At 41.5% G+C, this 121,896-nt stretch overlaps 4 protein-coding genes across 12 annotated transcripts; 2 read left to right on the top strand and 2 right to left on the bottom strand.

Moving 5' to 3' along the window:
- Nucleotides 1-277: 277 nt before the first annotated feature.
- On the bottom strand, nucleotides 278-13,213 carry CGRRF1 (cell growth regulator with ring finger domain 1). Of its 4 annotated transcripts, none has more exons than XM_075150772.1 (7): nucleotides 12,986-13,213; nucleotides 7,982-8,121; nucleotides 6,581-6,758; nucleotides 6,241-6,388; nucleotides 2,930-3,037; nucleotides 1,272-1,572; nucleotides 278-732 (listed from the first exon to the last, which is right to left on the bottom strand). In XM_075150772.1, the coding sequence occupies exons 1-7, from the start codon at nucleotides 13,087-13,089 to the stop codon at nucleotides 722-724; spliced, it is 990 nt and encodes a 329-aa protein (XP_075006873.1). In that variant the 5' UTR covers nucleotides 13,090-13,213; the 3' UTR covers nucleotides 278-721. The 4 variants fall into 4 exon arrangements, with proteins under 4 accessions (XP_075006873.1, XP_075006874.1, XP_075006872.1 ...); XM_075150773.1 differs by having other exon boundaries at nucleotides 1,399-1,572; XM_075150774.1 differs by having other exon boundaries at nucleotides 646-732; nucleotides 1,382-1,572.
- Nucleotides 13,214-14,491: 1,278 nt separating this feature from the next.
- Nucleotides 14,492-36,865, top strand: GMFB (glia maturation factor beta). 6 transcript variants are annotated; one of them, XM_075150764.1, is made up of 8 exons: nucleotides 14,492-14,798; nucleotides 17,058-17,154; nucleotides 17,710-17,759; nucleotides 18,709-18,760; nucleotides 19,819-19,899; nucleotides 22,111-22,184; nucleotides 34,432-34,570; nucleotides 36,181-36,865. In XM_075150764.1, the coding sequence occupies exons 1-7, from the start codon at nucleotides 14,796-14,798 to the stop codon at nucleotides 34,519-34,521; spliced, it is 447 nt and encodes a 148-aa protein (XP_075006865.1). In that variant the 5' UTR covers nucleotides 14,492-14,795; the 3' UTR covers nucleotides 34,522-34,570; nucleotides 36,181-36,865. The 6 variants fall into 6 exon arrangements, with proteins under 6 accessions (XP_075006865.1, XP_075006871.1, XP_075006867.1 ...); XM_075150770.1 differs by lacking the exons at nucleotides 34,432-34,570; nucleotides 36,181-36,865 and adding exons at nucleotides 15,478-15,526; nucleotides 24,756-28,634 and having other exon boundaries at nucleotides 18,709-18,758; nucleotides 19,817-19,899; XM_075150766.1 differs by lacking the exons at nucleotides 34,432-34,570; nucleotides 36,181-36,865 and adding an exon at nucleotides 28,737-30,805.
- A 904-nt stretch (nucleotides 36,866-37,769) lies between these two features.
- On the top strand, nucleotides 37,770-45,937 carry CNIH1 (cornichon family member 1). Its single transcript, XM_075150763.1, has 5 exons — nucleotides 37,770-37,943; nucleotides 39,632-39,700; nucleotides 43,004-43,116; nucleotides 44,061-44,204; nucleotides 45,016-45,937. The coding sequence occupies exons 1-5, from the start codon at nucleotides 37,863-37,865 to the stop codon at nucleotides 45,041-45,043; spliced, it is 435 nt and encodes a 144-aa protein (XP_075006864.1). The 5' UTR covers nucleotides 37,770-37,862; the 3' UTR covers nucleotides 45,044-45,937.
- A 3,213-nt stretch (nucleotides 45,938-49,150) lies between these two features.
- On the bottom strand, nucleotides 49,151-58,156 carry CDKN3 (cyclin dependent kinase inhibitor 3). Its single transcript, XM_075152457.1, has 7 exons — nucleotides 58,049-58,156; nucleotides 57,458-57,513; nucleotides 55,910-55,954; nucleotides 54,641-54,863; nucleotides 53,687-53,718; nucleotides 52,686-52,789; nucleotides 49,151-50,522 (listed from the first exon to the last, which is right to left on the bottom strand). The coding sequence occupies exons 1-7, from the start codon at nucleotides 58,120-58,122 to the stop codon at nucleotides 50,436-50,438; spliced, it is 621 nt and encodes a 206-aa protein (XP_075008558.1). The 5' UTR covers nucleotides 58,123-58,156; the 3' UTR covers nucleotides 49,151-50,435.
- Between the last annotated feature and the right edge of the window lie 63,740 nt (nucleotides 58,157-121,896).

Below are 121,896 nucleotides of genomic sequence, written 5' to 3'. Positions count from 1 at the left end.
ACTGAGCAGCTGTCCTGGAATCGGATGTGGGGCAAAGCTGCAAGGGAACAAGAGGGAGGACAGAAAGCAGCTACTCCCCATTTTCTACAGGTTCTAACGAGCGTTTGTGTTTTTGTTTTATATGAGCAGATGTGAAACCCAGCCCGTCTGTCTTTAGGAGAATTCAGCTCTCTCTCAAGAAGCAAACCAACAATTTCTCTTCTCAACAGCCATTTTTATTGCTTTTGACAATACACCATTGGAGGGAAAAAGAAGTAATTTTCTGCTATTCTTTAGCTTCTTTATTAGAGTAAGTAAATTCCCTGGGACTATTGATAAAAGGTAAATGGTTAACTTTGCATCCAAGCTGACAATGCAAGTAAAAAGAGTTGGAAATTCCCCAAAGCAGGCTACTCGTATAAGAATAGCACCACAAAACTGCCCAACTAACCACTCTGTGGAGTAATTAAATAACATTTGCATGGAGAACAAGTTCTTACAGCCACTGCTAACAAGACTGAAAGTCTGTGTCTCAAGATGACATAGCAGCAGCTCAGGCTTGAAAGTGTCAGCAACGTTTAGTTCAAGCTAACAATAATCAACAAAAATCTTTCCACTCATTCCAATGGGCTTTGGCTAAGGGCCCTCACACACACACATGTGCATGCACACACACACAAATCTTTCAAACCAGCCAGAAACAGTATCCTGAATGCCTTCAACTCCCAGCTTCTGCCACAGTTCAGCCTTCATCTACAAAATAAATATACACGGGTTTAACAATGAAGAATATTTACTTTCCTTCATTTGATACATTCGGTAAAGTGCTATGTTTCTAAATTATACCGAGTTAAAATGATATATTGCTCTAGTATTTTAAATACAATAAATATAGAATGAGCTGTGTGCAACTTCACTTGCAGGTTTTATTCTTTTTTTAGTAGCTATACTAAATTTAGTAATCAAAATAGCCTCCAATAGTACTCCATGAAAAACTAGTAAGAAGTTATAAATAAAATCACATCCTTCAAAGATTTCCTACGCACTACTTCTGTCCACATTGCATGGATAAGTGTAGTGTTACTGCGAGCATATGGAGCGAAGAAAAATAAGAAAGCTGAAAATTACCTAACAATAAAAAACAAAACCATACAAGTTAATGCTACATATCCTCCCATAAAGAGCTTGTTTTCTACATTTAATCTTGGTGCATACAACCGAGTTCTTCTATTTTTTTCCCCATTAAAAAGCTCTTCCAGGAAGAACATCTTGCAAGATATGGGTCAATTCACCTTCATCTTGCTCCTTTTTACTGCAAAGTGGAAAAGATTCTTGAACAAACTGCCTACACATTGGACACTGCTGAAAATACTTAACGCAGCCATCACACAAGCACGCGTGCCTGCAGGGTAGGAGTACCCAGTTCACTGTGCCATTTTGGCAAACAACGCAGTCTTTACTGTTTTCTTCATGCAGTTCTGGTTCATCTTCAGCCAGTCCGGCCTTTTCTAGCAAGCTTCTGTCGGTGCTTCTCTCGCCAGGGGACGTATCACTTGAAGATGGTGCAGTACTATTTGCAGACATGAAGAGTTGCTAAAATACACATATATACAAACATTTAGAAGTCAACAAACTCTCCCCCGATACCTGAACACACACATGCGATGCAAGTTCCACTGGGTCAGACCCACTGGTTTCCACTGGGCCAAACAGTCCCAGACTCACTCTTTGCGTGAGTCCAACAGTTGCCTGGTCTTCAGTTAAATATATTTCAGAAGCATAAAATTACATAGAACACTGGGAAAATGCTAAGAATAAGACATCAAATCTTAGCTGAATCAAATCAATGTACACGCATGAACTTTAACAGAACTGCCCAGGTTTTGAGCAGCTCAAGTTTCTGGTCTATCATTCGCTATGCCTAGAGGGATGCTTCTACCCATTCCTACCAAAAATATATCCACCAAGTCAAATCTACTTCACTCAACCCATTCCGCTCTTGCTCATATTATAGTCCCATACTCCTTTTTGTCTTATTTTATGTGAAGCACAAATTCTTCTGGGCATGACCTCTTGATAAAGCCAGTAAACTACCACGCAGCCAAAGATGCCCATAGAGAGCACACTACATAACTACACAAAACGCAGCTGCACAGTTATTTCTGTTCAGTTTAAGTGGTGTTTTTATAATGGTAACCATACATGAAAAGAAAGCTTGAGAGGGTCAAGGGGAAAGTTTACCTGGATCAACTATGTCAGCAAAAAATGTCCAGGACAAACATTTCTTTGGACAAATCTATTTCTGAATGAATGTTAACTGAGTCAATAGAATTAATGTGCCCCAATTTCTAGCTTATCCATATCATATATTATTATTTTTATTATCACAATAATATAGGACAGAATCACATCATCAACTGCCTGACAGACACAGGACAAAGATGGTCCCACAACATGCATAAATAAGGGAAACTGGAACGGAATAATGAGAACATTGGTTTAACTTATAATGGTATGTGCTAAGCAGATTTCTAACCTTTGTGCATGTATTGCGGTAAAAAGAAATTTAAAAAAAAAGTTTCTTCTGAGGCTTTCCGAATTGAAAGGCAGTATAGGAAAAAGTGCTGGTTTGAGAGACTAACAAATGTTCTGCAGAGAGGAAGCATTCAACAGCTAGTTAATGTCTTACTACCGCTTTAATAAGTGGACAGGACCTAGGCCTCTAGACTAGAATCAGGTAATTTCTCCAGGAAATCTTGAATATTTTCATAAAAAATACTTCTGTACAGTAACTTTGGCTGGAACAACTTAACTGATAAAATAATTTTAACTATTATCCAGTTCTTTGCATGACAATAAAAGTCTTATACTAATTTAGGCTCCTGAAAGCCTATACAAACTAAACTTAACACTGTCACCCAAATGAAACAAGATTCAGTATGTGGCTTACCTTCAGATCATGGTATTGGCCTTGAGCTAGAAGTAGATACTGATATAATATTCTGCAGGAAAGTCTGTAGCTCTCGTCAGGAATGTGAATTACAGCCACCATTGAAATCTACCAAAAAGAAAGCTATGTTTAATAACTTTCCTTTTTGTTATATGATTCACACAGAACAGCCTGCTTGAAAGATTGCATACTTTATTACAACCTCTGACCTGCTTATTTCCTTAGACAATCAGGACTTCAACAACGCTGACTTCAAGCACAGATCAAAAAAATATGCTGGACAAGGTAAAACCAGGATGTGGCACAAGATAGTACTTTGTGGTGCTTCAGCTTTCTGCCCTGGTTCTCCATGGAGCCTTTCTATGGCCGGTTTACAGCGGAGACCTGCTCTCACCTGATGGAATCAGGCCCCAAACTGAAAAGACCTAAGCACATGCACTTCCTCCTGAAGGTAAGTGCTTATGCAGCGGAGGTAGGGCTTGCTTACACAGTCACGGATGTGCCTCGGAGAGGCTACCTGCATAACGATTTCAACCAGAAGTAGCAGCTCCTACACTCCTCTTCCCACTCCGCTAACTCATGATGAGCTCCTCCCAGATGGGAGAGAAGTTGACAAACTGCAAGGAGTTTCCTACAGAAACCGAGCCCCAAGCGAGCGCAGGCACTTAAGTCCCGTACAGCTTCTGCAGCCGCGTCCCGGGCTGTCTTCAACACAAGAAATGATGCTGGCAGCTGAAGTCCGAGTGCAGAATTACAGGGGAATATAGAAAAGGCAAAGCCTTCTCTACTTTTTCCCACTTCCCTCACAAACACACAGACTGCAGTTTTTTAGACTCCAAAAAGCATTTAGATGTGTCGCTGATTGGCTTGTAAACTGAGCAGGCAAAAGACAAATTTCACTGGAAAGGACTATGAAAGGACCTCATGTGCTGACTTTAGAGTCATTTTTCTGAAAATAAAAGCACTCTAAGCTTGCATGCTGTGCCTAATACCCCTCACCCTGCCCAAATTACGTAATAGCCTCTAAAAAGCAGGAAAAAAAGAAAGTGAAATTCAATATTATTGTAATTTCCAGACGCTGTCAAAAGAGAAATGAAATATAGAAGAAAGCTGTTTTGTTTAAAAAAAATTTTTAAAGGCAGATCAGACTTGCACTTCAAAATCCACACATGGCTAATTACATGCAGAGTTTAAATATATACGTACCTATACATATGTATTTATACTAACTGAATTTACTATTCTTTAGCTATAAGATCTTTTTTTCTAAATCACAATGCCTCAAAACCAAAAACACCAAACAAAAAACCCCACACCACTATTAGCTTTGTTTTGGAACCTGAAAGCCATTAAATCTCCATTAAAATGACAGATTTTTTGTTTTGATAATGAGTTTAAAAGTTAATGGTTCTCAGTGTATTTGTATTACGTCATCCCACCATAACGTAAGTGCTTTCTCAATGACAATGCATGTCCTCAATTCGTAGTTTGTTCAGACACCTAGGCAACTTTTTAACCGTGAGTGGGACCAGCTCCTAACGCAAGCATCTCAATCTTCAAGCTATTGTCTCCTCTGTTATACTGTCCTGTAGTATAGAAACATATACAGTGATACTACGATCTAGTAGAAATGCTATGCTGTTTGATTATAGAACCACCTGCCCTTGAGGTATTTTCTCTCTTTGTAAATACTTGTACACCATAATCAAGTTACTTCTCCATCTCCTGTTTTATACCCAGGCCTGAGATCTAAGCCTTCTTCCACTTTAGCCCTGCCAGTCTTCAAATAATTTCTGTGACTTTTTTATACGGTCATGCTAATTTTCTGGAGCTAGAGGAAAATTATGGCACAAACCCAAATAGGTATGATCTGGCGACAAATACAGTCGGGATGAAAATTAGACTCCCCGGAAAAAAGATACTGGAACACCATCCGTAGCGACGGACGCACACACAGACACAAAAAAATAATTCAAGATGGAGCTTGATGCACTGATGTGAGAATAAAGCGGTAATACCATACAGGCCACAGTGGCAAAGATCCCTTTCCACACTATATTTATATTTTACAAGTTTGTTTCAACAACAACAGAGTAAATTCTGACATTTCTCTGGCAAGGAGTTCAGGTGGAGTTACTCCTTTGACCATATTAACAGATTCTAGTTGTGTTCCTTTTCTCCAAAGCCAGAGGAAAAATACCTCCCCCACTCTCCCTCCATCCCTTTCTTCTATGTTAAGGAATAAAAGTGAGGTGTTACAAATTCATGTCCATGCTAATGTCAAACACATTCAAATATGAAATTTACAGTCTCTTTATATTAAACTAATCTGAGCTCTAAACATATATAGATGTACTAACCTGGGAAGTAGCTGGGGGGGGTGGGGGACGAAATCTCAAGTGGGGACAGGAGGGAGGAAGGCAGTCCTAATGTCAAGTGACAAGAAGCCAAGGACAGGCATCGCTTGCACCAGGAACAGATTTCTTAGGCACTGGTGTGATCACAAACAATTTCCAAATGAATGTACGGAAAAGCGTTCAGTGGATTTAGGCAGTTCACTTCTGAGTTCATTTGTATTATCGTTCAAGCAGTTAGTGCTATCAGATTATCAACGAAGTGAGAAGATGGGCGATAGAAGTGTGTCCCAAATCGTTCCAAAAAGAATCAGTCAATTTAGAGTTTAGAAGGGATATTGAACTGCATGTGACAAGGCCGAAGCTGCTTTAACTGTAAGAGATTAGGAGGAGACCTTCTGGGGAGCTGAGTATCTTGTATCAGTCTACCGCAAGACCTTCACACCTTCCTGTAAATGACCTGGAGCTGGCTACTGTGAGACATAATGCACTGCATTACATAGACTTGGGCCTATGTTCGTAACAGTCAAGTCAGCAATCAGCTCAAATATCCGTGCCAGACACTAAGAAAAAAATCCTCCTATCTTGTCAACAGCAATGCAAAAGACCGTATCAGGGCAAGAACTCCACCACAGGTTTATGTGATCAGAAAAATCAGAGTAATAGCTTACTAACCTACCACAACCCTAGTTCATCTGACCACAGGGCTTACTACAGAGACCTTTGCAGATATGAGCTTTGTGAAAATCATAAGCATCTTTTGAATGGGCATACATAATTTTCATAATATAACAATTATCCTTGCTTTCCTACCATGCTCCCCTGGAGTCATCAGTGATAAAGTTAGGGACCAAATTCTCGGGGACAGGGAAAGGAAGCCGTTTTATTCAAGCCTGTCTCCTGAAACATTCAAACCTTAAATACAGTGACCCTAAAATATATTCTTATGTTACTTACAATATCATATATTTCTCTGTCTTCTTCATCAGCTAACGTCAACAATGCTATCAACGGATAGCGAGATCTAGGCACTGGGCCAAAATCGACAACTTGAGCATCTTCTGGTAACTGACAATATTTTTCTTCCTTGTCATTTTTTTTAATGCTTTATATGTGTCAAGGAAAACAATCAGCATCACTGCAATTGTAGGCAAATGTGACGTTTGCATAAAGAATATTTTTCATCATATTTGTTCAGAAATATATTGTGCCAAGAACTGCCAAGTGTTCACAAGTCTCAACACTCCCTGTGCCAACAAATTAGCTTATTTTGTCAAAACAATTTAAAAAAGGATACAAGTACTGCTGTCGATAGAGGTATTCGCTGTACAGAGCATCCTCTAATGCCTGAGGAGTCTTTATTCTGAAGCAGTAGACATGTTTCTGCAATGCTTCGTGGAGTTTTTGAACACTGCAGCCCCAGTAGCATGTAAGAATACAGTCTTCCAGACAATCAGGTGTCAGCGTTATACCCTCTTATAGGAAGAAGATAAGGATTTCATTAACTCACCAATGTGAAGGAATTCTGGAACTGCTAAGTGTAGGTTCTTAAAGGACAACAGGCAGAAAACAACTTCAGTAGCCCAGATTTTTATCATTATAATCATCTTCTAGGAATTTAGACTAGGTTTAGTGCTTATTAAAGTCCATGGAGATGAGGAAGTGGGTGTGAGGAGATAAAAGGGCTGATTAAGCTAACAAAAGTAGCATATGCATTTTATGAAGGGTAAATTTTAACTTCTGGTAACATTTTACACACTCACTGGCAGACCCAAGAGCACAACCCCTAGCCCAAAGTCCATTCCCTCTCTAGATAATGGTATTAATTGGATCACTGGCCTACAACACCCTCTCTGGTCTCCAAGAATAAAGCCCTCTTGATCACACAGAGGGAGGATAAAAAGAGGATCTATGCACTCCATTTCTTTTCTAAAATCAAGCACCCACCCATTAACTTCTAAACACTTACTGCACAAACAGGAGCAGAGCTCTTGAAAAGTCCCACCAAATTCAAGTGCTCAAACCTCCTGAAAAATCCAAGTTACCTGAAGACTAACTTGTTGGGGGGGGGGGTGTTATGTTGAGGAAGGGGTAAAACTGCTGCAGCCCTTTTCTTATTCATAGGAAGGCTCCACATCTGTCTTGGTGGAAGATGCTCAGCTTTGCTTACTACTCCCCAATGATGCAGAAGGGCATGAATTTCACTTCCTATGTGGGTGATTTCAAGGATGTTAGGAACTACTTGAGCTCTGATCCAAATAGATATTTAAATTCAGATAGAAAGAGAGGGAGGTTTTAATTTATTTATTTATTTATCAAAAGTAGCGCAGTTCCAAACACTGCTGGAGATCTCGACTTAGATTTAAGTGGGCGGCATATATTCCATAGCAAATTCGACAGAATTCTACAATTCTGTAAAGTTTAGAAAAATGCCCACAGTAGCTGGTAATCCGCAAATGTTTTTGTTATTTCAAAATCTGTCATAGCAGCAACTGTTTCATTAATAAGAATTAAACTGTACTTAAATATCCAAACATTTTACTTTTATAAACCGTGTAAAAATTATTTCTGTTGTAATGATGGGAGAAAGCACGCTTCTGAGGAATTTTCATAAAGGAAAGGGGTGAGAGCAAGAAAACACAGTACTAAGTTCAGGAACCCAAACTGACAAAATCAAGCACATCAGAAATCCACTGACTTGTTACTGAAGCTGTAGCAGGATGAGGGATTTCTAACCCAAAAGGATTCTTCACTTGTCTCATCCGCTTTTTCAAAACTCTTGTGCTGGATTCTGTTTCTTCCGAGTTTCTCAGAATAACAGGAACACCCAACCCAAACCTATGAGACATGAGACAAGAAGAACAAGTGGGTTCAGTGTTAGTGTTGACACATTTGAATTTTTCTTCAGCTCTAAATAGCAAGCAGCACAACAAATAGAGCTAGCTTGGCTTTGCAGAGTATCTGCTAGGATGCATGCATAACATAGCCTGCCAATCTGACTCCAGCTTTTTGTGGCAGAAGGTAGGAGTCTTCACAGTGATACAGAAAATCTATAAAGGGGGAATACTTTACTCCTGCAACCAGGAGTTTCCAGAAAGAGAATAAAATTAACGAGAATGGTCAATGCCCTCTAGCGGTAACTGGTTAGCCAGAGCTTTCTCCCAATTGACATTCTGCACATCCCGTCACAGGACCAAAAAAAAAAATCACTGCTTGCAAAGATGGAACAACCTTAATGGACTGGGTGCTCAAAAGGAAGACCTTAGAGTAAATCATTCAGCCCTAAGATATTTCTAGCTGTAACTACAGCCAGCAAGATGTTTTTATGGGAGAATAAGATCCTGATTTCCCGTGTAAACCTCAATTACAATAATATGCTGCTATTAAATCAGGGGCTGTAAAGCCTCTGCTTTGAGCAAGAAACCAAGTGAAAAATAGTCAAGGCTCTGAATCAAAGCTGAGACTCTAAGACCCCTTCACAGCCGAAACTAGCACACTAGCCCAAGTGATATTCTGACCCTAAAAGGATAACGAAGCAAAGGTTTAAAAGTTTAAACGCTCTATGAATCAAAATAAAAAAATCAAAGAAAGCGAGGAAGAATATTTTGGGATGATTTCTGGCATCAATTAAAACCCCCAAGATTTTCACATTGCCTGGGGCTTTTAAAAGAACCGCTACAGATGATCAGGATCTACAAAACAAGCTCCACAACAGACTTCCTTTTACACTTGGCTAAAAATAATTCACTTCTTAAGGTGATAGCAATAACTTTCAATAACCAAAAGCTGATTAGAGAAACTGTCCCAGATACGCAATCAGAAGACTGCTTCAGAGACTGAAGAGATTTTCTTAACTGCATTAATCCAGTCCTGTCTCATTAGTAGGGCAACAGGGAGAGGCTGTGGGAGTCTTTTGTTAATGCATTTTAGAAAACAGTTATTAATTAGCTCAGGCTGTACTTTCCTGAATTTGTGCTTTTCTCGCTGCCACCTGTACTGTTGAAGTGATGGCCTGTTTAATGGCTTTGAATTTTGGTTCATGCAGTCATCAGCATATTGGGTGCTGGAAAACTCTGAATGGCACGAAGCATCGGCTCTTCCCTGCATCAATTATTTCCGTTTAGTATACTGAAATAGCAGCTGTTACAGTAAGATGGGTCTCATATCAATAACTCAAGCTGAAAAGGGCAATACCAACTTCAATGTAATCAATTTGAGAATTGTTAAAGTAATTTCGTGTACAATACAGCTCTGAGCCAAACAGACAATTTTGTGGCTTAGCTGCTACTTTCTCCTGGGTTTAAAATCTTTTCCAACTCCTGCGTGTCAAATGAAGAAGAAAAGCAGAGCTTTTACTGACATTGGGCTCCTTTCTATTGATTCATGTTGGGAGGGGTGCCCTCTGTAAGACTAACAGGGAAAAACATCAGCCAAAAGTGATTTTCAAGTTGAGGAAACTACTTCAGAAAAAAATTCTCAAAGCCGTTCTCACTAGCAACAACCTGTTCCTGGCAGTCTTACAAATATTTGCCTTTACCAGTTAACATCTTGCGTGCCTGAGTGTCACAGATACACCAAAGAGGAAAGAGATTGAGCTGGCAGAAAATACTCTACACTCATTAGTCCTTCTCTAAATTCCTTTGATTTGCTAGACTTTGATGGAAACATTGGCATTTCTTCGATGATACAATATAGGGCGCTCAAACATACTCAGTTTGTGCGCATGGAGGGTCAAATCTCTCTCTGATGCAAGTAAAAACAGCCACGCTGACTTCACTGGGGCTGTAATGAAGTACACCAGCTAAACATCTTACTCACAAAGAAACCAGGTGCAGCAGCTGTTTCACTTATTCAATATCCAAAACTCAATGGAGCTAATCTCTCCAGCCACACATAAAGATGCCTCCTGTTTTATACCATCTGGCTGATTCCAAAGTAAAAACGCTGTTCTTTGGAAACTTTCTTCGCTGGTCGAAAGCAACAGGATAATCACCATGAAAAGCAGCCATAGAAAAAAAGCCTCTAGTACAGTTTTAGCAGCAGCTGATGGCAGAAAGGCCTTTCTGTTCAACAATAAGGTACAGTGCTTCTGTAAATTTTAAGGTAGTATTCAGTGTATGAAGGACGAATAAAGATACAGTTTTTATTTTATGATCTAACAGTCTATCAGCCCAGATCATTAGCTGGTATAGGGGAAAATTAATTTCTTCAGAGGAATGCTAATTTAGAAAAGGCTGGAGTTTCCAACGGTTTTGTTCATGAGTTAATTTCTCCAAAAAGCAGTCCGGACCTCAAAGAGGTGCTGAGCCTACAGCTCCTTCTAATACGAGCATTCATCTCCACCTCAAAAGACGACACACAGGACTGTATTCCACTTCCTTCCTATGCCCAGAGCATCTATTGTGCAGTAACCTACTTGGACTCTCTGAGCAGAGCCACAGGTATCCAGGGCTGGCCATAAAAACAGACGCTCATCAAATCAGTGCATGATTTTGCAAATGAAAACATTAACATTCCTAAGCAGTTGGTGTTTTTCAGGCTGACTGACACCATCATGAACACATCCATAAAACAAGCTGACAATTGATGCCGAAAATGATGGGGGAAACAAAATGTCATTACAGCAATATATCAAGTATTATGTACTCATATGACACCAGATGCATTTATAGTACTCTGTGTAGCAAATAAAGGATCAAGTTGTTTTCACGAGTAAGTTCAAGAGCACTTAAACTGTAACTGCAGCTGCAGCCACACTGAAGTTGCTTGGAGGCTCTTGGTCATACGGCCATGGTACGGCAGAGTTCAAACATCTCTGAGCAGCTGGCCACACACTCACGTACTTCTATGTGCCGAGCTCCTGGCTACTGCTTCTACTTGACTAACAGTTCCTTAACAAACTAGTTTGAAGACAGATTGTATATATTTACATAAACTGCAATAATATCTAGTGCAGATGCAGCTAGAATCTCTGATCTTGAAATAAAAACGCATCTGGACAGTCCTCTGCACACCCTGTAGCCCCAAAATTATCAATGGACACGTGTGGAAACGTAAGGGTCTTCTGCACACCTATTTCAGACATTTTACAGCAGGGGATTGCAAAGCATTTATTATAAGCAGATAAATAATGATTAAATTGATAAAGGATCACTGGTTTGGGATATACACACAGGAGATTTATTTGAATCACGATTCAGTATCATTTTTTTTGTAAAGATAATATTTTTAAAGAACTGATGAAGCGAAAAAGGAAAAGTGGAGAGAAGTGGATGCCAATATAATACTGTCAGTGTGCAGCGGGACAGAGAGAATTATGAAAAAGATTTCTACCACCTCCCTCTCCAAGTAAATACTGAGGTGGAGCTTCATCCAGCAGAAAGACCAATCTTGCCTTCACTACCACCTACCCAGCACTAGGGGAGGCAATGCAAAACAAGGACAAAAACTTTCCACAAAGCCTATCTGAAGGATCAAAAGATAGCTTAATTCACACCGAAAGCAATAGATGGCATGTGTTTGAGCCAGTGGCAGCTAACAAAGTGATGTAAACAAGGGAAAGACTTTGCACTAAAGGAAAAGTCAGGCAGAATATTTATAAGCTGTCAAGAGAACAAACAGCTACAGCTAAAACATCTGTAATTCAAAGAGAGAGAAAGGAAGGAAAACACTGAAGCGCAGCACTACAGATATTAATGTTAAGCCAATGGGAGGACATGCAATAACTCTATTTTATTCTCTCCAGAGTTATTGTGTACCCACAATTCCTACATAAAATATTGTGATTGCTAATCAATGCTCTCCACTTGGCAAGTATCAGTATTTACATTTATGGACACTCCTGAGTTGGCAAGAAAACAAACAGAGCAGTGCTATGGACAGACAATCAGGGACCTGTTTCTGAAAAAGGCGACAGTGACATCTTTGCTGAACCCTCTCAAACACGAGTAGGAGAGGGTCTTCCACTCATCACCCCTCCAGACACTTTAGCAGGTCAGCTGTTTAAGGCTTCTCCCCATCCCAGTCCCAGCACCCTGTTTGGTTCACCTGAAACACCCTCTTCTCCTCTGAGCTTCAGCGGTGGAACAGACTGGTGCCCCATCAGCGGTCCTGGGTAGTCTCACACCTCAGTAACAGCTCTGCCTTAAAGCCTGGCAGATTTAGGTGCTACCCAGCCTCACGCCAGGCACCTTACTCAGTATTTCCTCATTTTATCTACCACTGAGATTTGAGATGTCCATCTCCAACAGTGCCAAACTTTTACCTTGGAGCAGCCCTCCCTGACCCCCCACCCGCTCACTCAGGGTCAGGTCCTCTCCTGGCCACTCTGTTTTCTCCACAGCTTTCATCCTTCCCTTCAGCTGGAGCAGCCCCTTTTCCCCTGGTCAGTGCTAGCCCTCCTCACCCTCCTTTCCTCAACACAACCCCACTTCTCCGACCACTGCCAGGCCCCACACACCCAGCCCCACCGCCAGCCCCGGTGCTGTCCCACCCCAGGGCCACCCCACACCCCCGGAACTCATTCCTCAAGGAGTACCAGCTCCCATTATCCCCCTCCTACACCCTCCTTACACCGCTAGACCCCCGCAGCCAAGGCCCATTGCCCCAGACCTGCTTCCACAGGCAGGGCCGGCCCCACAAGGACGGTGCTGGCCCCACACGCTGCCCCCACAGCCGGCGCCGGCCGCCCCGCCGCACTCACCAGCCCAGCACCAGGCCGCTGGTGACGAGGAAGCAGACAAACACGACGGTGATGTAGAAGAGCGGCGAGTACTCGTAGAGCGTGACGAGGAAAACGGCGGCCATGGGGCCGAGCCACGCCGCCCCACGGCGGGGGAGAGCCAGGCCTCACTACAGACCCCGCCGGCTCCTACGGCCGGGCGCATGCGCGACAGCTGAGTGAAGCCATTGCCCTCAGCTTGCCCGGAGGTGGGCGGGCCCGGGGGCGGGGCTGCGTTGCCTAGTGACGGCCCGAGAGTTCCCCAGCTGCCTGGATTTGCATAAAGCATTTAAGTAATAAAAAACGCCTGTGTGCCCATCCGGCACAACCCGCCTTCAAACACCTCCGTGACCTAACTGTGGCAACCCTGGCACTTGGAAAACGGACCTCGAGTAAAGATGGGATGCTGCCAAATTCCTCCCATGACCTCCACTTCTAAACGGAGCACTACACAAGTATGTTTTGCGTCCTGGAATGAATAAGCAACCTACCTACACCACACCGCACGAGGAAATAGCTGTGTTTAAGAGTGTACACAGGTTAAGTGACGCTTCAACAGCTGCTCGGCAATCCTGCACTTCCGTGGTGTTTACTGAAGCTCTTGTTGAAAATCTGATTTTATCTTATAGATCCGGCATTTAAGTCATTAATGTAATTCGCAAGAGATTGTACCTGAGATGCAAATTCTTTGTCTATACTTTCATTCCCTTTGAGTGAGCACAAGCGATGATATTCTTAATTCTCGCTGTTACAGGATCACCGAGAAGGCATTTTCTTTTCCGTTACGGCAGCTTAAATTCCCAGAAGCACGAGAAAGGCCAGATATTTCCTCCAGCACCGAGGCAGACCTCCACCAACAGCCTATTATGGAAGGGAAGTGCCTGCCTCGTGTCCCCTGCTCGTATTTGTGATTGATCTCCAAATCCTGGTTTATTTCCAGAATTATGCTCAAGTTGTATAAACAAGAAGTACTATGGGCAGCAGAACTTCCTAAGTCTCATTGCCGTCTCATGCTTGAATTTTCTCACATTTAACGAGACCGACATCCCAGCTGAGACTTATTTTAACAGTCATTTTTCTGTGTGTATTCTCTGGTGTTTTACTAGAGGATGTGAAGTTACTAATAGGCCTTAATGTCCTGGTCTAACCGTGGTCACCCTCCCCGGGCCTGCTCCTGACCCTGCCCGCGGGCCGATATCCCGGCCCAGCCTCAGGGGTGCTCTGCGGATCAGGGTGTAAATCGTCAGCCCTTGTCACCCTTAAGGCACACTAACCCTCAGAAGCAGAACCCCCTGATGCCGAGCCCGTTCCTCCCGCGCCCCCGGGGCAGCCCCGCGCCCGCCGCCGCTGACAGGCCCTACGTGAGGAAACACCTCCCCGCCGCTTGCACACGGCCCCGCCCCGCCCCGTTGCCATGACTCCGCGGGAGGGCGGGGCCTCGGCGCCATGGCAACGGGGCGGGGCACTGCGGGGTGCGAGGCCGGGGCGTCACGTGACGGCGCGGCACGCGCCCGCGACCCTTCCCTCCTTCCCCTGAGGCGCTTGCGGCACGTGGACCGCGCCCGGCAACGGCCCGCTCCCCGCGGTCCTTGAACCTTCCCGCTACCCGTAGGCGGGCGAAGCTGCCCCGCCCAGCTGTGGCAGCGGTGCTGATTGGCCAGAGGGGAGGGGAAGACGGGGTCTCCGCCGCGCAGGCGCAGTAGGGTGCGCAGCCCAGCGAGGAGGCGGTTGGGCGGCGGCGCGGCGGCTTCCGTTGTTGGCGCGCGAGCGGCGGCGGTTGGGCGCGCGCAAGATGGTGAGAAGAGCCCGCGCCGCCTGAGGGGGGGGGGGGCCGGGCCGGGGGGAGCCCAACCGCCTCCGCGGGCGCGGAGGGGGATCCAGCCGCCTCCGCGGGCGCGGAGGGTCCCCCGCTGAGGCGGGAGGGGCGGCGTGAGGCCGGTGTCCCCGCTCGGCGGGCTGGGGAGGAAAGTCTGAGGGGAGAGCAGGTGCCTTTGGAGGGGCGGGGGCGGGCACCGCTCTTCTCAGGGTGAGCCGGTGTCCTTCGGCCTGGGGGTGCTGCCCGCTAAGGTGCCGCCGTGAGAAGCTTCTCCGGCCCTGCCCTGCCCTGCCCGACCGCCGGGTCGTGCCGTGCTCACCTGGTGCCCCGCCGGGAAAAGGACCTCTTCGGTTGTTTTTCTGCTGGGCGCTGGCAGCCTGCGGGGGGAGAGTGAAGAACCAGCTGTTTAAAAGGGAAGTCGTGACCTGCCCTGCCAGCGGCTGTTCGGCAGACGGCTGAATCGGTTTCTTGAAGTATCATGCTGGTATGAATGGTGGCTGAGGTTAACCAACAACACCACCCCCCACAGTTTGGCAGGTGTGCCCACTGTCTGTGCAGTCGTCCTGCCTCTTGACTTTCTTTAATTTTTATTAAACCAAGCACTGGTGAGCCAGCTCAGCCCCGATAGATGATCTGAATGTCACTGTGTGTTTTGCAGGCACAGCCTTCAGCTTCTTTTAAGGATTTATATTTGTGTGGCTGCAAAGGTATGAACAAGAGCACTGCTTAACCTGTGGTGTCTGCTGGAAGATGTTAGGAAACTGCTGAGCCCAGAGGACTGGGAGAAATGCTTCCTTCAGAAAAGAGCATTTGATACAGAATATAACTTCAACTTTGAAATGCAGCCCTGAATTCTGTTTTTTTTTTTTTTAAATAGAGACCTCCTGAATAGTGAGAGTGGGTATTAATGACATTTGTGGAACAGAGGGAGCCAAGAAGAATCTTTAAAGTTGAGGGTAGACAAGCAAAATAATGAAGGCTGTACACATAGTGCCTGACCTGTCCTGTCACAGCAGAGCCAGATTTCCTCTCCAGCTGTTAAAAGGAAGCAGAGGCACAAGACTTTGTGCCAGAATTTGGTCAAGATGGAGATCTTCTTAGGAGTAACGACAAACATAGGATATTTGCTAAGTGATTTTGGAAGTGGGGAAGGAGAGACACTGCTTTGCTTTTTGAGGAAAATCTCACAAATGAGCCAACATTGAACGTGCGGAGACAGAACTCAGAGTTTAAATAGTACCTTTTGTCTCATTTGTAAGCAGTGATTTGTCTCGATGAAATAGCTCTTTAGTACAGCTTGTGATAGGTAATCTTGCAACTATTTTTTTTATTTGAGCAATTTTTTTAAAGAAGTCTTGAAATAACAGTTGTTTTGGCACAAAAGCCTTGATGCCTTAGGAATTTACAAATACAGTAATATGAATAAGCTGGAGATGTTAAATAACTTTTCTTCGTCTAGCTGGCATGCATCTCTTAAGTGTGGCGATAGAGGTTGTCTGTATAAAATGTTGCTCAGGAAATGGCAGTGGTTGGCTTGGTACAGTTTAAAAATTGCATGTGTAATGGAAGATAACCTGCATGGTTGCTTGTGAAATAATCATTTCCTTCCCCATCTTCAGTGTGATGACTAATATGTTATCTGGACATTTCTTCTGAAAACTTGGGAGTTAGAGACACATAAGCACGTGGGGGAAAAGCATGCATGCTTTTTGATTAAAATGTCTTTTATGCTTTCTCTGTGTGTAAATCTCAAAAGTTCAGTTAATATTTTTGTGGGTAAAAATAAGCAGTGACCCTTGCTTACTGTATGTGTTCTTCTGAAATACTAATAGTAGCTTCTATTATTTTAAATGCTTAAATTACTGTAGCCAGTTTACTGCTTACTCTAAGGGGCTTCCTTATTTCAGGCCTTGTCTTGGCAAATAAACTGTCAAATTTCTTTACTTTTAAGAGCTGTGAGAATAATTCAACTTCAGGAATAGCTAATAAAATATGTCTAGTTAACTGTGTGGCTTTGAGGAGGGATATTAAAACAGATAAGTGTTCTGGTTTTGTGTTTTTAAAAATGCTTTCATCCATGGTTTTCTGGTTTATGTGTACGTTCTGAAACTTTGGACAGGTTGCATGCAGTTCCACTTCAGTAGGGTTTATGCGCACATATGCGTGAGATGGGGATTTTTTTCTGGTTTACTAGAAAGATTTTATCTTTCCCTCCCCTCTGCCATTTCCCTCTTGTAGAGTGAATCTCTGGTGGTTTGTGATGTTGCTGAAGACCTGGTGGAGAAACTGAGAAAATTCCGGTTTCGTAAAGAGACCAACAATGCTGCCATTATAAGTAAGTTAAAAAACACGTCTAACAAAAATTGCAAGGTATTGCAGCAAATCCTATGTCCTCTTTTCCTTCCCATGTAATGCTGCTGCTGTAACAGGTAAATGTGAGCCAAAAGGCTGTTTCTTGTATGAACTTCAGTACTTCCAATTCTGCCTGTAATTTTAACAGTAAATCAACACTGTTCTTGAAGCAAGACTTCACCTGCTCTTAGTAGAGTATTTATACTTAATTGCGGCTCAGAATCTACCAATGGTTGTAAAAGGATAGTAAAAAATGTCAAGGCACGGTCATTTTGAGTTTGTAAATTTTGTAGTCTTTAAGTAGGAGAGTTTGACGTTTCTGTCTTTGAAATTTGAGAAGAGTGTATTGCAATGAACAGCACTTAGACTGTGCACTTCTCTTAACTTCAGTGATTGTGTGGAGTCATGGGATAGACTGAAGAAGCAGGATGGAAGCACAAGGAATATACTTGTGGGGAAATGTTAAAAAGCTTCATGCATACGCTGTATAAATCGATTGAAAAAAAACCACTGATCTATGTTTTATTTTGGTTTGTAGTGAAAATCGACAAGGATAAGCAGTTGGTGGTACTGGATGAGGAGCATGAGGTTTGTTAAATGAATTGTAAATAAGAGTATCTTCAGCCTGCAATGTATTGTTGTCTCTAAGGTACTGCCTTAGTTTCAAATTGTTATCAAACTCTTAATCTAATTTGGGTCACGAGCTTATTTAAATGCATGGTCACTCTGCATGTAAAGCACAGCACTATTAATAGTGGAACTATGCAGAAAAAATTGAGTTGACTAATTAATTGCACAAAAAAGTTCTTTTAAAGCTGTGATGATACAACTATGTAAAAAGCATTTTTGGCACCTGCTGGCATTTTGAAGAGATTCCTGCTGTGTTTCCACTTAGATCTGCATATTTGACTCTGAACTGATCTGCCATCAATTAGAAGCTAGGATTACTAATCCTCTGCATATTATGCAGGTGGCATAATAAGGTCAGCGCAGCATGTAGTGTTTCTTAATGGTACATAGGGCAAAATTAAATCCTTCCCAGGGATTTGAGCATTAACCGTAGCTCTTATTCCCTAGAATGTAGAAGTTAATGTAACATTTAAATGGAATGGGGACTCTTTTTTGCTTGCTCAAGGAGGAAGGACTGAATTTTTCAAAAGCACCATTTATGTAGCTGATTTTAACAGAAATTTGGTGTGTGCTTGCTTACTTCTGTTTAGCACTAGAGTTAGAAAAGCGTGGTAGCTGCCGGCATATCCAACTAGAGCCAAAAATGTTTTCTAAACTCATTATGGCTAAAATAGGGATGATTATTCATGCTAACATTAATTCTGCGTTTAGTCATAGGAATCTATTAGCCCACAAGTTTTCCTAAACTGCTCTAGTAATTTGTGTGAGAGATCATTATCAGTTCAACTGTAGATGTACATCTAACTTACAGCTGTTTCACTGTTCCATTATTCTGCTTTAGCCTTCATAGTATACCTTCAAGTGCAAGATCATTTGTTCAAATATTGCTTGTGTTTAATGTTACCAGGGTATTTCTCCCGATGAGCTAAAAGATGAGCTGCCTGAGAGACAACCTCGATATCCTTCTTGTGCTGCTGGCATTGGCTCTTACTCCTGGAAGCTGTTCAAAATGTTCAAAGCTGGACTTCACCTTTTTAAGCCAATGCTTGCCTGTAGTGCCTGATACTTTATTTGTGAGATAACCTAGGGATCAGTTCTCATGATGCACTGAACAGTTGTCCCACTTGTTGAAACAATGACTGACACATTTAAGCCTTTCCTGAGATTTTTATTTCCTTTTAGGCTATATAATGTTTGGGGAAGTAAAGTGAAGCCACGCTGCTGTTAATGTAAAGAAGTGAGTAAAACGTACCAGTTTCTATGTGGCTACTTCTAAATATAGAAAACTGCCTGTGTAACTTAGGATCTGTTTTGGTACTTTCTCAGGATGTGGCCCTTGCTATTTTGCTGCAGTTACTGATTCTGGGAGTGCTGTAGGCATGTCATCTAGGGAAGAATCCCTATATTTAAAAAAAAAGGAAAAAAAGAGGGACAAGTAAATTATTCTTCAACTAGATGAAATGAAAGGAGTACTTAAGTTATAAGTGAAGAAAATATCTGCCTCCATTATCCTCAAAAGCTGGCTGGCACTATTCCACATGCCATTCTGAATCTTTCCTTTCATGACTATAGTGCAGTAGGAGGCTATAAAGCGGGAGTCCTAGCTAAAACTTGAGTTCAAATTCAGCAAAACACCTGAAACAATGAAGTGCTTAGTCTGCAAAGAAAGAATTTGGCTTTCGTTAAGCCAGAAAGGCATTGGTAGGTGTGGGAAGTCTTCTTACAAAGCTGGGAGAGGAATATTTGCGATGAAAGGGTAATTTTTAGCTCTCTGATGTGAAACAGTAATACAGAGACAGCCCTCACACCCACCTGTGGTAGAGGTTGGTAAAGATGGGTGGAGTCAGTTCTGAGAGCCAAATATGGAAGTGAAAACAGAACAGTGAGACTACTTATCAAATGTAAAGCATCTTCTAGAAGGCAAGATTTATTTGTGCCTGCATCAAGCTTTGATAACTGAGGATTATATCCTAATAAAATCATTGATTTCTTAGTTTCTTTAACCTCAGAAAAACATTTATTGTGTATAGTTACAAGTATCAGCATGATGATGGAAGAGTTTCTTATCCATTGTGCTTTATCTTCTCCAGTCCAGTTGGTGAGTGAACATTGTGAATGGTAGCTACTATGTGCTGTAAATACGGGGATAATCTTTGCTATGGAAGATAAAATGAGTGCTTAATGCTCAAATAGTGGTTCCGATGCTTCAGGCTAGATTGGCTTATGCCACTGCTGGAAGCAAGGCCCTACAAAGCTATGGCGTTATCTGGAGACCTTCTTTGGCAGAGAGGAGTCTCTAGTGTATTAGCTCCATCCTCACCATCAGCTCACGGCAAGTGTGGACACTTCCATCTGCCCAGATCTCCCCAGTCGCTAGAGGTTTTCACTGCCTCTGAGGTTTACATTTAGGGCACTTAGGAGGTATGGTAGAAGAGATTCTCTTTTCCATTTCTGAAGGCTGAACAGAAATATTGGTTTCCTGCATAGCTGGCCAAAAGGTGTGTCTTTCTAAATGTGCCTGCCCACTGTGTTCTCAGTGGTGTGCTCATGAAAGCCTGGAGCGCTCTGCATCTATTCATGTAGGTTTAACCTAACATGTTTCCTGTCACCCTTTTCTCAAATCTTGGGGAATCCTCAAAATATGACCAGACAAGGCTCAGGAAATGAGTGAGGAGAGGGCTGGAAGATACCCGCTCTGTTCCTGAGGGTTTTTCTTCACCTCTGTCCATCTTGCTATTTGGATGTTAGTGACTGGGCGGGAAGAAATTCCTCTCCTTCTCGGAAGGGCATGGGAACCCATTTCTACCCATGAAAGGAACAGGACTCTGTAAAGGGGTTAGGATGGGATTAGAGAGGAGGGTTTTCCAGGGGGCCTGTATGCAATGAGCACCAACAGAGGATGCCTTCAAACAGTGCTGTGATGTGAAGGTCTAAAGGGCTGTCATAACTATGGTGAAAAGGAGGAAAAGAGGGCTCCGTAACCCAGATCTGGGCAGGTGAAAGTGCTGGGTGAACAGACTATGTTCAAGGAGAAAGAGTCTGTAATCTTAGATCGTCCCAAGTTTATATAGAGCAGTAGCTTCCTCTGCTTCTGTCAGAGCAACCCTCAACATAAACATACCTGTGCAGGGAACTGTGTAATTTTGATAGAAGCCAAATAACCTGTGACTTGATTGGACTTACAGAGCCGAATTGCTCCTGTGGCTTCCATCTGTGTTCTGAATTGTAATAGGGTAGCTTGCTGGTATTACTGGATTATCCTTGTTATCTTCTGGAAGAAGATAAACTGATTGCATTGTTTTACCCTTCATTACTAGGAACTAGAATAACTAGGTAGGTAAAAGAGTTTAGCAACTAGTGAGCATATTCTTCTGTAGTTACCTGAGAATCTTTGTATGAATGTTATGGGTGTTCCTTCTCTTCAGAAGAATAGGTACTTTAAGAATTAGAACAGCAGTAAGAAACTTCCTGGGAGACCTTGAAATAGCAAAGCAGGCAGACTTGTAGTACTTCATCGGAAAAGAGAGCTTAGACAATGTTCTTTATGGGTGGCAAGATTCAGAAGTACACTCATATCTAGAAACTTCTAAACAAGCAACTTCTAAAGAAAAGCCCTTTTTCTTTTTTGAGGTTTTCTATTTCAAAAAATTTTCTGCAAACCTAAGTTAGTGGTTAGACTGATACGGGGGTCAGAAACGATGAACCATTAGCTGGGACTCTAAACAGCAGTTAACGGCCACTGTGACTGAAGTTGCTCTCTGTTTGGGGCTGGGGTGGGGAGGAGTAATTTTGAGCTACCAATTCAGTTGGGGGATTTGGGGAGAGATTAAGAGAGAGAACAACAAATTCAAACTGTCTTGATTTGTTCTCAGTTTGACTCCAGCTCACAGGCATATGCCATAAAGATCTGTATAAGTGTAACTAGCAAAGAGATGGGAATCTTCCAGAAATAGCAAGAAGGCGAAGAATTGAATGTAGTGTAATCGGCACACTACTGTAGTGGCAGGAGGTACTGCTTTGTTGGCTGTTGTGATTCAAGTTTGACTGCTGCAATATTTGATGTTAGCTCTAAGCAGAAATACAGGTGCATGTTGAGACCACTAATTCAACCTGCACAACTATTACTTCTGGAAATGCTTTTCAAGTACTGGATATGAAAGTAAGAGCAAGGATGATAATGTATATAAAGAAATAGGTCACTTTTCTGAACAGAGACTTTCAGATTTAAAAAAAAAAAAAAAATCTTTTTTTGAAGTGTTGCAGTCAAAATAACTAAACAAAACCTCTTTTTTTTTCCACACAACTACAGGATGTAAGCCTGAACAGCAGATGATGTATGCTGGAAGCAAGAATAAGCTTGTACAGACAGCTGAACTCACTAAGGTATAATTGACTATATAATTGAAATAACTGTCTCCCCCTTCAGTGAAGGTTGCAGAGCTGTTTTGTGTCTCGCTTGCACCTGTCACAAGAAGGGTGTTATGAGACTTTAATTACAGTAAACAGGTTCTGTTTTAGGAAGACTGAAGGGACGGGTATATGTGGAGATTTCTGGAGTTCTAGGGTACAGGAAGAACAGTGTTCGCTAAAACTAAAATATCCATCGGTAGGATGGATGTCTTTACATTGGGGAATGAATTTATTGATGGGAAGAATAGACTGAAGTCTTAGTATGGTGTGGTGCGGACTAGTTTTTCTGCATGGTTTATGGGATTGTATGCTTGCAGAACATAGCCTTCAGAATATGTAACATAGTGCCAAGTGCTGAACAATTCTAAATCTTCCTGTGTTTGCTTCCTCCAGTACTGAGACCAGAAGAAATCACTGCATTCACTAGGCCTAGGTGTATATATATTTTTTTTTTTTAAAAATGCCACCTAATTGTCATTTTGGAGATTTCTGAAATCTCTGCTTAATTGGCACCTAGCTTTCTTAAATTTTTCGTTTCAACCAGTAAAGCTAAATAGAGTCAGTGGTCACTTCAGGTTTTTCATACTATGTGAAATGACTTCACCATTCCCCAACAGCACCATTCCCTTTTGGTCTTCCTTATCCTGACTGAATATGTTAACATCCCAGTAAAAATGTGTATTGGGGCAATAAGAGAACTGTGAACTTCTACCTCTTCCAGCTGTACCTCGTAAGAAAGGACCTCTGTGTTTTAAATTAGATGTCAAATTGACAGGAGTAAATAGGAGGGAAGTAGAAGATGAGATGGTGGAAGCAATCAGTACAGCCCCAAGAAATCTTTTAAGTCTGTTGAAACTGCATCTTAGAGGCCCGAGAACTCGAGCATCTTTGACAGAAAGGAAGAATTCCTTGGGGAGGAAGGCAGTTTTCAGTGAGTGAGAAGGAAGAGTTGATGAGAAGGTGAAAGCCTGGGGACTAGCTGTATTGGAGTTACTATCACCTGTCAAGTGGGAGAAATTCAGTCTGAAAGGCTTTTGAATGAAAGCCTAGGAATGGATATAGAGGACCATGATCATCTTCCTTCTGAAGCTGGAGAAGATGGCCCATTTCCAGTTCGGGTTGCTTACTTGCTCTTCAAATGTGCTTTATTCTTGCCACTCTCTGAGCCACGTTTCATTTTACCTCATGCTGTGACTTCTTCCTGCTGTGATTTCTGCATGTGACTCAACTGAGTCCTCTTATTTTTTCAGTGGCTTGCATATTAGCTTAGCTTCTGCTAAGCTGTTCTGTTCTTACAACACTAAATTTTGTGGTTTCCCCCTATCTTTTACTTAAAAAAAAAAAAAGCAGTATTAGTTGGTAGTAGTGGATCACTGTCTGAATAGAAGAAGCAGTGTCCAGAGCCCACTCCAGCAGAGATGGGAAATGAGGAAGAAAAGATACAAAACTTGAATTATTTCCTGAAGAAGATTAAAATGGTGAAATGGCTGAGGACAGGACTAAATAGGAAGTTCCTTCCAAACAGCAGGTTCATTGAGAAGTTTGTCTTGTGAGCCTTACAAAATCTCATCCATTCTGTTGGCCTGAGCATGCTTTTTGCAGCTATGTACTCCATACCATTAGAAGGGCAGATAACTGATTTAGTGCTGACATAGCCTTATTTTCAGTGTTGTCAGAATAGTAACAGCAGTCTCCAGTTAAAATATTTTTTTTGTTTTCATTGTCTAGAAGGACACTTTTGAAGGCCTGTGGATTTGTAAAATTTATTTACCTGACTCTTCTGAAAAGATGATCCACTTGTGGGCATCTCAAAGACTCCAGTTAGCAATACAGAATTAACTTAGCCTCTCTTCAAGGTATTAAAAAAAAAAAACCAAACCAAACAGTTATTTGCCCATATGCAATGTAAGGAGTATATTGGTGTCTTTGGTCTTGTTTTCTGCTTCAAGGCTACGTTAAGGGTTTAAGACTTCCGCAAAGCTTTGGATTGGTGGTTTTTGGGTTTTTTTTTGCAAGTGTTCTATTCTGAGGTATCTCAGGCTTGTTTCTTACAGGGAGAACAGTATGCTACTGGATACTATGGATTTATTTCAGTTGAAAGAAGGAATAACTGTGTCTTAGGCTCAGCAAACTTCCTGAACTTTGGGCTTAATTCAGCCCAGAGGTTAAATTAATTTGTATTCAAATAGACAATCTTCTTGCTGAGATATCGTATGTGAGATGGTGCTATTTCAGAGTAACTTTAAAATGTAGTACATGTGCTGTTCTACATATTCTTAAAGAAGAAGAATGAAGTTTAGAAATAGGAATTATGGAATTCTTGTTCAAGTTAGTAATATTCCTTGCCATTAGTCTTGTGTATTTTCCACTCATGTTTCATCAGAATATTTACCGATCCTTTCAAGAAAGCATGTGAAAACTCTAGGTTGGTTGCTAGTTTATTACAGCTCGAACAACTTGTGTGGAAAAGTATTGATTGCGTTGTATGCTTATCCCTTTCAAATACCATCACCTGAAGAATTTATGCAGTGCAATTTTGTTTAGGTATTTGAAATAAGAAATACAGAAGACCTAACTGAAGAATGGCTGCGTGAGAAACTGGGCTTCTTCCATTAAGAAAACCTCTGTAATAAGTATTTATGTACCATCCTGATAATACTGGAACCAGACATGAATACTTACATCTAAAAAAAATGCACTGTATTTACATCTGTCTCCTGCAGTATATCTCTTGTGCAAAGTTTGTGCAAAGAATAGCAGGTCTGTCTCCTTGAAGTAACAAATCTTTGCAGGCGTTTCCTTATTTGTACCTGTTAAAAGGGAATACTCCTCTGCAGGGACTCCTTTTGCACTCTTGTGACTAATATTTCTATAACTAAAATAGTTCCGTTCTGGATTTATAACTATCTACAAACATAATTTGGACGCTGACGCTAACTTTTTTTGAGCTACAAATGCATCCTTATGACATATACTAGCCATTTATATGCAGAAATTGTGTACTGTCACTTTTCAGACTTTTGGACTTAATGTCTTCTCAATTTTGAAAACTACTCCCTGGAAGCATTTCGTATTAAGAAGACAAAATCCTCATATAGCAAATTCATTCATTTATCTTTCCATCGAGTCCATGTGAGCTTTCTCAAATTCTTGGAACTAATTTTTGTCATTCCAGTAATTCCTCAGTTGACTTGAGTCAATGTTACTAAATTTCAGGGCAAAGCTTTGACTGTCCAGTTCTCATGCTAATATAGTCTTACAGGAACTAGATGATAACTAAGGGCTGAATTACAACTCTGGTTACTCTCGTACCAGATCTCTTGCATATATAACTTATTACACTGTTAACAAGTTTACCTCTTTGCTCATTTCCTGTTATATGAACACCTGTTAATACTGTGTGCCTTTAATTTGTTAGCTTTAAAATGACTTGAGAATTTTACACTGCCACTTATTACAAATTTGGTAAAAACTTTGTTGAAGAATCAAAGTGACATTTTTTCCTAGTGCCTAGTGTTGCAGTTGACATCTGTAAAAAAAAAAAAAAGCTAACCTCATTTTCTTCGAAATTCCAGTCATCTACTCCATTTATAGGAGTCAGGAGGTTAAAGCTTTTCATGATAATGAATGATTTATATCTCTTTTGTTACAAAAGTTGACCACACATAGCTTTGAGTACTTTAATTACAGTCTCTAACTTTCTTAACTGCTTGCTGGTCAAAATTACATTCCAGATAAAGCTTTTGCATAAGTGATAATTTGATTTTCATTTACTTACGATTCATCTCTTTGAAACAGCAAATATTCTAATGTGAAAATAGTATTTAACTTTTATAAATGACCAGTCTTTTTACAGGTCTGTTTTATATTCAATAGAGTAGTTGTCTGATACGGGACATGTTCAGCCCATGTAGTGGCAAAAGGAATACTCATGTGACAGTATCTCACTACCTTGCTCATGAGTGTTTGTTGTGCTACTGAATAAGTATCTGCGTAAGAGCAGCTTCCTGTTGATAACATACCTTAAAATACAGCTGCCCTAACAAATCTGTTCAGTGAGAAGGAATGCAGTGTTAAATTTGGAGGCCAGTATTTCATGCTGTGAAACCTTTGCTGAAAGAAGGTTTATTTTCTGTTTGTAAACATATGTTGTGTTAGTGTTAAAACACTAATTCCTCTAAGATCACAAGGAATTCATTTGCAAAGGTCCTCAGTGTTGGTAAATCTCTTCTTAGTTTGATGTTAATGCTCATTTATTGTATACAAATCTGACTTGAGAGGAGCTTTTCAAAATACATGTTAGAATGATCCAATTAAATTGATCTTTCAGTGTGGGAAAGAAATGCTTGTAATTAAAATTAAATTTCTGTGTTAACATAGTGAACTGGAAAAACAATTTCATTTCCTTGGACAAAAAAAGTTGATTATGAAACTGTTGCTTGATCATTCTACAGATCAATAAAACCAATGTCTTTTGTGACAAACATTGTATAAATAAGACTTTGGCTTAAAGAATAGTGTCATTCTAAGCATTGGTCTTGAAACAGCAAGAATCTTGTTTTGTTGGCATTGTGCTAAAGGTAAGGCGTGTCAAAGTACAGCGTGGGGGAGAGGGAAGCTGCCACTTGTAACATTCTGCTTGATTTGCAGTGGGGAAAACTGGATTAATAATCTTTGTCATTGTACTTTGTACACTGGTGGGCTGCCAGCATCCAAGTGCTGCTTGCCCAGGTCTTGACAAAAATAAGTGTAAGAGGGGTCTGTCTCTCTCGGGAGGAGAAGGGAGAAGCTGCTCCAGTCAAATGATGGAATTTGATTCTTCATCTCTGGATCACTCCACCTTCTGCCAAGAAAATATTGCTACTTATGGCAATATCTTCTGTGTGAGTTCTTTTCACTTCGGATGTTCTTGTTGCCTCCATTTAAGGACTTTCTGCCTTGGGTGCTGCCCCTCAAGTCTTGTCGAAAGCAAACAAATCCTGATGAGAGTGTTAAAGCCCACTTTCTTGTGAAAAGTGATGCTTGATGCTGCTCAGCCCACCAGTATTATTCTTCAAACAGTCTTGCTTGGTTGCTGTACCTCCTTCCCCTCTCTGAGCTGTGGAAGTGAGGAAGCACCTGCAGGTACTTGGAGAATGAGTGTGCAGAGGATGTTTGCTGTTCTAGGCTTGTTTGTGGTTTCCTTGTTTTTAATGCAGTGTTTTGACACAACTGTCTGCTGCTTACTGTCCTAGACTCTTGAGATACAGGTAGTGCTAATACTTGATTAAACAAAGACATTAATTATGTCAAAATCTTTCCTGCACAAATAATACTTGTTTTCATAATGTACTTTTCCCACCTTATCTTCAGAACTGTATTTTCTGTACTGCTGCCCCCTTAAGATCAGTGGGAGGCGGATGTGTCCATGTTCAGAAGGCCAGTATGTTCTTTACTAGTGAGTTGCCCATCTGTAATCATACATTTGTCTTTAATTTTCAGATCTCTAAAGAGGGTTCAACATAAATTAACTAGTGCCACCTATGGGAGCCTTTGTAGCTAAAGGTCTGAGAGTCAGCATTTTCCATTGTGAGCTCCTATTTTTCAGGAGGTAGTAAGTTGGCCATAAAATCCTTGGCCTGGAGTTAAAGGTCTCTCATAAAGGGAGACTTCTGCCACAATTAATCTGGTTTGCTTTAAATATTGAATATTTGGCTGGGATACAGCTCTTGTAATCCTATTAATTGATGGTAAGCTGAATTAAAGCATGAGTTTGCATGTCAGCCCATAAAATGGACTTGTATTGTTTGAATATTTTTAACAAAAAAAAATTAAATGCTGGTATTTGATGGTTTAAGTGTGTTTCTAGCATCATGAATGCTGTTTTGATCTATCGAAGGAGGCAATAATGCGGGTGTTGACACCTTTTCACTTCTCCAAAGGAACATCTTATGCATTTGTACCAGGATTCCATTTTTGTATCTTTAACTGTAAAATAGCTAGAAACAATGTTAAACTGGTAACAGGGGTCTGAATCAAACATGCAAAAGCAAGGGAGTTCAATTCCTCATTTTAGTGCGCTCAAAAAAAATGTCATGCAACTTATTTTTTTGATAACATATATCTAGTAACTGTGAAATGGAGATCTGATGGGACATGAAAAGGGGCGCAGTGAAACTTTTGCTTTTCTTAGGTGATCCAGACTCGATGCGACTTGTGTACTGTCACATGTCAGGGTTGGCACCGGTCCTGCGGGTGGTAAAAGGTGCGAGAGGTTCACGGCCAGTTTTGAGAATTTGGCGATTCCATGAAAATATCAGTAACCAGTACAACTTCCATATGCTGTTTAGTCTCTGCTAGTTCACATTGCATGTTTACTTTAAACCAAATCTTTTTTGCTAAGCATGGTGCTTGTATTGGTTTAAATAAAATGTTTAATTAAGAGCTGGTGTTGCCCTGTTTTAATTGCAAAGTAGCTTTTCCCCTGTCAGACACCCATGCTAGATGTGCTATTAATATGAGGTATGACCTTTCTCCTTTTCTCAGCTTCCTGGAGTTTGCTTTGGATTTGTAGTGTGGTCTTCAGTCTCGAATGTACTCCCTCACTTGCTCTTCTATCTAAAGTAATTCTTCTTTCCATCTGTTGTGAAGAGTGGCAACAAGGAGAAGAGAGGACATCAGCTGGTGGAGTACTGTGGGATAACTGCTGTCCTCTGCTGCTTTGCACCTTTGTGTCACAAAACTCGGTGTGTGTATACTTGTGAGCTGCAAGACAGCGTGGGGGCTTGATTTCATTCTGAAATGTCACATAGACTTCCATGTTGCACCTCTCCCACGAGATCAGGGCTCCTGGCATAACCTGGAGCTGTGAAATACAATATAGAGTGCAGGTGCCAACGGAACAATGTTAGAGCAGTCTCTTTGCAGAGACCCCAAAGCTTGAAGGAGTCAAAGGAACTTAGTTGTACCTTTTCCTTCTCACAGTTGTTGGCTCATCTCTTTCCTGCCCAGGAGACCACTAGATGAATTTGATCGAAGCACTCCTTTTCCTCATTCTTGCTGACTATTTTTTCCTTTCTTGATCTTTGGAGATGTTTTTTTTCCTATATTATTGAAAAAACTACTGAAGATATTCCAAACTAAAGATACTCCAAGGAATTCAGCTTCGGCAGCTGACATACATTGTTTCTGTCAATGCTGAAGAATAGCATTAATGGACCACAGATTAGACATGACAGAAGTAACCCCCTTCTCTCTCGGGTGAGACTTCTGTGAAGGAGAAAATGCACAGCTGCCTCAGCGTATCTGGCTCTTGAATGGCATCTTGGTCACCTAAGTATGTTGCAACAAAATCTGTTGCCAAAAGCTCTGAAAAAAACAACTAAGCTGCTATGGGAGAAGAATGGTTCTCCAGAACAGCTGATTAAAGGGAAGGAGGGGGGAAAAAAGGAATCAGAGGGGGAGGTCACCTGTGGCATTCTCTGTTGTTCATTGAGTATGCTTAACTGGAAAATGAGGTGATAGTTTACTGGATCTACTAGATCATTGAGACAGTAAAAACAAAAGCTGACTAAAGAGAATTGCAGGAAGATCTAGGGCTGTGAAGTGAAGGGCAGCTGATTTCATTCAGGAAAGGTCATTGACTTTTAATAGTTGTATGAAAAGGGCAGTTGAGTGGTCATTAAAGTCAAAGCTGTAGAAGGGAATAGGAAACAAAATGAAAAACCGCTGTGCAGCAGTACAAATCTGCAATGTACATGTAGCCTGAGTATCACACACAGCTGGTGCTTTTTCTCCTAGGTTTGTGACTAGATAGCTCACCCAGGGCTAGAAGGAGTTTGCTAAGGAGATCCCTTGACTTGGCAGGGCCTTTGGGGATGATGCAGAGAAGAGGAGAAATGTAGTTGGTTCTGGAGAACCTGGAAGAGGGGCTGGGGCAATCACTGCCCATATGTGCAGGAATCTCCTGGCAGTGAAAGGGACGCCAGTTAAAGAGTCTTGTGAGCGTGCCTGTGCCTACTGTTCCATGTCCCCCATGGCTTGTGGAATTGATTGGAGTACGAGCTGGCTCCCCAAGCCCCTTACCTGGTCCTTGCAGGTGAAGGTCCTGCCACATTGTGTTTGGGCGCATGAGAGGGTGGGGAAGACAAACACAAACAGATGTGATGCCATCGAGAGGCAGAATGGCTGGCTGTTGAGCACCCTTAAGGGGGAGTGCTGGCGGGGCGGCAGGGTGGCAGTGGGGCAGAGACCTGAGGCACTCTGTGCCTATGAGAGTGGTTGGGGGTTATTCTGCTAGGCTCGTGTATGGTAGGAGTGATGATCTAAGGTGGGCCTCACCCCTTGGAACAAAAATGCGGACGTGTGGCAGGTGAGCCATCCCCTGCACTTGTTGGTTTGCACAGTCATGTCAGCTGCAGTTCTGCTGATGCCCCCCAGGGCCTTCTGCAGCAGCAGGGAAGACGTCACCTGTGTGGGGACATTGGGGGGATTGGCTAAGGCACCTCTCTTGGTAGAGACCTAGCTAGCTGCTATAGAGACCCAATACAGCTTTGGCCTTGTCTAGTTGGATTGTTCCTATGTTGCAGTAGAAAACAGAAGAAGACTTGTCAATCTCCTAAGATGTAGCTGGTTAGAAAAAAAACACGCTCAGCTTCATGTGAGAAAGCCTGCACAGAGGGGTTTGTAGATCTCGGTGCTGGAGTTCTTGGATTTTGCTTCTACATGTATGACTCTAGCTTGGTAACAGTCTTTCTCTGCAGGGCCTTCCCTTAGGGCAGGCAACTGCCTCTAAGAGCGAAGGAAGAGCTGTGGAGATGGTACCAAGTTTGTGGAGTAGCTGCTTCTTCCCCTTCTATTCCAGAAGGGTGCTGAGCCCAGGGAATCAGTCCTGTGTGCTGAGCTGGCCTCCAGGCTGGTCTGGGTACACAGCTTAAATTGTAACTGCTGGGGAAGACAGAATTTTTCTGGGATCTGAGAGGAAGCCCTGGTGTTCCTAAAGAGCATTCTTGAACTGCCGGATATGCAGGCACATAGGTTCCGCAAGGAAAAGGAGTGGTAGTTCTCCGGGGTCAACAGTCAATCTTGAGGAATTGGCAACCTCTCTCTGGGCTGTTGTATAAGGTAGTGGACTGGCTTGATTTGTGCTGTATTCAAGGCATTGGGAGCTTCATTTCCAGCTGTGTTTCAGCGAACACAACAGTTCTGAAGTACAAGGAGCTCTGGAGCTTTTAATTTCTCCAATTAATACACATTTGTATCTGCCAGGACTCTATATTGAAAGGTTGAGCATAAACCCGAGCAATTACATACCTCAATTCTTCTATTAACACTCAATTTTCATTTTGTGAAAAACAGTGAAGGAAAATGGTGAAATACTAAACAGTGAATATTCTCTGGTAGTGGTTAGGACACTACTGGCATGTAAAATTGTATTCACATCTGTGTAAACTTGGCCACCGTTTCCCTGCAGTTCTCGTAGGCTTTCTTCCATATCTGCTGTTCCTTTTGGTGATACTAAGATTATGTGATCCTGCGAGGATAACAGGCTGTCTGCTGCAGTGTGTATATGCAGTATCTTGTACAGCCTTGCCTTGGTCTGGCTAGACTCTGTGTCTTTTCTCTAACGCACCCGTAAGGTGAAGGAGATTATTTTAATACATTTGCATAGATGTAGTTAATCAGCGTGGTCCGTTTTGTCACACCCCAGGGGGATTGTCTCCTCTGGACTGTTTTGTCATGTTTCATTCTTTCAGGGACTGCAAACATACTCTTGGTTAACCTTGTTCCCCTTTGGTGGTGAGTGAGACATCTCATGCTAGAACGTGATTGAGCTCAGCTGAAACTCCCCTGACAGCTCTAGCGGTTCCTCAGCAGGAGTCCGGGGGGAGAAGAGAGCAATTATCAGCCAGAAGGACTCTGAATGCAGAACAGATGTGAACACTGGGAAAACAGCATGACTGTCTTTCATGGCAAATTTACTACTGGGATGGGGAAGTCCCATCAAGGCTTTTTGAAAGGCGCACTGTGAACTGTTCCCGCTGTTATGTGCCATGGCAGGCAGCTAGTAGCATGAATGCAGCTTCTCTTCCCTTTTCTGCAGTAGTGAGCTCGACAATTAATATAATGCACCCTTGAAATCCCCATGCCAAACAGCATCTGTTGGTGTCATCTTTTCTGCAGAAAATGGGAAGACAGCAGAAGAAAATGGGGCAGAAAATGTTCAGTTGAAAGGGAAAGGGGCACCAGCCATCCTACACTTTTGCTACGGCCTTAGAGGGCAGAAGTAGAGCAGAAAGTTAGGGGTCAGTGCCCTTATTGACCTGAATAAGGAACAAGAGAGATTTAGCATTTCTTCAAAATAATGTCTAATTTTAAATATCCGCCGTTGGAAAATGCTGCTGGATAATTGGAAGGAGAATGTGTCCGCCTTGCTCACAAATGCAGTCTGCCTGGCCATCTGCTCTGACAGCAACAAATCCTGGATTGATTTGCGAATGTGATTAATTCAGCTAGGATGACTGGATCAAGGGATCAGCTAGAGACAATATTTATACCCTACCTCCAACTGTGAATGTGCAATTGTTTGGTTCAGAAGTACAAAACAAATTGTATAGCTGTATTACTGGAAGAATGGAAAAATAGATGCATCCACTCAACAGCCCTTTTTTCCTTAGATGGCCCCATTCCAAGGTCTGTAAGTACAGTCTAACATAAGCCTGCTCCCCCTGTCTGTGAGGTGAAGCAGAGCTATTCTCATTTTACAGAGAGCTTCCGCATCTTTATTCCCTCTGCCGATGCTGCTGTTGCTCTCCTTGCTGCAGTTTAGTCCTAAGATCTTGGAGCTACCGGCTCTGCGATCTTGTCCACACGGCCTGGAGAGGCAGCTGTGGAGTGTGAGCCAGCCACCCCACCCTGCTCCTTGTGCCTGAGGTTACTGATGGGAGAACTGGTACAGATCTAGAGCTGGTGCAGGACAGGGCTTAAGAACAACCAGGGGGGTGGATTTCTAGCATGGGTAAAGCCTTGAGCTGATTTGATAGTACGGATATAGCTGGAGAGATCAAAAGCAAGATTTGTGAAGGAATTTAGATATAGATGAACGCTTTTGAAATCCTACTTGGTGTGATTTAAGTGTGTAAATACACATTGGGCCCGAAGATGCTGTACTCAAGGCCACATGGGATGTCTGTGGGAGAACAGGGAGACCAAAGTCTCCTGCGTCCCATGCTGACTCTTTATTCTCCCTCACAAATTTTCAAGCGTGCTGCAGATCTGCTGGGACTGAAAGAGCTGCTTGGGGAGCATGAGGTTGTGGTAACTGGGCTGTGTCTTCTGGCTGTTAACAAGACACCGGGCCCTGAACAGCTTAATTTTTTTTTATACAAAGCAGAAGTTGCATTTATCTTCCCTCCTTTTGGGCAGAATAATGATGTTTGGGCAGAATAATGATGTTGTATCTGGCAGAGGACTGAATGCCTCATTTGTCCCAGTGAGTACCTGCCCTGGCTCTACCTTGATGCAATCTTCCCACCATACCCAGCAGTGACCAGGTTTCTGCTAAAATGATTAGCAGCGAGATAGTTAACAAGGGAGAGTTTTTTAGGTGTTGTCATTTGGTACCAGACATAACGCCATCTTATGGTTTCAGCTTCTGTTTATTCAGGCACTGGTTTATATTTGTATCAGAATTTGAAGTTCTTTGAAGAGCTAAGGACTAAGGGTGGCATTTTTGGAGTCATTGCTGCTACAGTTAGGCTAACACAGAATGTTTTGGAAAATCCCCCTCTTAGTTTGTTAATGAGCAGCTGAATCCTGAAACACATTATAAAATAGTTCTTGAAAAAACAATTATTGGTCCCTTTGCCTGATCACACGCTGGTATTACACCATGGGCTCAGAATTGTACGGATAGCCATTAACAGGAGCTCTACACAGCAAGAGAAAAACAAACCCTGTTATTAAAAGGACAGGTTGAGTATTCAGTATTTAGCCTATTAAAAGAAAACTGTGGCCATCTGACAGTAAATGTTGGAGGGATTGAGGCCACGAGTGGATTCCATAATGAGATGTGGTGAGATGCCTGGCAGCATCTGTGTTTTGAAATTGAGTTTTAAATGTGGTTCTTGTTTCTCTTGAGACTTTCTTTCATGTGCAAAGGAATTTATAACATTAATTTGTTTATGTGGTCACATACATAACGGTAGAGCCTAAACAGGGATTCTAAACATGAGTTAATTAGCCCAACAGGAAAGGATATTTGCCAGTTTGGAAAAGAAGTTGGTGCGCTCGCAAGTCCAGGGATCTTTTTACCCTGCTGATCAAAGATTGAGCAGTGAACCAACATCGTCCATCCTGATGTCTGTTAGCACATGAATGAGGTAAGTGGGTGCAGAGATTGCGTGCTTTTGCTGCTTCTGATGTGTATTTCAAAGGTGTGCTGAAAGGGGACCTCTGCTAGACTACTTTAGAGGTACTTGGAGAGTCTCTTCTAAATTGTAGATAAATACTCAGATTTTCTTCTCCTGAAAAACCAGTAAGCGAAGTCTTTATTGCAGTCAGCAGGATTTTTATTACTGAGTTCAATAGTATTAGATTCTTCCCTGATACCTATAACTGAAATGGCTGTTTTTCCAGGGATATTATTTTTAGTGTTGAAGGATGTGGTTAACCCATGCATTTCTACCGTGACAATTCAGAGAAATTGCTCTGTAATCTCCCCTCACAGCTCTCTGCCAAAGCATTGTTGTCATGACCTGCCAGAGTCATCTGTCTTCAGCTAAATCTTCCCCATGAACAGACTGTAACACGCTGAATTATGTCCCGATAAGGACAAATACTTGAGAGGGATTTAAGATGAAGTGAACAGACACTGACATTTTCCCTGGTATTCCAATCAGGATTAAACTCAATGAGTCCAGGCTAAAAGGAAAGTGCATTAAAAGCTATAGGCCATCTCCAGATCTCCACTGTGTCTTCCTTACGTTGTTTACAGAGTTTAATCGGAGAAAATTCTGAGAAGATACTCAGTGATTTGAGATCCCAAATAAATGCATGAAATGAGAATTGATTAGACCCTTTTCTAGAGAATTCACTTTTAATTTCCTTTTGTGTTATCTTAAAAAGACAATCTATAATACAAGAAATCCTTCAATGAACAAATCTTTGTTGTACAAGATTACAGCTGCCTTCCACTTTTCCTGACAAGGTAACTGCAGTTGAATGGTATGCAAGCATCAGAGGTAATAAAAGGTTGCATTCCTTGCGGCAGAGCCAGTATTAATTGCAAATGCAAGTACATGGCTGACACACCTTTTTATTTCTGGTACTACACATGCCTACTGCACAACACTCTGTTGTACAAGAACACAGAATATAATTAGCAACATAGCAACACCGTTGCTTATTCGGGTGTGGAACAGATCATTTGTTTCCCTTTCCATTCCCCATGTTTCAGCTAATACGGCTCATGCATCCCAACCCAAACCCATCAGCACCTGTTGCAGCTGGAGTGCTGCGAGGGAAATCTTACTGCTGCAATGATTTGTGTATTCAAACAGCCGTGATGCTGCTGACAACATTGTGGTGGCCAGCCCAGGCGCTACAGGAACAATGGCTTGGCATAATCCTGTGTAGGTTCCTTAGTGCATATTTATGTGTCTTGAAGTACAAATTCCTGTGTTACAGGTGAGCCTGGTGGCTTGTAGTGGGTCTTGTGGGGAGCCCGATCTCCTTCATGAACAGTATTAGTAGACTTAGTGCCAAAGCCTCAGTAATTCTGCAGGGCTTTGCCTCACCAGGGAGGCTCTAGGCATTACAGTTACAGCAGCGGCCAGTGATGGCCACTGTTTCTGGGTGCCTTTTTGAGTAAATATCTACCCCGAATGGATCAAACTGCCGCTTTCCACACTGCGGTCAAAAACCATCATTCCCCAGTCCCATGGTGTAACAGCATCTCTGCATATATTCTCTGTTTCTTTACCTCTCACAGCTTTTCTGATGCAAATGACCCTCCTGGATGGCTTAGGAAAATCCTGAAACGGGCAGTTTGAACACCGAATGTCAGGTCTTCCAGCAAAGTCCAGTCAAATGGCCTTGGGAGTAAGTGTGTCTGTGCGGCGCAAGGCTACTCGAAGTAAGAAATAAACAGTGTGCTAATAAATAAGACCTAATGAAGCATCAGGTAAGTTATATGTAGAAAAGTAAGTGATTGCAGAGGAAGGCTGTGGTCCCCTGTTGTTTCTAACTCACTCCTCAGGAGCGAGGGATGAGGAGTGGTCGGGAGGTGGCCGTGATGCACGGCCAGGGGCTCAAGAGCCACACCTGCCTGAACTGGCAGTACCGGCCGCTGGCACGAGTGACCCCCCCGCTACCTGAGGTCCGTATCCCGCTGTACTTATCTCCTTCCGCAAAACATGAACACGGCGGTTGCTCTCTTCCTAATCCGTCCTGTCACCCCGCGACGGAAGGAAACCACAACAGGCTGAGCCCTTCCCGATGTCCTTGTTGCCCGGCGGTCATCTCGTCTGGCCCCTGGGAAGGGGGTGGGAAGGATCCTGGCGCGGAGCAGGGGCTGCAGCACGCGCCCACGCTCACTCATTCTTCTGCTTTCTTACCTTTTAATTAATATGCACTAAGGCTAATTTTTAAATCTGTTTTCTGGGTTTCACATTGAAGTTTCATTGGTCATAATGACACCGCAGCGGTTTTACGGGAGTAGTTTGTGGACGAGATGAGTGATTTTATACTGAAAGATCAACTTTATATTGATCAACTAATTTCCTAACGACAGCTCATTGCTACCGTTTTCCCTCTTATTTTGGTAAGGGAAATAAAGCTTCTGCTCATCTCTCATTGTGACACTCAATTAATTGTGTGTAAAGCTTTCCAGCAGATATCGCTGGAAAACATTGTCTGCTATTTGGCAGCTGTTATTTTTATGGAAACCATTTCTTACACCGCTCGCCTGGAGGAAATGATTGCTGAAATCCTACCCAGGCTTTCCCTTGTTGCAAGGTATCATCGCTTAAAACTGAAACGACTTTGAGATGACCCTGCGGAAGGAAAATGTGTGATGTACTCCTCAAACTATTTGTTTTCTTTTGAGCAAGCCCCAAATTGTATCGATTTGGGATTGTATAAACTTATTACCCCCCTCCTCTGGGGCACGCACCCTTCTCCACTATTTCTTCCTAAGAGAAACGTGCCTTCTCCCTTTCTCCAGACATGGCCCACGCTCACCCGGTGATCCCCCCCGACACGGCGCCACCTTTAGCGTGATCGCACGCCCCTCTCCCACATTTCAACCTGAAAAACCTCTAGCGTTAGGTCAAATTCCATTTTCAAGTTGATTTTTACCCCCGTTTCCTCCTTCTTTGGTCCCGTGGGGCTGCAGACGTATGTTTGCATGCCCTGTTCCTCGCGCCCTGCGGGTCCCCACGCCGTCTGCGCCGCGTTTCGCTGTGGGTCTCGGCGCGGGAGGGAAGCGACCCCCCCCGCCAGGAAATGGCGCCCCGCGCCCTGGCGGCGGTGCCGGCGGGCCCCGGCAGGGGGCGCTCGCCGCGGGGCGGGGCGGCGGCTGCGCGGCGGCGGGCCCGTCCCGGCGGTGAATGATCGCGCCCGGCATCCCCCGCGCCGCTCCCGGCCCGCCGCGGCTCGCCCGGCCCCGCCGCCATGGCCTTCACGTTCGCCGCCTTCTGCTACATGCTGGCGCTGCTGCTCACCGCCGCCCTCATCTTCTTCGCCATCTGGCATGTGAGTGCGGGGCGGGCGGCCGCTAGCGCCGTCCCTCCCGCGCGGCCTGAGGGCGGGTGTCCCGCCTCCCCTCCCGCCGCCCGGGCTGAGGGGACAGTCGCCGGGCCGGGGCCGCGTCCTGCCGGTGCGGCCCTTTCCCGGGTGGAGCCCCCGGGCGCCCCTCTCCCGCGGAGGCCGGCGCAGGCCGCGGGGGCCGGGGAGGTGTCCGTCGGTCCGTCCGCCAGCAGGGGCGGCGCTGGCTGCCGGGGCGTGTGTTCCCGCTCTTTGTGCGGGTCCCGGGGCGACCACCGCCGGCGGGGCGCGGCTGCCCCTCGCCCCGGCCCGCCGCGGTGCCTCCGCCGGCAGGACAGCCAGAGAAGCGGGTTTCTCGGGGTGGGGGAGGAGGCTGAACCCGGAGGTGAAAGCGCAGCCGGACCGCCCGGCTGGGCCAGGGCTCCTCCCGTGAGCAATCCCCGGAGGGCAGCAGCCGGGGGCCGGAATCTCCTGGCGATCTCTTGCCGGGGGGACTGGGGGTGCCCAGCGGCATCCCCGGCACGGCTCGGCCGGTGGGTGCGGTGCCGCTTCCCCGGGGCGCGCACCGGCCCCGCTGCGGTGGAAGCCGAGGTGTCGCGTCGAGTCCCCGCCTTCTCCTTATCCTGGAGAGGTGGAAGTCCAGCAGGGTTTGTGAATAAAACGAATTTTCAAGTGCTGGTATAAGACACATCTATTTTATTAAACGGTATTTTAAATGAGTGCAGCCTTTTTAAAATAGCAGTTGAAAATGTTTTAGTCTGAAGTCAGTTTGGCTGCTTATTTAACAGAAATAATGAGTTAAGTGTTGCATTCTTTTCATGCTTTATATTAAGACTTAATTTTTGAGATTTTTTAAATTATTATTGTTTTTTGGAGAGTTTTCTATCTTGAACCTGACACAGGGAGAGCCGGGAACCTTGGATCAGCTGCGAGATACTGCTCTAGGAGAGGACGCGAGGAGGATGTTCTTGGCACTATTTCAAGCTTCGTAGTTATCCTTAACAAAAACTGTTCTGTTGTAATACAAGCCCTGTCCGTAAACATATGGCGGCTTATATTGAATGTAAATTAATCTCTTACTGATAAGAAGTTGGCCTGTCTTCAGACTTTTTTAATGTTTGGCATGACCCTTGTTCTGTAGCAGTGGCTTTTGTTGTATTTCGTGCTGCATCTTTGTCTGACCTTTTATGGCCTGAAAACGTCGAGTATACGTGGTTTTTTTATAGATGCGCCTTTCAGACATATATGCGGGGTCAGCATTCACTTTGACAATGAGGCAAAACATTTGGCTGCTTTTTCTTGATTAACGACCCCCGTGTCATGTTCAACCAGGAGAGTCACTTGTGACGTTTGGGGTCGGCACTCAGTGAGCGGGGTTAAAAACTGCTGAAGGGGACGTCGGAAATCCATCGCTGGTGGGGGGGTAAAAAGGCAGAGTGTGGGCAGAGGTCCGCGAATGCCTGGAGTATCTTCTGCTTTCTTGTTTGTATAACCGATTTCAAATGTTTCTTACCTGTGGGTTTATGACATTAGAACGTACTCAGGAGAAATTACGTTCCTGAATATGGTGGCAGTACTTGAACATTATGGCTCTGTACCAAAATGTTACTTTCCATGGATAAAATACACTGTTGCTCCTGGGCTGAAGAATCACAAGGGTTTCATTTTTTTTCTAGATTATAGCATTTGATGAGCTGAAGACCGATTACAAGAATCCCATAGACCAATGTAATACACTCAATCCTGTAAGTTGCATGCTAAACATTTTTTTTAAATAAATGTTTGTGAAGTGGTTGGTTTTGATATTATCTTGATATACTCAAACTAGGCAAGAGAATTGCATCTGGGTGGAGAAAACCTAGCTGTTTGATAGAAGTTCTAGGGAAAATAATTTGTCTGCTTCTTTACTTTCAACTTGAATATTCTGACTGTTATTAATCTGCTGGTGATCTTGTCAGCTGTCGTACTAACATTCTTTCAATCTGCTTTCTACATTTTCGGCACAAAGACAGTTGAAAAGGTCAAAAAGATTAAAAGAGTCAAAATTGCATTAAAGGTGTGTACTGCTTTTCAGTTTAATGTTTTTAATGCCACTTTCCTTTCATTTTGTTAGGAACATTTGTAATACTATTAAGCTGTTTTGTTTAGTGTGCCTGTTCATCTGCTCGTTATTTGTTTGTTGGGGTTGATAACAACTTCATGGATTTCCATGTTTTGTGCAAAACAATTTTGCTTGCTTACCCAGTGAAGTGGGGAAAACTGTTACATGCCTGTTACATATGTCCTATCGATTAGCTGAAGTAACTTCAGATAGAAATAAATAGTACTTTTCAAGCAAGATTTATTCAACTCTGAGATTATAGGAGACGAGTTGTTTTTTGAGCACTGACCAAGTAAATTCTGATCTCGTTTGAGGATTTAGGTGGGCATAAAGTGATAGGCGTTACCTTCACTTGTGTGTTTTATGTTCCAGGATCAGGGGTGTATCTTGGTGTCCTCTTGGATGCAACTCTGACACTCCTTGGTTTGTGAAAAGGCTTTGAGACAAACTGTTCGCTTGCATCTGTAACAGGCCAATAATAAAAGGGATACTTTTATTTGTATATAGTTTTGCATATAGTTTGATACAGCAGGGTTTTTTTGTGCATTTCTCATGGTTTTTACTTTGGCTTGGTGTGCTCAGGCTGAGGTAGAAATTGGGGGGCCGGAGTGTGGCCTGGACTATAACTTTATGGTGTTTTGAAGAGTTAAGTAAATTACACAAATGAAAAATGAATTTACAGTAGCTGGGGGGGGGAAATGCGTGTTAGACATACGGCACATAAATTGACAGCGAGAATTACAGCATGAGAACGGAGGGGGAGGAGAAGAGGTGATAGGCAGAGGATTGCATCTCAGAGAGTGAGGTTTGCTGCTCGGATAGCTGTGCATCTAACAGTTTCCCTTGCTTGGTCTGTTTTGCAGTCATTTCTGCTACAGTACGGGGGAAGGCAAATTCTCATTACATTTATGCATTATGATCTTATCGCAACCTTTGAAGTATTACAATGCGCATGTTTAACGCAAATATTAACTTTCTGTTACCCCACATGCATGTAGTGTTTATTGATACGATAGCTTTGTGAATTGAAAATATTAAATAACTTAATATTTGCTGTTTTTGTGAAAGTAGATTGGCCACTAGAAGTGAAGTTAAGATCCAGACTCTTGAAGGGATCTGTCAAATGGTGCTGGACAAACACATTGAAGTGTTGTTTTCCTGTACAAAGAATCAAAAATCCTGCTAGGAATTGAGGCACCTCAGTAGGAAGATTAGTCCAAAATAGTAACTGCTTAGTACGCTATTGATGCCTTCTCTTCCCTGCTCCTATTGTAGTAGTATCTCCTCTCAGCAGCGGCATTTCTTCCTCCCTCGCTTCTGTGATAAATATCATGGTAGAATATGATGTAGTTAATTTTCTTTTAGGACAGCCAGGGAGGATAAAATGTGGTAGACTTGAAAGAGACAGGTATTCTGGTGTGGGAGTAGGGTATAATAAACAAGACAAAGAAAAATGTGTTTTAAGATATGTAGTTAAATAAACTGCAGATTTTCAGACCTGGTAAATCTGTCTCAGCAGGCTGCCAAAGGCATTGTGTTTTGGATAGGGTTGTTGTTGTTCTACTATAAATAATTGCCAAGTTGTAAATGGTAAGTATACAAAGAAGGATCTGCACAAAAATAATTACTTGAAACATTCCATGTATGACAGCTTATTTTTGTCGATGTTGATGAAAGTTTGCTTTGTTTGATATTCTTCATTTGGAGAAGCAGAATGCTGTAGCAAAGTAGGTGGTGAGAATGTCTGTTTGTTGGTAGTTTTTAGATTTCTAGGAGGATATTTTTGGGGTTTAAAAGAAGTATCTGGTTAGAGAGAATGAAAAAAAAAATAAAACATTGAAACTTCAGTGTTAGTCATCCTTTGCAACGTTAGTCATATCACACAAAAAGAGAGAGGCAGAGTGTGTTGTGCATATGTGTATATGCGTGCACACACACCTGTGCACATATACATTGACAATTTAAATCTTTAGGTAGAAATGGAGTATTTTTCATGAGGAGATGTTTTAGTGGTCCTGAGTTGAGAAGCGAAAAGCTTACAGATTTGCTTCTTTCTGAATTGTATGATAAAGGAGTACATGATACCACTTTGGGGTGACTTGTTTTAGCAAATTTTACTCTTGTGGTGGGTGTGAGATTTTGCTGGCTCTTTGCATGCATTTAATCTATGTATCTCTCCATATTATCCCTATTAATAACACTAATACTACCTGGCATTTCACGCTTTGTGTGATTTCATAGTAAACTGTTAATTAGCTCTGTGGGCTTCTGCTGGAAAGCATGATGCTATAAAGCATGCATATTAGGTACTTGTGAAGGCAAACGAAGCTGGCTAATAGGCCCCAAGCGGTACGTGCGTAGCTGCTGCCGTGCCCTCCTGCGCCGCAGGCAGCACAGCGCTCGTCTCTGCAGACCGGCGTGCGCAACAACGCTACTGCTGATTTGGTTTGGGAAAGCTTTGCCTAGGATGTTACATTTTGGTGATAGCTTGAATTTGAAAAATTATGTCTGTGTGAATACCAAAACAAAGCTGTAAAATAGGAAAGCACAAAACATCTTTTTGCCTATAAACCGTTACATGGAGCATGTTTCCTGCTGATATTTCTCTGTTGCATGAGCAGAAATATCTCGATGATTTTTTTCTGTTGTGAAGGTCACGTATAAAGCGTGGAATCTGTTAACAGCGCACTTAATTTAATAGAAGCAATAAAAAACTATTGATCTGAGCATTTAATTTTATAAATTTTTCTTCTTGGTTCATGAATATCATGTGAAAACAGCAAGGCACGCACTGCTGGTTGCTGTTTTTACTTTCTGCAGTCTTGTTCTTGTTAGTGTTGTTTTTTATTAATATTTTTTAAACAATAGCTTACCTCCAAAATAGATTAAACACCAGACACTTTGCTTTGAGTAATTGAAACTTCTAACTCATCTTTTTCTTTTCCAGCTTGTACTTCCAGAGTACCTCATCCATGCATTCTTCTGTGTTATGTTTCTCTGTGCAGCAGAGTGGCTTACACTGGGTCTCAATATGCCTTTGTTGGCTTATCATATTTGGAGGTAATATTGACGAGTCTGGTATCTCTGTACTCGCGTTAATTGTTATACTCGTTCTCCTGTTGCAGTGCTTCCTGTTAAGTGTTCTGTGTCTTTGGCAAATGAAGATGCTTTCTGATACGACATTGAGAAAGTTTCTGTCACGGCTATAAAATAAGAACCATCACTTTGCTTTCTCTGTCATTTTTATTTGTTATTCTCTTGTGCTATGCAAGACTCAAGTGATGGTGTGCGTGTGTTAAAGGTAGCTGACATGTCAAAGGTGTACTAACACCGCAGATTCACACACGGATTGCAGGTACAAGTGGCAATCCCGCCTTCCTCCTACCGCTAAGACACGGGCACCACCTCTCCTTGTGCTGGTACTAGTCCTGCGCAGGGAGCTGGTCTGGTTGAAACGTAACCCAGCTTTCACTGCATGGCTCTATCTGTGCTAGCCTGGCACGAGGAGGAATCGGAGGGGTGGAGGTAGGACTGTTCCTTTTGCCAGTAGCCTGCGTTAAACTACAATTTCAGGATCGTTTTGCTTTGACCCGTATGAGTATTCCTTCAGCGTGGTAGCCAGCATGCATTGCATTAATGAGTAGAGGCTGTAGTTTAAATAGAGTTATACGTTGGTCCTTCTCCGGCTTTTCCAACCCTTTCATAAGGAATCCCATTTTTCACTTATTTACAAATTTGTCCTATTTCTTTTTGGTGTACCAGAGTTCAGCATGGTTTAAGGCTGAGGTAAGCTGTCGCGGCACTGTCTGTGAAAGCTCTTCCATAGGCACATTTAGTTTGGAGCTTCGTATTGCTCTTGCAGTTCCTACACGGAGCTGAGGGACTTTGCCATAAGGGGTGTGATTCCTTGTCTCGGATCTTCTCGGTATTACTTGGTGGGTGGGGGGCAGGAACCAATGTTTCCCACCGCCGTCACCACAAAACTAACTGTGCATCACTTGCAGGTACATGAGTAGACCTGTGATGAGTGGCCCTGGTCTGTATGATCCCACAACCATCATGAATGCAGATATTTTAGCCTATTGCCAGAAAGAAGGATGGTGCAAACTAGCATTCTACCTTCTATCATTTTTTTACTACCTATATGGGTAAGTTTTTTCCTCTGTATCCCATCTAATCTTCCATCTGAATTTTTTTTTGATTGGGCTCAGCGCACAAGAGAAATTTTGTACATAGGAATATATATAATGCCAACATTCCTGAAAAAGAATCCACAATCACCATTTATACTGTTTTAAAATGCAAGTCTTAATTTGGTTGGAATTACTAACTTGAATCTGTATACTGTGACTGGAGACTTGAAAGCGCCAGGCTTTTCTTCTTTTAAGCATAATATAATAACCCCACCAGTAGTTTCCCTAAGAAGCTGGAACAGTAATATTTTTCCAGTAGGTATTTTGATGTAAACGTGGTTTGTGTTGCAGTCAAAGGTAGAGGAGTCGTTCCAAGAGCGAAAAGGGGTGGGATGCGCAAAAGCCAGTGCCGCCGCCTGGTTCCCTCTCCCAGTTCTTCCTTCAAGCCAAAAGCCCAACTCGCTGCTTGGCGTTCACGCCTGTTCCGGGTGGTGTGACACGGGAACCTGCACACAGTCCCCCTTCCTCTCGCCACCCTGCGCTTCCTGCAACACAGCTGGAATAGTTTAGGCTTTTGAGGCGTAGGCATCGCGTTTATACAGGGCTCCCTGTTACAGTGTCACTTGGTGTAATGACAACTGGTTGTGGCATCAGTCCATGCCGTGCTTTATAATCCCCTTCTTATGCGTTTGTGACTTTGTGTAAAATCTTCAGTCACGCTCCATGTGCCTCACACAGATTTGTTCCTTAGAATATATGACTGTATAATTAATGTATAATGCTAATCAAAATGGTGCATCTTAATACTTTTTGTTTTATTTTCCAGCATGATTTATGTTCTGGTGAGCTCTTAAGAAGACATTCAGCAAGCTTTGTTCCAGTTAAGTGCATGCAAAAGCCACAAAACATGGATTCTTTACAATGAGAACCTCGTACCAAGATTAAATACGGAATCTGATGATCGCATTTGCATTAGAAAACAACGACTTCCCCTATTTTTAAAATATTTCCACATTTTATACTTGTGGAAAGACTGTTTTCTTATATTTTACTGGGACACTGAAATTGAAGAATTACATGTAAATTAATATAAAGATTACTGGGTTTTGAAAAGTTTTGACTTTGCACTCCATGAGGAACAGCCATAATCTTCAAGTAGGAATTGGTTACTGACTAGCCTTAGTGCACTAGGGATTTTCTTTAGGCTGGGCTTCGTAGTGGCTCGTGTGGACTTGCGTATCCCACTCTAACTATAAATCAGCTGTAGCTGCCGAGTGCTGGGGAAGGACCGGAGGCGCTGTGCGTTTTGCCTGTAGGCGACGTTGGTCTTAAGAGATGAATTCGTGGACACAATTGCAAAAATAGGAGTTCTGTTTTGGTGTATGTTACTATATTTTTTTTCTATCCGGTTACTCTTTCCCTGTATATGCATGGTTCAGAGACTTCTGTATTTTCACCGAACGTTAGCCTAGCTTTAATCTCAAGCATATGTCATTGTGATAGGAGAAGCTGAATTGTCCAGAAAGGAGTGAATTTAAGTGATGATTTTTTTTTTTTTATGTCTGTCTTATTAACAAATGGACAAACCAACAACATTTATCAAGTCCAATGATGAAAATACTCTTGAGTTTAAGAGTAATAATACAGACCTTTTCAAAGCAGAAAGTGAGATTGTGAAACTGCCCTGCTGTTCCTTAGTGCAATGAATAATAAAAAAAAAATCTCAAATTCAGAAACACTTATTTTTACCTTGTGCCTTGTTTTGTTTTTAAATTGAACAGATACTTGCTGTATTCATCTGTTTGTTTTATGATGGATAATTGCATTATCTTCTAAAAATAGAACACTGAATCAAGTTATGTCTGGAAAAGGGAAGCTCTGATTTCCTGCTTTTTTTCATGGGTCTGCAGATAAAGAGTAGATGGGGCAGGGGGAAGATGTTTCAGATAAACTGATAATACTGCATTGTAAATTGTTATTGCAACAGCTGCTTAGTTTAGGAGTAATAATTAGGAATCTTTTTCATTTACCTGTGCTGGAGAATAATGAATAGTTTCCCAGTTCTAGTAAAACGTTTTTGTATAAACTGTTTATTTGTGCACTTTGGGTCTCTCGGGTGTTAGATGCAATAGAAGTTGTTCGAATGGCTGCACTGGGTTCGACCAGAAATCCAGACGCTCCAGTACTGGAGCGTGGGGCAATGGCAACGACTGGGGGAAAAAGAATATGAAAGTGGGCAGGTATTGAGTATCTCTGCCTGAATAGAGAGAAAGTGTATTTAGAACCCTGCCTGTTACAGATGTCCTGAGGTTTGGCATCTTAAACCGCCCTCGAATAGCTTTTTTGCCGTTAATTCAGTTGCTTTTTGAGCATGTTTATGGCCTAGTATGGAAGATACCCTGAGACAGTGAGTTCTGCAATGGAATTACTCGGTATGTAAAAAATACTTGTTTAAAAGTTCTGCCGAGCTTCATTTGGTGCCCCTAAGCTCTTATTTTTTAAGACATATTGCAAATTTCCCCCTTTCCCCCTTTCCACCTTATTTATGCTGGTCGTGATAGAATAGACCTTCATCATGTCATCTGTCAAAGCGGAGAAGTCTATTTAATCTCTTCTTGATTGGAATTCCTTTCGTAGCTTTGTGATTATCCTTTTTCCTCCACAAACGTTCCTTTTCTGGAGGAGTCCAGAACTATTCTCATCACACAAGATTTGGGTGCCCAGGGGATTTAGAGTGGCAGTTGCTTGCTCTCTACTTCTGAATTCCTCTCCTCTTTTCACAATGTACTGGGGTATGAGAATTCAGGCCGTGATAATTTCAAATTCTCTTTCCTAAGTAATAGTAGATACCTGACAGCTTATTACTATGTATATAAAATTTTTTTTCTCATATGTTTCTTGGCATTTATTGACACTTAATTTCACATACCATCATTGCTCAAGCATTCAGCATTACAAAATTTATGTTTGGTTTTTTTTCGTGACTGTCCCAAAACATTTGCAGCAGTTGCAGGCTTTCTCTCACGGCCCTTGTTCCCTGTGCAAAGGCAGGGGTTCCAACCCGCACACCTCTGCAGCTCTGCGAGGAGCCCCACGTCACCAAAAGCTCTTTAGTCCTGCTCTGCAATCCCTTTCGATCAATTGGTAGTTGACAAGAGGATTTTCTTCCTTATGCAATAATAATTTTGAGGTTTTAGCAAAATAATTTTTAAAAGGTTTTTTGGAAACTCAGAAATATTGTTCCTCTTGGATCATTTTTATTTTTCTGCTCCTTAGGTCCTTCAGAGACTGCTGTAAGATAGCAATTCAGCCTGCATAAGCAAAACTAATTAACCCTTTTGTATGTTTGTATATTTATTAATTTGTTACGGAAATGAGACTTACTGGTTCGTAGTCCCCAGCTCTCCTTGGCCTTCCAGACAAATCTCTCATTCCCTTGGTACTTGGGCTGGTTTAAGCCAAGTTACACACGAGAATAAACAGTGCAGGATTTACTGAGTCAAACTGATCGCTGCTTCTGAAACCCCTCCAGCTGTGGGGGCCTCACCCAGGAATATTTAGCAAAATGTTTGTAACACTTGCCCTGTCCTGCCAGTGACAGGCTTTCACGTCCAGCGTAAAAGCGCACGTGAGTGCTCCTGAACAGGGGAATTCGGAGGTGAAAACAGCGCGGTAGCTTGCCAGTGCAGTTCTGCTGGGGAGCTTGAATTCACCGCTAACCCCAGGAGCAAAACGCTTACTTGGAGTCTGCCCTGCCCGCTGTGGTTAAATACATGAGAAGAATTTAAGTAATCTCATTTCAAAGGTCTTTAAACTGTCAAAACATTGCAGAGAAAGGTCAGAAGTGCCAGTTAGAGTCCTGTGAGAACCCAGCCTGTTGGAGTGTGATGACTTCCCAGCAGAGTCCTTCAGAGAATGCTGTTTAGAAACTGGTTTCAGCACTTCTGTTTTTAAAAAAAAGGTCCGTGTCTACCAGCACCCACCCAGCTGCCAGGTGAACGCTGCCATCTGCACCCAGCGAGGTGAGCCTCGCATCCGAGTTTTACCGGAGTAGTCCTCGTGAAAGCAGCTGACGCACGCGGGGAAGCACGTGTGGTGCCTAGCGAGAGTACCAGTCATGTTGTATTCAAAACGTGGACCTGGTAGTAATCGATTTTGGGAGTTCCAGGAGGCAAAAGATTATGGAGAAAATAAAGAACGTTTCTCTCTCCCTGTCAGCAAGTTTCCTGCTAAGCCATCTGACGTATATTTAATACCTGAATACCTTCAGTGGCAAGGATTCGGCACTGAAGAAGGGACAGACAGACAGACACTTCTTTTGTTTTTCTGCTGTTTGAGTGTTGGGGGTAGTGTCAGGGACAGAACAATACACGTTTTGAGCAAAGTATTCTCTGTAAGTGACTCCATGCTGTGCGAACTGCTGGAAGAGTTCCTGTGGCCTGCCTTAGGAGGGGAGAAGGGAAGGGTAGCAAGAGCTAATTAAATATAATCAGTAGAAATCACTTTTAAACACGTTTAAGTGTCTGAGTTCTAACATGTTAAGAGAAGGCTATAAATTTTAAAGTTAGCAAAGCAGCGAGTTCCACTTCAACTCAAAACCACCGGTGCTGTGGTAGAGTCTCATGTCACAACTTCTGACTTGAAAAGTTACTGAAACTTTATTAAAATACACCATAAACACCCGTGTCACTGTCAGCAACAGGGAGGTGTAGGCTGCAGCTTTGGGGAGCACGGGAAGGTGACCCTCGGCGCAGGAGAGCAGCGCTGCCTTGGCGGGTGACCAGCTGGTTCCTTGAAGCACTCGGAAAAAGGACGCACAGAATTAACTGCGAGGAAACAGGAGATGGTGACAAGGCAGGAGGAGAGCCGGGCTGCTGACACTCTGCTGAGAGCAACTGCACAGCGACTGCAGCAGAGAGGCAGCAGTTCCTGACTCCATTGGTTTGTCTAACAGTGGGCGACGTGGGCTTTCTTCCCAGAGCCAAAACTTACCTCACAGGGTGTCAGGGGGTACCTGGGCACGGAGGTGGATGGCCATTGCTTCCTCAGAATAGGACGGAACTAGTTTAAATGTTTTCTTGAGGAGTCTGTTCATCTTCTCCAGTTTTTATGAGTGGATATAGTTAAACAGGAGGGATGAGGACTGCTACAGGCATGTTTCTGTGAGATTCTCTCCAGCCCACAGCTGATTGTTTATTTACTTTCTCTAGTGTTAGCACGCAGAAGTGCTGTGCCAGAAACTCACCCACGCAGCGACAGCTTAGTGTCTCTTTCTGCCATATTAATATAAAAACTCACCCGCTTGATTTGTCACAGATCTTCAGTATAAAACCTCCTTCTGTTGGAATGAGGGGTCTTGTTCCTAAATATCACTGAACACACTGAGTGGAGCCGTGACATTTTAGAATGAGTTCTTCCTAGTTAATAAGGAGCGAGCACTCCAGCAGGAAAATTTTCATGCTTGACTTTCTTTTGGTTTAAAGCTAGAGCTGAGTTGTTTTTTTTTTTTTTAAACAGCTCCAGTGATGTAATTTTTATCTAGCTACATTATCCCAGCACGACTCTCTTACAAAGGCAGTAGAGAAGGAGTTATCCTTCACCTCTCCCTCTTTTCCTTCCCCTACACGCTAGAGTAGAAGCCAGCCTGTCGGCACTGGAAGTCCACACTCAGCTGTGAGGAGCTACAGGCTATTCTGCTTCCTCGCAGATCCTGCCTTCACGCGCGATTGCTTGTCCCAATTCTCACGCTACGTAGAACAGACGAAGTCAAAATGAAATTCAGCCGCTGCTTTGACAGCCCAGCCTCCCTTCCTTTGGTAAGTTCACCGAAGCAGCCTGTAGGGTGTCAACATGAAAACGTCAGCGTACCCGTTCAACGGCAGCAGATGCGTATGCTGTCAGTACCAAGTGATGTTAAACGTGAGGTAGACATTGTGTAAGAGTCATTATTATATTGAAAACAAGCTCATTAGGCATGCAGGCCAGCAGCAGAACAGTAATGAACACAAACACACTTCCAGGTATTTTTAAGGCAGTGAGTATTAAAAACTGCCAAACAGAGGAAGATGCCGCATGTCCCGGGGGGTTTCCTTCCCCCAGCCCAATATTTTACACGCAGGTTTGGAAGCGAGCAGCTGTGTCACACAGGCAGTAGCGATGAGAAACCGTAAAGGTCAGGAGTGAGGTGTCTTGTCCAGGTGTCTGCGGCAGCCACGTAGACACAAAGATGCACCACGCCAGTATTAGTTATCGTGATACCGATCTTAATATTGTATCCTTTGTTGCCAGATGCGCAGCTAGGTTCTCTCGAAAGTCATGGAGGTAATTGTATTGCTGAAAAAGCACAACCAGATTGGTAATGAGTGCTCTATGCTTTCACAAGAGGCACTACCTGTCTTAAAAAGCTGTTTGATACCCCAGGATGAAAACTGCACCCTCTAGTCCATTTATTTGTTCTTGTGCTTACTCGAAATCCTCTGGAATTTTTCACTATCAAACACAGATTACATGGATCCTGGCTTGGCTCCTGTGGTTCCTCATAAAGGGCACACGTGAGCTCAAGGTAACGCGAAACATGGTCCTCACAGGTGGGAGTTCCATGTCAGAATTCAAAGCTACTTTATTTTGGTCACCAAGAGTATTACTGTCTCCATAATGAATCCATGATGCAGAACACAGCCTTTAGCTAGTATGATGATGTACAACAGTTTGTAGTAAGAGTTCTTAGGTCAACTCATATATCATGTGGAGTATTAATACGCAAGTGTTCAAAATGAGATAAAAATGAGATAAAAATGGTCAGCAGAGGCGAAAGGACAGATCATCCACCCCAAGTGGCTGTGAGGGCTTCTCATTATATTTGTTCGTATCCTTCCCTGCCTCTTCAACCAGGGATGCAACTGCTCCCCACCTGCCCCCTTGGTGTGTGGAAAACTGATTTTCAACAGGTACTTTAAACAAGATTTGCCTTCCAGAGAGGCTTAGAGCTAACAAAGAGACAGTTTTTAGGCAACTCTTTCTCCTCAGAAACTACTATCTTGTAAACTTTTAAATATCAGCTCTTCTTTCCTGTACATAGAACTGTTTCAAGAGCATAACATCTAGGTCTTGTATCAACAGAAATATGTACACAGAGTAGCTAAAAATCTCACCAAAAGAAGAAAAACCCATTATGTTTAGCAACTTAGGCCTCCCTCCATGGAGGTTTTAACATTAGTGCTAGGGATACTTCTTAAAAGACGACTGCCAGAATATTGATGTGATAGCTACAGAAGATGAACATGGCTAGCTGGGATAGGAAGATGGAACAAAACCAAGGCAGAAAAATCAAGCAGATGTCCGAGTTGTGAGGAGAATGTGAGCAACAGAAAAAGGGACAATAGCTCAGTGAGTGATGAGCAGGGATAAGGAGGAAGAGAAAGCAACAAGTAGAAGGCTCTACAGAGGGACCTGGACAGGCTGGATCGATGGGCCGAGGCCAACTGTATGAGCTTCAACAAGGCCAAGTGCCGGGTCCTGCACAACCCCAGGCAACGCTACAGGCTTGGGGAAGAGCGGCTGGAAAGCTGCCCGGAGGAAAAGGACCTGGGGGTGCTGGTCGACAGCCGGCTGAACATGAGCCGGCTGTGTGCCCAGGTGGCCAAGAAGGCCAACGGCATCCTGGCCTGTATCAGAAATAGTGTGGCCAGCAGGAGCAGGGAGGTGATCGTGCCCCTGTACTGGGCACTGGTGAGGCCGCACCTCAAATCCTGTGTTCAGTTTTGGGCCCCTCACTCCAAGAAGGACATGGAGGTGCTGGAGCGTGTCCAGAGGAGGGCAACGAAGCTGGTGAAGGGCCTGGAGCACAAGTCTGATGGGGAGCGGCTGAGGGAACTGGGGGTGTTCAGCCTGGAGAAGAGGAGGCTGAGGGGAGACCCCATAGCGCTCTACAACTACCTGAAAGGAGGTTGTAGCGAGGTGGGGGTCAGTATCTTCTCCCAAGGAAGAAGTGATAGGAGAAGAGGAAATGGCCTCAAGTTGTGCCAGGGGAGGTTTAGATTGGACATTGGGAAAAATTTCTTCACCGAAAGGGTTGTCAAGCCTTGGAACAGGCTGCCCAGGGCAGTGGTGGAGTCACCATCCCTGGAGGTATTTAAAAGACGTGTAGATGTGGTGCTTAGGGACATGGTTTAGTGGTGGGCTTGGCAGTGCTAGTTTAACAGTTGGACTCGATGATCTTAAAGGTCTTTTCCAACCTAAATGATTCTACGGTTCTATTCTATGATTCTATGAAGTTACCAATGACGGTGAAGAGCTGTTGAATCCAGTAGAGGCAGAACAAGACAGAATCAGCATGAAAACAGAAAGCTAGAAGCAGCTCAAAACCAAGAGAGCAGCAGGGGCAGCAGCTGTGGAGCATCTCAGAAAGACAGAGGGATCTCTTTGTGAAGCGGAGAGGAGTGTGCGAGCTCTCCACGCTTGTTTCAACACGTGTATTACCTGTTGTAGCCTCATTACCTTGATGGTCTGTATTGCCCCAGATCCTCTCAAGTTTCTGAGGCTGTCTATCGCTTGCTGAGGTGCCAGCGCATCCAAAAGCTGAAGCAGGAGACACGCAGCTACTGTAAGGGAAAGGTATATATGCATGTATGTTACTGAGCACCTCTTGCTGTACACAGTACCACTTTTGCACAGTAATAGGTTTGTTCCACAAAAACCGCTCTAGCAAAACTCAACCTCATCATATCAGGGTCACAGATCTGTTGGATCTTTTGCTGAATACTATTTGTTGGCGCTGGCCCCATCTACCTGCTGCTCCTGCCCAAGCCTGCAGGCTTTGGAACCAGGCAAAAACCCTCCCACTTTTTTCCCCCCTACTTTTCTAGCAGCATTCGGGAGGCAAATCCTAAAGTCTTTCCAAGAACTAGTCCCAGTACACCCAGTTAATTCCCCTTTGTGTCTTCTGACCACATTTGCTTTTTTGGCAATATCACCACCCCTTCCTTCCGGGGCACACACAATAACTAATGCCCCTGCAAGCTTTAGGGGGAACATGGGGCTGAAGAAAGATGCAGAGGAATAGGTTAATCTCCTTTTCTTGAGGAGATGTTCAGGGAAGAGGGGAAAGTGCAATCTCATCAATCAGAGGAGACTAAAATTTGCAGTGAAAACAGAGAAAGAGTCAGAAAGTAAGAGAGAACTTTCTCAGCCTGACAGACTGACCCTGCCTGACCCTCCATCCCCTCACATGCATACTCAGCTATACCATGACATCCTTACATCACTTACCACAAAGTTTCTATACAGGCAGCTAATGTTCCTACCATTTGACAACACCTTTCCCAAGAAACAGGCTCAAAAACATTAACTAGCCTGCTACCCGCGGTGGCAGTTTGCGTTGTAACCACAGTTAAGCTTCAAGCAGAATTTGGCTCCTTTAGACAGCGCTGTCTCATGAGAATGGGTTTGTAAGATGGGTTAGTGAGGCAGGCATTGAGAGGGGGAAGACAACTGCTTACTGAGACATGAGCGTCCAAGGCCACCGTAACAGCTGAAAGAAGAAAACGTTTGGTTATAACAAGCTGTAGCACACTGCAACGCCCAAGGCCCTCCCAATATGTAAATGTATGGACACAATTCTTGCCTTAATATAATCAAGAGGAGCAGTGGTACAAGAAAGTCAGAATTTCTATGTAAATACATACAAAACTATCTCCCTTTTTTTCTTCAGACCTTCCTTAAGTAGTGTCTTTTTTAGAGAAACTGCAATTTTAAAGTTCCCCTTCATTCATGGCGATAGTCCCAAAGGCACAGGAGGACAGAAAACCGCATGAAGATGGACAATCTCAATTTTCTTTAAATCCTACTCCAGATTAAGGTTTTGATGATAGTTGTGAGCTAACAATAGCAGCAGGGTTCTGCATCAGCAGGAAGCCCAAGGACTCAGTGGATGCCTGTGCAGGGAGCTGTCAGCAGGATCATCCAGGGAACGTGGAACTTGGAAAGCTCTTCCCCTCTACCCCAAGCTCAGCTACAAGTGTCTAAAGAAATTACTTTAAACCAGTTTCATGCAATTTAAGAGTGAATTTTGCACTGCTGGAACCCACTGAGTCCCTGATAAACAGCCCCGGGGTGTGTTACCCTCTGACAACAGCTGCTTTAGCTTACAACTCATACTGTATACCTGATATCCAACTCAGCTAGCAGCAAGGAGTCATATGGTGCCATTCAACACACACTTTCAAGCACTTGCTGTACAGAGCAAGGGGAAATGGGAGATTCAAATCTCACAAAGGACAAGTTAGCTCCAAAAGAGTACATGAGAAGAAACAAGCAGCTTTTCACAGCTTGAACTAACCCTAAAGTATGCAATTGTCATTTGACATGATTCTGTTTCAGCTGGTCATGCATCTAGAGAGAAGCTGGTATCTTTTACAGGAATGTGGGGTGAAAGGGAGGCAGCCAGAACCTACTGTATGATTGTTTTCCGGTTACTTTCCAGGCAGCTTCTGAGCTCTTCCAGAATTTTGCAGCACTTGGCAATGTCAGGAGCGTCCCCATCAGGAATAGGATAGTGGTGCACACAGATCCCGTGCTGTTGGTAGGTGTCTATAAGGTTTGGTACTCGGTATTTTAAGAGCTCTCCTCTGGTACAAAGCACAAATATATCCTGGGTCCCATAGTTCTTTAGTTCTTCTGCCAACAGATTAAGACACTTGCAAATAAACAAAAGCTTATCAAGCTTAAGGATAAACAGATAAGCTACTTGGAACTGATTCTTTTGTTTAATCTTTGAGGTTAAGACAATAGGCGTTAGCAATTTTGCTTTGAGCAGCATTTACTTCTACAGAATCTCTTCCACATTTGCCTTAAGGTAACCCACGAGAGGAATTTTCTCAGTTCAGAGTGAGTCTTGAGACAAGCCTCACTAGAAAGCAAGTGAGCACTCAGAACAGTCTGTTAACTGCTGCCAGCTTAAGCATGATTCTGTCCCACCTCCAGCTGTGACTATGTCCAAACACTGTGGATTTTCGCTTAGTCTGCTCTACGAGTGTTTACAGATTAATATTAGGCACAAATCTTTACATGATGTCATCTTTTCTATCCCAATCTCACTTTTCTCTGGGAAAAGGAGATTACAAGTTTGTAATTCTTCTTGGTCCTAGCTGCTTTGAAGAGGCCTTCTCCTGCACGGGTCTTAGCAGAGCTCATAGTCACTGTGAAAGATATGCAGATGCTGTATAGCTCCAGCCTGGAAATACCCTGACTACTTACTCAATATTTAGTAGAGAAGCCACAGAGAAAGTGGCACTGCACACTTGAAAGTGAGATCTAGTACTCGTAACAGTGACTGTGCCAAGGTATTTGCTGCACCTCCAAGCATGGTGTTACCAAAACTCAGATAGAAATCGCTGTCAGACATACACCCAGCAAGACTTTATAAAGAACTGCCCTGCTTTGTAACATCATGGCATGTTAGACAGACAACTATAGCAAACTATAGCATCTATTATAGAAGTATGATTAAAACACCACCACCTCTCAAAGTCCAGCCATGCTTTAGATAGCCGGCGTCTGGATCCTTATGCTCAAATTAGATAAACAGCAACTCCAGCAGTCTCCAGACTAAGACAAGGTAAACCTCTAGCCCATTAGTAACTTATGCTTTCCGTTTACCTGCACGTTGTTCGTGCCCGTTACATGGAAGTGAGAGGCACTTATACTCTGGCCAGAAGACTCACCTATATCTTTCTGAAGATTTCTTCTAACATCCTTAAACCTGCAACCTAAAACAAATCATGAATGACAATTACCGCGCCAGGTAAGTGACATTTATGGAATGGCTGCTACAGCTGAAGAATAGAGCACAGACAACCTCCCACCAAAACCAAATAAACCACAGTTCTTATTTTTGCAAATAGATCACTAGCGCAGAAGACGGTTTAAAGACCATTATCTGCTTAATACTGTAATGTAATAGGATTTAAAAAAATCCTGCCCAAGGTTTTAAGCTGCTGTGCATTTTCCAGATGAAAAGTTTTGGATATTATAAATCAGGGTATAGCTTAAAAAACCCCACAAGACACAAAACCAAATACCCAACAAATAAAAGGGCTGGATAGAGATCACTTAAGACTTGTCTGGTTGACTGCTGGGAAAATAAATTCCCTATTCTGTAATACTCAGCACAAATCACATTAAAAATCCTCCTTACTATTCAATCTTCAGCGTTTTCGCCACTTCCATTTTTCCTCAGATGATGCTACCACGGCATTTTTGCAACCCCTACAGAATACTGCACTGTGATATTCACAGCTATTGTTTGGTTTGTGAGATGTAATTGCTCAAAATATTTGCACTGTGTCCTCCCTCTGTCTCCCCTCCTTCACTCACAGCCCCGTAGGCACACATTCCTTACGCCTGCCTTGATAACAGTCACGATTATGCATATCTTGAAACACCTTTTAAAAGCATGAGAGCAGAATCCTGCAGACCAAGAGCTGTATCGGCAGGGCTACGGCTGGAGGTTGGCATCTGAAGATTAAACAGCTATTACATGAACGGCTCAGGTAGCTAAAAAACATAATGCAGCTATTTTTTGGCATATGTGTGTTAACCAGCCTTCAAGCATTACTGTGATTTTCATCAGCACTTCAAGATAGCTTAAATTCAAATATTATTCAACATTTATTTCCTAGTTCTCTAGTGTGGTATTAGTCCCAAGCTTGTATTTCTCAGAGTTGGCTAATGAAAGTCGAGTAACTACTTTAAATGAAGTAGGGAAAGTTCACATTGTTACCACCAGCAGTTCTATCATCTCTTTTGTGGCCATAGGAGATTCACCATGGCTGCAGTTTTGGTAGTTAAAAATACAGTGAAAACTTACATGTTTATTTTCATATCATGGCCATGGTAGTGCAACCCGGATGTTAAGGGAGAGTGGTACAGAACTGTCAGCACAGTGAGTGGGTGTAATTTGAGCCCGATAAAGGAATTATTTGTCAAAGCAGTCTTGTTTCACTGTTGTTGCTTGTTATAAATAGTAAGCCAGACTAAAAAGCCAAATATTTTAACTGACAATGGAAAAGGCCCCTATTCTCTAACCACTCTGCCATATGATCTTTCATTAAGATGTTCTCTAGATTAGCTTTGGTATTTCTGAAACAATTATTTCAGAGGTAGATTACAAAACAAGTCACCCCACCAATGGAACACAGAATTTTGGGGTACAAGATATTACCTCTCTTCAGCTTCAAGCATGCCTGCAAATTTCACTGAATGCTTCTTACCTGGAAGGGAACATAATCCCAGGAACTCAGAAGAGTAGACAGGAGACAAAGATAACCTATCAGAAAATAAAAAATAAAATTAAAAAAAATCAGAAGAGAACATTTTGACGATTCGAATAGAGATAACTCAGTACTAAACATTCCTTTTCTGTGGGACCATGAGAAGAGTTGCCTACCTATAATTCAATTTTAAGAATAAAACGGAAGTATTCCAGTGTTATTTCTACAACATCAGACAGGGGAATCACAGGTTTGGTAGTGTCCTTCATCACATACCCCTGCCCGAGAGGAGAGGAAGCGTTGACAAATCCCCGCCTCAGCACCGAGACACTGGGGCTAGCACGACCGACAGTGACTGGTAAACGCTTCCAAAAGCGGACCTGGCCCCACATCCACTGACAGTTCGCCAACACCAACTTAAATCCCTTTTCAGGGGCACCGTCAGCACAACCTCCCTCCTCGCTCTGGCAGCTCACCAGAGCCCGGCACGGGTTTCCTTCAGGAAAAAACTCCAGGAGCGGGATTTAACGCAAACGCCCGCCTACTTTCTGAGGGAAAAGACACCCGCGCCCGCCCCGGGGCGCGTCTCACCAGGAGATGGGGAGTGGCCTCAGGTCCTCCTCAGCGGCGTCTTCGTCAGAGGAGTCAAAATCGCCCGCTTGCATCGCGCAGGGCTGCGGCGGAAGAAGAGCGAGGAACTCACCTGGTGGCCGGAGCCTAGCCTGCCCTGCCCTGCCCTGCCCTGCCCTGCCCTGCCCTGCCCCCTCGGCTGAGGCGACCCCGGGGATGGGGGCCCGGGCCCGGGCCCGACCCTCACCGGCTTCACCATGGCGCTACTCCCCTACCGCCGGCCGTTTGAACTGTCCCCGCCCACCCGAGCCACCTCATTGGCCGAGCCGTTCCCTCCCTTCGTCCAATAGGAAGCTGTCGCACGCCGGATGCGTGGAAAGCATCCTACGGCTTCACGAGAGGAGCATTCTGATTGGTTAGTAGCGAAGGAGAGGCGGGATTTAAAAAAAAAAAAAGCCGTCGGCGGCGATCTTTGCGCTGATTGGCTGAGGCGGTGTGGCGGGAAGGGGCTGTGTCTCGAGCCCCAGGTGGCGTTGAGGGGTGGGGCGCTGTGAGGGCTCTGTCAGGGGCCGCGCGGCTGCGCGGGCGGCTCCCGCTTCCCTTAATTCCTTTTTTAAAGCCGGCTTCGCGTTTCTGGCTGAAAAAGGGGTGGAAGTAGTTTTTCACTGGTCTATGGCGAATTGCCCCAGCTCTTTTCGGCTGGGATGCTGTTCCTGAGATAAACGTGGTGCTGGAAAGCACCAAGCGAACACGGAGTACTCCTCAGACTCCTGCAGCGCCGGCCTTTTATTTCCATTCGTCTCTGGTGCTCTTCTATCTGCTGTGGTGTGCTTAGTGCAGATGGGGAGGGAGGGAAAAGCTGAAGGGATGGCCCCTTCCTGGGGCCTGCGGGATCAAGAATCTACATCCACACAGGCTGTGACTAAGCTACAGAGACAGCTGTGAGCCTTCACTCACAGCGCATGTGGGAGCAGGAATGTGCTTGAGTTATTGGGTTGGAGTGCAGTTTGGTGGCCCTTTTTGGAGTTAGTATGGTTTTTGTTTGTGGCTGTGGCCTTCATGGGTGCAGGGGAGTTTTCAGGGGGCTCCCAGGTGTCCTGTACAGGTTTTGGGTGGTCAATTGTAGGTGTAGAGAAAACAGGACTTTCTAAAAGCAGAAAATGAGCAATGCTTGCTCTTTTAAACTATGAACTTAATGTCAAATATTCTGGCAGCAGTAGGACGTCTAGCTCTTGGTACTGTTCAGGCCTCACAGATGTGCCCTTAGCATTGCTGCGTAGGTAGCTGACTCACAACTCCACGCAGAAGGAAATCTGAAGGTGGCTGTAGCATACGCTCTTGTGGGATCTCATGGAAAATTCAGACTTAAAACAATTAGATGTGTTCACATCCTGCTTTTGCCATGGCCCTCTTTTCTAATGTTCTGTGCAAATAGGTTTTAGGGATATTGCATGGAGTTTTTATCTTAGCCTAACTAACACGAAAAATAGTTCCAAGGGAAAAAAAAAAAGATTCTGGCTACCTGATTTGTAAGAGCTAGGCTGTTGCCCATGGTTAGGGCATTTTAGTAGACCTCTTTTTGCAGCATCTCTGGTTTATTGTGCCAGTAACTGGCCATTAATTAATAGGAAGAAATGCATAAACTGATAGTGTGGAATTTTCTTTTTAAAAATTGTTGTAAAGCATTTGTACAGTCTGTGCTTAGACATGTGTAGAACTATGTGGTGAAGGAGCCAGGCACAAACAGTGATTTTTGGCATCGATCTAGAAGATAATGTATGGTCATGGAGACTTTCAAAGATGTTGTTTGAAGTCAAAAGTGTGGCTATGTACAAATTCCTGAAGTGGTTTGAGTTTGGTGGGATTCCCAGTAGGGCCAGTGCAAGATCTCTGGGTGTAGAGATTTTAGATTTTAGTTCTACATTAGTAACATTAGTTCCACAGCTGGACGTTTTAATGAAACCTGCCTGAGAAGGATTGTAGAAGCAAATTGCTTGGTATCCCAGGATTTAGGGTAGGCTCAGGGAATGAAGAAACAGATGATGAGGGGATCAAGGAGAAGACCAATCTATTAAAACCCAGAATATGATAGCAGATGTACAAAAATTACATTACTGAGCATAATGGAGAATTAAAGCAATGCAGATGTTGCTGACTAAGATGAGAAATGGGAAGAAATATGTCCTAAGAATTGAGGCAACATGAGGACAGCCAGCCAGTGTAGCTGCAAACATCATTTTAATAACTCCTACAGCCACTGCATGAAGGAACAGGTATGTTGTTTGCTTCTGTTCGGTGTCCTTTTAGCTCTGGTCCCCTTAGAGATTATGTGCAACACTTGTACTGTTTGATATAGATGTGAAACTTGCCATATTTTTTTCCCCGTGATTGATTTTACTTATTTGTGTGAAAGGTATTGCAGACTTTAACTCTGAGGATTATATCTTTATGGAAGCAGCGACATGAGACTGATAAATACAAAAAAATAGCAACGATGATAACGCTCCTGGTTGTTCTTTGAAAAGATCAAAGGAATTCTCTGGAGTTTGTGTGCCTTCACGTGGTAGAAACCAGTATGGTATTGCATGAAATCTAAAATGGTAATAACAGCCGGTAATGCCAAGGAGCCTGCAAAATGTGGGGCTAGAGCTTGGGGTCTGTTGTGGCAGAAATGAATAGGTGTAGTATGTAAGGGTGAAATCTGAAGTAAATGTAGGAAAAAGGTTGGGGGAAAAAAAACCCAAAACCCAAACCTGAGGAGGTCCTGTGAGATTCCTTATTATCCTAGGCATCTTGCAGCATTAAATGACAAATATTATGTTTATTAGCTGACTACCTGTTAGGGTTGTCTGTTTAGTTCTTAAATTGAGCTGTTGCCCAGCACATCAAATTGTAATGTGCTAAAGCATCTAGATCAGCTTGTTTGTGGTGTATTTTATAGGAAAGACTAACAGGAGTTGGTCTGCAAGAAAGTGCCCTTTTGGCGTATAAAAAGGAATGCATCGACACCAAGGCTTTACCTTCTGGAAAATTTTGTCAGTTTATAGATTGGAGGCCTGTGCAAAGTGAAGAAAAACAGTCATGGGCGTGGGCTGAAATACATCCTTTGGAAGATTTATTTCATTGGTGAGAGAGAGTGATGAAGAAGGTATGATTTAATCAGAATTTTAATTGGGCTTTTAGATAAATGGTTGGACTGGAACTGTTATCTACAAATACCTAATGGGAGGGTCTAAAAAAGATGGAGCCAGACTCTTCTTAAAGGTGTGTAGCAGAAAGAGAAGAGACAATGGATAAAAGGTAGAACTTTGGGGAGTCTCTACTCTATATAAGAAAATAATTGCTTACTGCGAGTGTTGACAACAACAATTAATAAGAATTTGAGTGGTAACTTTGTGCTTACGTGGTGGCTGCTTGGGGTTATGTTTTTTTGGTTGGCTCTTTTTTTTGAGAGAGAGAGATAACAACACTCATGTTACATGACATAAGGCACTTATGCCTCTAATGCAGAAATAAATACCCTTCCAGAGATATTAAAAATAATTTACAGTGAGGTGGGTCAAACAGCAAGATTTTCCAAGGAGCCCTATGTCCCTTTAAATACATGTATGTTGTAAAATGGGTTTGTGGTCTGGCAGCAAAATCTGTATACAAAATTTGTAATGTAAGAAAATGGTGTATGAAAATCCAGACAGGTCTGGCGGGTTAGCTAAGAATTTTCTCATGGACCCAATCGTGACTCCTGTGAAAGCCATCCTATTCAAACCTATCTGGGTTTCAGGTCATTTTTATTTCTCATTTCTCAGCAGTCATGCTCCTGAGAGCCAGCTGGCTTTCAAATGTTACTCTGGTTATACCTGGCTCTCATGTCTGCGTGCACCAAACCAAAGACATTCATTCTGATAAAAGCAGCAGACTTTGGCCATCAAGATCTGATCCAATACTCACTGAGTACAGTGGAGGTCTTTCATTGCTTAGTAGGGCTTCGTGTGTGGTTGAAGAATAGGATGATCAAGTCATCAGGAGTAAGATCTAAGACAAATTGTGTTTATCTGTAGTTAAACAGTTTGTTTGACTGTATCTCAGAATGATGTAGATTGTGCTGGATTCTGAATTTTGTAGTTGACTGTTAACTTAGAATCTTTCCACTAACAAAGAGCCTCATCTGGCTGAATGATGAGTCTTAAATGCATTACTCTAATATTCATAGGTGGGTCTCATATTTGTTGAAGGCAGATTCTTTGCGAGGTATGTTATTGCAGAATAACAAGCAACTACCCTCCTACTCCAAATTTTTTGAGCGACCTTTTTTTTTTTCTTCATGTGCATGTGGTTTTTCATTGCTTTCCATCACAACCCAAATACATTTGTGGCAGAGAGCTGGCTGGAAACATAAAGCTCATGGATTGGCTGTCTTTTCTGTCAATAAAGCTTGAAAACTGTAATTTCTCTGTAGCTCTGAACAAAAACAGCCTGCCTACTGAGGACAGCTGTTGGCTTGCAGAGTGACTTACTGGTGAATGTGGTGTTATACGCTGCTGCTGCCATAGAACTGGATTTATGGATTGTTTTGCCAGGATAGTACCATGGAGTTGAGAATTGAAAGAAAGACAGAGGGGCTTAAGCTCTGTCTAGCTCTATAAATCCTACTTGTCTATTGAATTAAAACCAGAACTGAGATTTGGCCCTGAAGTTGGTGATGAAAAACGGTGTTGTAGAGTAACTGCTGAAGACACAGGTAAATAAAAGAGTATTCCATGCAGTTTTTTAATGGTTACTGGCAATTGTTAGTGGAGATGAACTTCTACATTTCTAGGCAGGGTGCAGCCCTGCTTTTCTTGAGACTAATGACTTAAGTGTCACTGGGATCAGGATATTTTGACTTGCAGTCTTCAACATATCCCAGTTTATTCTGGTTTGAAATGGGAAGCTTTTTATAGCTATGAGGAAGGTCTAGTGCTATTTGGAGTCAAGAATTGTGCCATCCTGTGCTGTTGACGTGAGATGGTGCATGTTTCTTGTTTGCCCTTCTTTTATCACAGTTCTCTCATCTATACATATATATTTTTATTATTTTTTCTGTTTGTGTTAAATACACAAAAATTGTACCTAATGTGGTAAAGAAAGTCTCTGTAACGGTACTTTTTGTTTTGTTTCCATGACTTGTTCTTTCTACAGTGGTCTGTTCATGACGTTGAAGAATCTATTTTGGTGGAAATGATTATTTAAAAGCAAGATTTTCCCTACTGTATGATTCCTTTTGTATTTCAGACTGAAATTGCCTGTTAAATGGAGTAAAAACTAAGAATATTTTAAACTTAGTTTTTAGCACAGCGTGGTTTGATTATAACTTGACTATGCAAGTAATAATCACAGTTAATGGTGACAATACAGCAGATGAGACTGCAACAGTTGTGTCTTGCTGCTCCAAAGCAGGTCATTTGTAGATATCTATATTGCATTGTGTATGCAGCAGCATACTTGCATGAGCAGTTACTTGATTTACAAGAGAGAAAGTCATATTTGCAGCAAATACGATGTTGCCCGTGGAGCTAGCATCAAAAGTCAGTCATTGGCATGTCATTGGCTTGACATACGATATGAGTATTTTTTTATTCCCAGTTATGTGTGCCCATGTAGATCGTGTTCTTTTCATCATGGGACCTACTTGTTCTTTATTATCATTCAAATATCCCTTAATGTCTAACAAAAATTACTGTAAAACTTTTGGAGTGTGGAGAACCTGTTTGCAAGCAAAATGATTTGAATTCTTATTAATTTTTTTTCTGTATTTGTGGTTTTCGATGAATGAAGTTTCAAAGTTTCAAAGCAACAATCAAAACAGGACATGGCAGTGACAGCAGGAAAGAAGGGAAGTATGAAAGAGCAAAAAGAACTTAGAAGGCCAAGTCTTCAAATGATAAGGTGTCTATCCTGGTTTACACTAACTGGAGATCTTTTATCAGCTTTGTAGATAATTAATTCCTCTTTTACATTGATCCAGCTAATATAAAATTGGACTTTTAAAATGTATACTTCCTTTATGATAACAAGGAGGAAATGGAAAATATGGTATATAGATGAATTTGTTCTTTTTCTTGCACTTACCAAGTTGCTCATAAGAAGGCTACAGTGGGGCTAGAGCTTTTGTGCGTTTCTGGCTTGCTCTTCCGGACATTGTCTTTTCAATGATATTAAATATTTGGTCTATGACAACAGAGGTTTTTGCAGTAGGGATGATATAAAGTCCCAAACAGACAGCTGAATTATTTCTTCAGTCATTGTGAAAACAGCAAGAGGTGAAGTTTTGAGTGAGTGCCTGTGAAATAATTTCATAAACCGTAATGAAGGTAACGGAACCAAACCACATATTTAATAAATAGACATATGTTTAAATTATGTTTAAAGCTCGATAGTCCAGGAAAGTTTTTTGAAGGTTCTGGCATAGTGAATCTCTTTTTTTTTTTTTTTTTTTTTAAATGCTAGTCAATGGAAATATTATCAAAGCAGAGGACTGAATAAATTTACATGTTTTCTTTCTCAATTTTCCTTGTTTTTCAGAGAGTTGTAGTGAAAATTAACTACAATCTCATCAATTGGGGTGACTTACGAGATATTTAAACATTCATAGTCTAGATTTTTCAGCCCAAGGAAGGATTCTAAGCTACCAAAATGCACCTTGGAGTGGAAAAATGCAATACTAACAATAGTTATTTCCTGCAAACTGTAAAATATGCTTTAAAGTGACTCGCTCCAGGAGGGCAAAGGAATAAAGGGGGGATGTGGTTGAAGTCAGGGCCAGGGATCTGTTTCTTCAGTGACTAAAATACTTTGCTCTCTTGCTGTTTGTGTCTGTGGATATGTATGGTGATTCTAAGAAATGGGGATTAAAGCATTGGATGCAAAGTCAGAGGATTCTTTCTCTTCTTAGTTCTGTAGTCATTCATCTCAGCCTGTTGCCTTAGACTATATTTTGCAAAGAAGGGCTTGCCCTGAGAATGGTAGCAGATAGAAGTTACTGGATTGGGTCCAAAAATAAAAATGCAGTTTTTGGAAAAATAAAGTAGAAAGGAATTTTATTCTGAAGATTTTGAAATGCATCTCTTTTTTCTATTCACTCATCTTAAGTAATTAGTGGAAAAAAAAAAAGACAGATGTGTTGTCCAAACGGTTTGGGAAATTTCTTCAGTTAATTAAAAATTGGAGTTTGATCAAAAAGAAGCTAGGTTGCCCAGCTGGCCTAGTAAGATGTATCAGAAGTAGGAAGTCCTTTTTTGGCTCCTAAATCTTACTTTTATATTTGGGAATCTAGGAGCAATCTAGGATCAAATTATCTCCTGTATAACAGAAGCTAATGAATTTTACTGAGCCGTCTCCATAGTATTGTTGAAGCCTGTGAATAGACAAAAGGATGGCAGTGATCAGGAGCTGAAGTTGGGTGGTGATGGCAGAGACATCAAAGTGCCATACATGCCAGAAGCTTGTGCAATGGAAGGAAAATGCCTGGATGAATTATACCTACACACTGCCAGCAGGTATGTCATTTATTTTGCTGGACGTCTGCTCATTTCGCTTCAGAGAAAATCATCCTTGCTCAAAATGTGGTGACCATAATATCCATAAGCAAAATGCATCACCCGAGCTCTTCATCCAGCCTGTCTGTGGTTCCATCTCCAGCTGTGTCCAATGCTTTACGAAAGCATTGATATTAGCTCAATAATAAACTTCTGGGGAGACAGGTTTTGCAATCTTCTAGTTACTTTTTTTTTTTAAACCCAAATCCTGCACACAGTAATTTGTGATTCACTCGGAATGTATTTAGTCCTTCCCCTCAGCATGAAGTTGGGTTTCAGTGCAGCTCACATAGGTTTCGGTTTGATCAGCAGTTAGATAGAAAAGACTGTAGGAAGACTCAGCAAAATTTAGCTGGAAGTGTCATCTTCCAGGTCTCATGGTGCAGGCTTCATGGAGTCTGTGATAGTAAGGAAACGTTTGAAGAACCAAAACAACAAAAGAAAAAAGACAGATTACTTAAGCAGTAGAGAATACCATTGGAAGTTAATAGACATCCATCAAAGATGCTGTCATATTTAAGTTAAGGGAATAAAAAACCCAAGTTAAATGTAAGGTGATAGTAACACAGCTAAAAAGATTTTGAGGAGCAAACTCCTTGGAGATACAAAACTATAATATGCTTTTTCCAGTCATATTGGAAGGAGAACTTGCCAGGGAATTTTTGTGCTATTGACAGTGGTGTAAGAGAAATCCTTAATGAAGATAAGGTTGAAGTTGAAGATTAAATGAATTATTTGAATCAATGTTCTTTGCAGAGTAGCTTAGGGATCTTCCAAGACCGGAGTCTTTCTTTATTCGAGATGTCTCTGAGGAACTGCTTCAAATTATAGTGTCAGTAGAAGAGTTTTAAAACAAACAAACAAACAAACAAAAAACCCCCACCACCACACAATGAAAATGAAGAATAAATGGCTACAAGCAGAAGGTGTTCACTTGTTCACTCAAGAATTTCAAAGGCATCTCATAATGGGTTCACCAAACTACTCTGGTATGCTGCTACTTTCTCTCTTGAAATGGAATTGAGATCACTGGGATGGCAGGTGACAAACCCTAAGCCTGCTTTTAGAAGAATACTAACAAGGATCCAAGAGACTTATGTTGGCCGGACTGCCATATTAAATTGGTCAAAGCTATAATAAAAGTAGAAGAAATAGGCACTTGGGTAAGCAAGCTATAATGGCAAAGAACAAACACTGCTTCTATAGAGGGAAATCAGGCCTCAAAAATCTGTTAATAGTTTTTGGAAGGAATCAAGAAATTGTACTCTTTTGGTGCAATTCTGTTGGTTACAAGAATGATTTTGATCTAGTCCCATTGTTGGTTTAATGTGTCTTCTCATTCCACCATATGATTTTGTTTAGAACAGTTAAGTTTAGAACACTTAAGGTAAAGATACTTTGCGATGTACGATAATATTTATTTAAGGATATTGTCCTGTTGAGAAATCCATATCTTTTCATATGAGTCTGGAAGGCACTGAATACCAGCTTGGGGAAAAACAAGGCCTACGTGCAGCAAAGGGCAAGCATACCATGCAAATGAGCCTACATCAACTTCCCTGCGCTCGAGGAAGTCGTGTACCAATTTCAGAGAGAGGGGAGGGTGTGTAAATAATCTTCCTCCAGTTCTTGGCATCATCTTGCCCTGGAGTTATTACTCTGCAGTCACTGAGTTCACTCAGCAGTATGCTTGTGAAGGAAGGAACAACTCCCAGGCTGTGAAGCCACCAAGGTTTGCAAAGTGTCTCTGGGCCAGGAGCTTCACGTATCGGTTGTGTGAAAACTTCATACAGGTAAGGATGATCCTCCCTAGTTTTACTGTCTCCTAAGCAGTAGAGGGCGAGCTTGTCTTAAAAATTTAGACTTTACACCTATCGATGCCTCTCCTTTACAAATTGTTGCCGAAAGAATGAAGGTTTTTATCTCTAGAAACATATAGGATCAGATGTCTGTATTATTCTCTGTAGATGTTATCTTTGTTAAAGATACTTGCAGTAACTATCAGGTTGTAAGCCACACAGCAACATTTCTCTATATTAAGTGAGAATTACTGAAGTAAAACCATTATAATACTAATGGAGGAAATAATAGAATCCACTGTGCAAAACACTGTAAAAGTCTGCTGTAATTGAGTAATACCCAAGAATTATTCTGAAATTAACATTTTTTTCGACTTAGGATAAAAAAAAAATTGAAACATTTTGATTCGTGAAATGTAGATAGAACTGGTAATTATTATTTGATTTAGTATGTTACATGAAAATCAGGGAAACAACGTTCTAAATGTATTTTGTAAACGTTTCTGTGTGGAAGGCGTCTGCCCTTTTTCCTAATACAATGAAGATGGCCGACTGCAAATCAAGGCGCTAACCCAGCCTTTAGTATTCAAGTGGGTAGTTCTGTTTACACAGGCTATTCTTATGAGTATGGACAGTCTGCATGAATAAAAGCTAAAAGATTAATGCTTAAGTTACTCAGACACAAAAAAATATGAAGCAAGTGACTGAGTAGAGAGTTGTACTTCTGAATACTTTTTTTGGTGGTAGAGTTTTTGAACTATGTTTTTTAACACAGTTATTTTTATTTTGTATAACATTTTGTATTCCTAACATGTCACCTGGAGACTACTGTGCTAAAGCATTTGGCCACTATGAAGGAGAATGACTGAACTATTGTAGATGGCCTGGCTTGATAAACTTTGTCAATTAATCTGTTGCAAATGCCCTCAGTCTTCCAACTGGGTTTTCCTCTCACAGCCCTGTGATAGTTCCCTATGGCTCCAGGATGGAACAATCCTGGGCAGTAAAGAGACTGAGATAATGACAGTGCATGGTGACAGCAGGGCTGGCAGAGCCAGCCTGGGGGAAGAAAGACACATACTTGCCAATAGAAATACCTCCATCCTTTGGGAATTGTAGCTTGGGAATCAAAGCTGACCTCATAGACAAGAATGATGGAGAACAAGCTTTTGATTTATGACTAGATGAAGCTCAAAGTCTGCCCTTCTGATCCTTCTTTACAACACACCTTTTGTATTTTATAGGAGCTCTTTCACTTTATTCTCAGAACGTTATCTCTTGGGGTATCGTTTTTAAGTCTTTCAGTGTTGTAATAGTTCACTCATCTCCTTCATAGCAGTTTTTTTAAAATGAAGCTAAAATCCCTTTTTAGTATCACAAATAAACTGTCATTTATATTTAACATGACTGATCAGCTGCTTTGCTTTTTGGTTTTTTTTCTGGGTTCTCCTGAAAGCTAAAACCGTATTTCTAGACTGCATGCTTATCTAGGGAATCCCATTTGCGTTCAGTGGTGCCTTCGTTGCCTCAAGTACTTATTTGCACTTGAATAAGAAAAATTTGCATTTTTAATACAGAAATTATGGGCCAGATCCTTAGTAAGATGTTAACCTCTGCTGAGTTCAATGAAGCTATGCTGCTTTTCACCACCAATCTCTAATTAAGGCATCCACTATAATGGTTGGAACAATACGTCCTCTGATAGGAAGTCTACTATCTGCTACCTAGTCACTTTGTCTTAGAGGTTTTAAGCAAAATTGTGAACTGTCTGAAAGTGTTAAAAAAATTAATCTGGGTCTAAATCTTCTTAGCTTGTTCTTGTCCAAGTTATCTGTTGTTCATATTTTCCTAATCTTTGCTCTGTCCTCTGTGACAAGCCGCAGAAAGGGCATAAAAAGTGTTTACAGTGGTGTCATTTATAAATGGGGAGGACTATGACAGCATAAGATCAAGCGCAGCTTTCTGAAAAGGAATGTTTCTGTGCATCAGCTCTGTCGTATCTGTGTTTAGGGTGTTTGTGTTTCCATATATCTGTCAGTCTGTCTGTCATCTGCCTGCCTGTCTTCCTGACTTATATGACTGTTGATAAATATGGTCCATTGGTGATTAAAAGGAAGTGACCTCATAAGTTTGTCTTTTCAACCACAAAGGTTTGGTTGTAACGTGACATTCCATCCTATTACTCTGGTTTACACCAAATTCAACAACTTGTGGCCTGCAGATACTCAGTATAAAGAGCAGAAAGAGACTGACCTTGACAACCTCATTTCTCATTCCTTTCTTGTTATAGGTAATATAGCTGAAAATATGGTTTTAATTATAGTACTAATGAAAACTGAAAATCCAGACAGACACTTGACAAACTCTGGTACGCTTTATATTACATTTGTGCTAACTACAAAGTATCCAGCTGGGTGTAACATTATATCTCTTTTCCTTGAGCATCCGCCTGACTTAAGCTGTATAATTAATGTGTACTTTGGCTGGAGGTCAGCTTACAGTTGGTTTTTTAGAATTTTTACATTTTTTAAGATGTTGTAATGAAATGAATATGTTTATTACCTCTGTGCCTGCGTTCCCCAGGGAGAGTTAATACCTGTGGAGGAGCACTGGCTGGGAGAACTTGAATAAAATGCTTCTGCCAGCTGAGTCTGATGCATCAGAAGTCTGTTTTGAAAAGTAGGTGTAAGAAATAGAATCAAAGAATGTAATGTCCACAGATGTGTTTAACTTTGATTCACCTCCTTTGTATGGTTTGTTGATTTTAAGTTATGACACCGATACACAATTGCCCAAAGTAGAATTTGTGAAGGGATTTATTTTATTTCTTTTCTTTTTTCTTTGGAAAGGATTTTGTTTTCAGAACTCACCAACGAGAAACTGATGTTCTCAACTAGAGCCAAAAGCACTAAAAGCAGGTTCCCTGCCAAGCCCCACCAGTGCACCTTCATCCTGACCTGTCTTAACTCTGCTATTCCAGTCGGGCATCCGACTGCACTAGCATGTGTATGTAATTGTGTTAAATTAAATACTGGTTTTCATGATATGGACAAATGCTCTCTTGGGACCAGAGTGAAATTAGCTTTGAAGGAATTTTATTGTGGTGTAAGGCAAAGTTGAAATTGGGTTGCAAATGATAAAAATCTGAAGACTTGCATTACACTGCTGTTTTCAAGAACCTGCTGCAGAATCTGAAATTTTTCTTAACAAAAATATTAGTGTGATTCTTATGCCAAACATCCAAAAAACATTTCTGACATAAAAGGGAATGGCTGCAGTACAGCCACATTCACAGTGGGGGCCTCAAGGTGTTGCTCTTAGAAATGAATGCATAATGATTTTCAAATGACCTTTTCTGGCATGTTCGTATGGCTATTAATGTGGTTTGATGTTTTGTGCGAATGCGCGAAGACCCTGTCTACATAGCCTATCTGCAGCTGTGCTTTAAACTTGTTTGCTGATACAGATGATCTGAGGAAAGTTTGATTTTTCTCTAGCAGCCTCAAATTGTTTTTGCTTTCTCTTTTTGTGATCACAAAGCCAAACATGGATGTGAAAAAAACAGTTTCTTCTGAAAAATTATTTATGAGCAGCTTTGCTAATGTTTAACTAATTTTTGGAAGACAAACTGAGTCCAACTGATCAAAAGGTCTCCCCAAAACAGCATAGCTAACAGGTGACTGTTTTTAAAAATTGCCTTTCTAAAAATGATTGGTGGGTAGAGTTCCTTAAAGGCTGTACCTTGTCCTGGAAGATATTTTGGAAAATATGATGCTGAAGTGATGTATTTCCTTTGTTCAAAGGAGGGCATAGATTATGGAAATAGCAATCTTCTTATACATTTATGTTCCAGAAACATTGAGAAGCCTTGCCCGAATTCAAGCTCTGTAGGACCAAATGCTATACTGACATGCACAGTAAGAGAGAGCCTTTGTTCCAAGGGCCTGCAATCTAAAGAGACGCCATAGGCAAATTCTAGCCCCTGTTTCTACCACAGCTGCTTAACTGGTTTTCATAGTGTCTCGTGAGTGCCCATTTGGCATGAGGGAGATGCACCGGCATCAATTAAAGACATTTCCCATCTCAAAGAGGAAATAACACCTAGTCTCCAGTTAGTAAACAGCTCAAAAAATGAATTAAACCAGATGTTGCTGAGCTCTTGGTATTGACACGCATGGTACTGCAGCCTTTAAAGTGTTCCTCCTGTGGCCCCTCTAGTTATATTAAGATCTTATTTCCATCCTATAAACATTTAGGAGAATGATTAAGCAACAGTACCCTATTCATATCCCATGTTATGCAGAGAAAAGTTCATGGCTGCATTGTTTCTTGAGTGAAAGTGTGCTGGGTGAGTAAGGTAATATCACTTATTTGTTATTCCATTAACTGTTACTAAACAGACTTACAGGACAAAGTACCAGAAAGTGTTTAATGTTTAATAATTGTGCATTGTTATTGTTTGGCTTGTTTTCTCCCTGTGGTAAAAAGCCTATTTCTCCTTCCCTTTAGCCATTCTGCTGAATAGTCTCATTAACCTTAGTGGAACTACTATAACTGTTATCTTTGTTCTGATTTTATTCCGATCATCTGCTATTTTCAGCTCATGATTTGGAATGAAGAGATTGATGCTGAGGCACTAATTCTCCATTTGGCATCAAATACCAAGCAGAGGAATGAGAATAAATTTGTTTGTAGAATAACTTGGTATTTGCTGGACAATACAGCATAAATTAATGGGGAATTTAATTGAGGATTAAAAAAATGGGTGTGTCTTTTCAAAAAGACCTCTTTTCATAAAAAACTAAAAGACTCTTTTGTGTGGGTGTGGGATTGTTATTCTTCCTGAGGGAAGGCGAAGGCAGAGAGATGGGTTATACACTTGTAACTGAGGGCAGTGAGACAGTGGAGTCTAATAAGGAGTTACAGTTCAAGGCTGGATCCAACTGCGTTGTGGACTGGGATAGTACATTGCCCTGTGGCTATGCCTTTGCTGTAAAACCCGAAGAATATGCTGTGTGTTGGGTAATACCTCTGTTAGGTAATACTAACGAAGAAGGGAGGTACTGCTTTCTTAGCCTTTCTCCCAAGAAGTCAATGCCTCTAAGTGATAAATTGTCAGCAGTGGGGGTATTAGATGGTCCTGGTCTGGAAAGGAGCCACATGTTTTATAAGCAAGAACAGCAAACCTATGGAACTGTTTACATCATATCCTATAGATGTGATGGATTCTCTAAATCAAGGCTGATATTTGTATTGTATGCTGCAAACATAAGCTGATGGGCCTCTGTGCTGGAATTGAGGGCAACTACCTGCTCAGCTGCAAGTAGTAGAAAAAACATTTGTCTCTCTCTGTTTGGGTTTCCTGCACTGAGTCTGGAGGACTCTGAGCTATACCTGTGCATCTTTGTGTTTTGCCTCCCTTAGTGACAGGCAATGAGATGCTGCTAGTTAACTCTTCGAAACGTCTCTTACATTTTTATTTCCTTTTGACAACAGAGGCACAGGGTTCCCACTGAATTTCTTGGAGATGGAAATAGTTTGCTCCAGTGAAGGCTTCAGTCATACGTGTTCTGCATTTGGCCTCCTGTATATCAGCATCACAAGATAAAGCTGTTCTGGGAACACGGAAAAAAGTGTGAAATTTTCTGATTTGCCCACTCATACATAACCATATCACAGTATTATGCTTGTCATATGCTATATGTGTTTTGGATTAATTGTGTATTTATAAAAGCTACAAATAGAAAAAGGAGGATCAGCAGTACCTTGCACAGTACCTTTCATTTTAAATTTTGGTGTGTTGAATTTGACAAGGTGTTCGTGCCTTTGATTTAGATTGTGCAGCAAATGGAATTTACTGGGGTAGATTTCTCAGATAGAGCAGTTTTTTATCATATAACATTTCAGAGGAATGGCTGGAGGAAAGTTGAGACAGTTTTCTTTGATGGGAACAATATTGGAAAACTGTTAGATCTGTTCGGACTAAAACCAAAAATCTACATGCCTTACTTTACTGCTGCCATAGTTCTCTAGGAAATGAGATGCATGTTCCTGAATGTTTTGTATTTAGATCTCTGATTTACTTGAGCTTGCAGAGCTGGTTTTTCCCCCTCCTCCCAAAAAAATTGTGGCTGCTGTTTGTGTTTTATTGTTTGATGGGTTTCTTGTCTGTGTGGGGTACTGTATGTGTGCATGTATTGATATGTGCCTATCTACGTGTATATGTTCTCAGTTGAAGTGTGTAGATAGTTAAGTTGCTGACTGACTGATGCAGTTAGGTGCTTCATTCTCTGACAGCAGTTTCATTCTCAAATAACACTCTGCAAAACTTTATCTGCAGATACTATCAGCTACTCGAGAATGGACTCAGAGAGCAAAAGCAGGATGCAGTTCCATTTAAATTGGCAAGCACAGTTTTGGGCAGCCGGACAGCTCCCTTTTGACCACACAACTGAAGAGGATAAAAAATTTGAATTATCCCCAAAGTTACTAACACTGGCTGCGTGCTCCATGATACAGAGAGAAAAACATCAGTGCTTGTCCTGAGGAGTTTACAGTCCAGATTACAAAGTCCGGTTGTGTAATATTGTAGACTATATGCCATATTAGCTTGAGCTCAGAATTTTCTATTGATCCAATTTGTACAGATTCATACCTGTTCTCTGTTAATTTACATTAATTAATAGTCACACAGTACTTGAGAAAGGAACACATGAGAAAGGACACTGAACGCATTCAGTTCTTGAGCTCTAACTCTGGAGGACAGAAACATAATGTTTCCTAAATAGAACTCTGTTCAAGAAAACATATATATACACTTTGTTTCCTGAACTGGCCCTTTTAAGTTTTGGAGCTGGAAGAGAGTAAGATTCTCGACACATTAACCTTGGAAGTAGAGTCATGAATAATGGATCTGAGAATAGGATTTGGCACTAAACACTAACCATGGTTCTAATGATTTTATAGAATGCTATAGAACCAATTCAACCTTTTTAAAATTAGGGAAGAGAGGTACATTAAAGTAATGTTCTTCTGTCTGCAAGACCTAAATCACATAAATTCTGAGATCCATTCTTCCAGCTGTAAAGCACAGAGGAAAATATTTCCTTTCTCCCATCATCTGTCTGTAAGCTTTCACTTTGATGGCAAACATTTGGGGTAAATGCTGCTGCTTACTGTGTTTGCACAGCGCTTAGTACACTGCTGCTCCAGTTTCAGTTAGGGACTTCTGAAAATGTAATACTGCACAAGGGTGCCAGGCAAATGTACTGCTACATTCTGCTACGGTAGTGCAGTAAGCAAATTGCTTTTAAAAGCACAACGATTTATAATTTCACCAAATGGTGGTTCTAATAGTAATGACAGACAGTTCAGCACTAACTTGTGGCAGTGTATATTCAGTGTGGCAAAAATATACTTTCTGATACTTTGAATTATGGTACATGCGGTGGCCCCTGAGTTACGCATGGAATAGCTGCGGTGCTAGCTGATGGGCTGTTTTGTACCTTGGATGCAGAGTTTTTATGATGGCCAATACTCTGAAACTCGTTCAGGCAATAAATTTACTTGCCTTTGAGTTTACAAGGCAATAAACAGTTGAGGCCTTTGACCTCAACATTTACCAAATACATTTGCAGCAGTTGTGTTTATTGACAACTATTTATAGGGAAGTATTTTATACTGAATTTCACATGTGAAAGAGAACAGTTTAATTTTGCAGCTCTTATTCTTCTTTCTGATTTCCATCTCTACTTCCTGTCTATTTGATTTACTTCAGTAGCTGAAGTTGCAGGTTAATGCTGCAAAATACTCAGTTATTGACAAAACAATTAATTTAAACCTTTGTGCCAGATTTTTAGAACTTTCTCTATTTTTATTTTGGAGGACTGAGATAAAGATATATGTATGCTACATTTTGCAAGGCATTGTGTAAGCTCGTTTTACATTCTCTTCTTGATCTTAATAGGCATTTAGTAACTTGAACTTTATTAGAATATGAAGGTAAAAAACTGAAACTAACAAAAATAATACTACTTTAGGCTTCTTTTCGCTGATTTGTAGGAAGCTGGTGTTCTCACTATTTTCTGGTGAAAATGGTTAGCATCATGGACGTTAAGGCTCCTCTATGGATCCAGAATATCTAGCGACTGACTAGTGTTTGCTGTGTACTCATCAAGACCCAGAACTCTGTCCCGCTCTGCAAAAATCTCTGCAGTTGAGGATTCCCTCCCACTTAGGCATGTGTGGGATGGAGGCAATCAGCCAGCGTTGTTCATAACAATAAGTATCAGATGAGCTGGAATTTTAACCAGCATAAACTCACATAGTCCTGAATCTGCTCTAATTTATACCATGGATTAAATGAGAGACTGTCAGACCCTGAGATTACTGGAAAGCAGAAAGGTAGCAGTGCTTTCATCCGTTCCTGCAACTGTCAGCTGAGCTCACACTAGGTGCACCTGAGTAACTGTTCCCAAAACAATCCCTGCTTTTGGAGGTGACGCTTTTAAAATTGCATTGGCCCTGATCCAGCAAAATACTTGAGTTAATGTTTAATTTCAGGCATGAAGCATGGGACTTCAGTGTGACTGCTCGTAAGCTTAAAGATAAGCACATGCTCAAGTTCCTTGTTGGAAAACGGCCAGCATACTTTTTATCTTGCAGCATCATGCCTGTAAGATACTAATTTCAATCTGTTGAACTCTGATTGCTTGAGTTCTTCTAGAAAAATAATTTCAGATGCTGTGGAATTACAGTAATTCATTTCTAAATAGCTCACCAGGTTCTTGCCCCATGTAAGTTGCTTCATGCCAATTTGCAGCAGTAGAGGATATGCTGCAGAGTTTTGATCTGGAATTCTGTATGCCTTTTTGTAATTGGACTTTTTTCCTTTTTGCTGAGGTATTTATCATTAGTATCTACAGGCCAAGTGCAGCAACATTCTGAAATCTATTAGAAAAATCATATTTAACCAGATGGTCAGACTCTCAGGTGGGTTACACCAAATCAGTTTAGAAAGTAGTGTCCTATGCTTCAATAAATCACTATAAATGGGTCCACAGTAGATTGTCATCCAGTGTTGATTTTCATTCATGTGATATAAAGAAAATGGACTTATTCTCTAGAGTGGGTCTGTCCACACAGGAAGAGGTTCATATACAAGATGTTTTATGTATTTAGTGTGTTGAATGTTTAAACGAGTAAGAAAAATACTTTATCAGTGCAGCTTCAGCTTGCTTTGTTATTGTGTTTACGGCCCATATCCCAGATTCACACACTAGAGATCTGTGGAAATAATACGAAATGGCACTGACTCGTGCTGAGATGGTGACAAACTAGAGTTCTGGGGTGCGACACCACTTTCTTGGCACCTCAGTTGTCTGCTTAATGAGGTGGCAATGACGCTGGGCTGAAATTAAGGTCCTCTGATATGAAGGTGTGGGGGAAAGCCCATTGCTTTGTTGGGTTGGGTTTTGGATGAGTACCAGAACCCTCTTAAAGAAATCCCTTATAGGGATGCCTAGAAGGCTGCCTCAGTATGGATGTTTGGCTGAGTTTGCTGTAAAGCATAGAGGGTATATGGGCCCATCAGTCTGTAGGGATGAATGCATGCAGCTTCATTAGAGCTAAATATGAGTCAAAGAAGAAAAATGACATGGAGGAGGACAAGTGGGGAGGGACATCGCATTAGCAGCCTGACCATATGACACTGTAAAAGGCAACTCCAGATCTGTCAGCACAACTGTGTGTGGAGCAAGCCAAGAAGCCAGATGCTGTTTCTGCCGCTGAAAGACTATTTTCCACAGCTCAGTGTTGGGGCCTTGCGATGTAAATCCCTGCCCCATGTGTGGCCATGGGTGCGGGACCTTATTCCTGGCTAAAGTAGTGGATGTGGAAGAAAGGGAGGAATCTTGTGCTTACTTGGGATGAGTTATAAACTAAAACTAAATTAATTGGATTTCATAGTCAATTTAAAATGGTGGGGGGAAAGGTACTTTGTAACACTTAATGATTTATATGTTTAGTAGCACGCCTTCACTATCAGTGTGTCTCTCAGCTGTAGTCCTCCCCACAAATGCTCATTTCTAAGAAAGCATAAGAAATAAATATATTAATTTTAAAAGGAATAGTTAAGCTAATGAGAAATGTACTTAAAATCACTGCTTTATCTGCTTCGTCTTCCTTTGCATTTAAAATAGTCTTCCTATTTTCCTTTGCACGCATCTATCCTAAAGGATTAAGCCTTCACATGGCACACATCCTGGATGGAGGAGTCGTACTTGAGAAGAGCCTTTGGAGGCCAGTGGACAGAAATCCCCACTAATAAAGCCACAGAGCCTTAAGGAATTATAACAACCTTCATATACCCTCCTGGCCCACTGGCTCCCCTCCAGGATCACTCTCTGCGCTGCTGTTAAAGGAGTCACAAAGGTGCTGTTATTTGTGGCTCACGAGGATTTACTTCGAAAAGCAACAATAAGGAAACAGGGCTGTTAAAATAAAAAGGCGCATTGAAGAGTAGCCATTGGTCATAAATTTGCTGTTGACTCTTTTTTGATAAAACATGTAGACATTTTGGTTTGTATGTAGAAAATATCTACTTTCATGGAAATCTTTTACTAAATCCCAAAAGACATATTTTATGCTGAAAATCTATTTTTTATATCATTAGGGGGGTTATTGATCGAAAGTCATTATTCTCTGCTGGAAATTTGTCAGAAATGACTACCTTTCCTTGACATTTTCAGGAGGAGGGAAAGCACTAACCATTTTGCCAGTAGCTTTAATAAGCTTCTAATATTTTCCTGGCGTATTCAGTACTTTTTAACTTCTATATTTTCATTGCAACCCAGAAATTTGGGGTGGGAAGGAAGAACTGGATACTCAAAAAGGGCTGGAAGAGGACAAAAAAAAAAAAGCACTATCGGGAGGTTTCCTTTGTGAAGCTTCCTAGCTAAATGGAGTCGAATCCCAGCTGCCAGGAAGTGGTTGTCAGATCTCGTTGGTGCTCCACAGAAATTTTACAGCTGGAAGGTGCCCAAAGGAAAGTACTGAGTACCCTGCCTCCTTTATGGGCGCTGCCTCCAGTTAAGTTAATACGATCATCATCATCATGCCAGCACCCTTGTGTTATGGGTGACAGTGCTTTACACTGATATTCCCTTCTCTTTTCCAGGTCAACTAGCCACCATTAGGGACTTAACCTCTTAGGAGACAATGGAGCCCAGTTTTTGTTAACTATATACTATAATACTATAATGAGTCCTGCCACATGATCAGACCTAAGTTTATCTCCAGCAATATTTTGATTAATTTAGGGTGCTAAAATGGGAAAGGAAATTTATATAGGCCAAAAAAATTAAACGTGAAAGGAAACAAGATCTGAGATCTTGGAATCACCACCCTGTGACTAGACTATTTTGCCTTCTTTATTTTTTTAATAAAAGTTCTGCAGAGACAAAAGGCTGAAGGTGAAAACTATCAGTGAATTTCCTCAGTTTTCTCTGTGAAAACCAGAGGAGGCAGACTGTTGGTATCACAAGGCACATATTATTTTTAATATGGCTCTTAAAGCCTCAGCTCCAGGAGTCACTGCAAGGTCTAATGTACCTTAGCCTACTTGTCCGTATTATTTACCCTTAAATTCAAGAAACCTTAAATTTTTGTTGGTTTAAATCTGAACTGATATCCCCAGAAGAACCCGAATGCTTTAGGTACATATTGCACTGATATCTGTTCCAACTTTTTAACTGGTTTTAATTAGTAGCACTCCATTCAATCTAATAGAAATGCATTCATGAAAAAAGATAGTGTTTAAATCAAACAAACAAACACACACCTCCCCCTTCCCCCAAAACCCACCAACAAACCAAAGGTTTGTCCATTCTCATCATCAGCCCAGGCAGGCCAGTCTTTTCTTGACAGACTGAGAAAAGGTGAACTTAATAGGATGCATGGGAGGCAAACAGATTCAGATTCTGGTGGGCCAAAGTGCTGGGAAATGAATTGAAAAACCGAGGACACCCATAAAGAATAGTCTGGTGGGTCCCTCCCTATTTATTTTGAGGAAAACGTAGCTCAAGCATACTGTGGTCGTAACTCCTACTAAGTATAATCTGACATGCATTCTGTGGAGTTATTCCAGTTGATCTCAGCCGAGGGTCTGGCCAAAGGCACTAATTTGAGAAAGTGGTATGATTTTCAGGATTATGCTCCAGATGAGGAAGACTGAAGGTCTTGCTTGTCTTTTCCAATGTATTAATTTTGTACCAATGTAACTCTATTAACTTCAGAAAGCGCCCACTGCTCTTTTACTGTATGAATGTAGTGTTGCTGTTTAAAGTAAGAAGGCATGTCTAGCTGGTGTTGTTTCCCATTGTGTGGTTCGGGAAGCTGTAGGACTTGGCCCTAGGGTCATACAGGGTGCTGTGCTGAAAGAGACTCTCCTAAAAGTAAACCACATTCCCCAGCCGCAAAGTAGCGCAGTAGCGTATTCTCTGCAATTTAACCTGATGCCCGAGATGCGTCACATGGCACGTTATGGACTTTCCATGAAGCTCAGCTTTTGCATAGTGGCACAGAAGGGCTGCCAGTATGCACTACACTGTGCTTTGCTGTTAGTGGTAACAGCACTTCTCTCTGTTAAGAGTTACTACTCTGTATCAGTAAGAAACAATTCTTCTTCTCCTCTTTTAATTCTGATATTATTAAAAATACCTGGAAGACATCTATGTTGTACTTGTTAGTGATTCTAGCGTTACATTACATTAATTACATGCAAAGTAAGTAACACAATCTATGGTGTTACCTGGAGCTTTACATTATAACACTGTGTTACCAGTTGGTTTTATCCTTGTCATGCTTCAGCTATTTGGAAGGAATAGCTAAACCCAGCTGCATTGTTTATGAGATTAGAGAAAGATACATTTTTGGTTTTGCTAAAATTAAAAATATTTTTTAAATTATGCTTTGGACAAACACTTGAAATCTGACGTGGAAGTTGTTCTGATATCAGGGAGGGAGATCTCTTGGCATCCCTATAAAATTTTTTCCCAAATCTGGCAAAGCTGTATGGCTCTCAAAAGATTTTAGTTCACAGATGTTTAGTAGAGGCTTGTTAGATTTTGACAGCTAAATTCTTTGAAGTTTCCATCTGAACTGAACAAATTCAGTTTTCTCATAATTCCTTTTCTTTGCTGCTAGTGCTGTCTCTGAAGTATACAGGCAGGACAAATAAAAGGAAGAAGCACCTGATGGGAATTTCAATGGAGAAAATGGGAGGGAAGTAGAAAGTAAAGGTAGCAGGAAGAGGAAAATGATCTGAGCGGAGGCTACTAATTCTGTTCTCACATATTTGTTGTGAAGACAAACTTTTTACCCTATGTGAAACTCTTGGACGCTATGCCAATAGGACCATAGCAATGCCTATGAGGAAATGAATAATTCTGTTTTAAATGCAGAATTTAAAGGCCATGTATAAGATACATGGGGCTATATGTTGAATGGAAGAATAGAAAGAAGTATTTCATAACTGCTTGTTATGTGCGAGTGTTTCTACAGACAGCTATCTTCTTGAAAACCCTAACTCTTTCCTCAAGCCGTCCCTTACCTCACAATGAATGAGGCAGTGGTTTGGTGGAAAAAAATTGTGCATGATCGTGCAATGAAAACCTGTATCATGAAGTATGCTCAGAAAAGGGCTGAACAAAGTTTGTACAGGCAACCTTAATTTTGGCATTTCCTAACTTTTGGATTCTTGGCATTGCATTGTCAATGTTATTTTAACATAGTTTTTGGATGTCATAAGTAAAAGTGATGCCTTCGAAGCCTGTATTTCATCCTCAGCTCCAGTGAAGCATTCCTAATCTTTATCTGAATGAGCCTAAAGGGGCTTGTTTGTCAGACTTAGAGTCAGTGACAAATTGTTCACAGCAGCGTTTTAGAAAACAAACCTCATGCCAAGTTTACAAATGATCTTCCAAGAACGCACATTTTGCATCTTGCCCCTGCAGCTATGTGGAAAGCCACTTGCACACTCAGAAGACATTTGCCTGCAGAGCTCAGGAAGTAAGATGTACAGTAACGTAGCTGGGATGTCTATGTGGATTTGAGTGGCTTGCTTCTGGAGACTGCATTTCCATTTAATACTTGAAATATTATGAAAGACCATATCCCATTTCCCTTGTAGTAAAAGTGACCAGTCCCTGTGTCAGTTCAGTGGGAACACTAATGAGGGTCCTTGTTCAGAGAAGCTTGCCATCTGTAAAGTAGTTAAGCATATTCTTATTGTTCTTATATCATTAAGGGCATACTTAACCCCACCAACTTAATGAAGAACATACATCTTTAAAGGTAATCACATACTTAAGTGCTGTGTTGAAAAGGGATTCATTTAAACCTGATACAGCTCTGTAACTCATCCTGTTGACCAAGTACCCATTCAAATTCCTTGCTTAACTAAAGGGCTGGTTTACACCTTCTAGACATTGCTTTGAGCAGCATCAATGTGGAGCTGTACTGCTTCTCACAGAATCATAGTAGCAAAATAGGGCTGAAAGACACCTGGAGAGGTTCTTGATTGCAAGGGTGCTCAGCTTGGGATCCACAAGCTGCATATTGCTCATTCAAAGAATCAGACCAGTGTCCAACCTGCTTCTTCTTTTCAGGTAGCAACTCAGGAGCACATTAAGGGTGGACTGTTTACTTCAGGACTTGTTTGGGTGGTGGAAACTGTATGATCATGACTCCTGTTTTCCTTGTGGGGTTCCTGGACTTGCATTCCATGAGGTGCATGGTGCCAGAAGTGGGCTCCTTTGACGAATATCAGCGAAATGTAGGCTACCGCCTGTGGAGCAGTTCATCTGGCTTGCAGTCTGCATCCTCCTGATTCTCCCTCTAAAAAGGTGGCGGCAACTGGGAACAGGCTGGTCAAACTCATCAAGCAGCACATCCATGACACTGTTTTTTCCAAGGGTAAGCTGGGACGCTTAGAGGCTTTCTTGCATGCATGTGCATGCACAGAAAACTGAGAGACCCCAGGAAGTGCTGTTTCTACTATTTGGGCACCCCAGGTCTTGTCAGGTGGTAGGGGAAGGACAGGAAAAAAAGGTCCAGCCAGCCAGAATGTCTGAATACTACTCACCTAGTTTGTTTCCTTGCCAAGATGGGACCGACTACACCTACATTTTTCCTGACAGTTTTGTGTTTATATAAGTTTTTTTCTGTCATTTTAAAATAATTATTGCTTTTTTTTTTAATAGCGTCTCAGAACAAAGGTATGAAATTTTCCTCCTGTCTATAAATGCTTGCTGGTGTATTGTGTCAAGGGCAGCAAACACAGGATTACTGTGTATGTTCTAAGTATCACAATGCAGAGACACATTTGGCCAACAGACTGTGAATCCTCATGGGAAGTGGCACAAGGGTTTTCAAAATCTCAGAATTATATATTGAAAATAATTGTCTGGAAGGTAATAGTCCCCCAGAATGGACTAATAGCCTGTTAGGTTTCATGTTTCCTTAAGTCACTTTTGAATTCGTAAAATGTTCTGAAATACTCCCATCCAAATTTGGTTCTCAAAAATGTTGGCTCATGGGATGAAGCTTTTCACTCCAAGGTTTTACCTGAGGCCGGCTTCTGTTTGCCTTTCTCATTTGGATAGCCTGACTCAATCAGGTGAGCAGACTTTCGTTGCAGGAGTCCGTTTGTATTTACTCTGTCAGCAGAAACTCAGTGAAAACCTTAGAGAGGGTGTTGGTAGTATAAGTGTCCAGCTGCTAAAATACAGATGTTGTACAGCTAAACTGGATTGATCCAGAATGGTATTTCACTGGCAAGGTTTAGCATTCTTAATGCAAAGTGAACCCTCATAGTAGGGCCTCTTATACTGTAGGTTTTGTATTTTAATGAGGTAGATATTTAATCAATTTTAGGGTATACTGGTATCTGCGTTTTGCATATGTTTCAAATAACAATGAAATTTATACACAGATGAAGTAATTGAAGCATAGCCTGATTTCAGAAGGGCGCACAGTCCTTACTGCAGTGTAATTCGAAGAGATTGGGGATCAATCAAAGTGTTTTAAAATTAAGAGTTTTCTGCAGCTGGGACACTCCCAAGTTGAGCTACTTTGGTTTCAGTTTATAGCTCAACCTTTTTCCCCAAGTCAAATGGCTTATTGTACCCAGGATTTTTTAACTGTCACATCTGAAAATGAAAAGTATCTTTAAAAACCTGATATTCTGCAGAGATCTAAACCTGCATTGAGCTATGTGACCCAAACATACCCTGAACTTTAATGGCAAGAAGTTTAAAATTTAAATCCAGGTCCACATTTCACATGAGTTCCTATCCTTGTATGTCAGAATTTGAATGCAATATTCAGCTAAAATACCTTTGAATTTGCCTTTACTTAACTGCTCTCACACGAGTTACAGCTCTGGCAATTATTTATTGCCTCTAAGCATGATATTAGCTATTGTTTAGCAAATAACCCTTATCCTTATGGTCGTCCATACCACACCATTTGGTTTGTATCTCTGTTTGCAAACTCTGGAGTATTTGAAATTCAGATATGGATTGTTGGGCTAGAACCATTACCAGATTTTCACAATGTTGCTTTACAAATCCTCTTCCTTTTGTAGTGAGCATAGTTTCAAAATTTCTCTGCTAGGAGAAGAGAAAGTACTATTAAGTTATTCTCTGAGGTCCAGTTTCTGATACATTTTCTTGCAGTAAGTAATACCATGTTTTGTGGGGAGTTCCCCATGGACTGGGAGCTATTCATTCTGATAAAAGCAGCAGACTTTGGCCATCAAGATCTGATCCAATACTCACTGAGTACAGCGGAGGTCTCTCATTGCTTAGTAGGGCTTTGTGTGTGGTTGAAGAATAGGATGATCAAGTCATCAGGAGTAAGATCTAAGACAAATTGTGTTTATCTGTTGTTAAACAGTTTGTTTGACTGTATCTCAGAATGATGTAGATTGTGCTGGATTCTGAATTTTGTAGTTGACTGTTAACTTAGAATCTTTCTACTAACAAAGAGCCTCATCTGGCTGAATGATGAGTCTTAAATGCATTACTCTAATATTCATAGGTGGGTCTCATGAAAAAATTCCAGTAGTCCAATATATTTTCAAACTCATTTTATTGCTTTTATTAATAGGTACATATAAAGGATATTTCGTTTATAGCTAAAAAAAAAGGTAGTAAAAGCATCTTTGTGGAAACAGTAAGCAAAATAAAATGCCAGAAGTGAATGGAATGTAGAACACCATGTTAAGTAATAAGCAACAATTACTTACATGGGAGTCATTACAGGATTGGGTCCTGCAGTATAGGTTCTAGAACAGACATATACAAATAAAATTATATTGAAAGAATTACATTGAACAGGAAAGCATAGTTTAGTTTTAATGATATTTTCAATAATTTGGAACAAAACACATGAAACATTTAAGTGGATTTTTTGCAAGACTTTACATGGTTTTCTATTAAAATTTTCTTTCCCATTTGAAATAAGTTACTTAGCATCCTTCCTATTAATTCAAACTGTTTTTAAGCAGTGTTTCATTAGGAAAGTCTTAAAATAAGCTATGTGCCATATTTTTCAGAATACCATCTCTTTCAGAGTACACTGCTGAATGGAGACTTGTTAGATAAAGGATTTCAAAATTCCTTCAAAAAGAGTTTATTTTAGGATGATCTGTGTACATTGGAAAGAAATTCTGATATATTGATCTTGATTAGAAGTTAGAATAAATATCAGGTTCTGTAATGGGACATAGCAGCTGGCAGCTAGTGTGACACTGTGCTTATCACTATTTCTTTCTTTCCCTAGAGTTATTACTTATTTAGTTTTTCTCCCTCACCTTCTTCTTACGCAGACCATCAGCGGGAGCTCACAGCGTACCGTACAGGTTACACCCCAGAACAGGTGCAAGCCAGGCTGGCGGAGGGGTGAGTGGCTTTGACCACGCTTGTATTCCCTCCCTTCTGACTGCCCGGCGAGTGGTGTATTTAGAGCTGTGGTGGTCCTGCACCCTCTCCTGTCTGCTCAGAATAGACATATTTTTTGGGGGGGCCCTTCTGTGCTGCTGGAATAGCACAAGGGGCTAGTTTAAGGGATGGAATGGGGGCTGCTGCTCTCTGGATACATTCACAAAACCTTCCAGTTCCTGATGCGCTGGTGGCTGTAGTTTAGAACTACTTGCCATGAGCAAAATTTTAGAATAGTGTGTACAGGGTAAATTACAGTGTAGTTAAGTATGGAAAAACTCCAAACAAAACCACAACAAATTATTTAGCAAAATAAATATTTTGAAAAGTGATCTAAATTGTCCCCTTTTGCGCAGCATTAATGCAGTTATATGGTGAACATGAAAACAAATTATGACGTCCATTCAACTTTAAAAAGGAGAAGTGCAAAAATTTTGCTCGTGTGAAAATCTGACAGCAGCTACCTATCACGTACATGAGGAAGACAAAGGTTAGGAATGCAGCGTGCTTTAGAACAGAAGATTCTCTGTGTTTTGTCTTTTATATCAATAAATGAAAATAGAATTTTGTGGTTAGAATATGGCTTTAAGTGCATAGATAAGAGCCCAAGTAAATACTAGCACTCCTCCATTCCTCAGGGAAGTTGGTGGCCTGCCCATATAATTTGCTGATAAAGTCCCATCTGTTAAAACAAAGTACTGCAGCACTAGTAATAAATTTCAGGCAAAGACCATGAGAGGTTGTTTTTGCATGACAGTCTTTGCTGAGCTTTATTTTAAACCAGGAAAAGTATTTGAAACTGAAATAAAGATTATAATATTGGCTTTAAGTTAGCTTTACACTTTTACAGGGCAAATGAGAAATCCTGCTCCACTTTATTTCACTGGTAAACAGTGTCGCATGATAAACTGTTAGGAGAATAAAGTCATAAGGAAAACTCTGCTTCACAAATGACATACGTAGAAAAACAGCAGATGTCTGATGAAGTAAAGAACCAACTTATTGCCAAGTCTTTGGAAAACAAAATTAATTTCCTTTCGTCTTTGATAATGATGATGTAATGTAGTTAATAGGAAGAGCCTGCCATGCTCATGGAGTTATTAAATAAGAAATGTTAGACATGCAGCAGGTCAGAAATATGGGTTTACTTACCAGTGCCATTTCCATGAGAGTATTTATAGACGTGGAGGAAAAAGAAAAACGATAGTAGTGTAGAATGTTGCTTTTTGTCTTATTTGAAGCATAAGAAAAGTGCAGTGAAACAAAACATGTGAATGTCCTTTATATGAATTCAGAATTCTGGTTGTTCAGTGCAAAGAAAACTCTTTTTGGTAGGCAACTTTTTTCTGTTGGGATCTTACTTCAAGGGAAAGAAAATCTTTTTCTAGAGTGAAATTAAAAAATAAATAATTTGCCTTCTCTTTTTCCCTTGATGAGGATTAAGCCAAGTGAAGATAGTGGAGGAATGGATATGGCCGTGGCTGTTTTACTGGGTAGAAAATATCTCAACAACAACTACAAAAAAAAAGAGAGCGTGTTTTTCCTAATTTTCAAGCACTTAATTTTGCTCTTTTGATTTTAACAAAATGGTGTAGTGAGATGATATATTTATTTGCAGTATCTTCTTTGGTCACTAGATGTCCCTGCATGCTGTTGGAGTAACTGGCAGGGTGTGGTTCCTGGTAAACAAAAAAGGTAAAGCTAAAAGTAAAGCTGTGCAGATTCCTTGAGGGTATGTGGGAAGCTGTCCTGTTTAAGGACATTTTGTGATCTTTGTGTGCACTTAAACGGTGGGGGAGGTAGTGCTGGAATGTACTGTACTTTTACCATAGATACAGAATGAAAAGTAGATTTGTTCATGGAAATTTTTGAGGAGATACTTATTGGAATGGTTGAAGCAGTCAGAAATGGTTTGGCAAAGCATTGGTGACTCAGTATCCTCCCCGGTGATAAATATTACAAGTATATAGAGGTGGTATTTAAAATTGGAGTTTCATTGCTGAGACATGAGGATAACTGCAATATGCATACATACATATATATACACACATGTGTGCGTGTACATGTATATATATGAGAGAGATCCCACAGTTCTGCAGTCATTGTAACTAATGTTGGTTTTAACAATGTCCATGATAACAATCTTGACAGTGAAGTTTTATATTATATAGCCGGTTTTATATTATGTGGCAAGGCTGGGAGTAGTACCTAATTAAGCAGAAACCTAATGCTGACCTGTCATGTAGAAGATTTGCATCTATTTCTAAAATTTTTCCCTTTGAGTACAAAATGCACACATTTTGATAAATCTGACCGCTAAATTCTACTCTGGTGTGAATAGACACAATGCTGTTGCCATCACTGGAGTCTTGTTCTCATGCAGGTTGTAGAATTGGGTTTTGTCTTCCTAGTAACTACCCATTTGCTACATACGGAAGCCAGGACTCACCTTCTGGAAGGTCAGCTTTGAGGAGAGCTGGGACAGATATGCTATCATCTAAGTGATTTCACTTGTCCGGGCAGCCATTGGGCTTTCTGAACAGCATTACGTGCCTTAACTTTATAGATTTTTTTTTCCCACCATTGAAGATTTGACAGCAAATCACAAATATAGAAAGCAGAGCAAAACACTGCAGAAGTTGATTGTGGTTTGCAATTAACAAGTGAAAAATAGTGCCAGAATTTAGTGTAAAATACCAAACATAACTCTCAAGAGAAAAAGAACATGTGACTGAAACTGTTCCCTTCAGCTGAAATGTATGCATGGGGACTACTAAACTGCTTTTATTGTTACAATTTTATTTTTTGCATATATGGCTAAAAGTTTATGGACATTTACTTTAGCATTAGACTGCCTTACTCCCTATGTGAATTGCCACGGGTTGTTATAAAAATAAAATTATTTTGATTTTTTTGAATACCTACAAAATTGTTATGGTTATTAAAACACACACAAGCTGATAGACTGCATGTTTATTAAGCTTGGATACTTGGCCCTTTAGAGCCCACCTGCCAATGAATTTTTCACTCCAAAAGAATCAGTTAAAGTTCAACAAATTAATTTTGCAGTGGGTTGCTCATGCAGAGGTGAGACCTGCTAGTATGCCATCAAAATGTTGAGAGCAATCTTAGTTCGCTTCACTAAACTGGGTTTCAGGAGTGAATTATATTGATGTTGCAGACTCAAGCAAGGACCTTGTCCTGGAAAGCTGCTTTTCTGCCCGTGAAATCTCTGAACTCTTTAGGAAATGAAAATTTGAAGGTTCTCTGTCATGTATGTACCTGATGAGTCCGAACCTCTCTGTCACCCCACCTCCCCTCCCACAAGTACTGTACTGTGGGTAAAACAATTCAAGACTAATTTCCATTTTGTGATATTTGTTTAGATTAGGGGAACCATGGCTATCCAGCTGCAACAATGGCTCATAAAATAAAACTGATCCTTTGAAATTCTTGTATTTAGTACGTGTTTGTTCTAATTTCAACTGGATAACTAACTTTTTTTTGTTGTGCTAATGGGCTGTTATGCATATGTGGAAGCCATTTGCTGCATGCCCTAGATGGAAACAGACTCATATTTCAACTCTGAATATTTAACACTTAATAAGGTAGCCACCTGCTTTTAAAGTTATTCCAACATATTTGAATGGCCTTTACTGCTCATTGTGAATACCAGGATTATTTTTGATCTCCTGTAATGAAACAAATAACCAAACCAATTTAAGCACTAAATAAAAAAAATTCTAGCCCCTCTATTTTTCAGAAATTCGAACAACTTTATAATAGCACCTTATAAATCACTTAGAAGGAGTTCTGTACCTTTAAAAGCCAGCCCTGCATATAGTGGATGTTTGTTCTTCTCAACACAACACAGTGAAACCACTGAGTGCATAGCAGGGTGAGGGCAGGTGCTGAGCTCTGATCACCACCCAGCACTGCCTGTTCTCTTCAACCCTGACCAAAGCTGTCTGGAGCATTCCTGTTGAAACCTCAAACCAGGAGAAACGATTCTGTGCATCTGTTCCACTTTGCCCCCAAATTTGGTCATGGCTCATGAACCTGCATCTGGGGAGTATGAAGTACAAGCCAGAAATTGGCAGGGAGGTATTGCAAATGTGGCTTGAAGCCATGTACTTACTCCTCACTTTGGAGCTGGCTGCTCAGGACTTCAAACAGCTTGAGAAGTCGTCTAATTTACAACGGTTGGCATTGCTGCAGGGACAGAATTAGGACTGTGTGGTGGTTTGTGTGGGGGAAGTGTTACCTTAATTCAGCATTTGCTGTTTCTCTAGTTTTTGCTGTTTGATTTTGATGATGAGTATACAGGACAAGAACATGATTAATACCATATTGTCAAGCTCCAAGATGCCATCCTTTTCTGTGCAGTGCCAGCAAGGCTGGGGACTGCTGAGGTAAGTTTTCCCTCTGGGAATAGCCACCCTATTGCCATTCCCCAGTGCCGTCAGCTTGCCAGGTTAGCACTCTGTTGTCCGCTTAACTGCATCACTTCTGGTGCTTATCTGCAAAAAAAAAAAATCCCGAACCACTTCTTTCCAGTTTCAAAGCATGGTAGTGCATTGATTGTGTAAATGAGGGAAGAGAAGTTGATGGAGGAACCGCTTCCTTTGGTTTGTTGTTTATTGGGTGCGTTGAACTGTGCATTGTTCCTATGGAAAGAAAGATTTAGGATGGGCTTGGACAGGAAGGGGGAAATGCTTGTGGCAGCCTTGGCTACAGCAGAAAATGTTCTACTGCCTGGCAGCTCTATTTCTAGAGCAATAATCTTTGTTTTAATGTCAGTCATTGCAGTATCCTTGAGAAGGGAACCCTGGAGGGGGTAGTGGTCTTTTTTTAGACCATTTGTCTTTGGGCCATTTGGTCTCGTGAAAATAAGGGTGAGGACTTAAGAGAGTATTTTATGGTTAGCCAGTGTGATAGCAAGGACACAATCTGCCTGCAGTTACTGTGGGTAGGAAGATGTGCTGCAGCCTTTGGTACGAGCTGGAGGTTTCTTGGTGCCGACACTCAGAGTCCCAATGGACTGTAGCTCCATAGCCAGATGGGAACTGAGGAAGGCATTTATCCCTGGGGCCAGGTCATCACATGGATGTAATGCAGACTTCTAGCTTGTCAGAGATGGTAGAAAGCATTTCTCACAGATGTTGCTGTATGAGAGCACAGTATCAATACGGAGTCAAGAAAGCTTCCAGAACATGGATTCTCTTGATAATCTGTGAGCATGTGTCCTCGCTCTAAGGGAACCGCAGTGCTCCTTGGAGCATTTCCCTCTGCCCACAAGCCTAACCTCTGTCCTGCTGAGTCTTAACTTCAGCCAGCTCCTGCTCTTCCACGTGCTAATCTTGGCGAGACACTGGGACAACTGAATGTCTGTTGTATTATCCTGGGTTGTAAACAACAGACAAAGTTATGTGTCATCTACAAGCGCTCTAATCCAAACAGTGGCGTGAGCGCCTGTGCACCGTTGGGAGGATTTTTGCAGTGTGTTAGGCATGCTAGGGGGACAAAGGATGGTCAGCGTGCCAAATATCTCTAGCATAGACAAGGCTGAGACACGTGTGTTGGACAAAAGCAGAGCAATAGTGGCAGAAGTACTTAGTAAAGCAGCTTGAGTCATTTCGGCCACTAGTAGTTTTCTTTCTTTCGATGCAGATAAGTAAAGAGAATAATGTTTTTTAAGAGAATGGTTCCCCTTTGAGGGAGCTGGTGAATGTCAGAAGAGGCTGGTAGCAGGGAGGGATTGTCAGGAGTCGTTGACGATGTTAGCAGAAAAAGACTGTTTTGCTGCTTTGTGCTGTTCTTTTGTTTAAACTTGCTCTTTTTGTATAAAATTCAAGATTCTTGTGAAAAAAATAATTTTTGTGGTGTTGGAACTTGCTATCCGCTTCTGGAGTGAACCAGGGCTTTTCTGAAGCAGATGAGTTTTGTCAACTCGTGGGCCATATTTAGCCTTTTTACCCTTAAAGTGAAAAAGATTGAAATCTGTGTTTTGTACAGCAAACATTACTAAAGCAAGGAGAAAACGTGGTTTTTTTTCCTAGGTTTTGGAATGTAATGTTTAGGAATTTATTTCAGTGCTGTGCCTTTCTTTAACCATCTGTAAAATGGGAATAATGATACTGGATATGTTATGTCAGGTGTTTTAGGATGTATAGGACAAACGAGCCAGGGAACGATTGTACTGGAGTATCTTTCAAAACCCTGAATCTGACAAAATCCTAACTGTCCGAGGATCTGTCATCCTCTTTCATTCCCAGTGTCAACCCCATGCAGAATAATTTGAAATTCTGTTTTCATTAGGAATACGTGCTTTGTAATAAAGCTAGCAACATACTAGCAATGGGCTAAACACATCTTCACCAGTAAGAGCTTTTTTCTTGTAAGGGCAAAGAATGTACAGATTCTGTAGCATTAGCCATCACTTATTTTATTTTTAAACAACTCGTCCCTGTCTGTAATAGGGAACAAATTATCGTGAGCAGCATGACAGTTTACATATTTTCAGTATCTTCATCTTTCCAGAGAAGACATAACTTGAGCTTTTAAAGCAAGAGCATACAATGTGTAGTTATAGTCTTTAATAGTCCTTGTGTGCCTCGTTTTCACACACCAGCATAAGTAGTTATTATCTCCCTCTTTCTTTTGTGAGTCACGCAGAAAGCTCAAAGCAAACCTTATGTTGGGCAGTGAAAGGTTTTTTGTGGGATCAGCAAGCAGTGGCTTGCTCTCCGGTTGATAGGGCACAGAGCAAAACAGGTGACCTGGTATCCTGCTACTTGCCTTTGCTTGGTGGCAGGATTCCTCACAAAACATATATCCAAAAAGCCCACGATTAGAGTTGACTGAAGGGATGTGGTGCACCCAGAGACATACTTTACATACATTATGCCTTGCTGCTTCCTCCGCTGTGTCCTCTTCTGTATTCTGTGAATGCCGTAGGAGAGAACCCTAAGTGATGTACTGCTAATGCTGTGTGTGCGTTGCGCAGGCTTTTGGTGCAGGAATGCTGACACAAACAAAAAGGAGATAACTTGGAAATTCTATTGCTCCGTTTATGTTATTATTGTAGTTAATGGTCTGTCAGCATTTCCATTATAAATCCCTATTTTCAGGGTTTTATAACTCAGCCGTAAAAATTCTCTCCAGGCTGAATTTGGCATGTGTGTTTTCAGCCTGAGAGCACATGTGTTGTTTTTTTTAACAAGTTTTTTTTTTAAAAAAATAGAACTGCATTCACAATTTTTAAGATATAGAATTGCCAAAAAAAAAAAAAGCCAACAAAAAATAGGTGATTGGTTACAGATGCTTTCTTTGCACTCATATAACTCAAAAATTGCTGAGTTATTTCAGCTGTAATTGTGGGTATGTGTAAGGTTAAAATGGTGGATTTAGTACTATTCCTTTCTTTATGGTGTTGGTATTTGACAAGCAAATAGAAAACAGACCCCGATACTGTATACACTCACGTATAAGCTGACCCATGTGTAAACTGACCTCCCAAACTTGCCCCATGCTCCCCTCATCTAGGCCAGATTATTTCAATGTCAGCAAGAGTAGGGCTGCAGGGAGCGGAGAACGGGGGACAAAATTTTAGATTTTGGTGAGTTTCTTTTTCTTTCCTCCATTGCTTCCAATAGGCCTGTGCTGGCCTGCAGTCGCAGAATCCACATCAACCAGGTGGTGTTATTAATAAAAAGCTAGAATAGACACATGTTCCCACACATTCTGAGTCTCGGCTTTGTCCATCTTGTTTACAGAGGGACTGCCCTCTGTCTGAGACTCACTCCAGAGAAGTTTACACAAAGATGAGTGTAAACCACATGTTTTACACTGAAGCATCTGAAAGGAAAAGAAACAAGGGGGAAGACCAAGAGATTTTGTCTGAATTCTTTGCTGTCTGCACACACAGACTTTTCCTCCTAATCTCCCCACAATACCTGCAGTTCTCCATTTATGCTCGTTCACCAGGGCTAGAACAGAACAGGGTGACCAGCATTCAGATAAAATTTTATTTCAGAATCTCACTTCCCCAAATTAGTGTGCTTCCAAATGAATTGATTACCTCAAGAACTGACTCCAAGAGCAGGCTGCAATAAAGTCCATAGATTTTTTTTTTTTCTCACGTAGGGTGCTTTCTGCATAACATTTTATTGAGCATAAGAACAGAACATCGCATGTCTTCCCAATAATGAATAGTTTCTTTCACACTAAGAGAAAGTGTGCAAGTGTGCAAGAAAGTCCTATGCCATAGTGATTCCTGCCATTATTGTACTTTGGCATTGTATAAGCGCTGATGTCTATAAAAGTGTGTAAAATTATGATTATGGAAAAGTATCATCTGATTTGATTTTTTTGCATCTTATCAGATATATCTTTTTGTAAGTATTTGATTCTTTAAATTTTTGCTATCCATATTGAATTTTTTCCATGATGTTTTTAACATCCTGTGATATATAACATCCCATCATATCTTAAACATTCCTTTACATCAGTATGAAAGGTCATGTACTTGGGCTGTTTTTCATTTCATGAACATCTGGGCTTATGAGATTAACAGAACAGTATACCATTGCCTTCTTTTTGGTCTCTTTTATTAATAACTTGTGAATAACACTTGTCTTCTACCATGTGGATTATACTTCTGTTGGGGCAATTTCCTCAATATAATAATGGCTGCTAGTTAACCCCTTACTCACAACTGCTGCTGTTACTAGCTCAAATACATTTCTTTATATGTTCAAATGTATAGTCCTGTATGTTTTCATGGGGTGGGAACAGTTCATTTGCCTAAACATAGGCATCTAGCACCATTTTACATGTTGTAAGGTATCGCACCTGGTCTCCAGCTGTCGCTCTGGGGAAGGCATGGGTCTCCTGTAGGTCCTCTGTTGTATCTGCCAGTGCTGTGCAGATGTCTCTGATACTGTAAGGTATTTTCAGTGTCACTAGATGCCGATGTTTACATTAGAAACTTATTTCTATATTTGTGATGAGCGCAGTCAGGAATCAGGGTCCTCCCACAGTGCAATGGGAGGGCCACATGATTTCTGCTTAGCAAAACCATGAAAGAGGAATGAGAGTCATTCAAAACGTGTGCCAGTAAAGGCTTTACCTGAGCGTGTGGTGGTTTTATATTCTGCATAGACCACACAGATAACTTGGTTACAGCCAGCCATATGGGACATGGAAGGTGATCTGAAATCATCTAAAGGGCCAAAAGTAGCTTTTCTATGCATAGATATGTGATCATTTTCAAGTTCTGAAGGAGCTAACATCAAATTTGTGTGTTGTTCCCTAGCAATGGTGTAAACCTCTCATTGTGTCGTGTAAGGTGTGAGATAGCAGATTGTAAAGCTCTTGCTGCTGTGGGAGTGAATGATTTTCATCCAGAGATTTGGGCAGGTTGGCAGCTGGGAAAGGAGAGAGACAGAAAACATGGAGGATGGGTCTGAATAAAGGTTGTTCAATAGGAGAAGAACTGGGGCAGTGCTACTGACTCCATGCCTTTGATAGTGTAACACAAGTAAGAGTGACCTTGAAGAAATTCCTGCTTTCCATCTATGACTGGCAGAGTATTTTCTGTACCCTCCATAACCTACGCAGCATACTGTTAGGTAGTCTCTTTACATATGCCTTCTCATTCTCCTTCAGATCTTTTGCTATCATCGCTATCCTCATTTCTTCTGTGCAGCCATTTTCCCAGCTGTCGTGTTTACTAACAAATAAGCATTTACGTCTTAAAGTCGACAGGTATGTCCTAATTGGAGCATTTGTCTTACGGGAAAGGCACTTTTTTTATGTCAGGCAATAACAACATTCAGGGGCCTCGTTGTTTATGGTCTCCTGCATTTCCTCCTGCTCCAGTTCAGTCAGAACTTGGGCAAACTTGTAGAGGATGTATAGCAATTTTCTGCACAGAAAACTTATGTGGGGGAAAGTGTCAATAATTACAGCTATCTTTTAATGGAGTTAACTGTCTGAAGTGTGGAGGAGTTGGTTCTACAGCTGCGGACAGAAACACACGAAACAGTTAGAGAACTACAGACTTGGAGATTAAAAGTGTCCATAGTAGGTCACCAATCTTTTAAGCCCTTATTTCTTCTCTTTTGTCTGTGTATTTATTGTGTGTCTTGTGTACTGTATTGTATCTACCATAGCAATTTCATGGGTTTTGGCCACAAGATGGCATCTGATTTCATAATCTTCTTTTAAAATATCACTTTTTTTTCTGTCTTGATGGAGTAATGCCCAGTTTTCTTGCAGCAAATTATAACCTACTTTCCTTCTGCCTTAGGGAATGCTTTCAGGAGCAAATGCAGTATGATTTTCCATGGCATTCTTGGTTCCTGATAGTTGGAACCGCCAGCAGAGGTGATGGGCTTGGTGACACTTGCTGTGAATCCTCTGCTCTGTAACCCCTACCCTCCACCCTTCCAGGGTGTAACTGCTGCCTCTGTTATGATTGTTGCCTGGTAAATGAGAACTGACACAAAAGCTTCAGCTCATTTCTCTTGTGAAGTGATCCAAAGTCCCTTGAAGTTGTTAGAAAAACTCTTACCGGCATAAAGGAAACTTTGACTGGGCACCTGCTTGCAGAAAAATATCCTACAATTTCTTAATTCTAACTAAGCTGCCTAAAGTGATGGGTAATGTGTTTCCTTCTTCTTTCTGCTTCAGGGTATCTCCCATGTACCTGTATTTGGGGAATGAGGAACAGTCAGATTTGAGGGACAAGCAGGCAATCTAGCAGACTCTTCTCCTGAGCAGACTGGGAATTCTGCCTCTGCAATTGCAGGAGAAATGGGTAACTGAGATTTATCAGGGGATCAGACCTACAGCAAACCGCAACAGTCAGTTCTTGGAAGCTTATAGAATGGGAGATGGAGTAAGACTGGATCTTAATTTGCAAAGGGAGAACTAAATTATTCAAAAATTATTCAAATGGGTTTGGCTTAACTGTGTGAAAACCAATGATTCAATGCAGCTAATCAGTATGTAGATAACATGCTGTTTGGAAACTACCGAATGATGTGAAATCAGGCAATTTACCTTTTTCTAAGTAACTTTCGCAAATAACGTAATTGTGAATTCCTCCAGGATATTTTATCACTGCGGACCTCCCAACAACTTAAGAAGGCAAAAAGTGAAAATGGAGTTGAAGAAGAGACTAGAGAGATTCATAGAGTTCTTTGGTGGCTTTTACACGTGATTGATTGGTGTAACCCTGGCTCAGAAGCTTCACGTCCCTTTGATTGCTGGAAACTGGTGAAGTTCAGTCACAAGAATTGTATTGTATTTGCCCTGTGTCTTATATTCCTCCTTCAATACTTGCTACAATGTCCTTCTTCCCCTCCCAGGACAAGGCTGAACCAGGTAGATTTTAGGTCTGACCTAGTGGGCCGTTTCTGTGCTTTTTCTGGTGTGCTTAAATGCCGAGCTGTTTATCCTTAATCTTAATTGATGTCTATCATGCTGTTTTAGCCTTTGGAAACGTGTATCAAAACACTCCTCCATTCATATTCACATAGACCATATCCTCTCCATTGGACAGCCACAGAAACCATTTCCTCTCTGTTTTGCAACAGATTATTGAAATAGTAACTGTAGCACCTGTGTCCTTGGCTCATCAAATGAAGCAATACTAGAAGGTGCCAAATGCACTTTAATTTTTTTTAAATAACAATCCAGCAGGATTGTTCCAATCCAGCTGGAGAAAGAAGCCTCAGCAGCACTGCATAGCCAGATGGTCTCTACAGCCCACCAGGAAGGGCTGTAGAGACTCTTTACAGATTAAAGACCACAGGGTAGGAATCTCTGACAGCCAGGATGGGAGAGCGCCTGGGGATTTCAGATATGGGTGGTACTGGGCAAGGAGTCAGGGGCAAGTGCACAGAGACTGTAGACGCCAAATATTTCAGCCTCATTGTTACTGCTGAACTGATGGATTAAGAAAAAGGGGAGATTTACCTCTGCAGTCTGGTAACCCTGTATGAAATGTAGATGAAATGGTAGATGCTCGCAAAGGAGAGGCCAGCACCAACAAAGTGATAAAGGCTGAAGCAATGAAAAGGATTTTTAAACAAAAAGTTCAGCAAAGAGTGGAACAATTCACCATGGTCTCTGTATTGATGAATCAGTTGGATTTTCTGATTGAAGCTTTTTCTGTGTTTGGGGCAGAGGTAAAGGCTTTTTGCACTGTGGGTTCCTGATGCCTGGTGAGGGCTGAGCTTGTCACACAGGGTTTTCCTCAGCAGTGGGATACACTGCTAAGCTCTCTCTCCTATAATAGAGGAGAGGTTCCTGCTTTTAAAAAATTAGAAGTCTAATTTCTCTGAAGCCTCTACCTCTCAGCCCAGTCACATATGACTGAAATTGGCAAGTGGGGATGTTTGTGGAGGGAGGGGACAGATGAACAGAAACTGTGTGACCAGAAAGCTGGGCTAAACCCTCTGTTTTTCAAATGATGTTTTAATACAAGCTCTGTTAACTTTATTAAGTGGCTCTTTCTGTAGATACTTATCCTAGCACCTCAGAGACTTGTCTTTATACCTGTAACATTCCTGGGAAGCCAGGAAGGGTTGCTGTCTTATTTTTCACTTGAACAACTGGAACGCAGAGAAATTTTGACTGAGATGACAAAGCTATTTAAGTGCATAGTGTCTAGTAGTAACTTAAGGCTCTGTAAAAATAGTCCCCTGAACGATCTGGATCCAAGCAGTTTGCCCAAGATCATGTTGAAATTGTGTAGCAGAGCAGTGAGGCTTGACTCCCCTACACCCGGGTGCACTCTGATCAACAGGCTGCCTTCCTCTGGATGGAGACAGATACTGCACTACACATCAGGCTGAGCTGGGGAAGGAGGTTAGTGCCAACCTGCCTGCCACAGCTGCTCGCCACTGTCCTGCTGCCTGCCACAGCCACCCCAGCTGTACCAACAAGTGAGTCCTGTTTCAGGCTAAAGGAGCAGGTCTAGTTTAAATGATGTAAATAGCAGGCTTTCGCTAATTTTGCGTGCGATAGAGTGCTTCCATAAACAATTTTTCTAGGACACTGACAGGGCTAAAGGCTGTCCCATTTTCCACAGGTATTGCTGGATCCAGGAGACAATGTTTGTAGATTAAGTAACTTTGCACATTTCCATTCTGCCTCAACCTCCTTTCAGCCCTCTGTGGTTGAAGAGTCAAGAAAAAGCTGCTGTTAGCAGAATTTGCTCTTGTGCTGAGACTTTGCTTAAGGAACTCAGTGGTATGTATTGGTGAAGTGTGCTTTAGGTAATTATTTGCCTCTTGGTGCACTTGATGTTACGAAAGCTCCTTTGTTCTTGTGAATGTTAAAGAGCAGATTTTCAAATAGCATACAGCTAGTCTAGAGAATATTCCAGCTAACAATTTATTTTTGAAAAGTACTGATTCTCTCACCAAGAGGGGCTGTCTTTGTTTGGTATGGAGAAGTTTCAAACTCTTCCACTCCAAGTCTTAAGGAAAGACATTACTGCAACAGTAAGGAGCTAAGGACAGCTATCCACTGACACCTCCACTTTTCACATCTGGTTAAGTGCATTATGACATTCTTGCTTTTACATATGAATCATTAGCTATTGGCTGTGGCCAGTAGGAAAAAGAGACAGCAATTTTCATATGCCTATCCATATTCTTATATAGAAAGGGGGTAATATTTTTCTAAAATATACTGTGTGAGTGCTTCTGCTGCATCTCTCATCTAAGTACCTCCAAGTTTTCTGCAAATTGTAATCAAATCGGTTGTATGTTTCATGATAAGACAATTAAAAGAATAAGGGGAAATGTGAGATCAGCTTCTATTTCTTTTATGAATCCAGAGACAAGCACATATTCCTTTCCTGCTGAGCAGTGAGAAGTTCCTGTTTTATTCTGATGCACTTGAAACGTGAAGTGGAACTATAGTTTATCCATACTCCTGTTTTTCTGCTAATGTGCTCGAAATGGGGTTTATTTGGCAAACATGCTTTCTTCAGCAGAACTGGAGTCTTCATCTAAACAGTCTTTCCCCATCTAAGCAGGTTAGTAAGTGGAGAAGGAGGTTATTCCTCTATTAATCTCCTGCATGGCTCAGTAAAAGCTCTGGCAGTCTCTTGTGTGACTCTCCTGTGTCAAACGGGAAAAACTTTTATACCTTCTAGTTCTCAGGCCCAAGCCCAAATTTCCTTCTATGTCAGCTGCCGCCTTTGTTTCCTTTGATGTACCATTGTGTGATCCAGTGAGATTTGAGCTGCATATTTGTGCTTTGTTGTCTCACCTGCTCTCATTTTGACAGGTCGAAGTGGGCAAATGAGGCAGATAAGCAGCTTTCTGGAAAGGCTCAAACTTCGGAAACCTGCAGTGCTGCTCAGCAGTAGTACAGTGACTGCTGAGCTCCTTGGCAAGGCCACATTTCCCCAGGGTCTAAGTGACTGCCAGGCACTCTGAAGGTACGCTCAGAGCACTACAGCAATCCTGTTTGTCTGTCCAACAGGCTCGCTGTGACAATGACACTTTCTGCCTCTAGCATGCTTCATGCTGTATCTCCTTGATCTGCAAGACCACCCCAAACAAGCTGATGCAGAAACCTGTAGCTTTTTTTGTAGGTTTTGTGAAGACAGAGCAAATCTTACTCCTTACATAATTAAAAAATTTTTCGGCTTTTCGGGTGTTGGAGGGGAGTTTGATACATGGGATAAAACACTGTGTCTCAGTAATGTTAGTTATGAATCTGTTCAGGAGATGGGGATACTGACTGGTTGGCACTATTTCTAGAAGGAGCATTTTCCACTGAGCCTGTGATTCCATAGCAGTTTAAGCCAAAATAAATTGGTGTGCTGTGGTCTAGTGCTACCCCTAACCCCTACTTGCACGTGCCCACTCCCATCTCCTCCCCTCTCCTTTCTGTGCTGGCTCTAGCAAGCCTGTCGCTGTGGATGAGGCAGGGCTGCTCCCTGCATGCAGTAGGTTTTGCAGTGTGGCAGGAAGGAATGGCAGAGGTGCTGTGTTTCTGTAACGCCCAAGAAGCTAAGTCACCACCTGGCCAAAAATTCTGGGAACTTGTGACCTGCCTTAATCAAATCCACATGTCTAAACAGGAAGCCACTCAGTGCTGTTCTGCATTTACATGGGTAGTAGGGAAGATACTGTTGAGTATTTTTCCTACTTCTACCACTAATTTACACTCTTTCTGACCTCTGGCAAAACAATTTAATTTGCCGATGTCCAAACTGTACAATGGGGCTATCAATATATTTGATCCCATAGGAAACTTGCACGGTGCCACTCTGTGTGGGCCAAGACATTTGAGATCCTTGGACAGAAACTGCTCCACCTAACTGAATTGCTATCTTTATGATTTTGTTAGTTACTCGTATGTTTGTAAATATGGGGCAAGAAGTCTGAGAAAATACCATAAATCAAGAACTCTGGAAAAATGTCAAAAAGAATATTTAATTCCTCTCACTCTGAAGTTTGTAAATCTTAGAGTCCATATTAGGAAAAAATATTTTTCTGCATTATGTCACTTTTCAGACTATGGCTAGTGCCACTTCTGTCCCCATTGTAAAAAATATTGAGATCAAAATAAAAGATTGCTTATAATTATGTCCACATTTATCTATTCTTTTCTTAAGTGAGGGGAAAAAAAGGATGGCACAGGGAGCCCAGAGCATTAGCCTGTCTCGGCTCTGCTGCACAGAGCTAGTTCAAAACTGAAGATCCATGAGATTCAGTATAGAAAAATAAACTGATAAGAGGAGCCCAGGCCAAGCAACTCTGCTCATCCCAACTGTTGGAGTTTGACAAGGACTAAACTGCAGACTTGGCTCTGTGACCCTCATGAGAAAAGTAGAAAAGGTTACCTGTAATGAAAACACTCAGAAAAATGGTATTGTTTCATATTTAAATGTTAATGTTCTTGCACATGTGCAGTCAGTGAGTTTCCATCGGCAGCACTGTCGGAAGCCTGTTTCCTCCTCCTGCCTCTGGGGTGACAGTCTAGGAGTGAATGTGGGAGACCAGGTTGACAAAGAGCTGAGTATTATCCTGAGGATAAATGAGTTAACCCATCACTGCAAACACTGTGCTGGCGGATTTTAGTGCAATTAGCTCCACAAATACCAAGACATGCAGTCTGCAACCAGACTAAAAGGTCTCCTAAACAATTAGGGGACCACGGCCCCATGGACCCCTGTCATGCACATTAATGTCACTAGCCTTAGCAAAGGGTATGTGTGTGCTTTGATGCCAGGGGAATCCAGAGTTTGACGGCCCCATAAACTTCGTACCATTTTTGGTCCCAACTCCCACGATTCAGTGGCATTTTATTTACTACACCTAATAACATTTAGTCAATAAACACGTACAGGTTGGAGAGAGGGTCTAGTGTGAGCTTAATTACCTCAACTCTCTGCCTTCTCTTTTGTTATGTACATCATGGATACTTGACAGCATTAACATTCCTGGAATTGTATCTGCCATCCTTTGTAAAAGGATTGAATACTACGCATTAGTTCGGGCTCGTGGGGCATTTGTGTCTCCAACAACAGCTTAATTATGGACATTGTTTACTAATCAGTATTAAATTGACAGACTATGAGGGCTAATCTGGAGATTAACACAATAGCTTGTTTTCATTTTGTTCTTCTAGCAGTTTATTGAATGCAAGATTTAAAACAAGACCCTTTTGTGAGCCTTACCTTCCACATCACAGCTTGTGTGAGTGTAAAGATCTGTATATTTCCTTTCTGTAACTTAGAGTGTGAGCACAAACATTTTGCTTAATATATAAGAACAATCATAAAAAAAAATCTTGTATTGGATACTGCTGGATGTAAAAGCAATAAAGGGTGTCCTTTCTGTAGGATCAGCAGTTCACAAATCTTTAGGCTCATTTAAGCCTTCTATTTGTTCTGTTTCACAAGCTACACAGAGTATCATCACTCAAACAAATACCAACAGACCCCAGGCCCCAAGTGTAATTTGTGTAGTGAGAAGATCTGATGTCACTGTGTGCAAAGTTATTCAGTGAAAGCTGTGTGCCCTTCTGGGACATCTGTTTTGCCCATACAAATTATTAAACTCCCTGATAGTTTTGATTTTCCTATGAAAGATTCCATCGTTGCCCACAAAAGCTGCCCAGAAGCTGAATGTCTGTTCTGCATAGGCAGGTGCCCGTCTGATTATGAGAAATATGAGGGTTTGTTTAGGGAAGAACATACATCATGTGAAAAAGTCTTAGGCACGTTGTGTGTCTGTCCATCTTGTCTTACTGCAGCTTGTGATTTACAGTAATGACAGTGATCTCGCATATCATGTTTCCGACATATTCACATCTGTATTCAACTCTGATTTTTCAGACTGCTGAAAATACTTTGGGTTTTGTAGTCTGGGAAACTTTGCTTATTGATGGCTTACTTAGCTGATTAAGTATAAATGAATGAAAACTCACTTAGTAATAACGAGATAATCTTTTCCTATTCTCTAACTTTCTGAAAGAGTGATGTAGAGAAAGTGATGCTACACTGTACTTCACAGCAACGGTGACGATGGGAGAGTGGATAAAACAACTAGAAACACTTGGCTGTTACTACCCTCTGTCCCAGACACAGCAATTCTCATACGCAGGGTTTAATGACCGTGTGGCACTCCAAGTTATGTTATGGAGCAGCAGTCATTTTACTTGTGGCAAGAAAAGATGGCAAATATTTCTGCACTGAAATGCCCAGCAGAGTGTCTCCAAAGTCAGTGCTCTTCTGGTCCATGCGCTCCTCATGCTGGAAGTAATTAGTATAAAAACCCTAATCTTTTTTTGCATCCGAGCCACGTGGTATAATCCAGCCTTTCAGAAGGATAAGTCAGTATTTGTGAGCTCACTTGGATTTAATGTAAACAATAAAGGGCTAATTCAATAAAATGGCTTTGACCCATCAAAATCTACTTTCAGGAGCTGTACTGTAGGGCAGGAGCCCACATGGTGTTTTGTGCATGCAGAAATCTTCAGACCTGCCTGTTTGGAGAATAGCTGACAATGCAGATGCACCAGCCCTCAGAAGGGGCAGTTGTTAGAGATTTTGCACCTTGCTTTTTGTGGTCATATGCCTTCATTCTTAGAGAACTTGTTTGTCAAATAAGATATGACTGCCTTTCTGATTTATTCACAGGTCTTAGGAAAAAAAAAGGAAGAAAAGGAAAAGAAAAACAAACAGAAAGACAGTTAGCTGGGACAAAAAAAGTAACTGATTTTTTTTTCATTTTTCAATTTTTGTGTTTAAGATTCTTCAGAGGAGTGTAGTTTTCAGGAAACTTTGAACATTTCTACTGATCTGTATCCTGAAAAAAAAAAATCACAAGAATACTATTAAAAATTAAGGCATCCAAATACATTTGTTGGTTTCTGAAAACTGAAGCTAGAGGTTTCCAAACGTTTGGGCTTGCACACTCTGAAAAGTCTCCCAGAGGAGGTGTAGACTCTTGCAGAGTGAGTTTAAGACCGTGGCAAATAGGCTGTCTTTTATTGTTATGCTGCTGACTCCTTAAAAATTGTCTGTTGATCACACGTTGAAAATCAGTGATGTAAATGAGTGGTTATTGTAGCAAAGTCAAGTTTTACTTAAGAGGAGCTGCTCCTTGCTGCTTATTTACTCAAAGGGTTGTTCTTTTACACAGGAGCAGCAGGGTTTTATAAATGGATTCATATTGGCTTCATACATGTAAATGTACTTCCATAAACCATGTATTTTAACTATTGTGCGTAAAGGTTAACAACTCTGGTCTCTTGAGCTACCTTTTTGCAGTTCTCATATTCAAGTCCTTTTTAAGCAACAGTCTTGAAAGGGTGAGCACTAGAATGTTTTCATGGGAGTCTTGGGAAGCCGATAAAGTTTGCTAGTTGATCCAATAAAGCTAAGTCTGTTGCATCAGACCACATCAGTCAGATCAGTTTACACCCTGGCTTTTAAAGCAGGCCTTTGTTTATTTTCTTAAAGAAGTACCTGCTACCTGTACATAGGCTCTGAGGGCAGAAGAGACCACCCCACTGATCATCTATTTCCAACCCCGTTTCTGTAGGCCATACGGTGTTTTCTGGAAGCTGATAAAAGCATTAAATTAGAACTGTATCTGGTCTTGCTTAAAGGCTAAGAAGAACAAAGTCAGCCAAATCCTGTACTAAGATGTTTAGATATTTAATAATAATTATTACAAGGAAATTACTTTTTATTTTAGAGTTGAATTCCTATCTCCACTCCATCCAGCCACAGGATTTTCCTATACTTTTGTTAGATCAAGAAGTTCCTGGTTGTCAGGTCTATTCTCCCTGTATTAAGCTCAATAGACTGAACTCCTTAAGCGTCATACTATAAGCTTCCCTTTTCAATATCTGAGTATTTTTGGTAGCCCTTCTTTGAATACTTGAGGAATATTCCAACCTTCTTCCAAGCGTGGGCATCAGAACTAACCAGCTACTCGAACGGATGTCTGATCTATCTACAGAGGCAGTGTTGCATCTCTGCTTCCACTTCATAGACATCTTACGATCAAATGAACTATTTTTTTGCCACAGCATCTCAGAGGTTTGTGTCTGTCCATTACCCCTTGAATCCTTACTGCTTTCTGAGTCAATCTCCCATCCTGCTGGCAAAACCTACATGTTATATTTCAATATGTATTAAAATGGCCAAGTGATCTGTCCATGATAATACATGTTTTCTTTCTATCCATTACAGACAGAGGCTTGAAAGCAGGTTATCTCACATCCTGGTAACAACTGAATAGATGCACGTTACTGCTCACTTAGATGTTTGGAAGCATTCAGGCTTGTGTGTTTCCGTACGCTCTCTGACAACCTAACAGGTAAGTGTCTTTGCAAAAAATCAAGTGCTCTCTGTTTTCTCCTTTCTTTACAGAAGGAGATGTAACCACTGATTTTAACATTCAGGTTAAAAGTGACTTATCCCCAAGTTTCAACCATATAACTATTTCTTCTTCAGGAAGAGAAGGAAAGAAAAGGAGGTCTCTAACACCTCCTTTTTACTACTTCTGCTATTACAGCATAGAGGTTTTTAAGCTTAGTCTCTCTCAAAGCACAACATCTTAAAGTGCCTTTAGACATTGTCTTCCAGGTCTAGCTGTGCCGGTTTAAGATATTATTATCCTCAGCTATTCTTCACCACTAGAGTGTAAAGATTTCTTCTTCCCCAGCTCTTCAAAAATCAGCCAGATTAAATCAGAGTGTGTGTCCACAACAGTTTTAGTCTCTCTAAGCCAGAACTGCCTCAGCATCACACTCATCTGTGCTTTTCCTACTCCCTTCTTCCCACAAACTTTAGTAGTCATCAGACTGTGTAGTGAGGCAGCTTGGAGAAGGCAAAACCATTGATAATTACTCACTTTTTCTTAGGGTTAAGATGCAATCACATTAGGTTCCTTTTATAATTTAGGGAGAAATCTTTAGAGAGTAATTCAGACCACCTAAATTCTGATTTTCCTCCTCTTCTTTTAGGAAATCTGGGGATAAAGTTATATGATACAGTTGAGCTGATCTAACATCTTGCCCTTCTGTTGAAAGAGGTAGTTCTGCTCCTCCCTACTTCCCGCTATACAGTCCTGTCATCCTTTTTCAGCAGCTAAATAGCTGTCCTGTGTAACTGCACCCTAAACCAGTGCACCATAGAGGTAGATGTGGCGCACCAGATGTGGCACCAGCGCACCAGATGTGGCACAAGAGAGAGAAGGCAGAAGGGTGAACCAGCTTTTTCAGTGACAGTTTACTGTTAGATTGGCCTAGAGGTACGATTTGACCATGTCCTGAAATTGCTTGTCTGAATTGCCAATCTGACTGGTTCAGACTGATGTCTGCATTAGGAAATGGCTGATCCCTTGCTGGCTGAGCTGTGGTTTTGTAACCTGCAGCAAAGGAGCAGTGACATATTGTTAGGCTAGATAATGCCTTGAATCGCAGTGCTATTTGCTGATTGAACCCTTGTCCAATTACATACACATTGAGGCATTTCTATCATGATAATCCCATTTTCAGCCTCCATTTACACAGTTTGATAAGAGATTCTCAGCCTATCTTCCAGGAGGCTGTTAACCCTCTGTGTGAGACTAAAACCCTGTTCTCTGTAAAAGTTGTTTCACTGGTCAAGAAAACCAGATTTCCCCTCCTTCACTGCTTTCTTGAGCTAAACTTTCACTTACTCTTCTTTTCCTTGCTTAGAAAGTTTTCTGAGAAGATAATTTAAAAACCCTTTTCTGCAGTCTGTCAAGAGCTCTGGGATGGTGCCTGGTGTAATGTCATGGATGTCAATGTGGATTGCAACCAAAGAAGTCCTTTCTGAACTTGGAATCTTCCATGTTCATTGTAATAATATGTTGCCTTCATTCCTGGAAAACTACTAGCTTTTCTATTGTCTGTCTTTTGTCTCTTGCAGATCGTCTTAATCAGTTTCCTTCACGGAGTTCTCAGACAGGACTATCTATTGACTTTGGCAAGTTGAGGGTTGTGTCTTTGACTTCTGAAGTCTGTCTGGTTTGAGCCAGTGGCAATTCTCAATTGGTTCCTCCAGCTTGTTCTTGCAAGGCAGTCTCTTCATATGTCTACAATGTCAGGTACAATTAAATACATCCAGGGCTAAAGCTTTCGGGCTTCCTCCTTGCTGTGGCATGTTTTCAGTCATCTTTTGTTTCCTTGTCTATGCTTTTTATGTGATTCCTCTGAGAGAGTGTGTGGGAGTCCCTGTGGAGTGATTTGGACCTGTCTATTGAGGAAAGGTGTTTCTCTCAGCCACAAACTTTCTCCTCCACCTCAACTATTACCTTATACTTCATAAAGGCAGAAACATGTCTCACTTGAGGGAGGAACCGAAATTTGGCACATCCAGTGGTAGTGGCATATAGCTGATGACCCTCTGTGCATCTGTGTTGCTGACGGGAAGCTGCACTACAAAGCAAAGCCTCAAGCTCAACTCTGGGAATGTTCTGCCAGCCACTTGCTTTTCACAGCTTGTGTTCCCTCAGTACCATCCCCTTGTAAAGGGTTACAAATAAGCTTAGGAAATCAAAGTCAGAACCTACAGCACATCCTTGTACCTGATGCAAACTAGTGAAGAATCCTAAAAGCAATCACACAAACCCCAAACGTCCCTGAGGGCGGGCTTTACACAGTCTCCATCTGTGATAGTGAGGGCAGGGGCATCATGGAACTCAATCCGCTGCTAGGTCAGACCAGGACTCTTTAATTGTGACTGTTTGCATGTATCGCTGTTCATCATTAGGAGTCAGGGGTGGAGAACTTGGTTTCTAGTGGACAGGCCCATATGCCTTTGTTTCCTGCTTTTCTCAAAGCTGTATTTGTGCCAGATGGAGTCAAACCTGTTTAAATTAATGCCAATCATAGACATGCAAATAGCCATCAGGCTTTTTATTGGACTTCCTTACCATAGCTCCGCCTTGTGCTTCAGCAAAGGAAGCGTTAAGAGAGGAAAGTAACTGGCCTACGTTAATTAGAGACTTCTTTTCTGCTTTTCCTAGTGACAGACTATCAGTTGGTAATTACAATGCATCAGTAACCCCCCACTTACCGCTGCTGCTGCTGCTTGGTGAGCTAATGAGGGAGAGAGGACGAGCTGTATAAGAGGCTATCCTGAGTGGCTTGAAGTTGTGTAGGGGAGTGTTTACTTCACTCTAGAAATGGAGTTTGAACTGTAAGGTTGGGGTTTACAACAATAATACCAGTATGTACTCTTAGGACACTCTGTGAACTACCTTCTCTTGCGACTTGATATTAGATATGCTACTAATGCTACATTTAACTAATACGCATTGCAGCACGTGCTTGTCTTTGCTTCAAAGCAGAAGGTCTGTTCCCATACTTTTTTTGTGTGCAGATGACCTGCTCCACCTCATTAGCTCTGCAGTGCTGGTTGGTCTGCTGGGAAGGATGATCCTGAAAGATCCACCCATCTGAAAGGGATGCAGAGCGGCAGCCCCGACAAGGCTGCCGTCTCTGCTTCCTACATGGGAATTGATTCGATGAGGGTGGAGGAACACACAGGGATGCAAAGGAGCAATAAGCTCTTGTCTCCCTTGTAGGCATTCCGTGAAACGAATAAGAATGTTCCAGCTCAGATTTTTTAAATCACGTGCATGCATATAATATTAAACCATATTCTATAATCAACAGTTCAGGTTCTGATTTGAGTTAAATAGACCTCAGCTGGGGAGCTGACCTTACTGTCCCTATGACATTTGAAAATGCCAGCTGCTGAGTTATTTTAGATATTTTCTCAAGAACACAATGCACAGCTAGATCCTATGATCAGCCCCCTGAAGGAAGTATAAGTGAAGTGCTGTCTCCTTTAGTTTGTAGAATTATAAATTTAAAAGACTTTTGATTCTTAAAAAAACTCCTCTGTAGCTGGATGGAAAAATACACCTTTTCTAAAAGCTAATACAAATAGCAATCTAACCAGTCAACTAAAATACTACACTAACATTTTGTCGGAATTCTCTGATCTACTTCAGCCCTCAAAAACTGATATTTGAATAAGGTGGTGTTAAAATTCAAAACACTTTAGCAAATTTTACCAGATACTGTGGTTTAAACATATATATCATATCTCTTCTGACACCAGTGAGATTTGAGTATGTACTCAAAGGCACTGCAATATTTTGCTGAACAGGGGTGTTATAAAATGTGTTCTTAAATTAAAAAAAAATTTGTGATTCTTAAAAACCTAAATTAGCTAAATGTCTTCAGTCAGTATCTGTTAGAGTTGATTTGGGCTCACTTGGTACCATTAGAAGGGAGAAACACGCATTTGGTGGAGATCCAGAGCACCAAGTTTCAGGGTGAGCGAACTTCTCTTGTGTGTAAAGCAGTTGTTAAAGTCTCAGAAAGAGAGATTTGTACTGGGAATGCCGTTGGCATAGTGATAACTATCAAACTGAATGGAGTCTTGGAAAGAACAACACTTGATAACAGCTGTGTTTGCATTAAACATTTTTAGAGTTCAGTTCAGAGCAGTTCTGCACCATATATGTAGAATTTTTATGCAGAATTTGCATACAGAAAGCATGGAATGCTCTTTACTGGGTAAATTATTTGCTTCTGCTATTTATTACACTCCCCCCCATCCCCTGGGCACACGTGGCTGCAAGGATTTGAGTTAGTAGAGAAAACAGGTGTGCCTGGTCAGAAGAGCAAAAAACATGTATTCAAGGGAAAAGCAGGATTTTTGTTTCCAATGAGATGTATAATGCAGTCCTCCCTCTGGGTCCATCTAAACTGACCTTTTGGCAAGAATAAATTAAGGCATAGATACCATGGCCCATATTTACCTCATGTAATGGAGATGCTTTAATTCTATCCTTATTAGGCAAAAGATTTAAGCACAGTCTTAAGTCAGGAACGTTGTTGTACTAGCTTACTCTCTCCTCTGAGGAAGAGGTGTTCCTCTAGATGGTACTTCAGGTCATCTGTGCACTGAACCATCTTCTCTCTCTTTAGAGAGACCAACAGGGAAGTTGCATGGTAAGACTGAACCGGTCCAACAGCTTGCTTCAGGTGAAAGGGGCAGTCTCACTCCTCTTCCTTGCCCTTCTTCCCAACTCTGTGGATTGATTTTCTCTGTTGCAGCAGCTCTCGTGCTTGCCTGACTGAATAGTAAAAGCTGAACCAGCTCACCAATCTGGAAGAAAATTACCCTTTTTCTTTGGTCAGATGGAGCAAAAACTTTCCTGCAGGCTGAGTGAATTGCATTAGGGGTCAGGGGAGTGCCAGGGAGCACATAAAGAGTACCGCAACGTGAAGGATTCGTTCCTTCCAGCAGAGCTCACCTCAGAAGCTTGTCTGACTTCCTGTTTCTCAAAAGGCCAAGGATCACAGCACAATACTCCCAGCCTTTGAGTCTCACCTTATGTTATTCCTGGGTTTGGATTTGGAAATGGAAGAATTGTGCACCTTCAGCTTCTGTGGAGTTCTTCTGGAAGTGGTGTTTTTCCATGAACCTCAAAACAACTGTAGATGAAGCTCCCAGAGCTGTGCAAGTCCCACCTGCCTCCCTGCTCCCAGGATAGCATAACCTGAACGTGTTGGAATTTGGCTGAAACACTGCAACTAGTATTCGTTTTCCTGCAAAAGGTACCTTCTGATTTTAATGACCAAAACTGTTAAGTACCTGAATTTTACATGTCATGTGAAAGATAGCATCTCTGTCAGCAGCTGCTGTTAATACCATTTTGGGTCATCTACTCTGCAAAGATTTAGAGAGTAGGATGCAGCTACTGGCTCAGCAACATCACTTGCAGCAGTTTAGGTGTTCTTCAGAGGTTGCTGCCTGAAACACTGACCTGGTCCCACCTGACCTGCATAGCTCATGAAATCTGATGGAATTTCTCAAATGTACTATGTCTAACTGATTTTACCTGTGTCTGTGGTAACTGTACCATTTTTCTTCCCTTATGAGGGGGAGGAACAATGAGTAATAGTGGTAATAACAATTTTTTTGGTATTTTTGCTTTTCTAATCATGGTTTAATTTTTGAGAGTCTTTGAGCTGGAGATTTTTTCCTTCTTCAGTCTTTCTGCAAAGAAAAAATATGTCACCAGTAGATTTTCTTGTAGGCCAGCAAGAAGAGTGGAAGTAGGAAGATACAGTTCTGCTCTGGTTGTGCCACCTATGTAAAATCTATATCCATGTTTTAACTCCTGGTCATTGCTTGTAGCAATCTTAGGCTTCTGGCTTCTTACTTGTGGTCCTTATGGCATTTAGCCTTCAGCAACTGAAAAGGCTGCCAATTCCCCACTGTCCACCAGCCACTCAGCTGCAGTCATGGCTCCACAGCAGAAGCAGTAGCATGGGTGATGTGGCTTAGCTATCGCCATTGGCAGTCCAGTTATAGGAAGAAGAGAGCATGAGTGGGGGAAACAACTCATGTGAAACAGTGAGGATGCAGGAGGGTTTCAGCAAAAAAATTAGCAAAAGGCACAGAAAATCCACGCAGAACGGTGGAATAGTTCTCTCTATGCCCAGTGTCACCACAATCAGAAGAGCAGAAAACACAGCACCTGTCTTCTGAACCAGAATTTTGTCTTGAATAAAACTGGTTTTGCTTGTTTTAAAACCAGTTCAACTGTTAAAATAGCGTGAGACAAGTGGAAACCATCAGAAAACTGTGAACGAACACGCGTGCTGGTTCTCCTGCAGGTAGTTGGTGAGGACATGCCTGAATGTCCAGAAGTCCTTGTGTTGATTGTTCCTGTTCTTATCAAATGGAGATTCACTCTATCTTATTTCTTTAGTCTTCCTTCAATGCCACGTAGGGTTGGAGGTGGCGGTAGGTACCACTTGGGATCTAATGTCCCTAGAGTTGAGACATTCTCTGTTCCATATGGCTGAACACTGTTATATAGTCAGATTTCATTTGTGGAGCAAGGGTAAACTTATCTTCCATGTTCCTCCTTTGTATGCAACCTATAAAAGGCTTCATTGTTTCAAAAGAAACATTCTGGGCTAAGGGAGAGCTGTGCAGTTTTGGAAACATCTTTTTTATTTTTGTTCAGGCTAAGAACAGCATTCATCTCTTAAGGCTGCATTTCACGTCGAGGGAGGCAGGCTGTATTCCCATGGTTTGAAAGGGACAGAGTGTCTATGGGGTAGGACCTCCCCACTCTCAGTGTCCCCTTGTGCTTTCCAAGCGCTTAGCATTCCTTACAAATTACAGTCTTTGTGGTACAGAATACTGTGCTATTTTAACCAATTGGAGGGGTGGTGATGCTGGGGGGAATATAATAGGCTGAGAAGTATTTCCTTACTATGCTAGAAGGTTTATTTAGGCTTCCGTCCTGCAACAGGGTCTGAAGGCATGGACCTTTGCAGACCCGGTGGGACTCTCTGTGAATAGAAAAGGTCTCGTCTACTATCACATCCTTAAGTGTGGCTTCACATGTAAAATCCACTGTCAGCTGTAGCACCTCCATATACTTAAACTGATCAAACAGTATAAAGGACAGGAGCTATCAGATATAAATCCCAGAATACTGATAGGCAACTTAGTTACTGAGCAGTAGGCAGGTGCTAGTGTTCATTTCAGGTGGTAGAATAATTATTAAATCCCAGATCACTTGAATCTAATAGGAAATTGAAAAGAAAAAATAAGGAAATAGCTTCTGAGGTGAAAACCATTTAAGTTTACACTAGAGAGACAATAAGCAAATTATTGACTTCAAGAATCCCATTTTCAAGAGCCTGTGAAAAGTGTCAGGAGAAGGGTCCAGAGATCAAAAGGAGACAAAAATGTTAACAGATCTTCCTGAGAACAAGAATGTGGCAGCTGGAGACTTGTTAGAGCCATCTAGGGTGACAGCATGGAGGGAAGAGAGACGTGCATACTCTATAAGGTAATCTAAAGAAATTGGCCCTCCCTGCTTAAAGCAAAAAGAGCTGAGAGCTGGCAGTAAGCACCAGTAAGCCCTGGGGAACTACTAAACAGCTGTATTGCATATATTGTTTTTAAGATTTGTTTTCTCAGAATAGTTTGGTTGTAAGATCTGCCCAGATTCTGTAGATCTAGGCTTTTCACACTGGCACTGGTAGGAAACAAATAGCATCCTTGGAGCGAAGTATTTTTAGTTCAAACATGAGTCTGTGTACAAAAATCATCTGTGGATCAAATATTATTTTTGTAACTTAAAAAACTGGTTATCTTCAACATCCAGTTTTTCAAAACTACAGTGAATTCTCACAGCTTTGCCCACAATTCATGTATCCATCCATCTCCTCATCCACACAAATCCAGCATAAATCGTAAATTAAGCATACACTCAGGTGAGTGACATTTGTTTAACACCTGGTGCAGTAAGGTGCAATAGGAAGGCAGTACATGGACTGATTTCAGGAATCTGTCAAGAATAAATGTTATTGATAATAAATGCTGAATATGCAGCCAGCATATATGCATCAGAAAACAGCATTGCCTTTGTTTCTGCTGTTCTATTTATTTCATTCATTTTCATCCATACTAAGTCCTAACAAATATAGGATTTATTCTGAAGAAATCCCTACAGAGTCCTTTCCTTTTAGGGAAGAGCAAACTCCTCAGTTTTAGGGTAAGAACATATTAGAGGTGGGAGAAAGTAACTGGGGGAAAAGTAGGTGTTTCCCAAAGGTATGCTGATTTGGGAGTTGCAAGAGGAAAAGAATTTGCTGGAGTCTTGTGAGAAACAAACACCCCTCAGGATAATCCAAACTAATAAACCCTCTCTTTTACACTATTAAGAAACTTATTTCTACATTCTTAATGTACCACATTTCCTGATACTAATGATGTGGCTACTTTTTTCCTCAAATGTGTCATTCCCGTTACACTTACTGTTCAATAAAATCTCATTTCTCCCCTTAAGATGCAAAGGACAAACAACAAGAAACAGTTCTGTATTTTGAAAGACTCGGAACTCCATTTTGTTGTATTCCAAGTAATTTAATAAAATAGTAAGTAAGGTTTTACCTCTGACTTTTGACAAGTTTGATGGTGTAAAATGTCCATTTAACGTGCTACCGACATGAGCTCAAAACTCAAAACATCCGTGTGCTCTGAGCTGTACCTCAGCCACGGCTCTAAATCACTTCCCACCCGTCTTCGGCTGACAACCGTGCACTAGTACAGTCAAGTGCAAAGAGCTTGGAACTGCCTCCCCGTGTTTGGGCACAGTGTGGGAGAGCGCCAGAATGCCAGAAGTTAAAGGATGCGCTAACCAAAGGTTAAAAAAACTGCGGCTTATGAGCATCTACTCATGGTTTGTAGAAGTCTGTGTGGTGTAACTGTTTTCACCTGCTAAACTGCAGAGATAAATAACTTTCTAGTCATTATTCTGCAGATTCCCTTTCCTTGTCTCCAGGTATGAGTAGGAAGAGCAAAAGCTCATGTGAATACAAAGTGGAGAAGAGTAGCTGCTTTCTTTAAAGGTGTGTCCCACATCTGAAAAAACCCTGAAAATCCCCGTTGTAGTCCTAATATGTGAAGAGGAGGAAGATGACTGGGGACAGGAGGAATGTTTATGCTAATGGGATCCCACCTCCTGAAGATGCTGCTCTTTTAAAGAAGGTCTGCTTCTCTGAAGAACTGTGGAGGTGGGGAAGGATTACTTTCTTTGTCACGGAAATCTGTAGGGCCCAGCCATATTACTCAGACAGTTGGCAAGAAAACATGCTCTTAAAGATCACTTCTGTTGAACTTGATAGGAACTGTGTCACTGACTTCAGTGGGACCTGGATCAGGCCCTAATCTGTTAAAGAAATAACAGTGACATGACTGTTTTCCCTGCTGGCCCCCTACTTTTGGCTATTCTGCCCACCACAGTGTTTACACTTTCTCAAGCTGGGCTGGTTTGATTGCAGCAGCACAGACAGACTGTGTATGCCTCTGACCCAGGGAGCTCTTACAGCAGAGAGAAAGCATTGTGCCGCAGCTTTTTGCTCAGGCAGCTTCTCCAATTATTAAGGGAATAGCCTCAAAGAATCTAAGGAATCGCAGATATTCTGGGGGAAAAAAATCTGTTGGCTGAAAGTGACTGTGTAGAAAAAGAAAAGAATGAACTAGCATCTTGATTCAACATGTCTGTTATATCAATCATTTACTCTGAGTGGGTAGCAAAGATATGATCTAATAGGTGCAGGATTCTTATTTCCTGTTAGAAGCTGAGCATACCTTTTGTGTGAAATCAGAATGTTTTTATTTTGGTTTATTCACCAAATATTTTTATCAGATAATTTCAGTAGTAATGTGGCAAAAAGCATATTGGTCGTTATGTTTCAGACTATATAAATCTCTGTAAGATCTAGCTTTTTTACAAGGCTTTATATATTCTCCAAAACTTTCAAGCCTTGTGCTTTCTAGTGATGTGCTAATTTTCTCCCTGAGTTGCCCAAGCTCAGCTTCATACTTAGGTATAAGAGTCATTCTTTTCCTTTGAGAAATGCTAGTGTGTGTACAGCTAATGATAGTGCAATCATCTTCAGAGTTTACTTCTCTCACCTTCAAGAAAAAAATATAAATTAGAATAAAATGGCAAGTGCCATCATCTGCTCTAGAAATTAGTGGTGTACTCACAGTGATAAGCAGCTGGATCAATATCCACATTGATATTTAGGCATCTAACTATCCATGGATTTAATTGGGAATTCAGACACTTAATTAGGATTTAGTTTGAATATCTCTGTGCACCTGGCTCTATGCCTGGTATGAAGTGTTAGCAGGATCAGCCCCCTCAGCTCATATGCTCAAATCTGCCATGATCCTTCTGTAGGCAAGCCCATGTGCTCCCCAGTGACTTCAGTGGAGTCAGGAGAGCCTGGAGGCTGCTCCCGTGGAGCTCGTTCTAGAATCTAAGTCTAAATTTTATAATGAATGAGGAGCTTTCCATCTTTTTTTTCGTCTGTGTGGTGATTTCTTTGCCTCTAAGGTATCACAGAAGCAAAAGAAGTAATTGGAATAGGTTAACAAAATACAAGACACAAGCAAGTAATTGTTTCAGTAATCAACTTTAAAAGGCTGGGACACTGAGTTTCCTTCAAGGCTGGTTCCTTTCTCCTCCCTGGATTTAGAACCAGTTAGTGTTATCTGTAGGCAGCGCAGACAGTGTTAGGATAGTGCAGACGTTTCCACTGGGACAGGTTTGGAGTGACTGGCCTTCCTCAGGAGGCAAAATTGTGGCTAATATATCCCAAGCAGGAACCAAATAGCTCTGAATGCCAAGTTAGCCTTGCAGTGACCTTGCCAAGCCATGACCTCGCATCTAGTTGTATTACAAGACATGTAAATAGACAAATGAGCTCCACCTACCAAATAGTCCAGATCAAACTGAAGAATTAACATATCCTTGTTGTTATTCTTTCCTTCACCCAGCTTTGTGTCATCTGCAAACTTTATCAGCAGCAATACTGTCTCTTCCTCTGAACTCTGGAATATTATTGAATGGCACTATCCACAGTGAGATCCCTCTGCTACTACCTGTGCTATGCCTCTTGGAGCTCCCAGACTACGTTCTTTGCACCTTTGGACTCAATTTTCCATATGATGGTTTCTTGGCCATGTTAAAGCCATAGACTGGGTGCTGAATCAGCTTTTATAAAGTACTATTTTAAAATTGACGTTTTGTGAAGTGTACCCTGCAGATTTTTTTGATTTATTCTGTCAGCTCTACTATTTTTAACTAAATAAATTTATAATCATGAAAACATTTTAAGCATTTAAGACTTGTATTCCATTTCATCAAGAGGATTGATACTATCTGGGTTGTGAGCCTTTGGCTTTATAACTGATTGCATCTCATCACAACCTTATAATAGTCTTATCTGGAGTTGATGCTGTGTTGACCTTTTTGTATCCACAATTCCCTAGTTTTATAGAAATGTTGGTACGTAACTTATTTTCTGCAAATCCCCTGCTTTTGCAAGATTTCTTAAATAAAAACCATACAAGCTCGGAGCTCCTTGGACAACTCTTCAAAAGTCTTAATTGTAAATTATCTCATATCTGAATCCAGGCATAAGACAGTATGATAGTAAGTGCTATCAGGAACCCAGGGAGGAAGTGAGCACACGCACATTCATAAATACATCACGTAACAGTGGGCATTATACGCATAGAACGTGTTTGTGGATTCAGCACTGACATTCTGGGCTGAAATTATAGCCTGGCTATGTCCTCTCTAGGTTGTTTTGAGGACTGTAACAAGCCCTATGGTAATTGAAAGGGGATCAGGGAACTTCCTCCATGTGTAACAACCCTGCTTCTGCTTAATCTACTGTTTTCTGCTCCACATCCAGAACCCAGAATGGCTCCAGCAGAAGATATTATAGCCTTGACCTGCTTCTACCAGGCTTCCTTCCTTGTGTCATGGCTTGAAAAGGGCTATGCATAAGACTGACGATGTCCACACCAAAGTGGAACTTTCTTTAAATGCCTCCAAAGCTTGGAAACCAAAGATTGCCATAAGGTAAGAGGCCACAGATGAGAGAATTCTTTCCCGTACTTTCTTTGTACTTTGGCAGTGTTTACCAGCTCATCCTTTGTATTTTGAGACTTAGAAGAGAAGTTCAACTATTTTGCTGGTTAGTGCTTTCTGCAGACATTAAGAAACCAAACTGCAGATTAATCTCCAAACAGTTAATGTACATTTCTAGAGGAGACGACTGAGAGAAAAGTGCACTATCTTTATAAAGAAAAAAAGGAAAAGCCCACTCAACAATTACTTTTCAAGACAAACATTTAGGCAATTTGCCAGAAAAATGTAAAATGCTGTCCATCATCTGCAATGTGCATCTTGCTCTTGCAGCTTGTCCCAGTGACTGCTTTCAAGCCTTTGAATAAAACCTAGAAGAAGTTGTATTTCAAGGAATAGCCCTGGAAAGCTTTGATTCATTGCTTGTGTTCAGGATTTGTGAGATGTACTATAATTGCATATGTTATTACTCTTGCAATATTTTGTATTACGTTACTGCATGTTTATAGACCAAAATTTTATAGACAGATAGAAAGCAGCCTGAGAAGGAGGGGAGACATAAATCAAGGTATAAAACTGCCCTGAATAATATTTTATGTTTCACTATATTGACCTGGAATTACAGGATAAAGACATTTTCCACTGGTGCACTGTTCTTTTCTTGCTTTCTCTGTGTGTCTGCTTCAGGCTTGCTGGAGTTCTTCATTAAATCCAGAATCTGTATCAAATGAGCTGTAGTATGCTGCAGCACATAAAGGTTTCAAAGCAACAATTACTCTATTATTTCAGCAGAGATTACCTGTTTGAAATGAAACCCACACTGAATCCTTTCTGACCTGGTCCTTATTGTGATACTGATAACAAGCCACACTTTCCAGTCTTTATCTTACCTCCTACAGGGTAATCTTTTCTTCTGGAGCTTAATTCTGCTAATAGCACCCTTGACTGGTTGCCAGACAACAAACACAAGCAGGTGAAAAATGAATGGCTCCAGTCTGACCGCTGATAACTGCTAGAGACTTTTTATTCTCAGAATTCCCTCCAAAATATACAAGTTGACTGGTGGACAATCAATTACATTCCTTGTATGCTTCTCCCTCCTTCAGACTGGTTATTCTTTGAAAGAAATTGTGATGATCTTTTCTACAGTTTCAGATTCTTTTTTTTTTCCTCCTCCAAACAACAGTAAATAGTAATTCCAGATGGTAGAAATTACTTTTAAATTAAACCAGTTAATACAGGGAACGTATGCTTATCTAATTCCCCTGTTTTAAGTGGTAATGATATGATGGAAATGGGTAAAACTGATGTGCAGTGAAGGTATGCAAAATAGTTTGAGATTGTAAAATGCTTTTTTTCCCCCTTTTCTGATTTACTGTCCATGAAAATGAATTATAGACTCGTGAAGAAAACAGAAGTTTTTATTTGCCGAACTCAATAGGCTGCTTTCTGGGGACTTGAACTCTGCAAAGTGCTGAAAAAAAGATTACTGCATTCCACTGACAATTTTTCTGTTTGAACCAAATGGGAGGGATGACAGTATGCTGTGCTCTGCCTTTCTGCTTCCCAAAGAAAATCTCAGGACTGTTCATTGTTCCTCTGCTGTGTGTGGAAAAGTCAAGCCCTGAAGCACATGGTTAAAAACTTTGCTAAATTATTATATGAGCCTGGACTTAGCTTTAAACAGTTCCTCTTAAAAGCAATGAGTGCAGAAGATCCTTAGCACCTTGCAGGTTTGGACCGTATGTGAATCAAGGCCATTATCATAAGGAGGATGGTGTAAATGGACCTCGCTTCACTGAAATCAGTGAATATGCATTAATTTACACCAGCTGAAGATTTGGTGGGGACTCATTTGTTTTTTCCAAAGTGATTTTGCTTTTACCATTTGAGTATATGATTATAAGGTAACTAGTTAGTGCTGAGGGGGAATATGGTTGACTTTGCTGGAAAATATAAAACTATCCACTGTTCCTTCAGGGAAATCATTTTAATAGATAACAGCATGTTGTACAATGTTTCATCAGTGATATTTAGATCTAAATTAGGAGCAGTTGTGAGATGGGTTGCCGATTTTCTTGTGATAAAAGGGAAATAGTTCAAGAAATACAGACCAGATGTTATCTTAATCCAATCCTCATGTACAAGAGCACACTATGAGACAGTAATAATAGTCCCTTCTACCTGTTTCTAATTTTCCTGCTCTAAAACACCCCCTGTGAAAAATAGATTAAACCAACACATCATTTATGAATCGGCACTAGGCGGGTTTGAGTTTGTATGGAATGCAGCATGCGTGGCACAGACCGGAGGGTGCAGCCACTGGATTTTGATACATGTTTAAAAATGCTCGTTTGACAGTAACGTTTAAGACAGCAGCTCTTAGTGATTTAAAAGGAGAGTAGCCAGTTTGGGTTTGAATCAGGCTTTTGGTTCAGCATATCCCTACACAGTTTCAAATTTGTCATCAGTATTTCTAGGCAGTATATGTTATACAATCCTCAGCAGGCCAAAAAAGAGGGGGTTGATCCTCAGCTGCTGTAAATCAACACTGATCCATTGATTTAGATGGAACTACACTGATTTGTACCATCTCATGGTTTGGACAAAGTGTATTAGCTTTCCCCATGAAAATCCTTCACAACAAAAAGCTCCATTCACAGTCCTACTGGATAAGCAGTAACTAATGTGTCTCTGTTCTCGTAATAATGTTTAATACCTGCATCATTTCCTACTTGCTGGGGCAGTCGAAACATTACTCTTTGCTTTGACGTAAGAAGTTGAGTGCTGTGCATTTGTAATATTTGGGACAGCTTTTTCCATAACTCCCTGTCTGACCTAAAACATTTTGCTGGAATATTCATGTCTCTTGGCATCAATATGCCAAGGAGGCATTTGGGCAGCTGTCTAGCGACTCAGGAGACAAGACTTTTATTTTCCTTTGAGGAACACAGTCATATGAAAATACTTTATTCAGCAATATTCAGAACTGTAAGAACTACTGGGGTTTTTTTGTTCACTGGAAATAGCAATAGCTGTGAGGATAGCAATAATACCAACAACAGTGTTAATGACTGCCTTATCTAGAGTAGACACCTTCATGTTTTGGACTATTCCAGGCTATTTTTCAAGCAGAGTAAAATCCTGTTTTCCAGATTGGATATTTCCATATTTCTATGAACAGAGGAAACAAGATGAGACAATTAATCTTCAGAGACTGCCCACACAGCTGGCTGTCTGCTGCAAGGGCTGTGCGAGGATGGAACCAAACTTTTCCTTTTGAAACTAACTCCTTTGCTCTTCATTTATTTTTAAAATGAATGTATAGCATTGCAAATGGATTCACCCCTCTGTTGGTTTTTGGGTTTTTTTTTTTTTTTTTTTTTTTCCCCAACAGCTTTAAAGATAAATGGGCAAGCTCGTGTTGTGGAAAGAATGGCTCTGAAGGGCCAAAAGAGGCTGTAGGCTTACACTGGAGAGCTGGAATCTCATGGATTCCCATAAACGGTTCATAATCTGACTGTGCATCTATAAAGACTCATGGGTGATGTATCAACACATTAGGGAAAAAGTGTTCAGTATTTCTGTAGGAGAATATTTTAATTGTGTTTTAACCTGTTAATCCAACAGCCGTCATTTTATTTATATTGTGTCTGTACGTCAAGGCCCTACTTATCTTTTGAGGGTCTGGTTTTGTTCCATTCCATACAAATGCATGCACTGAAATTCTCTTGAGTCAGGCAGTGTAGCAAGATGAGACAGGTGTATCAACAGGAACAGGAGGGGATGGGACCATAAAGGAATGGCACAAGAAGATGCAAAAACAGAGTCCAAGTTGTCACATGCCCCGGACTGCTCACATCAATGAGAAAGCTGTCATTTGGGATAAGAGTGCTTCAGAAATATAGATGGAAAACTTGATGGATTAAAGTAGTTAACAAGAGAATAAAATGAGAGGAAGAAAAATGTGGAGTGGTTGAAAATAGTTATAGGAGAGAGAATCCACCTGGCAGACAACCTGTTGATTGGGAAGGCTTGAAATGCTGCAGCAGCAAAGATGAATACACACAAAATGTAAAGTGCAGTTTAGAGATCTCAGCGCTAAAAGGCACCGGTGGTGGTAGTGGGGTACGTAGGTTAATACTGAAAGCGTGTTATTAGTAATGACCAAAGACCTTTAGCCTCCTGTCCAAAATCCTTTTTTACTGTATAGAACGGGAAAGTAAACTCTATCATGTTGGGCTATTTAGTAAGCTATTAGTGCATTCATCTTTTCATCATTTGACAGGTGGAAGTAGTAGTCCAGCTTTTAGTTTTAATTATAAGGGATTCCAGATGTAGAATAGCACATAAATTAAAACCAGATCTACTCATATGTCTTTTCAAAGTAAGCCAACTTCAAGGTATCTGCTTTTCATTTCAAAATGTTATTAAAGCTATTACTAAGAAATTCATAGTCTTAGCATGCTCCAATAA

Source organism: Calonectris borealis, chromosome 5, assembly GCF_964195595.1.
Source record: "Calonectris borealis chromosome 5, bCalBor7.hap1.2, whole genome shotgun sequence".
Classification (NCBI taxonomy): Eukaryota; Metazoa; Chordata; class Aves; order Procellariiformes; family Procellariidae; genus Calonectris; species Calonectris borealis.
The sequence above is the reverse complement of the archived record's forward strand: the minus strand, read 5'-3'. Positions and strand labels throughout refer to the sequence as shown.

Coding starts and splice junctions, on each gene's coding strand:
- CDKN3 (XM_075152457.1), bottom strand. CDS start 58,122: ATGCAAGCGGGCGATTTTGACTCCTCTGACGAAGACGCCGCTGAGGAG. Junction 57,514..58,048: donor AGGCCACTCCCCATCTCCTG/GTGAGACGCGCC, acceptor ATTTTCTGATAG/GTTATCTTTGTCTCCTGTCT. Junction 52,790..53,686: donor CCTTGGACGCTCATGTCTCA/GTAAGCAGTTGT, acceptor TTTCCCTTACAG/TAGCTGCGTGTCTCCTGCTT.
- GMFB (XM_075150764.1), top strand. Junction 17,760..18,708: donor TACTGGATGAGGAGCATGAG/GTTTGTTAAATG, acceptor TAATGTTACCAG/GGTATTTCTCCCGATGAGCT. Junction 22,185..34,431: donor AGACAGCTGAACTCACTAAG/GTATAATTGACT, acceptor TGAGTTAATTAG/CCCAACAGGAAAGGATATTT.
- CGRRF1 (XM_075150771.1), bottom strand. CDS start 13,089: ATGGCCGCCGTTTTCCTCGTCACGCTCTACGAGTACTCGCCGCTCTTC. Junction 8,122..12,985: donor AGCGGCCTGGTGCTGGGCTG/GTGAGTGCGGCG, acceptor CATGTCTCATAG/GTTTGGGTTGGGTGTTCCTG. Junction 3,038..6,240: donor ACAGAGAAATATATGATATT/GTAAGTAACATA, acceptor TCTTTTTGGTAG/ATTTCAATGGTGGCTGTAAT.
- CNIH1 (XM_075150763.1), top strand. CDS start 37,863: ATGGCCTTCACGTTCGCCGCCTTCTGCTACATGCTGGCGCTGCTGCTC. Junction 43,117..44,060: donor TTGGCTTATCATATTTGGAG/GTAATATTGACG, acceptor CATCACTTGCAG/GTACATGAGTAGACCTGTGA. Junction 44,205..45,015: donor TTTTTTTACTACCTATATGG/GTAAGTTTTTTC, acceptor TTTATTTTCCAG/CATGATTTATGTTCTGGTGA.